At 40.7% G+C, this 144,179-nt stretch overlaps 5 protein-coding genes across 6 annotated transcripts; 3 read left to right on the top strand and 2 right to left on the bottom strand.

Moving 5' to 3' along the window:
- Window positions 1-7,906: 7,906 nt before the first annotated feature.
- Window positions 7,907-11,859, top strand: ankrd34c (ankyrin repeat domain 34C). Of its 2 annotated transcripts, none has more exons than XM_030426918.1 (2): window positions 7,907-8,245; window positions 9,162-11,859. In XM_030426918.1, exon 2 carries the CDS (start codon window positions 9,212-9,214, stop codon window positions 10,796-10,798), a length of 1,587 nt encoding a protein of 528 aa, XP_030282778.1. In that variant the 5' UTR covers window positions 7,907-8,245; window positions 9,162-9,211; the 3' UTR covers window positions 10,799-11,859. The 2 variants fall into 2 exon arrangements, with proteins under 2 accessions (XP_030282778.1, XP_030282779.1); XM_030426919.1 differs by lacking the exon at window positions 7,907-8,245 and adding an exon at window positions 8,269-8,612.
- On the bottom strand, window positions 11,379-18,139 carry LOC115587217 (retinol dehydrogenase 12-like). The gene is made up of 7 exons (XM_030426920.1): window positions 17,819-18,139; window positions 14,627-14,767; window positions 14,338-14,529; window positions 14,089-14,250; window positions 13,863-13,979; window positions 13,552-13,756; window positions 11,379-12,138 (listed from the first exon to the last, which is right to left on the bottom strand). Exons 1-7 carry the CDS (start codon window positions 17,889-17,891, stop codon window positions 12,042-12,044), a joined length of 987 nt encoding a protein of 328 aa, XP_030282780.1. The 5' UTR covers window positions 17,892-18,139; the 3' UTR covers window positions 11,379-12,041.
- A 5,381-nt stretch (window positions 18,140-23,520) lies between these two features.
- Window positions 23,521-36,892, top strand: idh2 (isocitrate dehydrogenase (NADP(+)) 2). The gene is made up of 11 exons (XM_030425274.1): window positions 23,521-23,809; window positions 29,906-29,997; window positions 30,454-30,619; window positions 30,913-31,073; window positions 31,207-31,350; window positions 32,745-32,881; window positions 33,034-33,185; window positions 33,330-33,442; window positions 33,705-33,802; window positions 33,886-33,978; window positions 36,478-36,892. Exons 1-11 carry the CDS (start codon window positions 23,695-23,697, stop codon window positions 36,560-36,562), a joined length of 1,356 nt encoding a protein of 451 aa, XP_030281134.1. The 5' UTR covers window positions 23,521-23,694; the 3' UTR covers window positions 36,563-36,892.
- A 221-nt stretch (window positions 36,893-37,113) lies between these two features.
- Window positions 37,114-44,171, bottom strand: znf710a (zinc finger protein 710a). The gene is made up of 5 exons (XM_030425272.1): window positions 44,042-44,171; window positions 40,378-41,871; window positions 39,465-39,656; window positions 39,207-39,381; window positions 37,114-38,721 (listed from the first exon to the last, which is right to left on the bottom strand). Exons 1-5 carry the CDS (start codon window positions 44,084-44,086, stop codon window positions 38,552-38,554), a joined length of 2,076 nt encoding a protein of 691 aa, XP_030281132.1. The 5' UTR covers window positions 44,087-44,171; the 3' UTR covers window positions 37,114-38,551.
- A 43,381-nt stretch (window positions 44,172-87,552) lies between these two features.
- sema4ba (sema domain, immunoglobulin domain (Ig), transmembrane domain (TM) and short cytoplasmic domain, (semaphorin) 4Ba) lies at window positions 87,553-143,797 on the top strand. The gene is made up of 15 exons (XM_030426648.1): window positions 87,553-87,836; window positions 117,922-118,322; window positions 130,508-130,668; window positions 130,860-130,922; window positions 132,042-132,140; window positions 132,653-132,764; window positions 132,994-133,110; window positions 133,801-133,958; window positions 137,558-137,739; window positions 138,711-138,861; window positions 139,173-139,383; window positions 139,469-139,584; window positions 140,009-140,166; window positions 140,293-140,384; window positions 140,560-143,797. Exons 2-15 carry the CDS (start codon window positions 118,205-118,207, stop codon window positions 141,330-141,332), a joined length of 2,511 nt encoding a protein of 836 aa, XP_030282508.1. The 5' UTR covers window positions 87,553-87,836; window positions 117,922-118,204; the 3' UTR covers window positions 141,333-143,797.
- The last annotated feature ends 382 nt before the right edge of the window (window positions 143,798-144,179 follow it).

Here is a 144,179-nt window from a genome sequence, read left to right as displayed (position 1 = left end):
AACAACACTCACACGGTCTCGAAAAAAAGCAGATCAGGTGAAGTCTTTTAAAAATAATAAACCTTTGGGAGGTTTGACCAACGGATTCACTGACAGTTTGTCAAATTGTCACAAATTAGAATGGACCCAATCATAATTTGACTTTGATTACCTTTTGTGCCTGCACCACAAAAAATATTAAGAATTTCACATTAATTATTTAACAGATTCACCGATTAGACTATTAAATTCAAGGGAGCAATATGTAAGAATTTCAATTGAAAATGTTTAAGAATGTTTATGTTGCACGAGCTACAAAGTTAAACCTGGACCCAAAGTCCACGACTGGCACACCAGAATCCAGGGTTCACATCCAGACTGTGATTACGTTTGGGCAACAAGGTTCGGTTAAGGTTAAGAGAAGAAACATTCAGCACAGTGCATCCATCAGGACTCACCTCGGTTAAGGTTTAGGGGGGAAGATTGTGGTTTCGGGAGATAAAAATCAGTTCAGAAATGTAATCTTTAGGATTCGTGTACACCGACACACACACGGACAAAAATGTAGTTTTCCTTCCAGTGAACAGCAACCCTGTGGGTTAAATTTGTTGTATTTCATGAATCCTGTGATGTGTTTAAGAGCAGCTCGGCAGCAGTGCAGTGAAGATGACACTAATCAACCGCTGGTATAATTAAGTAGAAGGGATTTCAATATGTTTTCTTTACATCAGCCATTCCTCGGGTTATTGTGACTCCAAGTGCCCGATTAAAATAACAACCTCAGACAACAGGACGCATCTGCATTATTAGTGTACGTCTTACCTGAGCAGGAATTCTTCCTCAAAACCCTCTTCTGCCATTAATAGTGATTAATCACATTTCAATGCACTCCTGCTTTTAAAGTGACTGTAGACGGAAGAGTAAATGGTTGTGTTCTTGTTTGAATAAATCCCATGCTGCCGTGTCTACTTAGAGAGGTGATCTCCCTCTGGGATGTGGAGTGCTGTGAGGCAAAGATAACTGGTTCTTATCTTGATTTGCTCAGTCAGGTATGAGAGCTCCCGGCCCAGGGGAACACTAGCTGTGGGCCTCACGAACACACTGGGAACCAGTATGCAGATGAATTTTCCTTTCTTTAACTGAGCTCTGTGTATTTTAATTACGCCTGTTATCTTCCTCGCGCCGAGTATTTTCGCCAACAGGCCAGCAGCCAGATCACCGTGGTGGTGTATTATTGTGGCGCCTGTTTGGAATTGAAATCAGACAGGAAAGGGGATTAAAAAGCGGGAGCGGTGTGACTCAAGCAGAGAGATTCCTCACTTGCTTCTACCTCCTGTTGAACACTCTGATAAAAAATCCTGCCTGGTCTGTGTGCGCTAACAGCAGGACACAAACACAGGCACGTCAGCCAATAGTGTCGGCTGAACCGCTCAGATTCAGAGAGTCAGAGCGTACGTGAGACGTACCCAGGTGATACTATGCTTTCAACACCAGGACGCTGATTTATTTCTCTTTAAAGCCTCTTGTTTGCTTGAATGTGCAGTCATTGACCTAAAAACTTCTTAAAGATGAGGCGACCTTCCTTCAGGTCAGTACAGATCAATGCTTGCTTACTGAGGTGACTAAGATTGACTTATTTGTGATGCCATTGCCATCAATCTGGACATTTCTACACATTGACCTGAATTTTTACACAGACATTTGTAGTCTCCAAAGGATAAATCCTACCAAATTTGTTGATGCACATCATTTTTATGACCACCAGCAGGTCAGAATTTCCACATCCACCTTTAATTATGATTCCTGGTAGGGAAGAACAATAATATCAGCGCTTCACTGTTATCGACCTGAAATGAAAATGCTCTCCCGATATGACGGGCCAATAAAACGTTGCTTTGCTTATGAAAACGCAACGAGAATTGTTCGTAGTTTTCTTAATTTGCTCTTTACACACTCTGAAAAGCTTTGTATGTGTGCATCTGCCAGTGGGTCATCACAATATCGGTTATGTTATGTTAATTCCACTACATGAAAGACTTTGGCTCAATCCCATTTCCATTGTTTAGCCATAGGCCTCCTTTTCAAGTGCCCTCTTACTCATCAGAACAGAACAACATATCAGAAATGGGACATCACTGCAACACCCTCATACATCATCAGTTGCCGTCGATGTCATTTATGCTAACAGACACGAGCGGACGATTCCAATGTGCTGTCATGAGCTCTGCCGATTTCTCTAGCGTAATGTTTGCAATATCACAATGCCATTTACCATCTGATGGAGATAGCAAAGCATGGACACTCCCAATTCGTTGACAACATTAGGCTAACATTAGCAACCTGTGCTCCTACCCTGCCAGTCTGGACTGATGTAAGAGGAACGACACAATTCAATTTCGCCATCAATAGGGGGGCAATGTAAGTAAGTCCCCCCTCCCTCCCCTCACACAATATTTAGTTTATTTCCGTGGCATATTGATTGATCGGTAAAAGTGACACGATCACGCGTGGAAAAAAACAACAGTAAGTTAGCTTTTGATGTTTGACAGTGCTCACGGCTCACCACATGGACAAGGCTAGCTTGCTGTCGTGTGCCCGAGCTAGAGACCACAACCAAGTATAATTGCCTTCCCTGATGTAAACAGCTGTTTGTTCTGCGCTCACCTGCAGAAGTTAAGTCAGGTAAATCAATGGAAGATCCCCCGTCGTGTGAATTCCACCTGCGCACGTGCGGCGGAAGCAGCACTCAATGTTAGCTCAAAGGGACAAAAGGTAAAATGCTGCCCTGCCGTGCACAAATCAGCAAAAACAAAATAATATTAGCTAGCTAGCCTAGTTAGCTAACGAGACATTAGCAAACTAGTAGTAAGAAACATAGGGACAGAGAAATACATCAACATAAGGCATTAAAAAATTCTTAAAATTGCATTTAAAAGACAATTAAACCGAAAATAAAAACTGGATGTGAGAACAAACCGGAACGCATGCGTAAGAGCGGTTCATCTCTGAGGAGTTGGAATGCATTCAGTGTGACAGCTTTCATTGTCTCACAGCTCCTTTCTTTTAGCACCCAGCAATAATTACTGACTTGTGTTTGTCCTCTGGTACCTGCCAGCTCTTCCCACCTCCTAACGCTGCTGATCAGACCCAGCTGCCGCACAGTTGTGCCGTCTTTCACTTGCCACGCTTTCTTATCTGGAACCTGAAGAACAATCGGCTCCCTGAACAAAAGCTCCATTCACCAGCCTTTTATTGTTGGAGCGGGATTGTGTTATTATGATCCAACACTTACTTAAATGTATTAAAGGAGATTAATAGAGATGTAGAATTCAGCCTGCTGTAGGTTGATTCAGTTGCTCAGTGATTAATTATGGATGCACTCAGTGGAGCATGATTCAGTCTTAAATTAATAGGTGGCAGGTATTCTGCCGTGCAGCCATGTTTGTGAAGCTTCAGATCTATTGTTAGTTCTGTCACCTCGACAGGACTCATTTTGCAGAGGCCGGGCTGATCCTGTTCGGTCCTGTCGTGTCGAATGTCGCAGATGAGCCCTGACATCCTCAAGGCTGGACAGGAACGATTTGACGTCACCGATAACAACAACAGACACAGAAAAAGCTCTTTTCCTCACCTTGTGCTGCAGAGGAGGTGTATTTTGGTCAGAGTGCCTCATGGTGTCAAAGACGTCACAGTCTCAGGGGTGTGAACCGCGAGCAGAGTGAAGTCTTCTAACTCACTGTCAGAACATCCACTCATCCACGCCGATGTACCCACATGCTCTGAAACTTCTCACAATAGCAGCTCGAAAAACTGTCTCTGATGTATTCACGGTGCCAAACATCGAAAACTTTACAGCAGACGTTTACTCCGCAAAACAAAGTCAAACTGAGAGGTTTGAAAGAACAAAATCTCAATAAACAGATCCTTTATCGATGGCTGTGTATTTCGCTCTGTGGTGTTTCATTAAGACAACTTGTTTGGATGCAGGGAGAGTTTCCAGCTCTCCGCTCGATGGGGCGGCAGACACGTTGGTGAGTGCTTGATCTGGTGGTCTGAACAGAGGTGTGACAGATCTCGCCGAAACATCAATTTTGCCACTAATTACTTTAGTAGTCGGCGAGAAGGCCGTACTTGAATCCCAAACTCGAGGACCAACCGTCTGAACACTTGTCGATGTAGGCAACGCGGTCGCGGGAAAAACACGGAGGGGATGGCGCGCGAGCTGTTCGGTTCGGGTATCGATGGCGACACTCTTCACGAGGTGAACAGTAATGTCACGTGAGGATATGTCTTGACCGCTTGATTCCTGACAGGCCATTAAAGCGCCCCCCCGTGCCAATATCCAATTAAAAGCTCCTCACAACAGCTCCTAATAAGTGGGGTGTAGAGTTGATAAGCAACCAATTGTGAAGCTTCAAGCCCGCTGCTTCATTAGGAAGGACGTGGAGCTGAAACAGAAACATTCAACACGGAGGACATCAAAGTGCCCACTCTGCAAAATGAGTAACAAACTCCTTATTAGATATGCACCCATCTCCTAGGATACAGCCGGCATACACAAGGATCACCAGGCGAAATCGCTGCCCGTACAATGCTCCTGCTCTTGAATAACGCTCTCCTCAATTACAGCTCGCCCAGAAGAAGGGCAGGTGTTGGTTTTCGCACTGCGAGGGGAAGTGGAAGAACACAAGGAGTGATGGAGGAGAAGGAGGCAGAGGAGGAGGAGGAGGAGGTGGAGGAGGAGGAGGGGAACCATTCCAAGATTTCAAGTACGCGAAAAAGTAGCACCGCTCAATATGAAAAGATCAAAGTGTCCGGAAATGTGTTATACTTCACGGGACATAATCGTGAGTGGATGAGGGAGAAGGAAGAAAAAAAAACACTCGCAGCATATGTGAGGGGTGGCAGGTTTTTAAGCTGCACTGGAGGCATTTCTTCCTAAATCCGCAGAGGGAGGCATGGAGCGGTCCAGTGCGAAAGCTGCGGCAGGGTTCGTGCCAGTTCATCGCTGTCGCAGCCCACACATTCGCTTGATACAATCGCGGAGACACCAAATGCCACGAGAATGTCAAACTCGGTCTTTAGAGAGACAACGATCGCGGGGAAAAAGACACACAAACTGCAGCACAAAAACCGAGGACAAAAACGATACAAATAAATCAACAATGGCGTTGTCGAGATGGAAAAGCTGGGCAGAGTGTAATCTCCCTCTTGAGTTAATGGAATAAGAACAGCTTGTGTGTATTCTGTGTCTACAACATCAAACGTAGTTCTGCATGACCGTCCAGATTTAGACAGTTGTCCAAACCTACGTAGCAATCAGCAGCAATTCACATGTACGAGTCACTTTAAGATCGGCCATACGTGAGCAGTTTGTAACATGATGTGAGAAATTAGACGATTTGTTTAAGTGGTGGTTTGAAGCTGCCGGAAACGTAGATTTCCTCGCGAAGGACTTGCGTCGGATTTTTCCGGGACAGTTCCGAAGGATGTGACTTTACGCACATTCTCGAGGATCTCGTCTCAGCGCCTCTCGTCTCTGATCTGCTAGCAGACTGGGCCACAACATCTTACGTTTGGAGTGAGGCAGGGTAGCTGTGTCCAGTGTTGGCAGTTTTTTTTATGCTCAGTAAAGGCAAAGCTGTGTGTGCCCAAGTCTAGTTGTGACCTAGTCTATTACTACACTCATGGTTTCTGCCAGTTTCAGCCTCACAGATTTCACTGAGCAGGTGGATTACCTTCAGAATGAAAATAAAACGCATTCTGTGACAGCAAATAATAGAATTGTGTGTCACATATACGCTGATAGCCCGGGTCTGTACGGGTTAAAGTTTAAGAATAGACTGTGACATATCCGTGTGTAATTAATCAACGGTTTGCTGACATCACTGTTGAACTTCACCCTGATGGCCCAGTGAAGCCAGACATTCAATCAACATTAGGATTTAAAAATAGGCATGGCGGCGGCCTGTGCAGGTAGCTGGATAATCAATTCCAGGTTTCATAGATTCAATTTGAGCTTATTTCCATTTTCATTTTCACTTGAATCAATTTCCTCTCTTTTTTTTTTTCTTGAAGCGCTCACACGGGTTCGAGGATCATGAGACATCATCATGTTTTCTGTCACAGGCTGTTCTTTGGGAGACATTGTGATCACACTCTAAATCTGATCACTGTTAATAACTTTTTCTTTTTTTGTTCTTTTACTTGTTCAGGATCTATAAATAGCTTCGGAGCTAGTGTAGTCTGTTGAGTAAAAGCCCCTCACAATGCAGGCAGAAGAAAAGGTTATATTTAGACAAGGTGGGGAGGAAGAGCAGCAGCTGCGATGTAAGATATCTGAAAATGGAAGCTGTTCCCAGGGGTGACAGCTCCGCTTTAATTATTTATTTTCCCTTTTTAATATACTGACGAAGACGGCGTCGCCGGGGCACGGATCGCGCCGTATGAGGCCTGCTGACGTTGGTGTGAGCTCCATGGGAGCTCTGGCCTTGTTCTGATCCATCGTATCTCTGTGGACAGCAGGTCGGCTTCCATCACATTCTACATTACGAGACCATTTCAATAGCAGCTGCACTTCAGGTTGTCCAGGCGAGACCGCTGAGACAATCAGCTCTGAGAAAAAAAATCTACGTCACAGATTCTGCCGGACCCTCAAAGATGTCAAAACAATAATCCACACAAATTCATTATGGACCAAATAAAGATGTTTAACCACATCAAGATGAGGAGGGAGGCATCCTCCTGACTCGGTGGCTACAGTATATGTATGTGCCGTTTTATAAAAAAACACCTTCTCCATGATGTGCCTCGTAAACAACATGTCCCCGTGGGGGCTGAGAAGGCAATCACAGGTGAGAAATCACTGCCAGCATTGACGGCTGGAGTCCTGAGACGTCAAGTGTTTGGATGGGTCATAAAGTGATTAGTCCCTGTCTCAGAGGGAAAGAGCAGGGGTCAGAGGACTAATGATTGAACGTGGTGCTGGTGGTGGTGGTCGTTGTGACGTTTGCTTATAGGCTCCATGTGCGAGTGAAAAAAAAAAATAAATAAAAGGCAATAAAAACACCACCGTCCAAACTCCTCCAATTTGAGCAAGTGCCTGAAATAAAAAAAAATTACAAAAGCCTTTTGCTCCTTTGTGAAATGTTATGTGTCGGATTCACCTGTTCCATGCAGGGCTGAGAACATCACTGTTCTCATTAGAAACTGCTTCTGTGCTGTCTCATAGCAACCTAAAAATAGAAATGTCCCTATTAGGCTGTATGGCTGTGATGGCTGCTACAAGTTTTGGCCTCTTTAATTGTGCAGTAAATATATATTTTATATATATATATAAATATAGGTGTGAGATATTTTCCTTTTTGCTCCATCTTTTTCATGTGTCGAGCCCCAATCAGAGACACAGTCAGCTTGGAGACTTGATGTTGTGTTACGGAGATAATCACAGCACAAATCTATGTGGCCCTGTGTGTGATGCGATGGCAACCCAAAACATTTGCCTTTGTCAGATTTTTTACAGCTGGATCGTCCACATGGCGGAGAGGAAGGCTGTTTTTTGTTTTTATTATTCCAACAAATGTGACTGCAGATAGATTTAATCTTATTTATGGCACACACACACACACACAAAACATCAACAAAAATGATTCCCCCCTCATCTCCATCATGTGTGGGCCCAACAGTGTCAGTTTTTCATTTACAAATTGTCCTTTTGTAACAATTCAGATAAACACACGCACAAAAGCACATTTCCATGTCTTTGGGTGCTCGTTTTGTTTGTGTCCTGCAGATGTGAAAAGGATCGGGACAGAGGTTTTTTTTTCTTCTTCTTTTTTTTTTTTTTTCCATCAGACGCAATTTATTTTTGGTTGACTATGACGTCAAGAGAATACACGTTTCATTCAACATGCAGGGAAAGTAAGTTATTTTTAACCCGCAGCGTCTCCAGGTTGTGATCCTTGAGTGCGCAGTGAAAGGAATACTCCCCATTGGACTGATGTAGTGCGCCTCCATCACAAAAGCCACGCAGCTCATGTGTGATGGTGCCAGAGGAGGTACGGCACCCTGTCACCTAAAAGCAGGGACGCGTCGGTGGGGAAACATCAACGGCTGAGGAAAAAAAACAAGAAATAAAGGGGAACATTGGACGAAGAGCTTCGACCAAACTTTCCATTTGAATCATTCGTTTATTTTCTTCTCCATCTCTTTTAATTGTCAGAGCAGCGGGTACTTTGAGAGCATGGGAACCCTCTCCTCCGACCAGGTAAGAGACATCACACACAATAAGTTGCTTTGCGAAATTATTAAACTAGAAAAAAAAAAATTATTAAATTAAAAGAAAAGAGGGTTGACCATTTCAAATTTAAGTAAATATCTGCGGCGGTTTCTTCATCCTAGGAGGCTGACAGGAAAGATAAACCTACATGCATTACGCACAACATCACATGTATGGTTGTTGTATATCATGATCATTAATATTCGCGTTATATAAACAGTCTTAAAGGAGGCGTTTAATGGAGAGGAGAGGCGATGGTTGTGATGGAGCGCGTCTCTGTAGCCAAGTTATCCAAAATGAGGACCACGCACCGCCACTACACCTCACACTGACTGCGCCGTTATGATCCTCTCAGGTCAGGTGTTTTTATACTGTCACTGTATCAGTTTTATATATTTAAAAACAAAAAATCACGTTGACATGAAGTCTCTTGGGCATTTTTCTGTGCCAGTGTAGGAGCAGATCCATGGCTGGTGTTTTTTGCGCACTTTCGGGTCGGTGGTTGACGCTTCTCTTTGTCGCTTCCGTAAATAAATATGATGAAAAAAAGACACAACAAGCTGCTGCTGTTAGATGAACTTTGATTTTTGATATCAAATTACACCCGTGTGTTCATCCCTTCAGTGTGTGTTTGTGGATCTAACAGGTGCTGTGCAAGCTGTCTCCTGTTTTGGAGCTTTACCTACATTTTCTTGTTTACACCCTGCTTTCATCTGTCATCGTTTAAAGAATGTATTTCCTTTATCATAAATCTGTGTAAGTGAAATTTATAATCTTTAAGTTGTAATAGGCTGCCACCTGCTGGTGATGATTTAGCAAAACATTACAGGAACAAACACTATGAGGCTTTAATTATACAGATTTTTGCCATGTAAACTGAACCCCTTCACTGATTTGTCCAAAGGGCTGTGAGCTGTAACTTAAACGCTGAGAACATCTGTGATTGGCTGGGAGATGGCAGACATTCTGGAGCTGCGGACAGATGGGAACTCGCTCCTGAAGGCGGTGTGGCTCAGACGCCTGAGACTGACCAGGCTCCTGCTGGAGGGAGGCGCCTACATCAACGAGAGCAATGAGCGCGGGGAGACGCCGCTCATGGTGGCCTGCATGTCCACACACACTGACCAGCAGAGCGTCGGCAAGTCAAAGCTGGTGAAATATCTGCTGGACAACCAGGCAGACCCCAACATACAGGACAAGGCGGGAAGGACGGCTCTGATGCACGCCTGCATCCACAGGGCCGGACACGAGGTGGTGGATCACCTGCTGAGCAATGGAGCCGACCCCAGTCTGGAGGACCGGAGCGGGGCCTCGGCCCTGGTCTACGCCATCAATGCAGATGATAAGCAGACACTGAAACTGCTCTTGGATGCATGCAAGGCTAAAGGCAAGGAGGTCATCATAATCACCACAGATAAATCACCGTCTGGCACTAAAACCACCAAACAGTACCTAAACGCCCCGCCATCACCAGGGCTGGACGAGAGGTCCTCCCCGATGTACTGCACGTCTCCGTCTGACATCAATGTTTCTGCCTCTCCAACACCCGAGCAAGAGCTGCAAAACACAGTCTTCAGTTTCCAGACGAAGCTGAAAACCTCGAGTTCGGCTGCGAAGCTAGCCAACGGCCCGACGTCTCCAACACGCCGGCCTGCAAACCCCAAACGCGCACGTCTGCCTCAGCTGAAGAGGTTGCAGTCTGAGCCTTGGGGGCTGATTGCTCCCTCAGTCCTGGCTGCAGCCGCCGCCCATGAGGAGAGCAAGAAAGCCAGCTCTGATGAGGATGTAGTCGCAGGGGTGAACGGACTCTCTCTGAGCAAGAGGTCAGTTCTGTCTCGACACAACAGCGTGGACGGAAAGGACACTTTATTCCCACCGGTGGGCGAGCAAGCTTGTAAAATGACAACCTCACTATCAGTTCCTCCAACGTCCAGAGCATCGTACGAGAGATCTCTCTGCCAGCACCAGCCGCTGGCACGGCGCAGCACTGTGCCAACAGAGCAGGAGAGCTGCAGCAGCACTGGACCCGCCAGTCTGAGAGACACAATGCATAGGAGACGTCTGGGGAACGATCACTATGACTCAGACTCACAGCTCTATTTAGACTCTGCCATGTTAGACTCTCCTAAGGTCCCAGTGGAGCGGAGGAAACTAAACACGTCTCCACTGGCGATGCTGACCAGCTCCAGAGAATCTCTCGACAGCAACGCCAGCCCCTCCTCTCCCAGCACAGCACACAGGCGAGCGCCGGGCCTCCTGGAGAGGAGAGGCTCGGGCACCCTGCTGCTGGACCACATCTCTCACACCAGGCCCGGCCACCTACCCCCGCTCAACGTCAACCCCAACCCTCCCATTCCCGATATTGGGGCGAGTAGCAAGCCCTCGTCACCTCTGGCCACAGGTATTAGATCTATAGCTCCAGTAGCACCAAACACACCAAAGAGAGGCGGCCTCAAGTCCAAGAAGAAACTTGTGAGAAGGCACTCTATGCAAGTGGAGCAGATGAAACAGCTTTCTGATTTCGAAGAGCTGGCTCATTAGTTAAGCGATGGTGTTTATGCAGCACATATTGTGAGGGTAGAAATGTTAACAACACCACACATTGTCAGGAAGTACATCCATAGGTTCAGCTGTGTAGACTCACAGCCATCTAGATGTTGAATAATGTATTATTTATTTAAAGAATATATATATACATATATATATATATTGAAACTGAGCAATATAGGTAGATTTCTTCCCTGTGTTACACCCAAACTTAAGGATTGTTTTCTTCACAACATCTGCTGTTTATGTAGTACAGTTTTGAATGTAAATGCCAAGACATGGTACTTTTCCTCTGAACTAGCTCTCTTACATGATAATGTAATAAGTAGGGAACATACAGGGTCCATTTGTAGCCAGCAGGCCACTTGGGTGCACTTTGTGCATATGTAATTAGCACCATTAATGGAGTTTCTTTGGAAAAAAAGAAAAATGTGATGCACTTGTCTGAGATGTAGCTTTGAGTAAGATGAAATTTGACTGTTTGTAGCAAATTTGTACAAAGTGCCTTCAAGATAAAGAAACCTAAAAAAAAAACAAAAAAAAAACCATAAACAGAGTGGACAGATACATTTAATGTATTAGGAGCATTTTTATTTCATGATGATGTAACCAAAATGTGTTTTATTTCAATATCGTTGGTCTCACATGGAACTAAATGAGTAGATGTGATGTGAATGAATGAAAAACATGCCTTAAGAAACAGGTAAAACTATGGGCTATGTATAACAGCACTTTATCGCCCAGGAAGAAAAAAAAAAAGAAAATGTTGCTATTGACAGTGTTACAAGATACTTTTAAAGCACACGTAATTCTTATATGATAAGTTCAAGTAACATTGAATGACATTCGAGTTCATAGTCGTCAGAGATTAGTGAAACTTGTCAATTTTAATGTCATTTCACGCTAATGGCAATCAAACTAAAGATCATACAGCTTCCATGTAACTTACCTGTGAAGCAGTGCTTCTGTTTAACGAAAGAAAAAACATAATTTAACCCATAGTATTTTTGCAAGTAGTTTGTTGTATATTATGAATAAATGTCTATCACTTGTGATTTTTCTGTCTGTTTACTCATTGATCAAATTAGGAGGATGCTCAGCTGATAGTCGGCCCACAGATGCTCATTAGAGAGCACACCAGTCTTTCCTCAGGGCCAATTGGCAGTCCAATTGGTGCTGATGACGATCGTCGCCATCGCCACCGTCGTCATCATCATCATCATCAATGTCACTATGATTATGCCAGACCGACCATTGAGGCACTGAGATCCCACAGCTTCTTGGCAGCTTCATCATCCAGACCCTGAGGGGCCGCCGTTTTAGGAGCGCAGTCGCTGTAATCAGTGCAGAATTTAGTGTTAAACATGTGACTCGATCTGTTCCCGCTGTGCTGATGGAGTCACAGGAAATAAGTTATTATTGGTGCATACAGATGACAATCGAAGGGTAACTTACAACACAGTAACATCACAGTACTTTTTGATCTAACAAACTGTAGGTTATTCAGGTTCATTTGTGATAAGCAGCATAAACAAGAATGAATCGATGATTTGTATGCATTCACTAAATTATGAAGACCCTTAGGTTCCTTAGATTTACAGACAGCCGAGATTAAAATGTGTGAAGAAGGGAGTGTAATAAATCTAAACCTTTTTACTAATTCAGGCAGAGAAATCTGAACAGTAAAGACGAGTAAAAAGGTAAATTTGCTTTCAAAATGTTTCGGAATGGAAGTCTGAATTAGTACAGCACAGCACTTAAACATACTTACTTACTTTCAATCATTGTTAAAAATTTCAGTATCACCTGACAAAAATGCCCTATGTATGAAGTGAAAGGGGTTTGTTGAAGTCGCAAAACCATACAACCCAACTCTGTCCTAGTCAACTCTATGGACCCGTTTAAGCTATATTTTAAATAAATGTTTTTTCTTCCTTCACAGCTCTGCTATCATCAACTTTAGTCTCCACCTGAAGCAGGCGGCTGATTTCTATAGAATATCTCTGATAAACACACTGTCCCAGATGGCAGACTGACAAAAGACAGCTACTAGGCTGGTGAAGAGCAGGAATGGGTAACAAACCCGGTATCAAAAGAGCTCTGGGACTGAATTATTGAACACTGCGTTGATAAGCTCCAAACTTAACTGTTCTTTTATAATAACACAACATATTTTTTGAAAAGCCATGAATAAAAAAGAACAGATTAGAGTTGTGGAAATAGAATTGAACCAATAAGGAGTAAAATCCTAATGAAACCCATCCCTCATGGTTCATAAAATAGTGAAACGTTTGACAGGTGACCAGGACCATGAAACCAAACTTCATACAAATGTTACTTCGTGTCTGCTGGATAAAAAGGCACTGACATTACAGGGTGCCATAATTACAATGTTGTGTTTGAAACAACTGTAAACCTACAGGGAAGTAACTTGTTGTTTTGTGGAGTACAGTTTTGGCTGTCGCTGTGACTATACTTTGGACGAGAGAGCGGATCTCTTTCCTGATTAACAATGGTTAACTGTTTGTTCTGCTGCCCCAAAGTGGCAAAAACACAATGAATATAAATATACACATTTCCAAGCATACCCATATTGTACACAGAGCAACAGAGACGGGGAGCAACAGAGGTGAATGGGTACCAAGCCCCTATGTTCTGCTCCTGGGCTCCTGGTGTCTAACTGAACATGTACTAATGTTAATACCTCTGATAACGAAGCTACTTTCTACTGATCTACACTGACTGACCTGTAGTACAGTCCGCTCTCATTCTGCAGGCTCTCCTCCACAGCGCAATGGATGGTGGTCTGTGCTCCTTCTTTTGGAGTCTTGATTAAGAACATGAGTGGTTTGTAGACAATTCTCTTCCACAGGGGGATCTTGGGCCAGAAGTGTCGGCCGAGCTCAGTCTGGATGACTCCAGGATGGAGGCTATAGGTTGTTACTCCGGTACCTGCAAAATAAAAAAAAGAAATGTCCCACATGTTTACGGAGTTATCTGAAAATAAACACATAGACACACTTTCTGAAATGCTATGGATAAGAAAAGGTTTCAGTACCTTGTAGCTGCTTAGCCAGCTCCCTTGAAAAGAGGACATTGGCTAGTTTACTTTGTCGGTAGCTTCTCCAAGGGTTGTAATCTTTATCCTGATTTAAGTCATCAAAATAAATTTCACCTGTCGGGTGAAAACAGTACATACTGAATGACACTGATAGGACAGCATTCATGAGAGAAGAAAAAAAGAAAATCACACCTGTTCAGTAAGACAGAAAGAAAAACTGCACCTTTTTCATGAGCTAAACTGGAGACGTTGACGACGCGGCTGGGGGTCGACTTCTTCAAGAGATCCAACAGGCAGTTTGTTAACAGGAAGTGACCGAGGTGGTTCACGCCGAACTGCATTTCAAAGCCATCTTCAGTCTGCCATTTAGGACAGCTCATAACACCTAAAAGTCAGAACATTTGTTTGTTTATGTGAACACTGTCTCAAAGCTGTTGCAAAATGTCTCACCATCAGATGTCGTTATTTTTACCTGCATTATTTATGAGAACATCCAGCCTCTCTTCACTTGCTAGGACATCTTTGGCGAGCTCTCGCACCGACTGTAGAGATGCCAAGTCCAGCTTTTTGACAATAACGTTGCCATTTCCACTCCTCTTCCTCACTTCCTCTGCAGCTCTGTTAGCTCTGTCCATGTCTCTGCAGGCCAGAATGACCCTCGCGCCTGCAAACACACCATCAAATCTTGTTTATTTCAAAATAAAATGGGGGTAGTAATAGGTAAAGACTAGAACATACAAATAGATAGACATGCAGCTAACCCCTGTTCGCCAGGTCAACAGCGGTTTCTTTGCCGATCCCGGTGTTGCCTCCGGTGATCAGGACGGTCTTTCCATCCAGCCGGGCTCTGCTGCGACACACTCCGCCTGCCATCCATTTCTTCACACTGAAAAGTCCCACTCCTGTCAGAAAAGTCAACACAGTTACAGCAAACAAATCTCCTCTAACCATAATACCTAAACTTTAGAGTTGTCTGTGAAAGTCCTGCAGGTTTTTATTTTGTTATCTTACTTTACCAAACACTGCCTTCATATCCCGAAGGACTGATGATGAATAATTAATCCACAGCTGTACTTAATGGAAAAGTACAAATACCTTAAAATTGTACTTTTCTGCTTTACTTGGAGGCAAATACCTTTTAGTCACCACTTTTTTCTAAATGGCTTTAGTTACTTGTTACTTTGCAGACTGCATGCTGCATCGGAGCCGTGTGGGGTCCCCTAGGGGTCAATTTTGGGACCCCTCCTTTTTTCCCATTTACATGTTACCCCGGGGGAGAATCATTCAAAGTCACAACATTTATTTTCATTTATATGCGGATGACACCCAGTTATATGTAGCATTAAAACCTGGTTCTTCAAATGTTTCTCATATTCTCTCATGCCTGACAGATATAAAATAGTTGTCGAACAACTTTCTCCAGCTAAATGAATCAATAACAGAGGTTATCGTTTTCTCCGCATCTAGCTCCAGCTCCTGCATTCCCGACAGTCTCCCCTCTTCCCTTGGTATCCAGAAAGAGGCTCACAATCTTGGTGTCATTTTTGACTCAGAGCTATCTTTTGACTCACAGGTAACCAAGGTAGTGCAATCCTGTTTTGGGCAGCTGAGACAGCTGACAAGAATCTGTTCTTTCCTCTCTTCCACCGACCTGGAGAAGCTTGTCCATGCTTTTATCTCTTCAAGACTAGACCACTGTACTGCCCTGTACTCTAGGATCAGCAAGGGAAACATCAGAAGACTGCAACTTATTCAAAATGCTGCTGCAAGGCTTTTAACAGGTACAAAGAGAAGTGACCACATCTCCCCAACCATTGCTGCTCTCCACTGCCTGCCTGTGAGTTTTAGAATTGTTTTTAAGATTATACTACTTGTTTTTTAAGACCTGAATGGTCAGGCTCCTGCCTGTATCCGTGACCTGCTTTTAACCTACGAGCCTGAACTCTGCCTGAGATTTGCCGGCACAGCTTTGCTTATGGTCCTGAGGTCCCGTCTCATCACAAAAGGTGCCCGCCAATCTCAGGTAGGCAAGCTCAGTGGCTTCTTTTAATTCTCTTCTAAAGACTCACGTTTGTCGATTGGCCTTCTCTTAATTTTGTTTTATTATCGTTGTATGATTACTTTGTTGAGGATGGTTGATTTTAAATTTCTAATTTTTTAGTCCAATTTTTTTGGTGGTATTATTATGTTGTTGTCAGGCAATTGTATTTGTTATGTTTTATTTCTGTTGTACAGCACCTTATAACTTGTTTATGAAAGGTGCTGTATAAATAAAGTTATTATTATTTAAGTAGCATCATTTTAATTTGATTTACTGATTGACATCAGATTAATTTATATGGAACTCTGATAATCAACCATCAGAAAAATGCTGAATATCGTATCAGCCAGAGCGATATTTGGTCAGCCTATTGTATGCCTGTATAGATATGTATATTTTACTTGTACTTTTGATACTAAACTACATTGAATATCAGATGCTTTCAGACTTCTACTCTTGGACTTTTTTTTTTTTTTATCAAAGTAATATTCTAACACGATGTCATCTTTTTTAGTCAAGTATAACTTTTATCAAGTACAACCAGCCACTCTGACAAAAACTCTACAAGAACACTGTTTTGTGTGCTCTCAAAAGTCAGTCTGTCTCTTTGTTTTGAATATTTCATGTCTTGCCAGACTCGAAGATCCCTTTCTTAAGAGAACCATATTGGAAGTTTTGGCTTTACTGTGTTTTTTTCTACACAATTTAATTGTGTGTCCGGACAAGGTGATTTTGTGTATCTTTATCGTCATCCAACAAAGCTGTTCATCCATCTGTCTGTCTGTCTGTTAGCCTGACTAATGACATACAGCAAAAAGACTTATTATTGGGTCTGACCAACATAATACAGAAACAAGAAAACACACTTACATTTTTGGACTCTCCATCTCTTTCCCACTTTTTCCCCCATTCATACTCTATTATGGATTTGTTGCATTGTAAGATAGTATTTATTTTATTATTTTACATGCCTGTAGATAAATTGTATAAATAAATAAAACATAATGTCATTTTTTCAGCTTTATGTATTATGGATTTGTTGCATTGTAAGAATTGAATGAGAACAGATACAAGTGGATGTTGTGAGTTAAAGCTCCAAGTGCAACCTGATTTCCTCTGTGAGTTCCTGACTTGAAAGGGTTTAGAGCTAGGAACTAGGGGGCAATCCTTTTCATAATGCAGAGTGTAAGAATCTTAAAATGTGTTTGTTCAGTGGTTACCCCTTCTACACATTTCCCCCTGAAGACTATAAAATTAAATTATTAGAGTTGCTGCAAATACAAAAAGCAGTACTCTCCCATGAGAAAGGGTGGATCAGCCCTGCCTAATTTGATGTGTTATCACTGGGCCTCACAACCCAGATTTTTCCAAGACAGCCTATGTGTTTAGGCCGGGAAAGGTATGTATCTAATTGACCATATGTGTATATTGCTCTCCTAACAATGTTAAATTGTGGTTGAGATCTTTCATATAGCATAGGTATAAATTGTTGCTGGTACATCAAGTAATCCATAATACATAAAGCTGAAAAAATGACATTATGTTTTATTTATTAATACAATTTATCTACAGGCATGTAAAAAAATAAAATAAATACTATCTGTGCATTAAAACAGCTATTACATAAGAACAAAACAAAATAGGTACATGTCAAATTATTTCCAAAACCATCCAGTTATTATAAATAATAAAACTGTAAATATTGACAATTAAATATTGACAATATGAGTGCAAGTACAGTTGTACTTTTAAAAGCATGAAACCCCACTGATTAAATAACAAACTGTCTCTGATAACTGAGGACTGTACAGAAGGCAATCAGTGGCAGGTCGATCAATCATTAGCTTCAGACTGTAAGAGCTGATTCATTCTGCGTTAATAAACATAAACATTCATTCAGTGCATTACTGACCTGTTAGAGTGACCAGAGCGATAGTTTTGGGATACTGGAAAACAAATGATCTTATCGCTGGTAAGGTCTGCATCGTCCCAACCAAACTTTACCCTGTTTTACAATGAATTAACCCTTTTCCTGACAGTTTAAGTCCGGTTACAGCGTCCAAACTGTGTTTCTCCTTAATAAAAATGTCCTCTTATCACATGCGCTGCAAATTTACTTCGTAGAAACGACTATTAGCATTCTCATAAGACTCCTGCATCAGTGCAGCTCCGACAGCTACATAACACGCTGACTTCCACCCGGAAGTCCCGCCCAACTTCAAGAAGGAGAAGAATCCTATTGGTTGTTTTTACTAAAGATTTTCTGAGTGACATTTTCTATGATATAAGACCTGTGAAACTCTTGTCAAAGGTTAAAACAACAACAATAACCTTAACAACAGCAACAACAACAATAATAACCTTAACAACAACAATAACAATAATAATACTGATGATTATAATAATAATAATAATAATAATAATAATATGATCAATTTAACATTATAACAACATAATAACATAATAAATTATTTACAACATTATTATTTACATTAAATGTATTATATCATCATAATTAATATGATATCCAAGGTTTATGTACCACTTTAGAGAGATGTTGGGCCGATAACTGAGTAGGATGGAGTGATGGAAGGTAAACAGAGTAAGCAGAGGTTGCAGGCCTTGGTGAACTTTCAGGATGTTGTGAGTTAAAGCTCCAAGTGCAACCTGATTTCCTCTGTGAGTTCCTGACTTGAAAGGGTTTAGAGCCAATGAACTAGGGGGCAGTCCTTTTCATAATGCAGAGTATAAGAATCTTAAAATGTGTTTGTTCAGTGGTTACCCCTTCTACACATTTCCCCCTGAAGACTATAAAATAAAATTATTAGAGTTGCTGCAATTACAAAAAGCAGTACTCTCCCATGAGAAAGGGTGGATCAGCCCTGCCTAATTTGATGTGTTATCACTGGGCCTCACAACCCAGATTTTTCCAAGACAGCCTATGTGTTTAGGCCGGGAAAGGTATGTATCTAATTTGACCATAAGTGTATATTGCTCTCCTAACAATGTTAAATTGCAGTTGAGATCTTTCATATAGCATAGGTATAAATTGTTGCTGGTACATCAAGGAATCCATGAGCAGAAATCCTCCAGTAGAGGTCGTCGTAGGCTCAGCATCACAGTCTGTGTGCCTTCTGAAGGAGTCCAGCAGGTGGAGTACATACATAATATCAGACCTCACTTTTATGTTATATGCACAGTTGCCAGTGAAGTCTAAGAAAGCACTTTATATAGCATGAAATTATACAGTAAACTCCTGCGAGCAAATTAATACGTGTCTCGAGCCGAAAAAAGAAGAAACCCAGCGGCAGTGCGGAGATGACAGTAATTATGACATTACACCCTCGGGTCTAAATACAAAGCCTGATCAGAGCTGCGGCTGAGCAACTGACTCTAGAAATAAAACATTCCTTTGCTTATTGAGGGGAGTAAAGTTTTAACATGTCATGTCAATAAGTCACTCCCTGTCTCTTTGAATAACTTTGAAGAACAATGGAGTGGTCCGACGTTATGAGTCTAGACGAGGACTACACTTACAGCTCAGACCTTGGGGTTTACAGGGTGACATCTGAGAGCTGCTGTGAAGAACTGCTGAGTGTCTGTGAAGGTGGACGGCATGTGGCCACTGTTTACATACCATTAGGTCAAAGGTCGCTGTAGAATGTAAAAAACATTATGTAACTACAGCTGCCTCTGTCTGACCACAATAACCACATTCGACGGTCTCTTTTCACATGCGCAGGAAAAAACTGTGTATTTCAGAGACAAAAACAGGTGACCTTCACTGTCCTTCTCTTTTATAAAAATGTTAAAGAATACCTTTTAACACAGCTCAAGACACTGCATGTTTATAGATTAAACAGTTATAGTAATGGTCGACTTTTGCATATCTGACCTTTGTCGATGCAGGCCCCCTATATTCTAAAAAGTAGCTCTTCAGAGGTGACCTGGCTGTCTCTTTTGATGGCTCACTACCAAGCCCGTCATGTGACTGCTCTGCACACTTCCCAATCTCTCTCCCAGTATGGTAACCTTCCCCTGCTAAAATTAGAGGGCCCTCTGCTGAGACATTTCGGAAGGTGGCTACTATCCTGCGCCTCTCCAGCAAGAGGATCTGAGATCTCAATGAATTTCACCACGTCCGTCAGTTTTTAATCTTTACTCTTCACTTCTTCTCCACAGTGAATGCGGGGATTTGTTACTCATAAAGACAACCCTGTGAGGTGTTATTTTGTTTGTTTTGTACAACAACATACTGCTCTCATCTCTCAGTTTATGATTTAAGTACACTGTATATTTGTGGATCTACATAATTGTGGCATATTAATCTAAAAAAACAACTGTATGTTCCCATGTCTGTGAGCTCTATGTATTTTTTATCCATATTTCCAAATATTTGACCAGTTTAACAGTGAAGTACTCTCTTACAACATTGCATCTCAATAAACTGCCTGTGTTGAATTATTAATATGTTGACACATGCAAATGTTATTATCTTTTTTTTTTTGCCGTACACTGCAGTGCATTTTCTATCGTTGTATTTTTTTTAAAAATCTATCCAAAGTAATCGTTGTGAATGAAGGAAAACCGCTCATTATTTTGTCTTATCAATGTAATACAGAAACAAGAACATATTATTAAATTCTCTCCTTCATCCCTTTTCAATTTTTTTCAATTACTCATTCACCAAACCAGTTTTATTCAACCCTCAAATTCAATTAAATATTAGAACCCTAACCCTTCATCAGTTGCTTCTCAATACAAATGGGAGTAGTTATTCAATTTAGCACCAGAATTTTCAACAAAACAAAAATATTTCGCATTTTTCAAACATTATTGATATTCTTCAGTTTCGATTGCCGGCAATGCAATTTCACATCCGCTTTCAACATCCAGTATTCACACTTTTCTTCAGAAAAGACTTGCTCTCATATCACACGATGATACGATTCATTCATTCAACAATTGGCTTCAACAATCAGTAAATTGGCTCAAGGCAAATAATCAAACAACTGGTAGGATTATATCACAAAAATACAAAATTATGTTTTGGGGGGAATTAAATTACATTTTCCTGCAAACTCGTGGTTTAAGTACAACAGATATTCAACAAGACACACTGGAAATGAGATGGCAAGCTTCTAAAAAGGGGCTTTTTGGGGTGGGTGAGCACCAAGGAGTACCATGAAAACAGCTAAACAATGTCAAAATAACCTTGATGATGTCACTGGGGGTTTAAATTGCATTATTGGAAGTGTAGGATCCGATATTTTGGAGAGCTTGGTTACTGAGAATAAAGGTGTTTTAAATCTGCCTCACGAGTGCTCTCTCTTAAGCAACACTATGTTAGAAGTGGTTTTGTGGTTTGGCGCCCCTACAGTTTTTCAGATTGCAATTCACTTATACCACTGATGACATGCATGTCTACATTATTGAGAATCAAAAGCGAATGAATTGACAGCTTTGCCAGCAAGCCTGCCAAATGTAACAAAACAAGACACAACAAGGCAGCTTTTATAAGAAAGTCGAAGGCATGAAGGCTAGGTCAGTATCTGTCCTGCAGCCTTTTATTTTGCAAAGATCTCCCCAACAACAAAAAAGCCAGTCTGAGATTTACGCCACTCTCCTCTCTTGCCTGTTGCTCGGACACTTTCGCTTCTTTTGCCTCATTTTCCACCATCATCATCTTCAGACTCTTTGATTCTGTCTTAATGTCAACAAGAGCTGCTGAGCCCAAGTTTAGTCGCCCATATCAGATTTGAGGCAAGCTGGCAATGGAAAACCTGCTCGCCCAAAACCCTCACGCACGAAAAGCTCCTGTGCTCAAAGTGTTAAAACCAACATTAAAGAGCTGAAGTCATGCCCTTTCTGGTTTCCCTGATTTTTATTTTACATTGTTCCGTAGCCGCTACGGTTAGCAACAGTTAGCAGTTGCTTTGGCAACAAGTCAATCGAGCTGTCTGTCCATCAGGAAATGTTAGTAAGTCAATTGAAGCAGAGCAACTGGAAAACATCAGAGAGAAAGAACACTTTGTCCGTAAAATATGATAAACTTTCACCGACACACGGTCAGTTGGTGCCATTGAACAGACATCAACATTGTTTAGCCTGCCATAAAATGATTTTGAAGTTATTTCAAGGTTAAATAGAACAACATGGGTCCTCAATGCAAACCTCGTCAGGGTCGGAGCTAACTTTGAAGATAACAGTTATATCACTGTTAACAAGTCATGAAATGCTTTATAAACTATTTATGAACAGTTGATTGTTGGAAAGTTGCAGGTGAAATTTGTAAATGGTTACTTAACACTGTGTTATTAATTTATAAATGTTATTAAAACACCATTAGAGAGTTGAAACTGATGTTTTTAACCTTTAAATGTTAAATGAATTAATGTTTTATGACCTATTTAATTGTTTCTGAACACTGACATTACTTCACCTTATCTAATAAACTACAAATGTACCAGTTATTAATCATGGTTATCATAAAAAGTTACCCATGTCAGTAGCAAACTTTTTTTAGACAAAAAAAGTTTAAATTATTGTAATACACAAAATTGGTTCCACTGGTCAAAAATCCCACTTAAACCCACTAAGGCTTTTTTGTAAAGTGGGAATGCATAAACTCTGCATTTACACCCAGGTAAATTGACCCTGCAATAGAAACTGTGTTTTTATCTCCTCAGTTTGACTTTGACCAAAACGTAAGAACTCACTAAATTCCGCCCCGTGACATGATGACTCGGGATCAACATCCAGTGGTGGCACATACATATGGAAGGACTTCGGGATGCGGTCTATTGAGGACATTTTATAACAGGACACAGTGTTGGAGGTGGAGGAGCTCTGTTCATTCCTATAAAAGCTGCTCAGTGGTGTTTTGAAACCAATAAAGCTTGACTTCTGAGCTGTGAAAATACCTGGATCGCCGACCGTGCCGGCAAATTTTCAGGTTTAGTGTTGAAGGGGAATAAAATAATCTAATTGTCCAGCTCATCTAGACTTCTCCAAATGTTATTGGACCTAATGGTTCAAATTATGATAGTGAAACGAGTCATTTCAGGGGCTGTGACACTTCTTTCCCAGTGGGTGTACTGTTATTTTTTCTTCTGTTACAACTTTTTCCAGCGCATTCTCGACGTGAAACGTGACGTCAGTGACGTACAACCTGATGCTTCAGATAAAAATCACAGACAGGACCGTCTTGTCTAAGACCTGTGAAATTAGATGGAAAAGCAGTATTATATTCTTCTTTTGTCAGCATTTGAGTCATGTATTTATATGTCAAAATGCAGAGAAATGCACAGATGTATATGATAGTTTTCTGGACGGAGCTGGGTGGAGGTGGGGGGCAGGGCCTCTGTAGTTCTAAAATCCTGGCTACGGCCCTGCATCTAGTGAAAGTACTGAGGCTCAAGATGTCAGTTATCTCTTAAGAATGTTTACTCTGAGGGAAGAAACACGACAGTAATGGCAGCGAGTGGCTTTATCTCGGGGTGACCGTGGCAGGAGCAGCTCAGAGCTGACCCCTTCCAGGACTCTCCGGTGTTTGGTGTCTTATCTTCGGATCAGTCTGCAGCCGTTTAACCGCTACTTCGTGTCGGTCCCTCCTCTGGGTCCGTGTGCCTCTGACGTAGCGCCCAGCGTCTCCCGCCGGGGAGGGGAAGAAGGGCGGTGCTGTCGACGACCGCTCACTATATTGCCCAGAGCACAGCAACGCTTTTCCCCCTCTTTTCTCCGAGTTTCATCGAGTCTGAACCGCAAAGTGATCCGGGCTGGGAAAACATGGCTGGATATTTGAAAGTCCTCAGCTCCCTTTCGAGGTCCGCCGCCGCTTTCTCCAGAAACCCCGCGGTGCTTGCGCCGGCTGCAAATATCCAGAGTGTGCCTCAGAGAAACTGTGAGTGCAGACAGATTACCGGTGTCATCCTCAGCATCATTGTGTTCACTGTTGACCTCTGCTTTATGGTGACGGGGGTTTAATGTCGCTCAGAGTGCATTTTTGATAAGACGAGCCGAGCGGAGAGCGACAAAACAAGCCAGCTCGTAGGAGCCAGTGGAGCCGCGCTAGCCGCAGCCGTGCTAGCCAAGTTGCATCCGCTGCTAACCAGCTGGGATGCTATTAATAGTTTTTAATGGTTCAGGGGCGACGATGCTCCAAACGTCTCTGACTGCTTTCAAATGGTCGCTTTATGGCTGGTCGAGTGCAGGTCGTCGAGATTAATAAAGGAGGCTGTAAACATCGAGAGATAAGGCCGAGGAGCAGCAGCAGCAGCAGCCGGGGGAGAGCGGTCTTTGTTTCCCCCACCATGTAAAGTTTGAGGAGCAGTTGATAGAAATGTAAAGATACGTGTTGACATAAATGAATGAGACATTAACTTGAAAATGTCTGCCAGTAAAAGCAGATATGACGGGGCGAGTTTTACACTCCAGCTGCCGACTAATGGAGGAGAAAACGATGCGCCGCTAAAAACTGAAAGCAGATGAATCAAAAATGAATCTTCCGTTTTTGACTCTGTGTGTGTGGAAATGTCACCGCTCACAACTGGAGCTGTATATGAACGCTTACAGGAAATAATGTGTCCAAAGTTGCAAAAAAAAAAACATCAACGAATGAGCTCGTCTTCCGTCTTGAAGTCATTAGTGCGACGCTGACTTGGGGGGGAAAGTTTTCCCGAGGTCACCGCAGACGAGACTCCGTTATAGAGAGCAATGGCTGCCGCTGCCATTTGCTGCTCGCTTTGTCCTACATAATGTTTTTTTTTTTCCAATCTGGGGTTTGCATCCAAACCTGCGCCTTTATTTAAAAAAAAAAAAAACACATCTGACTGGTGCTATTTTTGATATTGGCTCCAAGTGTCTTACAAATTAGTTTTTTTCCCCCCATTTAGACAAGTGCCAGGGGAGCAACCACAATCTTTTTTTCCCTTTTTTAATTGTCTGTGAATGGGAGCAGGGATCCAGATTCACTCATCACGTGGGCTCTGTAGACATCCAACATTTCATACAACAGGAATTTGAAACTCTTTTCTCTCCAGCACTGCCATGTGGTGATTATACAGCAGCTGGGTCAGCTGAAGGGCACTTTGATTGAATCAACATGTCATCTGAGCTTTAGTAGTGTACCAAACTGTCACTGTTTGCAGCACCAGGAACATCTAAAACAACTCGTGCTGTTTAAAGTTTAACTACCTTTTTAAAATCTGAGTGGAAAGGTCCAACAGGTCCTGTAACGATTGTTAAAACACCTTGTTTCACAGCACCGGCACAGCATTTTTATTTGGTGTTTTATTCTGAAAGGATCATGGACAAGAAAGCAGCATGCAAATCTTTGTGACCTCACCATGACCGAGATTGAGAGCACTTTTTTTTTTTTTTTTTATCGGTCACAAGTTGCAGTTGTTTCCCTGCAATTACATGACCCCATAACATTTCACAGGGCTCGTAAATTTGGCCAACTTGTGTTTTTTTTTTTATCTTGGCTGTGGATTTTTACAAAGCGCAGACACTTTTATTTTGTGAACTTTAACGCCTTGTAGCTGCTGTGGCTTCCTTTTTTTTCCAAGTGTGGTTTAACAGTTCATTAACTGACCTTCTCACAAACGTCTTCAGTGTTGCGCGTAGATCAGTTTGCTATTTTCTTTACATGGTGATTGCCTTTTGTCTAGGTGTAGGATTAAAACTGGAGGGCTCTGAGGGCTTGCCTGCCTTTGTTGAAAGTTAACCAGAGGACACACACAAAGGTTATTGGAGTCATCCAGTCAAGGCACACATTGTTTGAGGCGGTCTTTGACAGCTTGCCACTAATGTATGTTGCACAAGCTATTTTGAGCACATATTATTTGTAAAGACCTCAGCATCCAACCCCACAGTTCAGCTCTAAAATTAGTGGTAAGCACCCGCTGCTACAGACGGGGTATTTAAACGGCTAATGCTGAAAGTTGGCGCTGAAAGTTTGGTCATAATGTTAGTCTTGTTTACTTATTCTTTCATCAGATATTTCTTGATTTTTACATCATGGTTTGTTAGTTTTATACAGATTATGTTAGAGCTGTTTTAGCCACGACAAAATTCATTAATGATTCCTCTAGGACACGTATAATTTATGCATATATTTCTCAAGTATAAAGTATTTTGATGTTAGCGTTGATGCTAAAGCATTGGATTAAAACATTTTGAAAGGTACCCACTCCTTTTCAATGTTTGACTTGTTTTCCATTCCCTCTTGTGTTTATCGTGTTTTTTTTAAATGGAGACGGCTCCTCTCGACATACCCATGCAAAGCTAACGATCAAATCAATTCTTTCATTCCACCATTTTATACTTGGCTGCATATCCCCTCCTGCTGACTATCTCCCTCTGAAGCTACGGTGGGAAAATAAAGTCTCAGACGTCTCTCCGGTGCATGTGCGAATGATGTGGCAGGCAGTCAGGCAGGCCCGCATGACTTTGCTTCAGCTCGCCCTTCACCATCCAGTTTGTTGATACATTCAGAAGTTACATAACCTACTGAGCTCCCTCCTGCGCTCCCCTCCCCCTGCACTGTGATAGTGGAGAGCTGTTTTAGCAGATTTGGGTTAGACCAGACAGAAATGATGCCAAAGCGGTAGCTGTTAATGACTTGCCCATGATATACTGTGGCGGAGACTGCTGTTCCAATTGCAGATGGAAAATAATTGTTAGACTGTTATTGAATTAAGAAAAAATTGAGTCAATCACCCTCGCGGCTTATGTGGCGCTTCATTTTTCCTGATCTTATTACATAATACTTAATATGTCATGGTCATCATACACAGTATGATAGGGGTTTGGGAGAGCCTGCTTTTTGATGGACTGTTTTCTATCTATCTGGGACACTTTGACAAATAGGGCAGCAACTACAGTAATGATTATTTTCATTATTTATTAATCTGCCAGTTACTTTCTCAGTTTATCATTTGGTTTACAACATGGTCAGAAAATGGCAAGCAATCGGCAATCTCTAAAGTCACATCTTGAAATTGCTTCTTTCCTCAACAAATTGTATAAACCTCAAAAAATATTTTGTGTACTGTACAATTTTACAAAAAATGTAAGTTTATTTATACAGGTTATTGATGACATTAAACTGAGGACAATGGTTCTGTCCATATTCCTCTTGTGGAGCACCGTTAATCATCTCTTTGGATACATTTAAAACAAAGTGATGAGCATTAGGTTTTTCCAAACTCAAACAAAAAGTCAACAAGCCAGTAATACTGAGATTATACCTTTTTTTACTTTTGTCATTTATTTATGTCTGTCTTTGTGCTGCTAACTGGCTAACATAAAGGTCACAAGTGTCTTTGCTATAAGGTTATTTTCAGTGCGTCACGGTCACACCATGTATCTGTACTCGGCGGACTGCGTGTCATATTAAAAGGGGCTGTTTGGACAGGTGTTGCCAAGGCTTCATAATCCAAACTAGTTCCAATGATCTATGTGGATGTTTAATATTTAATTATTTAAAAAAAATATATTTACGTGTAAAGAAATGTTGTTTGTGTAATGATTCCACCAGACTCCGTATGTTTACTTGCATTATTCTGGGAAGGCTTGTAACAGTAGGGGAGAATTAACTTGGCTGGGAAATCGTCACTTGATCCTCTGCACCTCCCCCTATACTTGGCTATTCAGTGAAATGGTCCTGCTGGCAGGACTCACACACTGAGCAGAATGAGAGTAGATATGATTAAGGATACTAATCTCCAGTGATCCAACTGGAAAGCAAAGAAGAGGGCACTCTCACAAGAGTCATTGTTGGTTAGAAAACAAAACACACTCAAAGTTATTAAAGTTTTGGTGTGTGATTTTTAAAAACTCTTAACTTTGAAAAAGTGTTTGTTTTTGAGAAAATGACATTCTGGATCATAGCTATTTATATCCTGGAGTGAAGCTGTTGACTGTATACTAAAGAGTAAAACCTGATTGGCCCAACGTGAGTTTTAATTAGCATTGCTTATAGGTACCCTGTGGAGTTTTTGGCAACTAGCAGTGGGGTGTAAGCAGGTCCCGTCCCTTTCCTGACATCAGATTTTTTGGCTATTCCCTTAATCGGCTGTCTACAGTGGTAATGCATTAGAAGCATAGCGAATGCCAAAACACAGAGAGCAAGTCTGCTTAAAAAGATACTATACTAAAAAGGAAAAACTCAAGTTTGTTAGCTCGAATATTGCATTTTTAGTAAGAACACTCACTACTCAGTGCGTTTACATGCACAGTTTAGTCAGATTACAGCCATAATTCGACTATGCTACTCAATCAGACAACTGCAATTATCCGAGTATACATGCCGGTGAGAAAATCGGATTATTGGCCGGAGCATGTCATACCCCGGTACGCTAGTTGGCGCTGTACGCAAGAAAGATGGCGTACGAAGAGCGAGACGAAGCTACATCTTTGTACACTTCGTACAATCGAATAATCTGGGTGCTTTAATTCGACTATGAGAAATCCGATCCGGTCCGATTTTAGTCAGACTAAGGTGTATACATGCATCTTAGAAATCCCATCATAGTCAGACTAACCCAGTAATTCGGTTTTCTTGAGTGTCATGTAAACTGAAATGTATTTGTTTCAAGAAAAGGTTAATAGAAAGTGCTTTTCAAATCCTCATATATGGAGAGCTGCAGCCAGCAAATGTTTGGTATTCATCATCAGTTATTGTAAAAATGACAACCTTTTGTTACATATTTACAAGGTAACTGCTTTTCATTTGGTCACCTGTCCCTTGCACTTCTAGGATAGTCAGAGAGTGAGACTCAACGTAACCTGAACAAAAACTGAATCATTAACTCGTCTGAACATTTGTGTCTGAGTCACATCACAGATTTTCATAAGCGGGATCATTTGTTGATTCGCCCCAAACAGCTGTATTACTGTACATTAGTCATAACCTAGCAAGTTACGGCATGCGGAGGGTGTGTACCTGTCTGTTTGCATTAAGGTCTATCGCGACTCTGGTTCTTGTTTTTAACATTATGTTCATTAAGTAAAGTACATTTCTCCTCCAGCTCCAGTTGCCAGTCAACAATACATTACAGGACAGAAACTCATGACAATTCAGATCACCACTGCGGATCGCTACTGCAGTCAGGTTGATAAACAGGAGTGAATAAAAATCTACTTTTTAATCCCAAAAGTTTGAAAGTAATCTCTAAACTCTCCTTCTGTTGATAAATGGCCCTAGATCAGAGCAGAATCTGATGAGACTCGGTGTGTTGATTCCTTCAGAAGATGTGGATTTGCACCTGACTCTACTCCAAAGCTGGCCCGACTCTGATCTTGAACATGCCAGTATATTATTTAGTCAAGATGGCTGTGCTGATTGGACAAGTTACTCCTCTTTTGGTGACATATTTCAGGATAATGCAACGAGAGTAGGAAGAGGATGAGAAGCTTATGCCCAGAAATGTCAAAATGCAGTTTTGTGTTTTTAATGGTGCAAATCGTGAATTAATGTGCCTTTTCAAGCCTTGCTAGTTTACAGGGCATTAAAACATTGGGACACGGATAACAGTTTAGATTGTGGATCGTGATTGTGATTAAATAGATCCCAGTATTTTTTTGGCCAGATTGTACAACCCTAGTTCCAGCTTCTAAAATGGGGGGGTTGGTGCTGCTCTTCAGACAATAAATTGAACATAATTCAGTTCTAAACTGTTGGTTTGAAAAGAGATTTGAAATTGTGTGGAACGTTTTTTTGACTGCTCCGTAGCCTGAATAGTTTATAGAGTAAATGGGAGGATAAAAGGCAGATTAATCGATAATGGGAATGATTGTAAGATGCAGCCTAAGGGACAGATGTTAGCTGGCAAATGTAAAGGAGACAGATAACAGAATCTCTGCAAATAGCCTCCAATCACTGTAGCTTCCTGTGTATGTCCTCCAGCAGTCATGGACCCATAAATAAATTCACATTCTGCTGTGAATGAAAGTCTGTCCCTGCTTGAACCCTTCTGCATATGTGACCTGACAGATGCCGACAAACGCATCAAAGTGGCCCAGCCGGTGGTGGAGATGGACGGAGACGAGATGACCAGGATCATCTGGGAGTTCATCAAAGAGAAGGTGACAAAGTGGCGTCCAGGGGTGGAGGGGTGAAAACACACAGGCGCTGGTTGAGAGACTCAGATGAGGACGTTCCTATGCGGTCTGACTCGCCTATTTTTATATCGCAGACCAACACGTGGCTGTGAGGGGAGGGTCATGTGGAAGATTATATGATGATGTGGGGGAGGGGCTTTGTGATGTTTCATTCAGTCACTGGCAGATGGCACGTTGGCTCGGGGAGAAACGTGGAGATGCATGAGATTAGAAAATCTGAGTGTTTTCTGACAACTGGCGAGTTTGTAGTTTCAAAGTGAATAGCATAATTATGCAAATCCCTCTTGCCGTGCAATCCTGAAGTTTTAATTGAGATTTGTTTAGCTGATTTCTAAGGGTCTTTATTTTGAGGATGCTTCAGTGTAATGTCTCGTGTCATGTCTTAATGTGTTTTGTGTGTTTTTGTTGTGTCCTTTTTAGCTCATCCTGAACAATGTCGACGTTGAGCTGAAGTATTACGACCTGGGTCTGCCGTACCGTGACCAGACTGATGACCAGGTCACCATCGACTCTGCCCATGCCACTAAGAAGTATCACGTTGCGGTGAAGTGTGCCACCATCACACCCGACGAAGCCAGAGTGGAAGGTAGGGAACTTAGTCTTATATATTTACATACATACACATCGCGGACGAGTTCAGGAGTAATTTCACCTGCCCTTTGTAAAGCTGAGTGCTATGTAAATAAACTCCAAACAGAACTCGTATTAAATGATTTATGAATGCACTGATGTTTTATGCAAACGCCCGTCTTCTTCTTCTTCTCCTGGCAAGCGTACTGCATTTTAATCACCAGCGTTAGAAAAATACAGCAGACCAACCAAACCTCTGTGATCACCCTACATTATGTCTTAGTATAATTTCTGTGTTTTTATATTCAGAGTTCAGCCTAAAGAAGATGTGGAAGAGCCCCAACGGAACCATCAGGAACATCCTGGGCGGCACCGTCTTTCGCGAGCCAATCATCTGCAAGAACATTCCCAGGCTTGTTCCAGGTTGGACGCAGGCCATCACCATCGGCAGACACGCCTTTGGCGATCAGGTGAGTCTCATCTGAAGATGCATTAATTGAGTTTACAGTTTCTCATGTGCCCAAACAAACCAGACAACTTCATTACTGATATCAGATTTCTTAGAGTTAATGAGCCTTGCTGTGTTTTTTTTTTTTTGTACAGTACAGAGCTACAGACTTTGTTGTGGACCAGCCCGGAAAATTCAAGATGATCTTCACACCTGCTGATGGCAGTGCAGGCAAGGAATGGGAGGTCTACGACTTTCCTGCTGGCGGCTGTGGAATGGGCATGTACAACACGGATGATGTGAGTGAATACTTTTTAAGTGTACTATTTGAAGGTTAAGCCTGGGAATATTATAAACATATTCTATGTTTTTGTAATTGTCAACAAATCCTCCTTTCTGACGCAACCCTCCCTATTTATCCAGACTCCGGACCAACGATTAGAAATGCACTGTTGGGGGATCCCTCAAGAAGCAGTAAATGTTGTAGTTCTAGGGGCTTTTCACCGCTGCGTATTCGGTGTGCTTTGAAAATGTATAGGAGATTAATCGTGCATACACCTTAATGTGATCAACGTGATGTGAACTACAGTTCCCATGTTCATCACTGTAATGGTGATAATAGTGTGGGTTATTGATGTGTTTTTTATTAAGGGTTCCATAGCACATACTAAATACTAGTGGCATCATTATCATTTTTGTATCTTTGTCTTTAATTAAAGTATTTGGGGGAAATGTTGTGCGTTTTTAGCAAGGAAACGTAGAGCACTGAGGGATGATTGTGTCCTCAAAGACACTCTCTGTATAAAACCGTGAGTGTGAAATGCTTGTTGTCTGTATGCAGTGAAATTGTTGTAGGTGTAAGCTTCAGAAAGTGTGTGGGATGTTTTCCTTTTAGTATTTATAGCTTTAAACATATTCATCACTGAGAGGAGTACAAGATAATCAAAGGTTTAGAAGTCTTGGCAGTGTGTTTTAGAAATGTTCATGTGTCTCAAAATGTTTGAACCGAAACTTTCTTTATATATTTTGACAAGTTGTGTACTTAGATTATCCGAAACCCTAGCAACTGTGTTAAAACCCAGAGAAATCAGTGACAGTGCCTTTTTTAATTTGGTCACATGTTGCTGTATATCGACTTACTGAGGAAGGAAGTCGGGCAAGTGTAACGTGTAACCAGTAACACGACTAAAGGTTTGTTCATCCATCAACTTTTATGCCTGAATCACATACTTCTGTTTTCATTCGTTATTTTTTTAACACCAGAGACGACAACTTCCTTGATCCCACAGTACTTTTTCTTATTTTTTTAATTGAAACAGCAGAAAACACAGTGCATTTAAATTGATTAAAGTTTCGTATTTATGCAGTCATCCCTAACCTTACTGAGGGATTACAAACTATAAACTTTGTATTTTTATAACTCTATTTACACCTAAAGATAACCTGATGGTGCTCTTAAGTTCTGCCAAAGGCCATTTGTAAATCTGACTCAACAGTCATTACAGTGCGCTCTCTTCTCTTCAACCTGCTCTGCTACTGTTTTGTTTGCCTTCATCAGCACGGTCTGTTTGATTTAACAACATCAGAGGTCACAGTAGATGACTTTCAACTCGTCAAGGGGAAGGTTGTTAACCTCCTTACTCTACTGATAAAATGCTACAGCAGTCATGAACTGTTTTTCTCCTCCCAACAGTCTATCACGGGCTTTGCACACAGCTGCTTCCAGTACGCTATCGGCAAGAAGTGGCCCCTGTACATGAGCACAAAGAACACCATTCTTAAAGCCTATGATGGCAGATTTAAAGACATTTTCCAGGATATCTTTGAGAAGTGAGTCTTTTTTGTTTTGATTTGATTTTGTTTTTTTTTTATTCACAGATACATGCAGATTTAAATCATCTTTTTACTTTGTGTCATTAGTAAAGTAGGAAAAAGAAGAAAAGGAGTTTTATTTAGTTTTGTTATGTTTGTGCTACCTTCAGGCACTACAAGCCTGAGTTTGACAAACTGAAGATCTGGTATGAGCACAGGCTTATTGACGATATGGTCGCACAAGTGCTGAAGTCTTCTGGAGCCTTTGTGTGGGCTTGCAAGAACTACGACGGAGATGTTCAGTCTGATATCCTCGCACAGGGTGAGATATTTGGAAACATGACTACCACTTCTTGGGAAATTGTGAAACCACAAACTGAAAGCTATAAGCATTTGGGCTGCTTGCTGGTTTTGAGCAGATGTGGGTTGCTTTAAGAAGAATTGTGCTTCATGTTTCCTCTTTTAGGTTTTGGCTCTCTGGGATTGATGACATCAGTTCTTGTGTGCCCCGATGGCAAGACTATTGAGGCTGAGGCCGCCCACGGCACTGTGACCAGGCACTATCGCGAGCACCAGAAGGTTAGTAACCGTCTTTATCCATCTTAGGAATAAATTTCAACCAGGCAATGAAACGCAAAGTGAATAAAGGCCAAATTTATGGCCTTGCAAACAGACTGTTATCTGTGGAGTTATACTGCCATCATGTGGTGAGAATGAGATGTCTCCTCAGATGCTGAAGTGTAGTAAATAGGACGCTTTACTTCATGATAAGTAAAAACAACCCTTTATATTACTGTGTAATAGTTAAACACACTAACATAATTCTCAACTCTGCTCTCAGGGAAGGCCGACCAGCACCAACCCCATCGCCAGCATTTTCGCCTGGACCAGAGGCCTGGAGCATCGTGGCAAACTTGATGGCAACCCCGACCTTATCAGGTAAGAAATGTTTTGTCTGAAGCATTCTGGCCCTGGGATGAAAGGAACATGCCAGCTCTAAATGTCTTTTTGTTTATCTGCAGGTTCTCCCAGATTCTGGAGAGGGTGTGTGTTGAGACTGTTGAGAGCGGCATCATGACCAAGGACCTCGCAGGCTGCATTCATGGCCTGTCCAAGTAAGTTCATCCCTGGTTGATACTTGAGTTTTTTACAAAATAGTTGTTCATGTCTCTGTAATATATTTCTAGCGACGACAGTTATCATGGTGATACACATTAAATTAACCTAGTTTTTGCCCTTAGTTGTAGATTTGTCTCGAGATTAGATTTTTTTTTGTTGTTGTGAAACTTGGAGATGTGGAGATATCTGACAGGGATCTTTGTACACTCAGATTGTCGTGCGGTACGTTGATGACAGCACACACTTTGATCAATTCGGTTTGAATTGGGTTATTTTGTGAAGGAAATATTTATTTCTGAACCAAAACCAACTTGGATATCATCAATGGATTTACTGTATGTGGAGCTGCAACTATTAGTCAATCAAAAGAAAAGTAATTACCCACTATAGTGATAAGTGTTAAATAGTATCAGTCATTGGACTGTAACATTTGTAATATATAATTTATTAACCTTAGTTATAGTTATTTGATTGACATGTATTGTTTTATAAACAATTTATTAAGCAATGTTAAGGTTTATGAACATCAGTTGTAACTTTAGAATAAATAATTGCTTAATAAATGCGTTATAAAGTTTTTTCTCATTTGTTAACAGTGAAATAACTATTAACTAACATTTAATTGACTATAAATTGACCATTTGTTTAACATGGGTATTAAGAAGTGATGGCCAGTCATTTTTCAATCAAAAATATCAAACATTTGCTGCTTTCCTCATCATAAATGATCGTAAATGAAGGGTCTTTGGATTCACGTTGGGCTCTGAAATGTTGATAATTAACTTTTTTTTAACGATTTTTTTGACATTTTATATGCTAAAGGTTTATCAATTAAGCACGCAAATAATCAGCATATATGATTATAATAAAAATAACTGTTAGTTGCAGCCCTACCTATATGGTAACATATATTCATGCATTTCCTTGAAGGAATGTTTTCAGCACAGTGAACACTAAAAATAAGGATTGTAAAGCCCTTATCTGTGCGACATTACACCTAAAATATGTAGAAAAACAGACGTCAGTGTGTCTGTTCTGTTTACAAGACGTCCGTGTCATTTTAAAATAGAATTATAATAAAAATGTTTTGGCTCAAAAGGATCACTGAAGACGCATGATGCGTCCAACATTTAATTTAATCCTGGACTGCAGCCAAAACAGTTAATCAATTGAAAGAAATAATCTGCAACTATTTTATTTATAAATTAATTATTCACATTTTTTTTTTAAGTAGAATGACAAACATACCACAGTTTCAGCATCTCCATTGTGAGGCCCTGCTGCTCTTCCCTGTTCTATAGCTATGAGCTGTGAAAAAGTCTTAACAGCAATTCTTCACAATTTTAGCAACCAAACAATTTGTGAAAATAATCTACAGATTAATCAATCACACAAAAACTCATTAGTTGCAGCCCATACTTGAAGTATGTATCCATTTAGTCCGCGGCACATCTTAGTGTTTTGGGACATTAAGCCTGTAATGGCACCCAAGAACGAATGTTTGGTGCTTTCACTGGCAGACATCCTTCGTTTAACTATGAATGAAAATATTCCCTTTGATTAAACCACCACCATCGGTCTGAAACAATGACATAAAACAGGGTGGTATTTTCCCCCGGCGCTGACCTGCTAGCTTGTAATACAGGTTGGTAATCCGAAACTTGTCCCAAGCATGACCTCGTCTTGTTTTTAGCACAATGGAGTTTAAGCAACAATGATCTTCTTTAAGATTATATGGTGTAAGGTTCGAAGAGTCTCAAAGTAATGTTTTTTGTTCCATCTTGTCTGTTGGCAGGATATCTTTAGAACTTACAAACAGATTGCACTGAAGTTTGGTGGAAAGTTAGGCTGTGGTCCAAGAGAAAAATGGATTGGTCTTGGATCAAAATCAAAATGTAGTTTCAGGAAACTTTTAAATGGATTTTGAGCATCGTGAAATATTAATCAAGGGTCATTCTTTGCTCATTTCTGATGAACACATTCACGTGAATGAGGAAGACCAATCACACATATTGATCCAGGTACCGCTGAAACATTTACTTCTTGATCAAAGCCTCAGATAAGGGTTGTGTAGTCCTGGTTTGAAGGTATGTGCCGTCTTGTTCACCAGCTTGTCTCTGCACATGACTGGCATATGTACCACATTAGCTTTCAGCATAAATTTCTCTTCTGCGAGCATTAACGAGCATTGATTTTCCTTGTGTTCTCCAAGTGTTTTTTTTTTATTTTTAAATCCATTACGCAGGGCAGGAAGGCAGACTTTATTTAAATGATACAACTGCCTTACTGCGTTTTGAAGATGCATATGTCATGATTCTCCCTCATTTTAATGTTTAAGTCATAATTACGATGGTGTTATTAACCAACAACCTCAATTCATGCTAAACCCTAACACACAATGAAGCTTTCTGGTCATACTGCTACAGTTCTGTTTCCTAAAGTATGCTATTGAATTTTCTGATCTCATCTCATCTCGTCTCGTCTTGCCTCCTCAGTGTCAAGCTGAACGAGCACTACGTCAATACAACAGACTTCCTTGACGCCATCAAGACAAATCTGGATAAAGCCCTCGGCAAGTGAAGGACTTGAAAAAGAATATAGTTAGCCTGGAGAAGGCGAGTCTGATCATCTGTTTTTGTACCTCATTTTTAACTTAAAAAGGTCAATAAATCCACTTTCACCTGAAGTAAAACTATGTACTGTCTGTAGCATTATGTAGTATTCTATTAGGGTATTATTAAATGGTCGACAGCTGTCCTTACACCCGATGCCTCCCTAACTGTCTGTCCCATTCTTCGCAAGGTTTTATTTTTGTAATGTGAAGTACTGTATTCAATACTGTGTAATGCCTTGGGCAGGACTGAAGCCTACGTCAAACATATTTGCCAATAAATCACTTGTTTGACCCACTATCTGTATTTCATTTTTGTTTTTTAAAACACACAAACCGTTTAAAGGTAAATAAATTTATTATTTTACAGTATTGTCTGGTACACAACATTGTACATACATCTCTATCCACATTATCTCCACGCTAAAGTCTAATACAGAAAGCCATTTAAGCTGAACATCTTTCCCTTCGTATCATCACTAAAACAGTGATAGAATGAACACAGAAGCTGAAAAACTCACAAAATTGAGCATGTTTTTTTTATTTTAAATGCACTATATCAACATTGCAAATGGACACCTTGTTTGCAGGTTACGAGTTTGAAAAGCTAAGCACTGGGAAACTGAATATATTGAGCATTTCCCAAATCATTTTCCACAAGGTCCACGGCCCTGTCACATGTTGGGAGGTTGTCGTTCATCACTTGAGACCAGTGTACAGCATGATGGATGGCATGCTCTCGCAGACACACCGGGGCACTTAATATTTCTGTCCGAGTTTTTGGGGACAATTCTTGTTGAGATTCATCCATTTTAAAAAAACAACAACAACATAAACAACTGCAAAATAAATGCAGGGTTTTGCATTGCTATCGAAAAATGCTGCAGTCTTGTCTCTTGAAGGCCTGGATTGGATGGAAGGGGGAAATGGTGAGGTTTAAGAGAGGAGCTGTACCACAGTCTGTTCTCTGTGGTAATCTTTTGAAGAGATCTACAGATGGGTGGGAGGGGAACCTGAATGTAATTTCACGAGGTCCGTGAATGGACCCCAAGAAATCCAATGTCCCATTCCCAGCTGTAAGCTGCACGGTTTGATCCAATTCTTTGGTAAAGGGGTCCTACCATCATTATGATTTTCTTTCATAAGCATTGTAAAACATTCCACGGAAACGATTACATTCATAGACTAGAGATCAATACAGGGTGATGCTTGTTAATGCAGAAACCTAAGAAGTAGACACAGTGGTCCTCAGTGCGACGCACTGATTACGGTACCAGCCGACATATGAGAGGACTGATGCATTCTGTACAATAATATACAATAAAACACGGAATTTAACTTATTTTGCAGACCTCGAATGTAATTCATCACAGTATAAATCAGAGTGAGTCATAAAAACCTCTGAAACTTGATGAGCTTTGGCAAGTGGAAATGAACAGTAACACTTGTTCCCTTCGTTAAACCCTTCACATTAGTGTGCCCCAGCAGACTGAGAGAGACCGGGATTGTCTGAATGAGTAAGTGCAGTATAACATCACCATATGCTTTTTACGCTTGTAGCTTAAAAATGTGCTTTGTAAATCGGGCTCAGATGATGTTCCTGTAGTTAAGCAGCTGACGACATATTATACCTATTTATATAGATCTCTTTTTTTTTCCCCTAAACGTCAGTCCATTTTTTTTCTCAAATATAATATATTTACTCAGTAGATGTGCTGTGACTTAGAGATGAAAAATATTTAATAAGGTAAAAAGTATACATTTCCAAATTTTGTAGTATTACGAGTGATTCCAGTGCATGTGGGTGTGCAGTTTGCCGGGTTCCTTCTCACCCTTAAAGAGTGACCCGAACACTATGCCTGTAACAGCAAAAGAACAAAACAAAACAAACGAAATTAAAAAAGAATATCCCGTTTTCATTAGTTCACTTATTTTCAATTTGGGGTCATTTTAAAGATTCATGCGGTGCTGAAGCGCCCCGTGCCCTTCCCATAGGTGCTATAATACTCCATTTGAGTGAGTTTAGCAATGTCTGGCGTGTTGTTGTTATTAGCCCGGTTTTCTCGCTCGCTGAATTCAAAGCTCTCCTCCTCGTAGTCCTCCTGGCCTTCCGTGTCCGGGGGGGGCTCTGAAAAAGAAAACAAAGACACAAATATGATCGCACCCTGTCCTCAATAACAAACACACACACACACACACACACACACACACACACACACACACACACACACACACACAAACAAACAGAGCCCATCCTAAAGACACATGGCCTCATTGAGGACAGCCAGTAGATTGCCTCTCCTCCCCTGCCTCAGTATCAGTCTCTACTGATAGAGACAGGCATGTCTAATCCAGGCACTGCTATATTTACTAAACACACACAGGGAGGGAGTGACAGAGAAACATCAAAACACTTGGCCACTAGATTACAGTACATGCTGAGTCAAAGTGCATTAGGGACAGACTGAGTGACAATAATGCGACATGAAGCCCACCGAGGAAAGCTGCCACACATGACGCATCAACAAAATTCAAAAATTGTCATCAAGCAGTTTCATCTATTTCAAAGCAGAGAGCGTAATTAAATCAAGGGTAATGGATGGAGCTATTCACCTTGTCCGTCTATTGAGGTGTCCATGATGCCGTGTTTGACCTTCATGTGCCGGCTGAGGTTGCCCTTCAGGTTGAACTTGCTGGTGCAGTAAGGGCACTTGAAGGGCTTGCTGCCGGCGTGGAGGTGCATGTGGCCGAGGAGATTGTACATTCTGTTGAACGACTTCCCGCACACCTGACGCATAAAAGAGCACCATAGTCAGAATCCATCACAGCGGGAACAAGTTTGTCCTGACGTAAAAACTTCGCTTCACTCACCTTGCATTTGAAAGGCTTGACCGGCAGGTGGACGATCATGTGAGTCTTGAGCGTCTGCTTCTGGACGAAGGTCTTGAAGCAGACGTGGCACTGGAAGGGCCTCACACTGGCGTGGATCAACATGTGTCTCTTCAGGTTGGCAGACAAGGTGAACTCTCTGGCACAGACGTCACACTTGAATTCTTTCATGCCCTGGGGAGACAAAAAGTGTTTGGGCCTTTTAATTAATTTGGCTAAATATATAGTTGCGAGGAAAATAAATAATGAGTCACAGGAAGAAAACACACAAGAAGCTCATGTGTGTGAGCAACCGCTTTCTGGCGTTTGATCCAACTCGTGTAGACTGCATTAGCCCCCCCAAGTGTTGAGAGACGGGCTGGAAAAAGTCTCAACAATGGGAAGAATAAACTTTTTTTTTTTTTGGCTTCAACATTTATTTAACTTTTATTTTAATATTTAACAAAAGCAAATGTCATGAAAAGAAATGCTTTTCCCCTATAGAATGGAACAGACTGTATAAAGGAGAGGAAGACCAGAGTGATTCATCAGACACAAAGGGAAGTAGCTCGGCGAACAACACACAACACAAAACACATGCAAGTGGGGGGTTGAGCCACACAAAAAAAACTCAAGGCCCTTTGAAGACTGTGTTTACAAAGCAACTGGTTTTGGAGAAAAGGCTGCGTTGGAAGAGTGCAACATACTTTTTCTGGGAGGACTCAAAAAGAGGGACTGAGCGAGTGACGCAACAATACTTCCCTTTTTCTCTAAGTGCGACATTTTCATATTTTAAATAAAGGTTTAGCCGTGTTAAGTGGTTGCATAAGGCCAGCCTCAACACAATCAACTGGTAGACTAAGGCACATCATTGGGGTTTCAGTACTTTAGGTGCAAGCGTGTGCGCAGCCAGTACCTTGTGAGTTAGGGCGTGCTGTCGGAGGTGGTGGATCTGGACGAACTCCATGCCGCACTCGGGGCAAACGTAGGGCCGCACGTTCTGGTGTTTCATCAGGTGGTTCTGCAGCTGGCTGCGGTAAGCGAAGGACTTGTGGCACTCTGTGCACTGGTACGTGGTCGGGCCCTGGTGGCTGGTCAGGTGGCGCTTCAGGTGAGCGTACGTTGGGAACTCCAGACCACACTGGGTGCAGACGTGGCACTGACCATTCTCGTGTTTGTTCTCATGGGTCCTCAGCTCGCTAGGGTAGGCGAAGCCACGGCCACAGAAGCGACAGCTGTAGGGCTTGACGTCCGAATGCTGCAGCATGTGCCTCTTCAGGTGGCTGGTCTGCGTGAAGGCCTTTTCACAAACGGTGCACTTGTGAGGTCTGGTTCCCTGGTGCGTGAGCAGGTGAGTCTGGAGGTGGCTCGGCTGCTTGAAGAGCTTTCCACAGTGTAGACATTCATGGGGTTTAATTCCATTGTGGCCTAGAATATGAGTGACGAGGTTGTATTTGGATGTGTAAGACTTCTCACACATGCGGCATTTCCAGCGTTTCAGACCCTCTCCCACATCTACGCAGTACGACTCGTCGATCTGTACGTTGATGTCCAGACGGTCAATCTGCATCCGCCTTGCGAGGCCCTCTGGGTCTGACCACAGCATGGCCTGGTTGTTCTCCTCGTACTCTCCTGGCAGCGCAATGTCGGCAGACTCATAGGCCACCTCATTGGACTCATAATAGCGGTTCTCCAGAGGACTGCCAGTCTCTCCACTGGTCTTGAGGTTTAGTGCCTCTTCCTCTTCTTCTTCCTCCACCACCAACTCCTCTTCCTTCCTCTCTCTTCCTCTGCCAACATTTTCTTCTTGTTCCTGTTCTGCTTGTCCATTTTTTTGTGGCCTTGAAGTTTCTCTCACACATGACGGACAGTTTCCACAGGCCTGCTCCTCTTTCAGAGGACCTTGTTGGGTGACCGGATCCTCCGATTTGCCAGGACTACGCCTGCTGTCCATGTGAATGCAGGAAGGAGGGGTATCGGACTCAAGCTGTTCACCTTTAACCTGAGCATGTGGACTCGATACTTTGTGTGGGTGACCCTGTAATTCTCCGCCAATCCTGGGCCTCTTGGTCCTCCCACGAGGCCCGGGCCGTCTTCTCTCGCTGCAGTGAGGCTGCGGCTCCGGCTCCCCTGCAGGCTCAGCCAGGTAGTCCCCGTTGGCCCCTATTAACTGGTCAGCGTACTCATACTCCATCGCCTCAGGCGGAGGAGGGGGGCACTCTCTGGGCTCCCCCGTGTAGAAGCCATTAGGGGCAATGGTGGCCCCGAAGATTTCATTCTGGGAGATGAGGCCGAGAACGGCAGCCTGAGCTAGAGATAGCACCACCACCGGCTCCGTCTGCGTGCCCACATCTACTTGGCCCTCAGTCATCTTGGGGAAGGTCCGCACCAAGCGGCTACTCTCCTCCTCCTGGAACACATGAAACATACAACACAGGTTTAGAAGTGATCTAGTAGAAATCAAAGGTCCCTTTGTGTTTTTGTTTAATATTCAGTTCTGTTGTTACAAACTGTTCCTTGCACCACATTCCTCATATATCCTCATTGTACTCTGATGATATTGGTAACCTTCATATTAATACAAACTAAAGATTTTAGTTGAAATGATCCTAGAATTAATTTTCTAAGAGTCACTGTTTCAGACTGACACCATAAGCAACACATGTTGTCCTTTCCCAGGACTTGAGGAAAGTATAAAACAATGTTTTTTAGGCTTATTCTGTTAAAGCCACGTTCGGACTACGCCTTGTTTCTTCGCTCTGAATCCACAGAACATTCGATTGAGGAGATAAGGCAGATCTGTGTTAGCACTCTGCTTCCTTCCTTGACAGGCTTTAGAATAATAAAGAACACAACAAGGGATGCAGGTCCAGCCAGGAAGTTGACTTCCGTGGACTGTCCTCAGTACTTCCTGTGGGGTCCCGGGGCAGCCTGGCTGACCAAAGTCGGCTCATCACTGGAGCTATCTGTCCCATTCATGAGGAGCGAAGCGCCTCAGCTCTACACTCGTCGTAGACGACTTCATAATGTCTGCCACACCGGGCTTCCTTAACAAGATGATATATGCCGCCAGGCAGACTCATATCCATAACAGACATTCGACTGAGCTTCGAGCTCATTCTGTATTCCAGACCAATGCATGCGGCTCACTGACATAATTGTATGGTTCAGAAGTGTTTCAGACCCACATGCACATGTTTACTCCGCCACCTGTAAAAGTGGAACAGTGAAAACCGGTGAAATTGTAGCTTGACCAAACTGGCTGTCTGTGGGAAAGAGAAGCGAGTATTGTGAGCCACTGGTTTCAGATGTTTTCTCAATATAAATCTCAGTGTTTTCGAAATGTATAGAGAGACGCTCTGACCCTTACTTTCCTGCTAGACTACACACTAGTCTCCACTGTGTGCCATACACGCCGGTAAGAGCTGCTTCCTTTCCTTACACAATACTGAGACAGAAGAAAAGATTGGATGGAGGAAAGGGAAAAAAAGAAAGAAAGAAGAGGAGATAGTGCAGGAATAAAGGTGTGTGTCTGTGTGTGTGCATGCGCATGTGTGTGTGAGTGTGTGTGTTGGTAGAGGGGAGTAGACCTGGATGCCCTGATAACCACGTCATTTATAATTACTGCTTTTAAAGTAGTCAGACAGAGACAGACTGTGTGTTTGTGAGAAAGAAAAGGAAAGAGACTGGGTGTGTTTGAAAGCATGTGTATGTGTGTGTGTGTGTGTGTGTGTGTGTGTGTTTGAGAGAAAAGAGAGGGAGGGAGGTATGGAGAGAAGGAGAAAGAGCTGTGGGCGGGGGAGGAGTGGAGGGAGGGAGGGAGACGGAGACAGAAATGAGATGGAGGGGCTGAAAGATAAAGAAAGAGGGGAGGAGAGGGAGGGGAGGGAAGGGGAACGAGAGATTGAGTGAGCATGTGAGAGGAGGGAAGAGAGAAAGGAAAAGGAGAGGGAGGGGGTGTGCGGGAGGGGGGGTGGGGGGAGTGGAGAGACACAGAGAGACAGAGTGAGTGAGTGAGTGAGAGAGAAAGAGGGGAAGGAGGGAGGGAGGGAGGGAGGGAGGGAGAGCAGGAGGTGGTGGTGGTGGTGGTGGTGGTGGTGGGGGGGGGAGCCGGAGAGAGAAGAAAAAGCACAGCAAAATGAAAGGCTGACAAAATGAAAGAGAAAAAGACAAATGACAAGGAGACAGAAGGTAGGGTAGTAATTGCGAGAGTCCGTACTTTCACAATTTTAAAGTTGCATCTGAAAGACACCTAAGGACAAACAATTAAAGGCAGCAGCGGAGACAGAAACAAAACTCTTTTTTTCTAAAAGAGAGAAGAAAAAAAAAAAGAGAAGATGTTCCCACTGCGGTATATGAATGTGAAAAAGTAATCTCCCTTCCCCTCACACACACACTCACACACTCACTCAGAAACACACTCACTCACTCACACAGACAACAGTGTAAATACCTCACTAACAAACTGCAAAACAACTAACCACAACACACCCCCCCGCCCCCTCCACCCCCCCCCCCCCCCCCCCCCCCTTCTAAGCAGCAGCAGCACCTCTTCCTCCATCTGGAGCTCACAAACTCACCACATTGTTCCTGGAGTGATGTTTGAGGTGTTTCAGGGATCTCATCCTTCAGGAGAAATGAGTGGAGTAAAAAAATCCACCTCCTATTTATATCTGTGGGAGAGTGGGGCGGTCCCACGGCTCATCCTCCTCCTACTGTTGCTGTTATCAGAACTGACTGTGCCTGGCCCCCCCTCCCCTCCACCAGCCCTCCACCCCACCACACACACACACACACACACACACACACACACACACGCACACACACACACACACACACACGCACACACACAGACACACACACAGCATCACCCCATTTCTTTCTCTTCCTCCCACCCTCTCCTTCCCATCTCACTTCTCTTTCTCTCCTCTTTTCTCTTACAAACACACTCTCACACACACACACACACTCACACTCACACACACATCTTATCTCCCTTTCTCACTACATACAATTCAGCATGACCCTTCAACACACATTTCTCTTTAAGGCTCACAGAGACACAAGCTCTATCTTCTCTTGATCACACTTTATACTTTGCATTTCCTTTTTTCTTTTTTTTTCTTTTTCTCTCGTGAGCGCGCGCCTCAAATGCACCGACAATTATAACATCTGATCAGTAGTTTCTCTCGTACAGATACGTGTGTGTGAATCCACACACGCACACGCATCTTTATATTTATATATATATGTATATATAAATATATATATGTATGTATGTATATATGCAGGCACACACAGAGGCACGTACACACTTTCACAACACGCACAAACACTGTGAGAGACTATGGGTGGAGGTGCGTCTGTCAGTAGTGAAAACAGTCAGACAGATAATGTCTGAGAAAATGCTAAAATTTCAACTTTCCAGAGACTGGGGTAGTTTTTCTGCTATTATTTCTAGATTCAAACTAATTAACTATTGAGACAGCCTGAAGTATACTGTCTGAGAAAATTCAGAAGGAAAGGAAAAAAAAAATGAGTGACAAAAGAAAAGAGAAGGAGAAAGAAAGGAGAGAAAAGCAGTTAGGAAAGAGAGGGAGGGAGGGAGACAGACGTGGGGGAGAAAGAATAAGGAAGAAAGAAGCATAGGGAGGGGGAGTGAAGCTGAGTGGAGGAAGAGGAGGAGGAGGGAGGGAGGGAGGTGGGGATGGGGGGGGTGAGAGAGACAGAAAGAAAAAGGGAGAGAGGAAAGAGAGCCGGGGTGGGGGAGGGAAGAAGAGAATGCAGCAAAAAGGAGGAAGAAGGGAAAGGAAGGGGGGGGAGTGGAGGTTGGAGAGCCGAGGCATAAGAAAGGATGTGGCAAAAGAAAGAGAAAGAAAGAATAAAAGAGAGAGAAAAGAAAGAGGGGAGGGGGAGTGGTGGTGGTGGTGGTGGTGGTGGTGGAGGGGGGTGGGGATGGGAAGAGAGATAGAGGGAGGTTTGAAAGAAAATGCAGTGAAAGAGAAGAGCATGGGGGGGTGGTGGTGGTGGTGGTGGTGGAGGGAGGGTGGAGGGCTGGAGGAGGAAAGAAGGAGAGAGAAAAAGAGAGAAGAAAAAAAAGGGGGGATGGTGGAGTGTGAAAATAAAAAAGAAGAGTCCATCAGCAAGAGAAAAGAGAAAGGAGGAGGAGGAGGGTGGGGGGGGTGCAGAATGAAGGAGAGGAGGAGGAGGAGGTGGGGGGCGAGTGGTGGTGGTGGTGGAGGGGGGTGAGAGCAAAGGGAATGGAGAGAGGAAAGGAGATAGAGAGACGGAGAGAGTGAAGAAAAGGAAAAACAGCAAGGGAAGACATTAACTATTGAACTTCCAGATTTCTTTCAGGCTGTGTTGAGAAACAGTGCGGCAGAGTACCTGCGGGCTAAGTACAGGTTGTGTGCTTAAGTAGTCGGCACTGAAGATGATCCCGATAATTAGACAGGTATTATACCAGAGCTTACCTTACCTTTTAACTAGTAAACACAAGGGGGGGGGGGAGGAAATGAGTGGAGAGGGGAAAAAGAGGTGGAAAAAAAAAGTGCATTTAAGAAAAATGCATGTATAGGTGCAGGCGAGCGTGACAAACACTGCGTGGACACATGCCAATTGTGACTGTAGGGCTGAGGACTGTGCATAAACATTTCCTACTAAATAACAGGAAAGGGCAAACCTTGAAAACCTTGATCAATCATCAGCGGCTGGGAGTGCTGCGAGAATGAGAAAGATAGAGAGAAAGGGGAGCGGAGGGTGGGGGGGGTTGGACGGGGGGGAGGGAGGGGAGGTAGGGAGAGATAGGGAATGAGAGTGAGCGCGAGGGAGGCAGGGAGGGAGGGAGGGAGACGGAGGGGGGATAGAGAAAGAGAAAGAGATTGAGTGAGGGTGTGAGTGAGGGGGAGAGATAGCAGGAAGTCGAGGGAGAGAATGGGAGAGAAAATAGAAGGAGAGCAAGGGAAGAAACAAAGAGATAAGAGGCTGAAAGACAAAGAAACCACATGGAAGAAACAACAAGGGACACGTACATAAAACAACACAGAACTAGCCTATGGGGAAAATGAAAAAGACACAGACAACAAAAGTTTGGGGAAGAAATACACTGGCTCCTTTCCAGGCCTGAATCTTCATAACGGCAACAAAACAAAACAAAAAAAAAAAAACCTTCTCGCTTGTCCATTTACTTTGGGTACATTTGCCGGTGTAAGGGGTGTGTGTGTAGGGGGGGGAGACGACGTGGATAATGAGCGTAAAAATTTCATCCAGTGCGTAGATTATACAGGTTTCCTATGTGCATACGAGACGGTGAGGAGGGGAGGGGAAAGAGAGTAAGGGAAGTAAGCCGTTGCCCTGCTCTCAAGTGTACTAACCCTCAACTGGGATTTCAAAATGTGTGTGTTTGTGCGTGCGCATTTGTCTGATGTCTGAGATCAGGGACACACACACACACACTCACACACACAGCACTGACACCAACACGCTTTCAGTTCCCCCCCCCAACAGCTCTGAAACAACACACTTCTGACACACGGGTGTCCGTATGACTTACTGTATTTTCTCTGCGACTTCTTGTCCATTTCCAAACCAGCGGCCCCTGGCTCTGTGTAGTTTTTATCTATAGGAGGAACGACCATGCGGCGCGGTGTCACATCCTCTCTGTGATATAGGTCAAAGTTATAACTTTTTTCTTTTTTCTTCTTTTTCCAGCAAGAGGAAGACAGCAAGTCAGAAAGATAGAGAGCGAGGGAGGAAGGGAAAGGAAAGGAGAGGCAAGGAGAGGAAGGGGGTGGGGTGGGGGGACAGATTCAGATATCAGCTGTCTGTTTTACCCCTGAGAAAAAGCTCAATGAATCATAAAAGCTGCAGACGACTCATTGATGACAACTCCCCGATTTTCTTTCTTTCCCTCACGATAAAACAAATGGCAACACACCGGAGGAGCCCAGTTGTGTGTCAGCTGTAGGTTAGTCTATGTACACCCCACTCCTCTTTCTTGGTGAGCTCACTTTGTCGGTGTTGTTTCTTCATCCAGCCCAGTGACAGCCTGCATACAGCCTGAGTTTGCTCTGCCTGTGTGTGTGTGTGTCTGTGTGTGTGTGTGTGTCTGTGTGTGTGTGTGTGTGTGTGTGAGTGTGAGACGCTGTGCTAGGTGATGGCTATAATTCAACATCCTCTCACTGTCAGGCAAACTGGAAGCTGTGTAGGTTTGTGCGTATAGGGGTCGTTACAGCTACAGTGTTCAGGTGAGGATTTTCTTGTGATCAGAAAAAGCGAAAAAAAAAAAAAATCAAAAAAAAAAAAAGAGAGGAGAAGAGAGGAGAAGGGATCGGCTCGCTCCGTGTTTTGAACTTTGAGTTATTGGACTGATGTTGACGTTTAAGCCGGCCGTTTCCAGCCAGCTCTCAGAACCCGTGTCTAAGGCAAGCGAGCCCACACACACACCTTCTGTTATTTCCAGTGCCGGATCAGTCTCACCTCTGCACGGCATGCTGATATAATAGTAAGTCTAAAGCATGATTAGCTGCTGTAATTAAGCTTTCATGAAAAAGAAAAAAAAAAAGAAGCACAGCAGGATTTTTCATAAGCACGGAACAGACAATCACACAGCTTGAATCTAAGCAATGCAGATGGAATATAGCGAAACTGTATAAAAAGCAGCCACACCCTGGTTTGCACGCCTCCAGCTTCTTCTATTAAGGTCAGTAGGAACAGACTGGACACAAAGTGGGAAAAAAACAAAACAAAGAAAGCTTCGGTCTTTGGTCTTTGAACATGCAACTTTAAACGTGAGGCATGAATGACTCGGCTGTAGGTGAACGAACTTCCCAAGATCTGCAGCATATTTTGCATTTGTGCCTTAATATTGCTGCTGTCTACGTTTGCTTGTTCCCCCCCCCCCTCTGTATATTCAAACAAATCAAGCCTTGAAATTAACTCAACAAATCATTCTCATGCAAACTGCAAAAAAGACAGGATGCAGAGATGGCCAGAGCAGAAAAAAAGCCTAAATAAAAGATTAATCTGCCCATTCTGTAGTGGGGGCTACTAAATGGAAAGACAGAATATTAGCAATGAAATAGCTCTGCTTGGAGACAACATTGTAGGAAAGGAGTGTGGGGAGAGCTTGAAAAAAAAAAAAGACTGAATATAAAGGAGAAAAGACAGAGTTGAGGGAGGAGAGGAGAAGAGCATTCAGCAAGGAGGATATAAAAGGAACAGAGAGGGGGGCGAGGGAGTGAGACAGAGAGCTATGGAAGGAAGGAGAGAAAGAGAAGGGAGAGAGAGGGAGAGCATAAGAGAGCGAGAGAGAGAGAAAGAGGGGGGCATGGGAGAGCAAGAGAGAGAGGAGGAGAGAGAGATCAAGAGAAAAGAGGGAGGGAGGGAGGGAGGGAGGGGTAGCGAGTGAGAGAAACAGAGACAGAGGACGAAAGAGAAAGACAGAGAGGAGAGAAAAACAGAGAGGGGGAAGGGAGAAAGAGGGATAGCCACAAGAGACTCAAAAACCACAGAATAAAAACCCTCTGTCTGTCTGTAACTCTATATAGATATACAAATATGAATCCTAATATATGGGCGCATTGCATTTTATTCGGCGAGGATGGGGGGGGGATAGTCAACAGTGCGGATTTCAACGTGCACCTCAAGTTCATTCAATAAGTCAGCAAACACAATGTAGGACCACGGAGAAACTCATATCTTCTTATCAGGAATGCAGTTTTTCAGTGCAGTATAAGGTGGGAGAGAGGAATCTTCTCCTTTTTTCTTTTTTTTTTTTTCCCTCTCCTTCTCTTACCAAGGTACTTTATCCTATTTTAGTCGCTCTGAAGTCTCTTCCCTTTGCTACGTGATTCATGGAAAAGTATGCTTATAAAATATACTGTAAGCAGCCTCTCTCTCTCCATATCCTCCCCGTCTGTGCTGAGGATCTCGGTGCAGACGCATGACGGCGGAGGGGAGAAAAAAAAAAAAAAAAACGTGCGGTTTTTGACGGTGGCGGTGGCGAGGTGTCCTACATAGTGAAATGGCCCCAGATTTACTCAAGGTGAGGCCCACAATGAACCACAGAAGCCTATTAACACTAGAGGTCTCTGGAGTGCCTTATATGCTGGTTAGAGGCGACCACATTCAGACAGTGGGGACACACGGCCGCTGTCCCTCTATGGCCGTCACTCCTTTGTATTATCCCTCCACCTCCCGGTAACAAATTTCAGTCGGAATTACTTTTCTTTCGTCCAAGTTTCATTCTTTTAAATCAAACCCTTTGTCTATCTCTTCTTTTGTACCTTCCTCCTGTTTCCATGGTTACCTCTCTCTCTGCTCTGTACACTATCTATCTCTTCCTCCGTTTCCCTCTCTGTCTCTCTCACTCTGTTCTTATCTTTCTCATTTTGCTTTCATCTCTGCCTCCCTTCCTCCTGCTTTATCCCACACCCTCCTCACTCCGGCTTTTATCTCTCTTCACTTTCATCTGTCTTTCACCTTTCTCTCCCCTTCAAGCCTGCCATTCCATCATGCTGGTTTTTTGGTTCTTACTTATAGAGAGAAAGTTTTATCGGTTTCCCTGTCAATTCTGCATTTTTAATCATTTCCAATTTATCCAACCCACTTTCAATGCCATTGAGTCATGCATTAAATTGTCTTGGGCAGATTGTGTGAGCGTGTGTGTGTGTGTATGTGTGTGTGTGTGAGACTGTGAGATGGAAACCATAGGTGCAGGAGGCTGTAGTCTCTTACCATCATAAAGAAAGAGGAATGATTTCTGTCATGATATCCGGAGATTAACTGGCTGCTGTGGTTTTGTCTTTCAGGAGTGCAGTAATGGATTTTTTTTCTCCCCCCCTCCACATGTTATTTTCCCGTTTCCATATCGACAGCTAGTGCACGTCAACAAATTTACAAACTGGGTGCTCGTGATTTTATTATTTTTTGATTCTCCAGTGGTCTGCTCTCTTGCTTATCTGAGTGGAGTCCCCACTGAGACCGAAGCCGTTGAGGAGGTAGTGCTCCTCGGCGTGGGGCTGCCTCCTGTAAGGTAGCCTGTCATTTCTCTGCAGTGATGAAGATGTTCTTGTGAAGCACAAATGCCTCCCTCTACGCACCTCAGTTGGGAGATAATCGTATTCACACACAGCTGCGGTTGGTTTAACGCACCGCCACATCATGTGTCACCGTGTGATACTGCACACTGAACCAACACCGCTTAACCACAAACAGGGGAGGCTCTTCACAACATGCCCCTTTGATATTTAAGAGGACAATTGTCACACTGTAGCACATGTGTACGTCTGTTGGCCTAATACCAATTCACTGTTGGGTTGTCATCCATGGTGGTATACATAGGAGGGGGAGTGTGTCTTCAAGTCAATGACAAACTCATTCCAAGAGACACTGCATGTGGTGTGGGAGGAAGTTTTGTTCTGCAGCTTTGACTGAAACTAACCTCCCTCCCCTCTCCCTCGCCTTCCCCTTCCCCTTAAAGTACCACAACTATTCAGAAAAGAGAATAAAGAAAACCTGAATAGAGGAAGAGAAAAAAAAATGGGGTCCCTAGGCGAGAAAGAAAAGAAAAACAATGAAAGAAAACAGAATGAAAAGCAGCCAAAGAAAAAAGGGAAGGGAGAGAAAGAGAAGGACAGAGAGAGGGAGGGGAGACAGAAAAAGATACAGAGCAAAAGGAGCATAAAGCGGGGAGAGAAAAGCAAGGCAAAAAAAAAAAAAAAGAAGCAGCAAAAAAAAAAAAAAAACACTGAAAGCTCTGAAAGACAGGAACATTTCAGTGGAAATACATTCTAAGAAGAAAATGAGGGGAGCAATGCACTGGCAAGGGAAAGGGTTATTTGGAATCGGTCAAAATGGGTTTGAAAAATTGATAATTACAGTAGAGACTGTGCAAATACTGAAGACTAAGCTATCTTGATTTGCGTTAAATGAACATTCACACTAAATTAGACTGGCTGAATGCCTTGTTTTCAATTATAATGAGAAAAGACAAAGAGGAGACAAAGTGTACGGTGTATATATATAATACTCTGACTGAAACTCATCGTATTATGTCAAATAGAGAACCAAACAGATTTGACCTTTTAAATTAAACGACATAATTTGACCTCCCTGTGCTTTACTTCACATTGCTCATCATCAGTGTGTCTGCCACAACACTGTCATTATCGCCATTATCAGCGCAAGGTGTGTTTGCACCGTAAAAGGGAGTGTGTGAGACAGTGATTTCTATCTTTTATTTTGAAGGAATTTAATTAAATCTGTTTATACTCAAACGTGTTGTAACTATGTTTAAGAAATGCAACAGATTTGCACAGTCATCCACTGATCATAATCTGACATCCCTGCAGTGTGCTATACAGTACATGGACACAACATTTGACTCTCAGTATCACCGTCTTTCCTGTCAAGCCACGTTTCTCTGACTGAATAAACACACACTTCATTTACTGACAAAATTGAGTTTTTAGGATTATGTACATCAGCATGAATTTTCAATGTAAAACTTGCTGAATGTCACGAAAAAAAGAAAACCCAGAACAATTTGTACCCATGCACACGTGTCCTAAATCCTTGAATTCATCACTTTTCACAAGCTGATGTAATACTGGGTTGTACAAGCATTAAACATTTCATGGCATCAACACATTGTATGGTTTGTATCACTTAATTATACATTCAATAGATATTGTACACCTCAATCTTATATTCTATTTGACTTTTGTAACATCCCAATGTTTGATAATAACAAAGATCACGCTGTCGAGGAAAATTAGCCTCTCCTTTTCTGACAATTAGACAATATTACCTCTTTGTTGCACTTTGAATCTCTTAATATTCACGCTAATGGCCAGAGTTGGCTTCAAGATTTAAAGAATAACTCCACTCTTGGGAAAGGCATGTACTTACTTTCTTGCTTGATTACTGTAAACGCGAAGTTACAGCTAGCAGCCGGTTGGCTTAGCTTCGCACAAATGCTAGGAACAGCGGAATACAGCGAGCATAGGCTTGGAGACCTGCACCTCTAAAGCTCACTAATTAGCACGTGATATGTTGCTTGTCAAAAACGGAACGTCATGTTGCACTTTAGGTGGGTTTATCCACCTGCGTCTCTGCTTGTTACCAGCAACCTCACAGCACTAATAAGACTCCAGGAAGTGACTTTTCCTGGACAAAAAAGAGCCATCTGCACATAACCCTTTATATATTGAGATGATTAGTGAGGTGTAGAGGTACTGGTAGGTGGATTGTTCTTTAATCTTTGATTAGACTAGCTGTATCAAGATTCCAGTCTTGCTAAAACAAGCTAAACTGTAGCTTCATATTTTCCACAGGCCCACAGACTCAAGTGTTGGTTTTTCCATCTAACTCATGGCCAGAAAATGCCTTTTAATTATTCATTTAATTCAATATTTAAAGCTATCCCTTTATCAATGCACACATTTCCATAAGAAATAGAATATACATGTTTTGTTTTACATTAAATGTTGTAATTAAATTATTTAAAACTGAACCCGAGAATGTTCTGGAGTATTATGTAAATTTAGAGGTTACGTCATAGGCCATTTCGTGCAAAGAATAATCCCTGAGTTGACTCAAACAGATGCATATTACTCTCCTTTGTTCTTGCAAGTATAATGGTCTATTTCTTAAACACACAAATCAATAACAGAATTGTGAATTGTTTATAACGCGCTTTTGAAAAATTGTGATACATCTCACTTATTAACTATTGACACCACTGATATGATTGCAGCCACTCCATCTGACAGAGGTAGGAACAGCGCCTCGTGCTCAGATGATGTGGTCTGCAGGAGGTTAACTCTGTCCACCGGCACCAGTGATGTCATGATCAAGAATCTGATACTAGGTATCAGCAATACAATCTGTAATTGAAAACACTGACCTTCCAGCTCTACTCTAGCAAAGATGTGTGTGGCAAACAACAATAATTGTCTTGACCAGTATGAAAGATCATGTAACGAGTAGCTACAGCTAAGTGCACCCTCTGTTCTGTAGGTGAGATCTACAGTTAAATTCAACATTGTGTGTACATAAAGACTGAACGGACATGGTCAGTCCTGGATTCGATTATATAACAAAGCATAGGAGCATTTCCCTAAACTTATTGCAGTAAAATTTCCATGAAAATCACAATTTATTCATATTTGCAATTTTCACGGAGGACATTTTGAGCTGTAAAAACAGGAAGAGCTCAGGTGTGACCAATAACGTTAACGATGGCTCCATTCTATTAAGTGTCCAAGTAGACTTCATGCTAGCAGCCTACATGCCTAAACTAGCAAATTACTTTAACCCCCCCCCCCCCCCCCCACCAAGTTTTCACGAATACTAGTTTACCGTTGCAGCATAAACACTGAATGAGAATTGTTGCAGCCAAACCTTTCTCCAACACAGTGGTGTGGAGATAGGTGAAAATAATACCAGAGTCCTTGAACAAGCTCACCAAAATGTAATGCAGCCATCCTTAATGTTATAAAATACACCTGTGCTTTTCCTGCTTTGACAAGTGAAAAAGGGTCTATTACATCCCAGAATGACTCAATTCACCTTTATGCATTCTCTGCATTGACAAACTATCCATTTTTAGGGCCATTACGAAAATATGTAGACCAAAATTTGAAATCAAATCAAAACCTATGTTATTACTGCAATCACTGCACCTCAAGCACCTTTACTTCCATTTAAGTGATGCAGTTAGTAAAATCATTACTGGACCTGCTTAAATGGGCTCTGGAGGTTAAATCCAGAATTTGTTTTTGAGACATTAACATTTATTTTGATGCATGCTTACTTACCATAATGCAGATCTTGCAGATTTTTGGATTCATCTTTATGCAGCAATGAATACCTCATCCTTCGACGGCTGAGGAGCTACACAGGTCCCTGTATGAAAATTCAGTTATTGTCATGCTCTTCGAAATATTTTGAAATACATGCTTATTTTTGATTAAGTGTGACATTAGGAGATAAACCAGGGAAAAGAGAGTCAATGAGCTTACATGCATGTTTGGCTCAATTACAGTTAAAACACAGACAAAGGTAACAGTTTGATAAAGGTGTTTACATGGTTCACAGAAAGCCGACTTCCTCAGTATCTGGAGTGGAATAAATGGGATATGTGAATATGATGGTAAAACAGAGGCGCTTCATAATTGCTATTTTTGCTATGTATTTGTTCATTTGTGTTGTACTGATTGATTTGCAGGGATTAGAATTGTGCCCATGCTATGTTGCATGAATGCTGCTTTGCTGTTGCCATGCTGTTCCTGTTTCAAAAACATCACGTTGCGTCTGGTTTGTTCTGCTACCTTTGTGGCACGCATGAAATCAAAACACACAAAGAAACCAGACTGATGGATATACATGCCACGAATAATTTGAAAGATTGACAAGTAAGCTCAGTTTCTTGGCCTCAAATCAAATAAGGTAACCTAGTTAATATGTCAGCGGCAACAAACAGTTTATATAAAAGAAACTAAATGAGTGCATGTAAATGTACAGAATGTTATGCACCCACCATGCTTCATAGCTGACTGGACTGGAGCTTAACATCATTCTCTGCCGCTGTACCTCATCCTTTTTCAGGCTAAAACTGCATAATAAGCTGCTAGGACTGACACTTTTTCCTTTAAAATTTAAAGAGTTGCTTGAACATGCGGAAAGATTTGCCAGTTCCTTACCTGGTTGAATACAAAATGTACAGTCTATAACCACACTAGACTCTATTAGTAGTTTGCAACAGAGGGCGCTTGACGTATTGCTGACCTATCAGTAAACTAATGGTCATGTCTAGATGGTAACCCACGAGGGATCTTGTAAAGGGGGTCATTTAGACTGAACCCAAACCAGATCTTACCCACAGCGATGTTACATTACAAGAAGAAGTACGTACAAATCAAGTTTTGCAAATACACTTACCATCTAACGTCAATCAAAACTAAGCTAATAAATTAAAATGGAGGTTGACACTAGTAATCAAAGCTGTGCTTTTTGGATAATCATGACCTTTGTCATAAGGTTAGGCTTTTTGGATCAAGTCCACTTGATGGGTAAGTGGCTGAAAACAAACCCTAATTGGTTCAGTATGCTCAAATTGTAGAAGGTGTCGTCTGACCGTGTCTAGAGTCGTCCTTACCTGTTCTTATTAGCGACACTAGATATCGGAAGCAAAAAACAACCCCTGGTTGCATCACATTGCATCACTGATGTCTTCTGTTTGGCTCTGTCTATACTGGGTCCTTTTAGTCTCGATGCAAGGAATTGTACAAACGGAAAGAAGTGATCACACTTTCGAGTGTCGGTACAAAAGCCGTTCTTGGTGCACAACTGGCCTGCTGCTGTATGAAGTGGGTCCTGCTTTGTGGATTGGCAGTTTTTGAACGTCATCTGTTTCAAAGTGTTTTGACAATGTGCAACTAGTATTCAGACTGGCAGGTAAGGCTGGAGTCATGGCCATAATTGAGAAGCTAATTCTAAACATCATGAGAGAGAAGAATAAAGATGGAGCATTGAAACAAGATAGCTTCCCATCCTGTATCAACAATCTCTGGAAAGCTGGATCAGAGTGAATAAGGACAAGGACTGAGATAAAAATGCTTAACCATTGATGACCACTGAGATCGGTAGGAGTCTCTGGCAGGAATCAGCAAGACCAGGAACCTCTGAAGATTCCTGCAAGAATAAGGTCAATTGGAGACTGCCTGAACCATACACACTGAAGCTCAAATATATGGGCTCATTTAACACCTGAGAGCAGCAAGTATAAAGGTTCCTGGGGAGGCAATGTGTCCTGACCTCAATGGTCAGTGTGGCTTGAGTTTGTTGAACATTTCTTTTACTTCCACATACCCAGGAGGAACTTGACAGAAGGCAACGCAGAGGAAGAGAAACAGGAAGCAGAAAAGTCATGAGGAACAGAAGAGGTTCTATTACTGCAACCAAACTTGCAGAACTTAAACTTATTAGCATTGAGTTCAAATGAACTGTATATCCTAGTGGTGATTATATCCAAAACGGAGACTTTTAAAGGTTTTGCAGCTAAGCAGGCAACAATCCAGGGATTTCTTTTCAACTTAAAACTCTTGTTAGCTAGAATGGAGGACACAAAAAAAACGTAATCAGAAATTTTTTTTTTTTTCTTTTTTTTAATAATTTGATTTTATTAATTTCTGTGGGTCATCATAGTTAAGTACCAGGAAGTACATCAAAGTAACATCAGAGTTTCATCAAAATTCCATCAAATTCAGAGTTACATTTTTTACGTTCGATGCTTTCTTCCATAATAATAATTGGTTATACAGACCCACCCTTACCACTCCTCACTGCAGTCCAGTGGAAAGACAGCCCAGAGACATACAATCCATGGGGATTGTCTAAATTTTGGAGTAAGCTTCAAGGGGCCGTTTCCAGAACTGCAGTGTTTGGCATTTCTGAAAAAAAACAAAACCCACACATTTTCAGCAGTGGACGGTGCCGCTTGGTTCAGTGGGAGATTTGTATGTGTGATGGTCATAGCAAGGCAAGTTTATTTGTATAGCACCTTCAGCACCTTTCAACAACAAGGCAATTCAAAGTGCAGAAGGGCCTGGATGTTTTCATTTTCAAACTTGTAGTCTTTGGTTCCAACAAAAGCACAATGTTTTCTGTAACTTCCTCTTGAGCCTCAAGAAGCTTAAGCTTAACTTTTTTTTTCATATATGCAGTGGTATTCCCCAACAACAACCATGGACCATGTAACACCCCCAAATTCTGGTGCATGTCATTTCCAATCTTGGTGTCAGGGCTGTCAATGATGCCCAAAGAGAGACGACGGAGGGAAGAGCTGTGGAGCAGCCGTGGAAGCAAGTGGAGATGGAAACTCGACTGTAGATCTCCTTGAACAGTCTAGTGGTGTTGCGGCTCTCTGATTTACTCTAGAATAAACACATTGCAGAGTGGGATATCTAGAATTCATTTGGCAATGTGGGAGAGTTTATTATGCATAATACAGAAATGAATCTAATGAACTACAAGCAGAAGAGGAGAGAGTAAGATTGGGAAGTGTTGAGAACGACAGCTCTTTGCAGGCAGATGATTGAATCCTATAAGAACTGTGTTGTGCAGTGTAACCTCTACTCTTTCTCCCTATATGCTTCCTAACTGAACTGACTGAATAAATTAAAATACCGAATATAAGTAATCACCCTGGTTTGAAAAACAAAATAAAACATACCCCGAAGGCTCAATTTATAAGCCAATGAAATTGGAAGAAAGATTTTCGATGTCTTATATTGTTTTGAGATTTTATTCTAAGCATACAGTGGCCTCTGAAATTATTTTTGTATAGACCTACAGCTTTCCCCAATACAGGGTACCAAAAGTACTGAAGGATTATGCAGGGACCATCACCACACTCTTATTTTCCTTTCAAGTAATTTACCATCTTGCCACATTTCACCGTGTATTGAGAATTTTGGTTTTGACTCTTCACTAAATTACTGTGTCATAGTCATTAAATCATTATCACATCAATCAAATTTTAATCACTGGCTGCCGGTACAAAGTCTTCTTTTAATCACATCTATTCACATCAGGTCTAAAAGACGTGTGAGTGTTCCTCACGTCCAGAAAGCATCCTGGACACTTTTCTTAAGGTATCTCCTAGTGTACACAATATAAGGATACAGACTAATTCTGGCCTTTACAGACTGCACTACCATGAAATAGACGATTGCATAATTTTGCTTAAGTGGCACCAGATTTTTGTTTTTAGATTTTTCTTTGTGATTGAACTCCCTTCAAAAACGCCTACTATTCATCACCATCCAGTGAGAGTGCCTTATGTTTTTGTCCATGAAAACATTTGAAAATACAGGTTGGTAGCTTTATGGACGGTCTGTCATTAGTCCATAGTCCTCGTCGTTTGGCAGAAACTGCCTTCAAAGGGATTGAGTATTACAATTGAAAATAAGTCGACAGTCTTGATAATGTAATCCAAAGATTGTCCATACAATTAACTTTTAAGGGTAGAAAGAAAATAACCCTCCTCACAGTTCATTGTCTCAACTTTACTGCAGGAGTCTGGCTAAATGTATGTACGAAAAGGAGAGAAAAATCTACAAATATGACCACAGTGTGAGATCTATAGAAAATGTGTTATCTTATTGTAACAGAGTCATAGAAGGCAAGAAGTGTGCATACTCATGTTGAAATCACATTTAAAAAGGAAAAACTTCCATAGTTCCCGTAGTGCGCGCATATTGATTTTATTAAATATACAGCTTTATATACCCTGGTGTTTTTTTTTTTTTTTTTGGTTTGTTGTTTATACTTGTTATTTTTAAATTTCAGACTGGGGGCACACCTCTGAAGATTTATGATCACTAGTTGTGGTGTAGTGCATTGTTTTGATGACCAGATTCCTGTATTATTTATATCTGATGTACCTGCACACAATGTGAATATGATGCAATACACATTAGACTGCAGTGGGCGGTAACAGTTGATGGTGCTACAGCGCTGTAGCAAAGTATGAGTGATGAGAAATTAGATTGGTGCAGAATGTAAAAAAGCCCATGTAAATTCATGTTTTAAAACATTAAGGCTTTGCAAATGTTTTATCACATAGTAAAAAAACTTATAGTGTCTGTCATGCTTTATGGATGCACAAACATGGAATGGAAATAGTGCTCTTCAGGGTAACATACAACTCACCAAAGGATTTAGAAAATATGGCACTGCTATGACACTATTAAGGTTAAAAAACATAGAAAAGAATCAGTTGATGTGAACAGATGACAGTTTTGCAAGCCGGGCTTCATATTTCAAATGTTTCTTAAAGTTTTGGTATGTGCAAATTTTAGGTTAAAACATCACGAATCAGTGCGCAGGTGGTCGAGTGGTTGGAGCGCATGCCATATATGCAGCCGACCCCGGTTTGATTCCGGCCGGAGGTCTTTTGCTGCATGTCACATCCCCCTCTCTCTCCCGTATTTCCTATCTGTCTACTGCTTAATAAAGGTGTCTATGCCAGAAAAAATCTTCAAAAAAAAAACATCACAAAACAAATGAACAAATCTTATTAACAGACCGTGAAGATACTAAGAGTTTTGACTAAGAACATGTGTATAACGTTGCAGATATCTACTATCCTGGCGCGTTCTTTTTTCAAAATACCACTCCAAGTTCTCAGTTTGGACTGCTAGCTGCATTGCTAATTAAGATAACAAGCTGACAGCAGCTACAGTTTGCAGCAGTTAGCAGTTACTCTGGTGAAATGCTGCCATCCATTTGTTTGGCACTATGAATTCGAGAGGTGACAGACTCTTATGTGTTGCACCTTTAACTAGCCCGCACTAACAACGTTAACCAGCTAGATTGATAATGTTAGTTTAATTCTCATTAACTCATTTTTTTTTTCTTCAAATACAGTAGGAAGATCACTCTGTAAATCTGACAATATCTTTGTTCTTATTTTGGGGAGAAAAGCACAATGAACACAGAGACAAAGCAGTGATCATCACTGATATGATTGGCTGAGTGCTGATGATGTAAATGTGCACATGATTCACAAGGTACTATGGGTACAAACAGAACTTTTATTTCAAACTAAAGGACTACCTTGAACATATTCCAGCTGTGTAATACAGTCGAGCACTGCCAAGATCTCTCATAAAGGAGATTAAAGGCACTTTAAAACCTGAGATTAAATTGTCAGGCATAGTTCCAGCAAACTTCTACTAATCAATCTCCCTTGTGTTGTATACCTGTTAACTTTCATCTATAGATCAGACTCAGAATTAACTAATATTAATCAACTTGTTCAACTAAAGTATATACTTTTATACTTACATTTTAGTCTATTTTTTGGGGGGCTTTTTGCTCGTCTGTGAACATTCACACAGCTCTAGTTTGCTCATAGTATCCAAAATAAGATATAGTGATTGGATATTTTTAAGTGCTTTATGTTACTGTCTAGACTATTTAGCCTGTAGTCATTAGTGCAAAACAGACATTTTTCCATCTTGTCTCAGGAAAGAAGTTAGTTGCAGCCTAACAAGCAGGGCCTTGGGTCCACCTTGAAAAGTTGTGTACATGATCCCACCAGCAATGAATAAGGCTTTCCAGGGTTGTGTCAAATCAACAAAAGAGTTAAGCTAATGAATCTATTAATTTATGAGGAACAGTGAGTACTATGAGTTAACAAGGTTTTGCAGAGCACTCAGAAAGACACAGCATACAGAAACACAAATTTCCTTTTTTCATCTCAGTAAATTTGGTAAGTATTATACAAAGGGATGTTAACATTTCATTCAACTAAAATCTCTGGAAATCTTGTGGCACATTAAATTCAGCTTGCACTGGATTCGGCTGAAAAAGAAACTGTTTATGCCTGCCCTGTATGAGCGCAGTCATGATCTCTTTTTTTCATTTCATAAAACCTCTTGAGCACAGAAACTGAATTACCAACCCCTGCTTTGCTTTGATTTACTTCTCATTGGTCATTTAGCACTGACCGCGTATCTCATGTTGTGGATGCCCTCCAGTGCTACTCTGCTTAGCCGGTGCTTCCTCAGAAAGGTACTGTTCCCTGAGGATTCACATAGAGAGAGAGAGAGAAAAGTTTTCTGCTATTGGTTGAACATGACAGGGCTGCCAACTCTCACCCACTGAGTGTGAGATACACCAAAATGGCTTAGATCCCCCCACTCTTGCTCTTTGCCTCTTGTACATGCAGAGAATTGCAAAATATGGGGGACTGCGGTATTTGATTTTGAGAAAAATAAAACTATGTTTTTAATGAAAGACAAATCACTTCATCTGATCACTGATGATGTTTGATATTTAATTTGTGATTTTTGGAAAATAATGTACTGGGAAATAATCTTTGTTTTCTTTTAAAAAAAAAAATCTAATAAGATTAAAGCACACTCTCCTTCAAAGCGAGACACGGTGTGCATCATTCTTGTTTCCAAAGGGGGTCTTGTGCATCTTCAGCCAAGCCAGGTGTTGTCATTCCCTGTAAAGTAATGATGGAGGGAAGTGGGAGATTAGTTCTTTGAAAGGCTGGAGACATGCTTCCCCCTCAAGATAAAACACAGGCTGTAAAATGATTATGTGTTGTATGGGAGCTGTAAGATTATTTTGCGTTAATACACTGTATAGTTTGATTTTCCGTGGATAAGGATGCTCATACTGTACATCTTGAACCAGGTGCATCTTGAATCTTGTACATCTTGAATCCTGTACATCTTGCTTGCTTTAGAAGCTTGTTGGAATTCAACACCATCTCCGCTCATTTTTTTTAAATTAATAATTCTACCCTCCCTGGTCTCATGCTCAGGCTGTATATCAAAGGAGGATGAAAAAATACCCTTATCAAGCAGTGATTAGTATCATTTTCAACCAAAAGCCTTATTGTTATTTCACCTGTACTTAACTGATGAGACAGCATTTTGTACTGAATTCATTTAATCAATCAAGACATTAATTTTAAAAGGATGTTATTGCATACTAGGCATCATAAACAGCTGTTTGCAGCATTTGCAGAGGAAAGCAAAAACACAACCCTGATTTTCAATGACATGTCATCATAGACCCGAAAATACTGAACATGTTTGTACATTTAGATATAAATATTACTGAACTGGAGCATTTATAAAATGTATGAAATGAACAGCATTCTCCTCTTTCATGATGACTGCTGTGAAGGCAGCAGACAGATGCTTGAACTCAGTTTTTCAGCCACTGTGCAGAGTAGATGCCTCTGAGAACATGTGTTTTCAAGTGTATTCCAGTAGATGGCACTAGTGCTCAGTTTTAAACTTACTGCACTTGACCCATTCTGTGCTTAAGATGTAAATCATTTGGGTGGAGACATAACAGCAATAAAAAGTACTCCCTCTTTACCCAGGATGAGATTAAGTACAAGCATAAGTGAATAAGGTAATGTATTCTATTTGTCCTCCATGAATAGATAGATAGACGGACAACAATGATACTAAAATAATGATAGTAAAATAATAATGATGATAATAGCAATAGTAATAACAATGATAATATCATTAGTAATAATAATAATAACAATAATAATATAGGCTAATTTAAAATAAAATAAATCAATGAAATAATGTCGGCAGTTCACCGGATGTGGCTAAAGCGTTCTCGCTACCGACAAAAGTCACTTCCGGCTGCCATCTTTGTTTGGTTAAAGAAACTTAGTAAACTTTTGTCTTAAAATATTCTCCGTTCTCAGACGGAATATTTATTTATTTTTTGTTCCAGTAGGACAGAAAAGACTACGAGAACTATGTCTTCACAACCGCAGTGAGTATCAAACTACCTTGCAGGCTTTTTACTTTTTCCTGGATTTAGAAAGAGTTGCTTCATGTTAGCGTTGACTGCCATCCGGTTAGCTTACTGGTTAATCAAGCTAGCTTTAAACGCAGGTCAAATTGAGTTGTGCCAATGAAAGTGCTAATGCTTCTCTGTTTTACATCTTATACAAGTACTGTAAGTATTGTAATATTTATCTCCCACTTACAACTTGTATATATAATTCAAGTACAGTGTGTTTTTTCTTGCCGCCTAGCTAACTTTCAATCAGGTTTTTAAGAGACATTAGCAACGAAATTATAAATTAAATTTAGGACATACTCTCCATTCATTCCCCAGTATAATTCCCATTGAACGGATTATTTGTAGCTTATGTTAACTTGACTATTTTTTCAGTGAAGTGACCTCCCTTTGCTGTTCCATAAATGAAACACAGAGCGAACTTGCTAACATACGTCGATTTAATATGGCCACTTAAATCAAGACTAGAGTCAAACCGGTTGTAATATGAGTGAGGTTTTTTTTCACTCCAGACTTAATCAACTGAGGAGGATGTGTTTTCACCTCGGTTCACCATGGTCCCTCCCTCACACTTCACACAGACAGTCAAGGCTTGAGGTAATGCTGCTGGATACCCAGGTCTCTACAGTGATTTGAAAGTGCACTACTTTTCTAACAACTAGCCTATTACTTTGCAAATTTTGCTGTGCCAAGTATTTTGAAAGATAATGCTTGATGATGGTAAACAGAGTCTATCTGTATTGTGCATCCCTACCTATATTTCTCGTTTTGCTCTTAAAGTATAGCCTTAAACATATATAATGATATTCACACCTATTTAATAAAAAAAGAAGAAGCTGAATACTCAAATCTAAGAAGCAAATATCAGCATGTGTGGAAATCTTGCTTAGAAAGATGAGTCATGATTATAATTGAATATCAAAATAGTTGCCGAATGTTAATTTTGTGTCATTTGACTCACCCATTAATAGACTCATTTCAGTTTCAGTTTTACTGTGAAGGATTGCCCCAAATAATCTTTCTAGGTTCTGTGGAGGATTAAGTAAACTGAAGTAGCAGTACTGCTGTCATCTGAAATACAGCATTGATGGCTTTCAGGATTTCATACACACTTTAAACTGAACCCATGAATTTGTGTGTGTCTATGAGAGCGAGAGAGCGAGAGAGTGAGTTCAGCTGCATGCCCTCCTCCCTACTTTTATCTTAATAGGATAATTAAATGACGGTAAGTGGTGCAGTTAGTTGGTCTTATTACTACAAACTAATATATCAGATCTGGTATGTAATTACGTTTAACGGCTTAATAGGCCTTTAAATTACACAACAGTTGAGAATTTATATAATGAGATGGAATTGAAAAGTGACATTTAAAATGAATGAATTACCTGTTGATATGATTTTTTTTTTCAGCAACCATTTAGTCTGCACATTCTTGTAACAAAGATGAGAAATTCAGATCTCAGCACATGTCTTCAGTGTGCCTGTTTTTCTAGCCATTGGTCCAGAGGCTTAAAAGCCTCTATCCAATTTACTGTGACATGAAACAGACAACCAGCACATTGTTGAAGAAGTTGGGCAATATTTAGGTTTTTTACTGGACACTTGACTGGAAAGATGAGTCAAATTGTTTTAAGAGTCATGCAACGGGTCATGTGATAAAAGTAATGTGGTTCAGATGATAGCATGAAATTGTAACATCCTTGTTTTTATTATCACCTAGCCATAGTCTACCACCTACAACACAATGATGCATTTGGGCTCATCTTCTTGTACTCGAACCATAAAATGACCTACATTAAATTGGAGGGGTCGCATCCCAAGAGAGAGCGTCTGTGTGTGATTCACTGTAGATGGGATGAAAACAGTGAGGGCAGAATGGAAAGGGAGGCGAGGGAAACATGTGAGATGCTGAAATGACATTAATATACCTGGGCAGCCCACTGAAGTACAGCCTTTGTTCGGGAAATGCTGGTGTCTGTGTGTTTAAATTGAGAATAGTCACTAAACTCAGCACTTATCAGAGACTTTGGTTCTCTCACTTCCTTTTGCCTCTTCTCTATGTAAATACATTCATGAAGTACAGTACACTTCTCCTTTAGCTCCAGTCAGGAGTCACCATTAAAGTATGTAAACAATGGAAGTCACCTCTGTGAATCGCTGCTGCAGTCAGGTTCATTAACAGGAGTGAAGATAAATCTGCCTTTTAACCCCCACATTTTAAAAGTAGTTCCCAAGCTCTCCTCCCGTCAGTAAACAACTATAAATACATGCTGAAGCCGATTTGACTTAAGGCGTTTATTCCTCTATAAGGTCTGGCTCTGCATCTGACTCTTTCTTCCAGAACTGGCCAGCTCAGAGCAGCTCAGCAGCAGCCATGCCCCCATGCTCTGCCTGGCCATCTCCACAGATCACGCAGCAAACATATTTTGTCATGTTTTGTTAGAAAGATCCCTAGCAGTAGAATTTACATGTTGTGTGTTAAAGAAATGGAACTTTTTCTGTGGAGGGGAAATGTTTGGCTGTTTTATCTCAGATCTTTATGTTGCATTCCTTTATCTACTGCAAGACTTCATAGAGAGTTTGGTTAATATCCTCCTAGAGTGCCATGACATTTGTTCTCTTGCTATATCCAACATTGCTGCACACATTGGTGAGGAATATTTTATCAGACCTTGCTGTGCTGCAGATTACAGCAGGATTTGGTCTATTCTGAGAAAAAAAACATCCAGGATGTTGATGGAGGTGTGTTCAGGAGGCCACTAGGGGGAACCCAATCCATCATCATAAAGAATAATTCACTGCAGTCTACTTTGAGATGTGGGTGCAGTATAAGATGCTAAGGCTGTATCTTGCAGAGGTGGATACAATAAAAGCAACCTCTGTACAACGTAAAACCATTTAGTGTGAGAGCTCTGCAGTGAAGACTATCTTTATGAAGCCTGATTTTTCACTGACTTCAGACAGGCATTAATTCTGCTCGGTACTAATTTTACCTATAGTCTCATCCCAATATGGACAAAATATTAGGCACACCTTACTTATATAATGCAGTCTCAATTAGCGTAAACTATGGCCTTAGTTGATTAAATATTGACATCATTTTTGTATTTACCTAGGACATATTATCTTGGATTATTAGACTGTATAGCTGTTGCTTTTATTGTGTCCACATTCTGAAGGTGACATTAACGTAAAACTGTAATAGTTTGGAGTACATTGGAGTACATTTAAGACAATGATTTTGCTCTTAGTTATTCATAATATTTTAAAGTACAATGCAGTATGTATGCATGCGATCACATGCTAGGTAATCTTATACTCTTACAGGGTAAAATCATGTCTTGGCTTCAACCTTAAAACGTCTTAATCGTTTTATCCAGAAACCAAGGGTGAAGAATTTAGATTTTCTCTAGCTGCATCTACAAATCCAGACAGTCATAGATAACCTCAGAATGCGTCTCATGATTGATGTGTTTAGGGAGGCGTTGGTATACATGAGACGCTGCTCGACTGACGTTGAACAGATGAGGCAGGATAGAAGTAGACTATTCATTGGTCTGGCTGCTCTTGAGGTGCAGCTCTGCATGAAAGACTGACTGTAACCTTGACAGAGAAGCACTGGACACAAATAAACAGACAACATTTTGTGCTACGATTTCAAAAATGTATTCTTGTTAAGAAGAAAATGTTTTTAAAAAATGAAAAAAAATACAGGTCTGTTTTAGTAGGAAAATAGGATGATTTAATTCACTGTTGCAGGTTTGGACTGTGCCCCTTTAGGCTGATTTTGCTCACAACACGGCTGTCTGGGGATTGTGTTACTCTGCATGATGTCATGGCCTTCAGCACCCAGCTGTACAGGTGCAAACCTGTCCTGGCCATGACTTTGTTGTTGATTTACGCCTTTTGTTCTCAGAACAGCCAGTGCCTCCAAGCTTAATGCAATATTTACGATCACTGTCTAAGGGACTTTCTTCTAACACATGGGGGTAACAGGGCAAGTGAACCCACCTGTTACAAAGTTCCAGAGGTAGGTATCCACATTTAGCAGTGAAACTGGATTATGTTAGAAAGCTTGTAGTTTAACCTTGTGTTGGATCTGTCTGTAGATCAAGCTTTCTTAAAATGTCTCCTTGAGCTGTGGGGAAATTATGATAAATGTTTGTCACTATTTAAATTTTAATTTAGGGATCATTTTTTCTGCCAATTTACTAATACTAATACTAATTTAAAACTGTAGCAGTTAATTAATTCTACACTGTACCGTACACTGAATGTCTTTGGGTTGTGAGCAAAAGACAATTGAGGACATCACCTTGGACTTTGGGAAACGCTGATAGACATTTTTCAGCAAATAATTGTTAGTTGCAGTCCTACTCACTAGCACTAGTACTGTCTATAAATCAAATGAGTATTTACCACTGCTTTATATAAATATCAGAATTAGAATTTCCTTTTATTTGTCCAGCAAACTGAAAAATTTCTTCATCACAGCAGCCAAAGGACAGGGTGTTGTAATAAACAATAATATTATTGAAAGAACAAACAATACAATACAAAAGTAAGAAGTAAGAAATACAAAGTAGAACTTGCATATAAGTTATATATAAATAAAGTTTTACACTGTTAACAGTGTAATTGTAGCGGATATGGGTATGTGAAATCGACCAGTTGATGCAAAAAACAGAGAAAAAGGATTCTTTTATGACATAGCGCACATGCTAGGTCTATTGGTAGCAGTGCATGTTGTACAGGCTGACAGCAGAAACACACAATTCTGTAAATTTGTGGCCTATATCAAAATATTTTCATCTTCAGTTGGCTTAAATCTGTTTGCAGCTGAGTGTCACAGACCATGTTACAACGATTAATAGTATTAAGAGATGGACTAAATCATGTTGGTTTTGGTCTTTTTGTGAGATTTCTCGACAGTAGTAAAAATGCTGAATAAAACAAGACAGATCTTTTAAAATGTGTACGGTGTATATAGTGTTGCTTTGGTTAAGGAATCAGTTGTTACGTCACAATCATAGTTTTAAAGCATACTTCTCTTGGGTTCTCTTTGTGTGTTTATCATTGATCTCAGCACTGATTTATGGATGGATACATAAATCGAGTGTTGGAAAATCAACTCAGTTTCATGGCCTCAGGAGTAGACAATAGATCTGATTAATTTGTCCTTATTTTGGCACTCACATTTGTCTTTTAACTCTCCTCGCTTTTATACACAAAACTTAGTTTTATCGTTTCAGGCTTTGACTTGAGTTTTGTGGTAACAAGCCAAGTAACAGACACAGAGCTTTTGTCTCTACCCTTCTTATTTAATCTAGCACCTGTTTGCTATGCAAAGCCTCAAGAAGGGCTCTTTGATATAGGGCTGTGTGTGGTTGTGTGTGCATGTGTGTGTTTTGACACTCTGATGCATAATGTGATGGTATCACTTATATGCACTCACTAATCTGTGCTCTGAGGGTGGCCACAAGTAGCTGATTTAGTGTATTTATTTTCTGAGATAGTATAGAAAAGATATATGGATAACCCCAAACTGGATCACACTGGTCTGTTCCTGCTGTTTGTTAGTCAGACCATGACCTGGAAAGACTAAATAATAAATCATAGAGCTCCTGCAGGCTTAAAATCAAGAGTGTGTCTAAAGGGATTAAACAAATATTTTATCTTTTTACAATGAATGAAAATTAATCTAAATATAGAAATTAGAATAAAAGTTCATTTATTTTAATGCTGTGCTCGTTGGTGTGCTCTCTTATGAGACAACATCATCATCATGGCAAAATTTGGTCCTGGAAACACCTTTTGAAGCAGGAACTAACACGGATGCAGTTTTGATTACTTTGCCAGATGTGTCAGAGTGTCTGTCTGTGCACAGATTACGTCAGTGTGATAGCGTCACAATTGTGCAAGATACAGTCATGAAAACTTTACAGGTGTGTGATTGGGATCAAAGTGAAGGCAAAGTATGAGTGTGGTCCAGCTCATGAGTTTTAAGTACTTGGGTTATAATGTTCTAATGACTACTGACTGAGTAGTTATTGTTCCGAATGTGAACGTGTTAACGTGTGTCGCGGCTGTTGGTTGCAAGATGGTCTCTAGTTCTGAAATGTCACGTTTTAGGAAACATGTTTTCTAATGGGTTGATTTGTTTTCTGAAATGTTGCCATGTTTGTGCTTTTATTGGTGTGTTTATCTTATTTGATTAAGCTGTCAAAACATGTCAGAGGCAAAGATTAGATTTTATGATCTGAGACAGTGGAGGTGTCTTTCCTCCGAGGCAGTAGTGCATTTTAATGTGATGCTGATTTAAAACCTCTATTGTGCCAGCTTGTGGAATCTATCTTGTAGTTACAGTACTGAAATAGTTGCAGTACTGATTATTATCTATGATATTAATCCAGGTCAGCATGCAGGTTTACATTATGGAAAAAATAAAGACAGCAACAGGCAGGTATACTGTAAGTCTTGTGAGTTTGAGAACTGTGATCAGTAGTAACAAGTACTCCATACCCTTTTTGCAATACATCTGAAAATAAATTCGTATTAGGGTGAGGAAATTGTAAAACTGGCTGACAGTGCAGTTGGCTATCTGGGCCACATTACAAGATAATTAAAATGGGGGAACAGTTTCACGGTACATTTTAATTAAAGACTGTTCTCATTTGGATCTAGGAGTCAATGGCCGTTTGTTTGACATAACAGAAAACACAAAAAGACAGGCAGGTCTTGGAGCATAAAAGATGTGGTTCAGATTCTCTGGCCTTAGAAATTTGTACAAGCTAAGTATTTATCCTGTGTCAGGATATGTCTTTTCCACTCCCTTTACCTTGGCCAGTTTAAATGTGTGCCTGACGTCTGGTCAAATAGAAACTATTTTGTTTGATCTGAATACAACCCTGTTAGTGGATATCTTCTGTATCCAAAATCCACAACTGGAGATAAAAGGCAAATATTTCCCAGTGTCTTGTACTCAGTTGTACTTTGTACAGCGATTCTGACAGAAACTCCATCACAAGGGCCCTTCGGGCTGCTGATAGTCAATAGACCTCTGTGCTATGTGTGATGTTGTGCTGCAGGCCTAATTCTTGGCTTTGATAAGGTATTCAGTTACTTCAGAATATATCAGTTTCAGCTTTTGTCATGTGTGGATCCTCAGCAAAATCCCCGTTTTCTTTCTATACCCATTGTCTTTCATCCACAGTCCTCTTCCAGCTAACTGTGGTCATTTGTCATGGGGGAAAAACTGTCATAAAATTATAATTCAAATGTGCCATTTTGGTTATTTTAGCCTTACCTGTGATATATCCGCTCTGTCTTTTAACTTTCTGCAGTAGCCTCAGGAGACAAGAACAAAGGGGCCATTAGATTGAATACATGTTACACAGCAACACACACGGTGTTCAGCTCTTTGATATTTGAATTTTGACGCAGGTCTACTGAATGTGTCATCCACCTACATTTGACCCATTTATGTGAGACTGCTGTCGCAACTTAATCCCATTTTATCCCTGTTTACAAAGTATTGAGTCTGCAACTGTAGTTCTGTACACATTAAAGGTAAGTCACCAATTTGCACAGACTGAAATGAATGCTCTGTGTTTTAATAGCAGATAACGTTTTAGGTTTTTTACGTACACTACTTTATCTCTCTATCTTTCCCACTCATTGTCTTTCCTTTTTTTCTGATTTAAGATCACTCAGGTTAGCAGTGCTATTTTTAGTAATTACATTCAAGCAAAGCCCGCTTGATACCAGTAGGGCTTAGCTAAGAATTATTTTTATTATAGATATTGGTGAAAAATTTAGATTTTTTTTTTTTTAGTTAAGCCCAAGATGATGTTGTCAAATGTCCACAACCGAAAGATATTCAGTAAAGACACCAGAAGTTATTCACATTTAAGAAGCTGAAAACAGGATTTTGACTCTTTTTTTCTGCTTGAAAATTATTCAAACTGATTAATCGTTTATCAAAATTATATTTTGATTGACTTTACAGTTGAAAACTAGTCGATCAATCAATTGAGTGAGGGATCATCATCATCATCATTCACAGGGGTTTAACATTCATCATTGTGTTGGTCAGAAAGGAATAATATCCAGCTGTATGTTGGTCTCATAGACCCACATAAAAATATTTTTTTGTGATTTCTTGAGACTGTTCTTCTAATGTCATTGTAGTTTACCCTGAGGATGATATAATTTCGTCATAAGTGATAATATTTCATAGACAACATTTATATCTGTTGAGCGGTTTGCTAAAGGTGATAATTTCATAGACTTATTAAAGCTTTGGAGTTGGATTCTTCTTTGCTGGTCTGTCAATGTTGTACATTTGTACATCCAAGTCATGGATAATACTCAGTGTAAATAAGGTTAGAGAGCTTACTGATGTAGCTACTTTGATTTTTATCAGTAGGTTGTTATTGTTTCATTATTTCACACTGGAAGAAAGATGTTTGGACACCTGTTCTTTATTTTAGGACTAAAAGAGAGAAGCCCACACCTAGAGTGCAGTTGGTTTTATGGCTATCTCAGCATTTCTTTTAAAGAAAACAGAGTTGTTATTTTCACCCGTATCGGATCATGCAGCTGGATCCATGCATGACCTTTGTTGTACACTTAATGTGCAGCATCAGAGGAGTTTGACTGCCACCTCAGTGATTATTGTGGTTTTATCAAAGCGTTGCAAGTAACTTTACTCTTCTTAGATCACTTGTCAAGTTGTACCTGAGACGCGAGAATAAAAAAAATACACTGATTGAGCTGTAAATTTGAGACGACACTGGACTCAAGTTAAACTCGAGGCTCAAAAATGAGAACTTGTGAGTCATCTTTGACTCAGATGCTGTATGCCTTGACTTACTTGAGACTTGAATGATTGCAGACTCAACTTGAGCTCTAAGAAAAAGAGTTTAGGAGATATGGTGACCCACAAATATTGACAAATTCAATATTGTGTGTCATTTTGCCAAACGTACATGAATAATTAATAACACAACCAGGATGCGCACAATGTCTTCTCACCCTAATGCACATTTTCAGTTGCAGCTGCTGGCACCAGAATAAAATGGAAACAAACACTCATTTGAGATGAGAGAAAATAGATAGTATAATGGGTTAAGTCAACAAGTATGTTATTGCAAGGCAGTTTCAAGTCTCATTCCTCATCGATTACACTGACTAATCATTATAGCTTTTGCTGAATCTGAATCAAAATGGAATAAATTGAAATGGAGCTTAAAACAAGGAAAACAAAGCAGTTACACGAAAGGCAAACATAAACATATAATAATGTAAGCAACTTGATGAAAAAAACGTGATTACATATGTGATAAATAAATCTTTTACTAAAACACTGAAGCAATAATAATTGGGCAGCATTAAGATACGCTCATTTAGTGCTTTCATTGAACTATTGACAAAATCAGATGCTTTAATTCATTGCTTTCAACTGGACATGAAATGGACATCAAGTGACCAGATTCCAAATAAGTATTTGATGGAATTTTGTCCATTGTGCTGTTGTAATTTCTACACTAGCATTGATGGACTGGAAAAACTTGTGTGCCTCATGTCAAAGACAAGAGACATCACTGAAACTAGCCCTTCAAAGATTTGAGACGTGACTTTGGATAAAAAAAAAACAGCTCTGTGATCTGGAATATGATTAAGGTAATAGACATATTTTGACCTTGAGAAAGGAGAATTTGGCAAAAGTGTGCATACATAGACGTGTAATTGCGCTATACTGCAGCAGCAACATTGGACCTGTAGGGCTACGTGAGTGTGTGTTGCTAAAATTATAAAAGGAGCCCTCTGAAATAGTCTCCGCAGGCTCCTCCTGACAGTCGTCAGAAGTAATCCTTGCAGGTTGAGTCCTCTGTTGTCAAAATATATCTTTTCAAAGGATATATCATAGAGTGATTTTTGTAAACACCAGAGGTACTATACACAAGAGGTGCTAATATCACAAGGGCCTTCAGCGACAGATGGTCAGAAACTAGACTGACCAGGCGAGATCACAGCATGCACCAGCTCAGAGCTTCCACTGTCACTGTGTCAGATACTGTAGCTTTCATCTGATGAGGCTTTTTCAGACTCCAAAGCACCAGGCTATTTCTAGCTTAGTTGTATTTTTGCATTCTTGTGCCCAAGATCTTGAGCAGGCCTGACACGACTTAAATGTGACGACATTTATTTACTGTGTGGGTGTGAGCTGAAATGATAAAGCTACAAAAACATAACGGGCAACTTTTTTGATCTCATGATTAATAATTAGTTTCTTCAGTTAGTTTTCAAACTTAAATAATGAATGATTCCAGCTCTCACTTGTGTTATCTTTTTTACTTTTGCTCAGAAAAAACAAGCAGTTTGAGGATGTCAATTTAGTCTTCAAGAAATAGGGCTGGTAATTGACATTCTATAAACCAAATTGATATTGATTTTTAAAAATAATTGCTGGCTTGATGAGTTAATGAAAATATCAAAACAAAATCGATATATAAATTATATATACATATAAGATAGAATTACAAACTTGGAATTTACAATACCAGTATGTCATTTTCAGCTAATTTTGTCTCATGCGACAACTAGATAATTGTGGCTGTGGTGTTCAGTCTACAGATGAAAAAACTGTTGCAGGTGTAAGGTCATTTTTAAGTGCAATACAACAGACATGGACATCTGTCAATATTACAGTGACTTAATTGTGTCTGCTGGAACATGAAGCTTCAAGTATTTGAGGCACAAGCGTTTGACGATACTGGAGTTCTAACTTTGTTACAATATCTTGAAAAATATTCACAATCAATACCATGTTGGAAACAATTGGGGGGGGGGGGGGGGGGATAAAAAAATAAATAACACCATGTGCAGCACTGTGTGTTCAGAACAACAGCATGTAAGTTGATTTACTCCTGGTTGGGGTGGGGCTGTATGGCCACCACATCCTTAGTGGAAAGGTTGTTAATGAAAAGCTAAAGGATGTTGATATGGTTGCTACTCCTCTCTGTAACCTCTCAACCCTGTTCCAGGACTAAGAACACCCACATTTGGCATACATGTGTGTCTGTGAGTGAGTGCATCTAAAAACAGTGAGAGGTCAGGCTCAAACCATTCAGTGCTTTTTGCAGCTCCATCTCTGTATAAATGCAAAGGAGGTAGTCTGTCATATGCCATCACACATGAGTGAAGTGAATATAACAATGTTTTATCATCGCTGAACAGATCGGATATTGTTTTTGTTTAAGTAGGTTATGTCTTATATCTAGTAACTAAGTCACTATAATTAATTGCATGATTCATGTTCACTGTCTGACGACATAATCTAGGGCTCCTTGACTGTCTAAGGTCTGAGTAAACATAGTGCTGGTAGTCATGGCAGTGTTGATGCCTTTGGCGAGATCATGCAATGTTCAGCAGATAGATTTCTAAAACAAAGACTTGAGAAATCATGTATGCATTGTGATCATAACGAGCTCAGAGGAGGCTGTCTCTCTGTTGTCTTGCACAATATGCACAATGCACTATTTCCTGTAAGAATAAACTTTCCCTGCTTACTTACTTGCCCTACAAACACTCATCAGGAAAGATTAGACTGTAAATCTCTTTGTTGCTTAACGGACACAAATGCATTGCTTAAAACATGCTACACATACACTCAACTACGAGCGCTCGTCAACGTCAGTCCGGTGGGGGGGGAGACACGGACGGACAGACGGTCATCAACTCCGTCAGCCGGGGGACGGACGGACGCTCATCGCCGTCAGCCGGGAGCTCCTAGCCCTCAACCGGGGGACGGACGGACGGATGGACGGACGGACGGACGTCACCGTCACGCGCGAAGTATAGCGGCGCTTACCTAGCGGTATAGCGGCGCAGCGCCGCTGTTCCACAGTTCCAACAGTTCCACCGTCTGGGGAGAACCCTGCATTGTTTATGCAGTGCCCATGTCTACCCGTCACGTGCCAAAAAGTCTGTCCACTCTGCTACAGAGGCATCAATTCGGTTCAGCACACATCAGACAATAAGATTGCCTGTAGCTGGTTGCGTGTTTCTATATTAATTAGAAAGGCAGGGTCAATGTCAAGCACCAGTCAGTGAGCATGTGTAAGCCTATTCATCACAGCCATCACAAGCTAACTTGAAAGTTGTGAGGGAGCTGGTATACTACCTTTTTCTCTTGGGGAAAAACAAAAATGATATGATTAAGGTGGTGGTATTATGAAAGAGGTGTTGACTCTCCACTCCACACATGGTTTGACTTTTCTCACAAGACAGACAGACATTTCACATTGAGCTTCTGGTGTTTGTTATCAGAACAAACTGCCATTCTGAAACACTAAAATCATTTTAAGGTGGTACCTCTACCGATGAGGTTATGTTTTCACCCATGCCTGTTTGTTGTCAGCAGGGTTGCAGAAAAACCAATGAATGGATTTCGACGAAACGTGGATTGAGGAAGGTTCTTAGCCCAGAGTAGACCCCATTAACTTCTGGTGTGCATCCAGGAATTTATTCTTACTTTCTTTAAGGTTGCGAGATAAATTGTTTTTTGACATTTCAAATTGTTTGTCAAGCAAGAGAGCCCCATAGTTCTTGAGCTAGGATTCAAAACCATGACAAAGAAGTCATTCTTTTTAAAGGGTTATTTGTTGTTGTTTTTTTCGCCTTGATTTTGGACAGTTCACTTGTAGAATTAAACAGGAAAGGGGAAGAGAGAGAATCAGTGACATGCAGCAAAGCACCACAGGCTGGAATCGGACTTGGGCAGCTGCTGAGGACTCTGTATAAGAGATGCCCTGTGCCCCTGAAGTTTATTTTATTGATATTGAGATACTGTGCCGAGGACATATTTATGTTATTTTGAAAAAGTAGATTTACTACAGAGTACTCTGTTCTGCAGCTTCTGACCTTGACCGTTAAGTGCATTTGTGGAGCAATAGACTGTGACCCTCACTGATTAATCTGAATTTCAGTCTTAAAGATTCCTGTGCCTTGGTAACTGTGTAATGGTTGAACTGTGTTTGATTATCTAATACTTTACCCCTTATCAGTCCTTGACAGAGTATTTTCTGCTTGTTTCCTGTCATCGGGAGGTCTTAGCTACTGCTCATACCTATGGGGATTTAACTGTTGTTGTGGTTCTATGCTGTTCATAGTGTCGCCTGAGTATGTGAGCAGTTGTCACATATCTTTGCACGCTTTGAGGGATTGCCACGCGACCCAGCAGCAGGCCGACATCCTCTGATCTGGTCTGTTTCTAGGCTGAGCTAAGTTTAGAGGCCTGCAGAGAGGAGTGACCTGAGAGGATTTCTGGGTGAGGCACAGAAACGGAGGCCTCAACGGCTGCTGTATCGCCAGTGCCCCGCATGCTCTGGTCAACGTATTATTAGGCCTGGCATGGGACTAAAGTTTGCACACACTGCATAATTCAACTTAGTGTCTGGCTTCACCTCAGTAAATTTAGGACTGCTGCTGGTTTGTATGCTACAAAAGGTAACAGTGTTAAACTTCGTGCAAGTTTATGGAGTCTGTTAAGATGTTGTACAATTTAACAAGTTTGCACAACAACATGTTTACCTAAATATAAAATAAATAGTCTTTTTGATTAGCTATTGTGTGGTAATTGATTTTTTAGCTCAATTTATTTCAGTTTCAGCTCATGAATGAATGAGATACTGGAACAGTTTCTAAATCTGTTTCCCTCTAGAATGACAGTCATGTACTACGTGGAGCTATTTTCACTTCTGTGCTTCTGTCCTTGTCATGTGGTAACAGGAGCTTGTAATAGTTACAGTAAATGTTGGATAATAATATCTCATCGGTCATTGTTGTGATGCATCAATATCATATTTGTCTGATCTGTTTAGTCCCTGTGGTTTTTCGGGCGGAGGAATTTATATGTGATTCTATGAACTCACATGGACAGAAAGGTTTCTTTAGATGTTTGCTTAAAAATTGTTAACTCTCCAACTCCATCACATGGCTGTGATCCAACAAAGCATAAGGTTGGCAGCAGTGCTAAAACAAAACAAAAAAATCTCACATGGCTTTTTTCTCAGTCTTAGGTGCTTCTCTGAGCAGAGGTCTATTTTCACACTTAAGTTTTCTTTCATTCAGATTTCCTTCCTCTGAGCTCATTTTATTGTGTGTGCAAAACAAATTTTAACAGATATCATAATAGCCGTCTTTACACAGCTTGCAAATTAACTTGGATCAACATAACATCAGTGTTGATACAACAACTCAACTGATACTGAATCTGTTTTGCACACAGCGATAATGTTGAGCCAATTGTTGACATGATAAAAATATCATCACTGAGGCATGTTTATTATTCCTTTATTAGTTCCTATTCTTAAAATTTTCCAATGGTATTTTATGCATTCTCTTACCTAATATTGTCTTTCAAATATATTAATCAGCTCCACTCTAGGTTGAAAGAGGGTTTATTTTAACTTTAACTAACAGCAAAAATGCATCAGACCACACAACCTTGTAATGTACAACACTATCTTTTCTCCCCAAATGCAACTCCTACCTAAGCTCCCTAATGTGACTGAAGTATGTGCTTGTGCCTGCATCACTGTTAGCATGCATCATGTCCTAAATATTTCATGAAATGACGCAGGGTGGACTGATGATGAAGCCACTCTAAAGCATATTGAAGCCCTCTGCACAGTCCTACAGCTCTCTGCTGCTTATATACTGTATTATTGTAGCAGGCTGTCTCTACTGAATGTACCTCCTAAAGCCTGAGTGTTTGCCTCAACTCAGTTTTATTAAAATGGATCACTGGGGTTTAATATTTATAAATAGAAGTTAGACTTTACATTTACTGACCATGGCGGCATGGACTTTACTTTGTATGATGTTGACTAATTTGAGAATCTAGGCTATACTGTTCTTCAAAGGAAATTAGCGCTAAAATAAAAGTAAGTACATAAAAAAAATATTTGCAAATCTGAATGAAATGTGTAAATCTACACATCTCATCAATGGCCTACTCAACCTCAAATGCAAAAAGCAAGTACCTGTGCATGAAACAAGATGCTACATCAATTATTGCCGTAGTTAATCAAATGTAACTTTCACCAGCTGGGAAAAATGTAATTATGTCCTCAGTTGACTGTTTTAGAGGTGCACTACGAAGTGTCACTCTGCATATCTGAGTGCTTTCTACAGATGTTTGTAATGAAGCGCATCTCTAAGTCTTAAGATACACTGCGCCTCGTATCTCAGCACCATATTGCACACAGATTATGATGAATGTACTGTAACTTTCCAAAGAGTCCATAAGAAGATTAATCTTCCCAGGTGCTGTGAAAGAAGTGGTGCCCCCTGTGATTCTCAACCCCAATGGAGACGGCTGATTTGCTTTTTATTTGAATTACACCCTGTCATTAGAAGTGCGGCAGACAGACGCTTGCAGAAAATAGGCTTGCGCTGTGCTTACAGGTCACTGTGTGCCTGACATACCTGCTTTTTAAGCAGAGCCCTCAAATTACCATTGCATAAATGGCTCCCCTTAGACAGAGACAGAAAAGCAGAATAGTGTGTTGTTTGGGGAAGAGGTGTCACCGAGAAGTGCAGGTGAGGGCAGGCTTTGTTTAGTTGAACTACTTAATGTTAGGAAATATTTAACCTGGAGATCAGATGCTCATTTTTGTGCAAGCCAACAAAAAATTTGAAATTTGGCATGTTTGAAAACAGCCGAGTCAGAGCCTAAAGGACACTGTTATATGATTGGTATATAACTGCTGCTTTTATAGTTATATCTTACTGCCAGGACGGCAGTATGATGGATAAAAAAAAGTATTTATTAGCCTAGTTATCCTTTAGAGTCAAACGTCCAATAGTTATTCAGCAATTTCTGGTCATTATTAAAACAGATGAAATTATTGTGAAGAATTTTCACATTTGCTTTTCCTGACATGTTCACCTTTTATGTGTTAAAGACAGGACATGCAATTACTTGCTAGTTCAAAATCTTAATTGAGTGTTGTCTTCAGTTGTAAAATTTCAGCCGATTGGAAGATTTGAGTTATTATATCAGCAAAGGTTATGTTTTCACCCATATATGTTGGTTGGCTGGTAGATTGGTTTGTCAGCAGGATTACACGCTACACTTTATTACCACACTACTAAACATATTTGCATGAAACTTGGATGGCAGATTGGTCTCTTTCCAGAATAGATCCCATTAACTTTTGGATAAAATTTGGATAAAAGGGATGGATCCCTGAGTTTTTCTCACTTTCTTTAATTTTGCTAGATAAGGCGTTGGTGAAAAAAAATGTCATTCATTTCTCGAGGGAATAATGCACAGATCTTGATAAAAAGAATCTGCCACATTTAGTTAACCGGCATCCATGATTGAGGTATGTGCTCTACTGAGTGTCATTCTAGTTTTGAAAGAACTCCTAGCAACCATTCTTACAAGAGGTTATAAGGACTGACTTGTGTGGTTTTGCTCCTGAATTTAATAATTTGCAAATAAGTAGCACACATAAGTTATATTTTGATTAGAGCGCAACCAATATATAGGTTGACCAATGTTATCATTGCAATAAATGTGTTAATTTGGACAGATACATCAGTGTCTAAATTTGTTTTCTCCCTAATTTATGTATCAGCATCAACCCTATAAGTCGAGTAACGGTCAGAGTCCTGTATCTGGAATATACTGTATACTAGTGTTTCATCTGTTTCAATACCAGCTAGTCAAATTTGGATACTATACAGTAACAGTCTGGTATAATTGCACTGTAATATGTAAAGGAACTTGTGCTCGACTCAGTCACATGGCTTTTTATATATATATATATATATATATATATATATATATATATATATATATATATCCAAATACAAAGTCACAGTGATCTTTTTGATGTAGCCCATTTCACCTCGCCAAAGGGCTCTGAGCTGTCTTTAGATCGGTCTAACAATGCTCATTGTAATGTGCCTGCTTTGTCAACGCAGTGTGGTGACAAGAAGAGTGTTTCTTGGGGGGACGAGAGTGGAACGTGAATAGAGAGGCGAACATAATCGCTGTGTTGCCGCGGTAACATAGAACATGATACTGCAGCGAGAGTCAGTAAACAAGGTGACTGGTTAGCACCGTGACACAAAAGCCCAAAGTAGTTACCTGTAGCCTCTTAGATCAGCAACAATCAGCCGTAGTCATGCAACATTTCACTAGTTTCAGGGTTTTCCAGAACAGTGTCATAGCTTTTTATAGCACAGTTATGTGTGAAGAGTAATTTATACGGACGAGGAAATACTCCACATTTAACTGTCATCACCGTTTACAAAAAAAACTCTCCACACCTTGACGGGAATGTTTTTAACATGCTCTTTTTCCAACAACAAATTATCATCACCCCAATGAGCATTTTACAAGTGTGCCATTTCTTCTCGGGGTTCTCAGAAATAATACACCTGCTTCAACTTTGCCTACTGACCAAAGCAAACCATATTAGGCAATGAGAACGCCAGTCACATACATAATTAACTCCAGCTCTCTTGTTGGGTAAGGAGTGAAAAATATCCATGTTTATAGATTCATGTCTTTAGTTAGCCTTACTCAAACACATGGTCAAATGCCAAAGAGTGGCATGATGGACATTATGAATGTCCCACATTGCCAGAGCTTTATTAGAGCAGCTGTACCAGAGCCCCCTGAGACCCTGGAGCAGGGTGCCAAAGGCGTGGCTCTGTTATCGTTTGGATACAGCTGTAAGCGCTGTATGCTGGGGATTAAGATCACTAATTCAAGACAGTGATAAGATGTCATTTCTGCCCTTCATATTTTTACTGACAGCAGCACCTGCACAGACTTCAGTTTCATTACGGTTACAATCTTAAAGTTCCACAGAGCAATATTAAATATGTCTAATGAAATTACCTGCTTATGTAAAATGCTTTGTACTACTGCCAATCCCACTAAGAATCAACACCCCACTTGATATCCCTTTGGACAACTTTCAAAGTAATTTGCTTGATTGTCGTTAGCTTGGATTTGTAGTGATGTGCACATGGATGTGGTCAGAGTTAACAAGAAAGTCAAGAGGTTTACATACAGAGTGGGTTGTTTATTCACAAAAGCCACTGGAGGAGCACGTTTGTAAAACAAATGTTTAAGTTATCTGCTGATGGCCTATGTAATGTATATGTTGTTTGAAATACAGTAGGTCGTGTGTTTATGTCTGTAGTTGACAAAAGCCAGAGTTCAATGATGACTGAAATCACCTGTTGAGACGGCTAACATTTATCACCAGTGGAGCTTATTTAGTTCTGAAGTCTTTTCTCATTTCTTTATCATTTAGTGTGGTAAATTTCAAATCCTTGTATCAGTTAATAACGAGTGCTTACATCCGCCAAGGCCCAGCACTCCCCTTTAATTCAGTCAAGCCAAATCCAATATCAAACTTGATCAACCTGTATCACTCTAAATGTTTAACTCATTCATAAATGCCAGCCACCTACATACAGCTGTTTTTGAAAAAAAAAAAAAAAAAAATTCTATTAAGATCCATGCATTATTCCCTGAGTAATTAATGTAAAGGTCCAAACCAAACAACCTATCTCACAATTATAGGTGCTGTAGTGTAGGCAACTGGACTTGTTTCAGTGTCTTGAAGAGGCTTCCTCAGTTGTGACTAACTTTAGGGGGATTGGCAGACTTTTAAACTCTGTATGGGTGTGTTCTTACAGAGTTGTTAAGGACATGTGTGCGTTCTGAGTTTCAGAGTCATTAGGGCCACTAGTGGATTGTTGGTCAAACCAAGGAGTTGGCCCTCCTAGTCTTTAAGAAACTAAAACAAGTCCACTTGACTACGATACAGCGCCTAGATTTACTAAGACCTGGATAACTGAGAACCTTCATCAACATCTATCTCGCACTGTTGAAGTGAAGTGAAAAAAAAACATATTAAGATCTCCACCAAAAGTTAATTGAATCTATTCTTGGCCGAGACACATCCTCCATCCAAGTTTCATGGAAATCCAATGAGTAGTGTTTGCGTAATCCTGCTGAAAAACCAACCAACCAACAAACAAACTGACACAGTTGAAAACATAACTTCCTTGATGATGATGGGTTTTTTGCCTTGGTCTATACCAAACAAGCATGCACCCCTAAGTCTGGAAAATCTGATTTGTACGCTTGGGCATCTCTTGGCATTATAATGCTTCTTTAATAATGGTGTGTTGTGGCACATTTTATTGCAGCTCCTGTGATTTTGATATTGCATTTGGCAATACTGCGATAAGGATACTAGGTGGGGATACTTTAGGTGAATTGTTCATACTTAATGAGGGCATAATAATATCTGGATTTCTCAGACCCCTCTTACCTAGTGTAAGAACACCCTCCCTCAGTTATCTTATAAACAAAGTGGGTTATGTCTGTTTGTGCATTGCATTAACCATCTCATCCTCTATGGCATTGTGTTTTCATGCATGAATAATAGCTGTGTGAGGCTCGACACTGCTTCACTAATGCTAATGTCACTCCTACATCCTCTACTGCATGTGACACAGTGGTACTATGGGAGTGTATGTCATGATGGTTGATTATTCCTGCTGCTGTTCAGTGGCTACCGAGGGGGACAACCAATCGCCTTTGACCTTTTAATTTCAGTAGTAGTCTCCAGGGCTTGGGAAGGGGGGAAGGGACTGAGGATGCTGCTGTTAAGTGTCATCAATCAACACCATGTATCACAGTTGACCAGCTCTTCTTGTATGTGTGAAATTTGAATAATTCATTGACACCTAATCCTTCAGGGGACATTTTGTTAAATTGGATCATGAAAATAGACCGCTCCCACAGCTTTTTAGAAATTGTATATGCCTGGTTATATTTTAATATTTCTAAGTGGTATACAAAAACATTGGTTTCTGATGTTTTTTTCTGGTGATGCGTGTTCTTTGTAACAGTTGTAAACTCTATATGTGGGCTTTTGTGAGTAGTAGCAGTGTTACAAAACATTTGGCCTGTGAGATTTTTAATTCTCTGTCAGCGCTTGCATTAATATTAGAAGCTGTAGATTGAATACATAAATTATGAATATAACCTAAATATACTCCATTGAACTGCTAATGGCCTCTTTCTTTTGACAATGAACAAGCTGTAATAAGCACATCAATCAAAGTGTTACCACATCTGTGGTTTTTTGTGTATGGGATACTCATAATCGGTTTATCCGAATTTCACATCTGATTCTGTTATAATGCTTACATTCATCTTCTGCAGTTTTGATTTGAAACCGCTTTTTGTATTCCTCAAGAGCACGATGGTTTCATGTCAAAGTGCCTTGTTTCTCAATACTGTCATTGTATCTTTTCTCCTTTTGCAATAAAATGCTTAAATCTGTTGCAACAGTGAGACGGAACAGCTTGCAGGGAAGGAGGCTTTTCATTGGAAAAGTAGAAAGATAGTCTGTGTGCAGCAGCAATAATATTTCAAGGCTGTTGTCCCCTGCGGTCACAAGGGGTTCAGCCAATTTGTGTTAGCAAAGGTCAGGTCCATCTGGAGTGCTGTTTACATTCTGGGGTACCCTCCTTCCTCAGGCGTCATCCGCTGAATAGTGTCACACACAGTGGAAATCACACAGCCTTGTCTGAGTACAGTCCACATTCCAGCCGGCCTACAATACTTGGCATGTGAGGAATTTTGTATGCTCCATTTTAAATGAGAGAGACGGACAAAAGAGCAGTTGGATTGATTTTTCTACTTTCACTGTCACACTTATTAACGTCTCTGTTGCAGACACAATGCTCCTTTATTTTCTCCCTCTTTTAGCGTGTGTTGTGACTGAGATGATATTGTTACTGCTTTGTGAAGGTCACATTTGCAAGTTTTAATGGTGAATCTCTCTTCTGAGTTGTCTGGTCTTTGATAGAGTTACACTTGTAACTTGTTTATGTACTCCTAACTTTTTCATAGCTTTCTTTTTGTGGGGAACACGGTGTATAAGGAGCACAGATTACAGATGGTGGATGTGAGTTGCTTGTCGACATTATAAAGGCCAGGCTCCAGCCTTTGGCTGGCCATCAGGACTTAATTTAAAGGTCTCTGTGGTCTGTCATTGCTGCCACTCAGGGCAAGCGTTATCCTCACTGCAGTGTCAACTGGTAACCTTCATTTGAGCTTGACTGCCAAAACATGCTGTGACAACTGTCCTTCAAACTCACGCTAACCCTCAGTTTCTTTTCTTGTCATATTTTTTGAAGATTTCAATGTTTGAGAAAATAAAGGAGGAGATTTTAAAGATTCTGATTAAACCCCTGTCAGTAGTGAGTGCTACATTATTACATTAGACCACACCCATCTCTCCTAACTCAACCTTCATTTTTATCTCAACTACACTCCCACAAGGTTTCCTGACTACATCTCACACGGATGTGGCAAAATCTGTTCAGACAGACATGCAGGGTTCTCCCCAGACGGTGGAACAGCGGCGCTGCGCCGCTATACCGCTAGGTAAGCGCCGCTATACTTCGCGCGTGACGGTGACGTCCGTCCGTCCGTCCGTCCGTCCCCCGGTTGACGGCTAGGAGCTCCCGGCTGACGGCGATGAGCGTCCGTCCGTCCCCCGGCTGACGGAGTTGATGACCGTCTGTCCGTCCGTGTCATCCCCCCCCCCACCGGACTGACGTTGACGAGCGTTCGCACCCCCCCCCCCGGACAGACGGTGCGCCGCTACACTAATAATTTCTGGGGAGAACCCTGGACATGTAAACAAAACCTGGCAAAATACTCTAGGCCAGGGGCATAAGGTGTGTGTGCGTGCGTGTTGGGGCCTGCTTGGACCACACCTATCTTTGAACTTGGCCTTCATGTTGATGTCAACACTTCTACTACTCATACCTGTAAAGTTTCCTTTCTGAATCTTGAATCGTTGCCATCATGGTGACTAACGCTGTCCGCAGACAGACAGACAGACAGACATGTAAACATCCGGCAAAATACTCAAAATCAATTCTTTGTTGGTTCCTGCTACAACAGGTTTCTCCAGGACCACATCTTGCCATGATGACATACGCACACAGACTCGGTGAAACTGAAACCATTAACAACCAACACCTTGGCGGCTGTTAACCAGCTTCCACACTCACCTCTGTCTGTGGAATGTTGTGAGGATCGTTGGGTGGACAGTCAACAGAACTCTGCCTAGGTGCATTTAATTTAACCACAAAAATAGTCAATATAAGATGGTGTTAATTAGGGGTGGGTAAAAATATCGATTCATCAATGCATTGCAATATATTTTTTCCCAATTCAATATCGATTCATAAAATCCTCTGAATCGATTCGGACAAGCGACCACCTGCTGTCCCTCGCCAGACCTCTCGGTCCCCGCCTCAAGCAGCTGGAAGTGTCTCGCCCGCGACCTCGCTTGACCACCGCTCTTTCGGAGACAGTAAACTCCAAGCGTAGCCGGTCTCACCCTCGCCGCTGCACCGTGCGCCCGCAAGTAGCACTCTCCTCAGGGGAGGGAGGGGGTGTCAGTGTCAATGTTTTTACCCCCTCACGTCTGGCCGGAGGGCGGAGGGAAGGCGGTCATGTCTATGTTTATGTCAGACAAAAATGTACCATGCAGTCCCAGAAACAATGGCACTTTCTCAGCTTAACTATGGTTGCACTATTTTATACCTAAACACATTGAGTACCTTTGTTTACATTTCAATTCGAAATAGAACTTCCTAGAGGAAAGATTTATAATTTAAGATTACTTTTTTTAATTAAAAAATTATCAACAGGTACTCTAATGAATTATTTGTTTATTACTACTTACTACTGAATCGATATCGAAGCATTTAAGTCAATATTGAATCGAATCGATATTGAATCGAATTGCGACCTAAAGAATCGAAATTTGAATCGAATCGTGAGGTTCTTAACAATACCCAGCCCTAGTGTGTGATTTCTTCTCAGTGGTCTTCTTTTTGAACAATAATGAGGAAGAAAACAAACTGTGTTTGAATGGAAAATTTACCTTTTAAAGCCCTTATTAGAGCTTCATTATTAAAACATGACCAACGCATAACAGATCTGGTCATCAGAGTCTGCTCACCTATAGTTCCTCTTAAATTGGATCTACACTTAATACTTGGGCAGAGCTACAATACAGGAGATAACCCAGCTATCTAATAGCTAGTGTAAATCGTTTGGGTTGTGACAGACTTCATGGTGTATGTGGGACCACAGCTGCAGTCCGTTTACACAATGCATTAGAGCCTTCAGCTTGTTTCTGCATGACATGGCTCAGATTCAAACATACAAAAAAAAAACAATGTAAAGTCAAAACATCATGTTAAAAATCTGAAAGCTTCAGAGATGGATGGGTATGAGAAACCTGTTTCAAATTACACAGTTTATTGATTCAGTGTTGATTCTAATTGAAGTAATAGACTGATTAATTGAATTACAAAAGGAAACAATTTGAATTTTTTGATACATTTTTAATGCAAATGTGAAATGTTTGCTGGTTCCAAGTTCTTACATGTTAAATATCCATTGCTTCTCATTCTTTACTATGGTAGTATGATGCTAAATATTCTAGCTTTTGGACTGTCATCTGCTGAAAAAATATGAATTTTTACACATATTAACAAAAACATACATTAACAAATGATCAATACAAAATATTGTGAAAATAACCTGCAGAATATCAGTTGCAGACCTATTGTTAATATGAGAATTCAGTACAACATTTTGATTTACAAAAAGACTGGAGACGAATGTGAAGAAAATTTCAAAGACGCAAGATGAATTTAAGTGCATGAACTTTTTCTCCAATCTGTGCAGTCACAGTTCAGTAGGGAAAGTCCAGATCAGACAATCGACAATTCTTTGCACTGTGCTCACAACAACTGGTTGTAGCTGGCAGAGAAAACGTTGTTATTTTCTGCAGTCAGTGGGTGTGTGTTTGTATTTGTTTGGAAGCATTGAGATCATGTGGTTCTGACTAACCATCGTTGTTAGTGTTGTCGTCTGTGATGGTGGTCTGAGGTGCAACAGCATGTAGGTGGTTAACAGTTGACCACTGGGAAAAGGCGACCGCCACATCCGTCTCATTATGGTCAGACTCTGCCTCCCAGATGTACTCAAAGCATTGGCATATTCACACAGCAGTTTTTGACAAATGTATTGTGACAGCCAAGTTCAAATGTAATCATTGTGAGCAGATGTTAAGTCCTAACAATTGTACCTATCTGCCGTGAACTGCTGCAAGGAATCTCAGATGACCTTTGTCAGAGGTTGAATATCAGCATGCTTTCTGAGCACTGGTAGGCGAGCAGTGGTCACGCAATCCAATCACTGCACAGAATAGACATTGTGTGGGCGCTCGTGCTCATCCCCGCGCATACGCACACACACACACACACACACACACACACACACACACACACACACACACACACACACACACACACAAAGAGTCAGCCTTTGCCCCAAAGGGATAAGCCACATTATGGTGTACATCATATTATATCCAGTCTGACAACAAACCCCAGTGATGGTACACAATTAAGAGCAGTTGATCTAATTATTTCATGGCTCTGGCTCCAACTACTGAGGGTATTTTACAGTTACCAGATCATAAATATTAAATTTGGACTTGTGCAGGCACTAAAAAGAGCCCAGCAGTGACAGAGAGAGTGCTGCTCCAAGGAGCACCTCCCTTTCCTCCGTCCACTTCTCTCCCACCCTTCCACAGAGGCAGCCTATGATGTAATGTTCCTGCTGCTGATAGAGCAACCCCCTCTCCTGCCTTTTTTATATTTTCTCCCCTCCCCTTCCGACTGCCGCTGCCGCTGCTCTCACTGGTGGTGATAGTGGTGGTGGATGCGTGCGTGCGGTGCCGGTTCAGCTGCATCTCTGGGCATCTCTCGGGATCCCTGCAGAGCTTCTTTTTCCTCTGTCACCACTCGACCGAGAGCCGCTCCTACTGAGCACTGCAAGACCTTGTCCTCTGCTGATAAAAGGTAATTCTTCTGGCTCATGACAAAAGAAATTCATTGTAAAAAGAGTGGGAAAAGGGGAGTAGAAAGGAGGAGAGAGAGTGGTATAGGGAGTGACAGACAGAAGGCTGACTGAGTGTCCACTTAGCTGCTGAGTGAATTGGTCTGGTCGCTGAAAGCTTCTAGTCGCCACAGCGCTGGATGCCATGGCAATTGCTCCCTCAGTGTGTGTGCATGTACTGTAGTATGGTGTTGGTTTCCATGGTAAAGATGAGACTGATCCCCGTGCTGGCTCAGAGGTAATTCAGCATGTGTCGGTGAAAGCTACAATTACATTTGGCGTGAAGTGAATTCTCAGCTCCTATGCATATTTTATTAGAGATGACATATTTGTTCACTTATATTAGATTATTTTATAAAAAACACAGCTCTGTTTAGACTTTTTGATTGTAAAAAAAGAAAGATTAGCATGAGATCATTATTTATCTGACTTCCGTGTAACATATGTCTCACTTTGATTCGTCTGCTCTACAAAAACTGGGCGTGTACGATGACGATCATGAAGCCCAGATGAATGATGCGGTGGGTGTTATCTGCATGCAGATTTTTGACTGCTTCAGAAATTTACGGTGCATTACGTAGACGCTTAGCCAAAGACTTTTCCTTCTTCATTGGTTTCTATTAACGGGATGTGGAGTTCCAGCACAGGACAACAGTGGGGTGATTCTAAATGTGTAGCAGGTGATTTTTTTTTTTTTCAGGAGTTGTTTAACCTTAACTCTTGCACGATATCAGATGCTGACTTAATATTTCATGTCCTGTCTGCCCCACATGTAGATGGCCTTATAACTTATTCATCCTCAGGATTCTCCCCCTGTTTGAGTCATCACTCTTCTCCTCTTCCTTTTGTCTGATACAGTTCATTCATCTCATTAGGTCATTTCCCTAAGTACACAGCACATTAGGAGTATAACGTTTCTCTTCGGTTGTAGTCAGCAAGGTGAACCAACACATCTCTAAATTGTGATCTCATTAGCCCTTTGGGATCAGGATTCTGGAGAAGAGTTCCAGTCAATACTAGCAGATACTCTGAGGGTCATTTTTTGTTATCCCCATGGGGAAGGGGTCATGTTTACAGTGAGGGTAATTGGTCTTTGAGACTCAGTGGACACACAGCATATTACCCTTGAGGCCATTATTCTTCTGTATTTGCTGAAAAATAGGGTATCTAGCCTCAGCATGTATGTAATTAGTGGACTGCCGAAACTGAAACCAAATGACACACTTCATCATTTTCACCTTCGTCATTATGGCATGAAAGACGCGGTGACGTGACTAAACCAGTGGATTGTTATAATGTGCTGAGAATGCTGAAAATGCATTTAGGTGTGTTTGTCTTTATATATAGATATTTTTGCTATTTTTTTGTGGAATGTAGATAAGACGATGTAAAATTGGCAAAGGCTGCAACTAATGATTATATTCATTATTGATAATACGTTGATTATTTTTACAATAAATTGATGTAAAAAAAATTGTGGCAATCAAAATATCCCAGAGCACAAAGCGACTCTTTGAAAAGCTTCTTAATTACCAATTTTTCTTTTTCAGTCATTGAATTCATTCATTGATTAATCGTTGCAGCTCTAAAAGCGTCAAACCCAGAAAGTGGTCCTCTGACTGTAAAGTTACAACCAATGATTATTTCATTTTTTGATTTAATTTTTTAACCATTTTTTATGTAAAATTGCAAATTTCATTTTAGATGCTCAAACCAGAGATTTATACTTTTCTACTATTTCTAGTTAAATGATTAAGAAATTATCAAAGTAGCTGCTGAATTATTTTGTTTCGGTTGAGAAAATTATTTTACTTGGACTCTATATAATCCCCATGGGGAAGGGGTCATGCTTTTAAAAACAACAAAAAACAAAAAGTGAACATCCTACGTGACAAAATATATACATTAAAAGACAAGATTACTTGGAAGGTCTTATGTAATCATAAAGATAATAACATAAAATAAAACAATGGATGAGAAGGTAACACCATTAAAAGAAATCAGCAAAAAGGTGTTATTCATCTTCATATGACAACAGACACTTAATCACTCTATATCAATCTAGTACCACCATACAACCGTCCTGCATATTGATTAACAACATAGTCTACAATAACTTGATGTTAAGGTTGACAATAAGTTTGTACTGTCTCACTGAACATGAGGTCATGTTGCCCCCTTTACTCTGTGACATGAGCTTAGAGAAACCATAAAGACATCTTTGGACTAATGAATCAAATTTCTTGCCACAAGAAGAGAAAAAAACTGCCTGATTAAATTCCCCCTCTGTTGCACAGAGGAGGACGTGGTTATTACTGTATGTGGTAGTTGCGGTGTGCATCTGAGGGGGAGGGGGAGCTTAGCTAGAAAACACAGGAAAGTTGAGCCGCTGCCATGGACATGGAGGGCCACCTGAGGAGTGTCCGAGCTGTTCCTCCTGCTCTGTCTGTTGAATTTCAAACAGGCTGACTTGCCTTTGGAGCTGTGCCATTGGCTCTGGTTTGACAAATTGTTAATCCAATAAATAGTTTGGCAGTCAAAGCCACTACAAACATATTTCTCTGTACAAAGATAAACACAGATTACAGAAGGATTGAGAGGAAAACAGCCACATGCAACACAAGCACCTAAAAGAGAGCGTGGTGCGATAAATGACACATAAAGTATGATGGACATGTGACTGGCAATGCTGGGAAGTCCAACAGTGGTTTCAGACGGGTGAGTAACAGCTGATATGGTGACATAAAGAAAATGAGCATGTATGCAACAGCATAATGAAAGGACACGGGGTGAGTCACGTAGATGGCTGAAAAGTTCTCTCACACACACACACCCCAGGGATTGTTCATTGGCATCACCTCCCTGCCAGAGGGCACTCATCCCACAAACCCTCTCTGCTGGAGAGCTACTGTATCAGAAGTGGTGGAGTAATGCTTTTGCTTGTGTCACGCTGAGCTTCATTTTCCCCCTGAAACAGTCAAAGCACAGGATGAAAAACATCCCACAAACCCTAGACCTTGTGAGAGCAGGGTGATTGATCATATGCTATGATCCAACATGGTGAACCAGTCCCACTTGATGCCAAAATGAGTCACTCACATCCGTTGTGGGTCACACTGTGCTACCTCAGATGATACTTTTCCAGACAGTCCATTCACCTTTACTACAAAAAGGAAACAATAAAAAAAAAAAATGTTTATAGACTTAAGGAACCTTTGCAGGGCTGCAACAATTCATTTATCATTTTTGCTTTAACAATTTTTTTTATAATTTTGTTTATAAAATGTCAAAGAAACCATTGACTGTATAAATATCGACGGGCATCTTAGTCTAAAAAGTGAAGCCAATGAAAATGTTCCTTAAGCTCGAAATCTTTCTAATGGCCAGCATGGGGTGACTCCACTGATTTCAAAAATAAATCAGACTGTATGTAAGCTTATGAGAAAATAAGCGTAATTACCTGATTAAACAGTTTCCTAAAGAGTTTATGGCCTCGGTCTCTGGTTTAAAGTCTTCTTCAATACGGCATGATGTTTATATTTTAAACTATGGTCCCGTTCAAAGTAAAATTGATGATAAAGCAGGGCATGGTTACCTTGTGATGGCACAAATCGCTTCCACTGCATTTCGTCGGGTTCTCAGTCAGATCCAATCAGTATATGCCCACCTACATCCTCTTCCTCCTTCGTCCAAATATGGTTACTTCTGGCTCCAAAAAACTAAGACAGTGATAGCCATAAGGCCAAGCTCAAGTCTTCAGAACAATACAGCTCAAACCAATTGGTGACGTCATGGTGAGTTTGCACTTGAGTGAAACCCTTATTATACCCCATATTTGCGATTAGTTATTTTTATCCTCTCATAATAACAAGTAGATTTTGAAAACCTATAGAAGATCCAAAATCTGACAAAGATACCAAATATGTCAGGCTAAGGTTTTGGAAATGAATGATGCACAAGATATGTAGAATATTTCTATTTTCATAAAAAAACTGACTTTGATTTGAATTTAAAAAAAGACAGCAAGTGCGTTCCAGGCAGAGGAAGTGGATGCTCAAGTGCAAAATATAAATCAGTTATCAAAAGAGAAAAAAAGTGGCAAAGCTTGTGTTTGTTTATTTCTCTCAGCGTAAACATCATGTAGGTTTAATGAGGAGTTAAAACAAGCTGATACACTCAGACACTGCAGAGTAAGATGATTTCAACAACCTCTAAGCTACTTAAGGGCCAGGAAAACTGTGTGTTATGGGGTTAAACACTATGCTCTAATAATGACACATCAGCATTTATGTTTTACAGTTATCTGTTTTTTCACATTAAGGGTGGAGCTAAAAGGATGATAAATATAAGTGGTGTGAAGACAAGGTGAGGACTTGTCTGAGTAGTTGTGACTTTGGTAGATGTTCTGCTTTACAACTGAGAGTTAGTTTGTTAACTGGGATTTTCCTTTTAGCTGGTAGCGCTGAACAGATGCTTGAAGTAAATGTCGGCCATGGCCCCACTGTTACTATGCAACTACTGACAACCTGTTAGATGCACAGCGGCGTTTTTGCTAAAAGGTGGAATATATTTGACTTTTTGTTCACAGTGATGTTAGTGCGGAAAAACATGTTATGGTCTCAGTGTTGTTGCGCTTCCTTCCGACGGAAAAATAAGAAATAGGTTGGCACTCCAGAGGAAAGCACTCAGTTTTCATGAGGCCATAGGTAGCCTAAAAAGACGACAAGTGTACGCTATCTTCAGATTTGCAGGGGGAAGAAGGAGGAAGTGAATATAGTTGTTTTGTTTTTTTTCATCTGTCACATTTTCTGCCACATGAAACAAAATTACTGCTTTTCAACACATTGGACAGCGCTGTGTTAACACCACATTACTGCAGTAAAACTGAGATTCATCTGGGTGACACAGTCAGTGTAACCTCTAAACACAGAAGTGATAACATATAGCTGAGAGTTATAGGTGCCGGGGCTGCTCCTTTTTCTACAGTGCTTCTGTCAGCCTCAGTGACTTTAAGTAGCCTTTTGCTGCTATCTGGTGTGTTTCCATTAAGCCAATATGTGAAACACGATGGCTTATCGCAGCTCTATAATTCCTCGACTGTTATTCATTTATATAGAATGACCTGTCAGCACTTCTGCCAGCTGTATGTGAAACATGCTGAGGAGAGTGATCACACTTTTTTGAATCACAAAAGCTTATATTATGCCACATGTTTAAATGTAATTATTATTATTTTTTATTGCAATTAGAATACGTAACAACAAGCTTTGATCACAAATCAGATATCAGATATCTCACCTCTATCTTGGGGATGTGAGGTAGTTTCTGGTTTATTTATTTACTCTTTATTGATCATACCATGACTTAGGGATTGTCCCTGATAGTAAGGATCTTAGTGAGGACATAAAACTATTAATATCATTGCCTAAAAATACATAATATATTATTTTAACGTTAAGATACAGAAATGTATTTATTTATTCAATGTTTATTTGTACAGGGACAAGTATGCAGCATACCACAGCATTTACCGTAGCCTGAGCTGGTCCTGAGATGGGCCAAAATGCATAAGACTGAACAGCATATTCTCAAAAGACAATACAAACACAAACTCAGCAATATTAAAGATGTGCAAGAAAATACAGACAGAGCAATATACAACACAAACTGTACTACGATACATAAAACACAATAAAAAAGGAGGCACCAGATCATTCATGACTACATTACTGATCCCTCTTCAAAACTTATTCAGTTTTGGTTTAAAATGTTCCCAGTCAGGATCAAGTTTGAATTTTGCAGGTTAGACTTTCACATATTGATCCTCCAAACAGGAAAAGCTGTTTGTCTCAATGGTAATGAAAATATTAATAATATTATTAATAATGATAGTGTATTTTATTCGTATAGCAATTTTCAAGAGACTCAAAGACTCTTGCATGCAAACATAAAAGCAATACACTACAAACATCATAAAAGCAACACACTACAAACAAATCTAAAAACATACATCACACAAGATTAAACACACATTAATAGCAGTTCTGAAGAGGCGAGTTTTGATTAATGGCTTGAACTGGGGCAGATGGGTGCAGTCTCAGATGGGTTTGGGGAGAGAGTTCCAGAAGGTGGGGGCAGCTATGGAGAAGGCTCTATAAATAAGCATTTACATAAAGGCACCTTACAATTCCTGTTGGATGATCCACGTCTTATTGAGCCTGAAACTCTGAGTGGAACCATAAGATCTCTGAGCATGTGAAAAGCCTGATTATGTAGCCATTTATAGATGAATTTACAAGAGAAATGCAAATTACCTTAACTACTAAACATGTAACAGTACACCAATCTTTTCAGAATATACTTTTGCAAATACTTATCCATCAGTGGTTAAATAGATTTTCCAACTTAAAGATGCAAATTCATTCCTCACTCAACTTTATTTTGTTTACTATTTTTTTCAGACAATTTTCTTAAATGTCTTCCTCTATTAACTAAGATTTACATTGTGCTTTATGTAATTGTTAAGTTGTGGGGAACAGAGGAAAAGAAAAACAGCATTTTGAGCACAGCCACATTAACTAACATGGTCAAGCAATGAAAAAGGCCAGTCTTTGTCTGTTTGACTGGTCTGAGCCACGTGTTTAGACGTCTGCCGGAGGGGTCCTTTTATGTTCTTTGGATTGTTTACAAAAGGTCGCCTGCATGGCAGTGGCAGGTGGTCGGACTCAACAAGAGGTGTGTTAGCAGTCCAGTAGGGGAGGGGGTATGAATCTTACTGACACAGGCTGTAAATAAGACATCCAGTGAGTATACTGTGCCTTGGCTTAAGTATGTCTCAGGTGACCGTGAGGAATCTTGCCTCTGCACGGATACACAGAGCAGACTTTCAGAATCCCAACACCTCAAACTTGGCATAGCGTCTCCCTCCTTAGCAGTTGCCTAAAGTGTATAATTAGCATCTGCTATTTTTGAAACAGGCGTCCCCGTCTCAACACCCCGCTATCTTACATTTCTCTCTATTTACCCTGGAAATATTTTTGGAGAAGGCATGTGAAGTTATTTGGTAACACTTCACTTTAACAGGACTTTTTTCGAACATTTCAATGTACAGTCATTGGCATATTCAATCATCTTCATGTACATCTCATTTCTTCTCTGTTGATGTCATTAGAATACATGTTTTTGTTTTATTAAAGCATAAAGAGTAGGGTTCCTCCGAGCTTCCTGTCCCCTTTACATTTCATGAAAGGCCCCTTCTGAGACCTTGTTACGTCACTTGTGTCGTACTTTCAGTGTCATGGCCTGAAAACTTTGTCCTTGCCAGTGTTGTAAGTTTTATTTTAGAACTACTTTGTGGCTCAACTTCACACACCGGCTCCTAATGTTTTCCTCATGTGTCCTTCAAGTAGCCTGTAGCACAGTAGATCTCTGCAGGATGTAATTCGTTTACAGTAAGCGCACGTTGCATTTCATTATTTGTTTGTTTTTTTTATTTGACATTGTCTTGAGAAAGGCTTGCTACTGCTTTTAAATGTTTTATGTGCAGGAAATATTGAAGCATCCACTGTATTTTATGCCAGCAGGGCAGTGTTGTTACTGTGTAAATATGCTAAAATTCCAGTTTAACATTTTAATCAGATTGTTGCCTCTATGATGTTACAGATTAACTTGGAAAATGATTAAAACATGTCTTACGTAGCAATCGAGTAAATCTTCAAGGTCAGGACTGAAAGTATGGAAGGAATGCATGTTTTTACCAAAACATTTACATTTTCACAGATACACAACAACAGGCACATAACTGATGTACCAGTTAATCTAAAGGACAATCTGGTGGTTAAAGACTGAAGACTGAAATAAGCAGTGCTGTTTAAACCTTAAAGCACACACTAGGCATGGTACTAGGCTCATTATTCTCTCTAGAACGGCAGGGATGACATTTTTGTAGGCTTCCCTCATCATAAAGCCTATTGGATGTTTCAATTGGATTTTGTTTATGATACTTACATGTAAGATAACAAGATAACCATCACAAGTAAACACCACTTGTAGGATTTTTGAAGTGTAAATGAATGCAGTAGCCAGAAATAAAGAGTGAACGAAGGCTATAAAGGATCTACATCACGGTTGCACAACTTCAGCATCGCCACAACTAAGCTTCAGACTAAACTATACTATACACAATTTCCTGTAAATTGATCCATCTATAAGTTTAAAAGTTAGCATTAGAACAGTTTGCAACTATCATCCAACTCAAGACGGACTAGTGGGTGATGAAGTTTAAGGCGTCCGACAACTTCTGTAGTTTCATTAAGCCACTTGTCAGACACCTTGTTAACGCTTTACATGTGGGTTTGTATTTAATGTGGTAGAACAAAAACGAAAAAAAAAATCTCTTAAACTTCCATATTCCTCAGACCTTTTAGGCAGTTCACAGAAAACCCATTAAGAAAAACCCTTTGAATTCAAGATGAGGGAACCAGAAGTTTAAAAAGTTTTTCCGGGTTTAAGGGACTCTATTTGGCACTGTCTCATGTTTTGGTCTCAAGCAGCTCAAAAGCATTGTTGCAGTATTTGTAGGAGCACAAAAATAAAGGGTACTGACTTATCTTGATCTCCTAGTGACGAGGTTTTGTACTCATAAGAGTTACCGTTTTGTACTATTTGATCATGTTGGTGATGATATTTGGTGATTTTCACATGTAAACGAGATGAATGGAATCATCTATTGACTTCAACCCCACAGATCTGTGGATCGCCTCGGGTATCAAGGTTTACTTTCTGATTATATAGTTAACATTTTGTGTAAAAAAAACCCACAGATTTTTACTTCTCTTGATACCACAGAAAGCAGTTAATTGATGACTGTGATTTAGGACAAATAGATTTGGTTTATTTTCCGGTAGCTTGAAGTCACTGGTAATTACAATCATTAAAGTCAGTCCCTTTATGGATGCAGGCAGCTGGCTGAGAGGCAAACATCTGCAGTCCATAACAAGGGAACCAACTCCCAGGGGAAATAAAAAAAAAAAAAAAAAGGCTCCAAGGCTACTTTCAATATGATTGTGACTTTGTCTCATTTAGTTTAGTCATGTCACGGGTGTTGCGTAAATGTTTTCCTTGTAAGAAGTGGTCATGATTTCCCAATACGGATAGTTAGCAGTCTTGTGAGCACAGAAAAGCACAAAAATCACAGGACGCCTTTTTTGTTCTTCTTATTGTTATCACTACCAAAATCATTTAAAAAAAATTCACTCTTATAACACGCACATATATAAGGAGGTTACTTGGCCTTTACCGTCTCTCTGCTCTGAGCACTCTGCAATAGTTTCCTAATTACACTGTGTAACATATTCTCTAAAATATAATAATAGCTCTTCTGCACTGAAAAAAATTAGTAATATGTAAACTTGCGCATTGGTGGTTTCAGCCAAAAATGAGTCAAGATCATCCTGTAGAAGTGCACCTCCCTGCTCCACCTCCTCGTCCTCCTGCCTCCTCCCCTCCCTCTCTCCGAGGATGTGATGGGAGGAGCTCCAGAGTGTGTTGAGCGGTTAGAGGCAGGCTGTAGTACGACACGGTGTCAGGGAGAGGGAGAGTGTGGACCTGCCTGCCAACTCACAGCTGTCATCTACCAGAGCCTTAAACTCTGCTGTTTCTGTGGATTTGCTTCTGACACTTTCTGGAGGAGGAATCAATCCGTCTGTGTCACCTAAAGGAAACCTTTTCTCAGATCTGAAGGACATTTTTGTTTCTCAGCTGAGTGGGACAAGAGTGTAAGTAGTGCTGCTGTTAAAGAGACTACCTCTGTGTTCATTAACTGTGTGGTGCCCTGGCTGCATGAATCATTGATGTGAGCACGCTGCAGTTCAGGTTACCTATTGAAGTGATGCCAGATCAATCCTAATTTCCCTGATAGAGTAATAAAAAACTTCTTATGACTCTGCATGGGGTTTGTTGTTAGTTTCTCTCTTTAAAGGGATAAGTAGGTGTGAGCTGACGCGCAACAGCCCTCCGCCCTGTCAGGTTGGTCTTTATCGCAAGGTGATAGCAAGGCAATGGGGTCATTAAAGACCCAGTCTGAGTGCATCTTGTGCTTTGTGGGTGATTGTGTATGCGTAGGAGCTAAAAGCTGAGGCACAGCTCATCAGGAGTGATTGCGACTGTGAGAGAGACCTCTTTCCACAGATATGTTTTAGTGAATGTGGCAGCCAGTGCACACACGTCCTCTCCCTGAGCCTGAACACTTTGTCTGTACCCAGAGGAGTGTGGAAAATCCGATAGGCGAGAACAAGAACATTAATATCAGCACAAAGTCTTAATTGTCTTGTGTCTGGTTGTGATAGTCAAACTGTTCGAGGAGTTTCCGTTGTGACACTGGTGAGGGGCTCATGGTGTGATGCTGGCAGCTACGAGGCAGAAGCATCAGGTGTTATTGTGTGAAATTCAAATCTCTCACCCACACACTGCTGGCAGCACAATCAAGACTAATGCCAAACTGTTAGCCGTGTGGGTGGAAGTTAATGGATAGAAACCATAAATGGAAAAGTTTGTCAAAAGTCAATGAGGAGGTCAACCTAAGACTTTAATTTACTCTTCGTGCTTACTTTTAAATGTGCACTGCCAAGTACCTTCTACTTGGAAACCTCTTAAGCTTGTTCTTCTATGTCATTAGAGTTTAGTGAAGCAATAAGAATATGTGTTGTTTTCCACCGTTAGAGTGACCTTAGGTCAGATAATTTGCTTATTTTATGTTTTAAGATCCTTACCAGATAACATGTATAGTATAAAACACTTTTCTTGGAGAAGTCTTATGTCTCCTTCTTTCTCCTCCTCATGAAAAAAAATGTATATATGAATATGCGAGTGTCATTTTCAAAACTTTAACTACTAGACTCAACATGTCTCCAACTTTCCCGAGGTTATTATCAGTTCATGTATGCTAGAGGTTTCAGGTCTCCACATCACACTTTGAATTATGGACTGTGATTGGCTTTTAAACTTGTTCTGATGTCAGAAAACCAAGCGTGCACTTACTCGTCTTCAACTCAGAATTAGGGCTAGCATGGAGCTACTTGTCACCTCAGTAGATGTGTTCAAAAACAGCTTTTTGGTGTTTAACTTTTCACATTCAGAAGCCAGTGCATGTGAGCCTGTCCAGCATGTACTAACAAGGCAGCTGGATACGAGGGATAATTAACCAGACCAAGCTGTCAGTCAAAGCTAGAATTCAATCAAAATGTAGCAGAAATTTTAAAATGATATAAAAAAAAATGTCTTATCTTGGCCAAAATAATTGCGATTCAAAATATTTTCCTGATAATCTTTCAATTATACTTAAAACACTTTAAATGACATACAAACATACTGGATTCTCTTCAACTTGCATTTCATTAAGAAGCAAAAATAAGAAAGAAACAAAATCATTTATTACCCCACCCTTGCTTAATATCATATAGTGGTGGGACAGCTGGTGCCTCTAGTTTTCTGCTTGGTTGCGATTTAAATTATTGCAGAAAAGGAGGGAACAACAAAATGCACAGGTATAACCTCAGACAGTAAAAAACAAAACGAAAATTACAGTCTCCTCCTTATCGCCCCACAGAGATCTGATGTTTTCATGTGCTGCTGTTTTTTTGTCTCTTTAGTGGAGCAGAAGACAGATGTTTAAGTCACGTGCTTCCCATCCTTGTGATTCAATCACTAAGTCTGTCTCCATTGCACTTTGTTGCATTTTGCTTTTATCAATAAACCAACTTTTCCTCCTCAGCCACACGCATAAAAACTTGTTCATGTTTTTTATGTGCAAATTGAAAAACCGCATCAAAAACAGCTGGATGGAAACCTGCCTACAGACAGAGATCCTTAAATGATGAACAAACACCCAACAGATCTGGAACAAATAGGAGCTTTCATGAATTTTTGAGAATGGTTAATTATTCCACAAGAGGGTGGAATATAATCAGCTGCGCTCATCCCATTTGTGACAGAGAGAGTTTTTGTTTTACGGCCTCGTATACGGAGATTCATCTGTCTGTTGTAGGAGAAAAGCCTGTCTGTGCTGACCTTGGCCTGCTGTTTTCTTTTGGGTTGATCCACAAAGAAAACAGCTGGCAGTTGCATTCTGGATACCGGCAGCCTTGACAATGAACTGCCTGTATGATGCTGTCAGAAAAGCTTTGGCTTGTTGGTAAAGCACGGTGCCTGTAGTATCAATACTTCAAATCCGGGCTTCTTTGGAAAAAAAATATAGCTAGTTCATGATGTGGTGAGAGTTTCTCGCACAGAAAGCCTGAATTTTAGAGTTGGAAGAGTTTAACTGGAACGCTGAAGCATTCCTATGCAGAGTGAATCGTTATTTGATGCTGTGCTGTTCTGCATCCAGTCTGCTGAAAGGAAAAAAAAAGCAAAAGGGTAAAATTATGCTCCTGCGTTGTGAAGCTGCTCAAAGCCGTGAGCAACCTGTTGCAGATTACTAAATCTGTTCAGAGTAGAAAAGACAAAGAAGAAACAAATATTTCTGAATCACACCGTTTTATCACAGCTTAATCCCCCATGCTGGCCCCATATGCACATGTTTCCGTTTTGTCAGCATATCCCAAGGGCATTTTCTCAGCATTAGGCTACTCTGATCCATCTCCTTCATCTGTTTGTATAGTCAAGTTGACTCTCTCCCTGTCATTGTCTGTGTGTGTGTGTGTGTGTGTGTGTGTGTGTGAGGAGAGAAATGTTCCTTTTTGATTTTCTTTCATGTGCTGTTTTCCTCTCCATATGGTTTGGTGTCACAAATGTTAGTTCAGATTTCACGCCAATAACACAAGTTTAAACAGAGTACATGAGCAATTACAGGCTAAAATGGGTGCGACAAGCGTGTAGCTCTGAATTGGATCATAGTTTAGATCATACCCTTAGTTTCCTTTAAGAAATTCAAGGTATGTTTTTCAACTTGAGCCAGAACATTGTGAGCTGCCTTCCAACCCAAGAGCTATGCTTATTGTATTATCACGGCATGGGCCAAATAGAAACAGCCAGTCATAAAACACGTTCTGGTGTTGTCTCCTCTAATTATTCTGCAGAACAGAGAAATGATACAGATATAGAGGGTTTGTATTTTTCAAACATTTAAGTTTTGACAAAACCTTAACACAATATACAGTTGCCATCACCTATGTCAATTTGCAGGATGCAGGAAATGAATTTGCTTTGATGCTTGAGTTGAAAGTGAAATCATTGTAGACAAAACGCTTGATTGTTAAACTGTACGATATCCTGTCCAATCTTTGATGACCCCATTTAAGGGATCAGTGCAAAAAAGGTGTGTATATCGGACGATGTATTGCTATTAGAATATGTTATTTCCCTTATATCTGCCCCGGCATCGGCCACAAAAATCTAGTATTGGTCAGCTCGTTGTGGATGTTATGAAAATGAAAGTCTGGTAGCTTAAAGCCGTTTCCAGATCTTGTTTGTTAGTTTGACTGAGTTGTGTCAATTTCAATCTGAGAATGACCAGACTGACACTGACCAGAAGATCACATCCCAGAGCCTTTCATAATATCCCATGATCTTTATCAGCAGTTTTCCCAGAAATAGTACATCAAATGTCATGCTGTCCAATGTTCTTTCTCCATCATGTGAGCCATAAAGTAGAGATTCAACGCTCATTTTTGACCGTGGAATGAGCAGTTAACAAGGGGTCCATTTAGTAGCTATTCCGGAACTTTCAATCATGTCACATCATCTTCAGAACTTGTCAATTATCTGACTTTGCAACTGTTTTTGCTCACTAGAATGAGTGAGAAAAGGGTTAACAGCTAAGGCATGAGGAGGAGTGGGCTGTGGAGTGGCCAGCCACTTGTAACCTAAAGGTTAAATACAGGCCTTCAGGGAGTCCTATTACTGTGTACTCACTGATGGGAACTCTGCAAACATGCATTCTGGGAGCACAGCGGGCTTCTCTGTTTATTCCCAGTCCAGCACTGTGCCACGATGTGGGAAATGACTGTGGACATGGAACCAGGCCAGATCGCTGTGTTTCCTCCAGTGTCTCAGATACAGTCAGTTCTGCCTTTGAACCTGTATGAAGCATGCACCAAAACATGTCACATGAAGCCCCGTCTCACTCTCTCACTGTACACAAGGGTTAAGAGGCATGCTTTGGAAAACCATGTGGAGTATGTTTACACTTATGTCAGCGTTTCTCATGTGCTGGTGTGAAAACTGTCATTTCAGAGTGTGTTTCCATCACCCTTCAGCTCACACCTGTTCTTCTTGCATGTTACATGCTTAATAATAAAGTTCTATTTTAATCCTCTTGGCTATGTGTAGGACTACCCGTCTGACACAGGACACATGGGATGACTTTATGGTGTCTCATACAGCGAACGTGCATCAGATTGTTGTTTTTGGTCGTATGTGTTTGTGTGTTTCCTGACATGGGTACTAGAGTAGGCCTGATTAATGGAATCAACCTCCAACGAGCCTTGTTTAGCAGCCCGTCCCTCCCCCACCACTGTGATTTGATATCTCTGAGCATTCCAGGTTGTGCCCTTTACTCTGCTAATGGTGTTACTGACCCTTTCAGACATTCTTGCAATAAGTCTCTGATCACTGTAGTCTAATTGCTACACTGTAAACAAGCTGTACTTTTCTTTTAATACTAATGAACAGTACCATTATTTACTAAAATGTCGGTTACAGAAGGATATTTGAGGCAAACACACACATTTCACTCAGAGAAACAGAGTTGTTCCTCTGTAACCTTGGACACAAATAGTGCTGGGTGGGTCACAGGTTTTTCAGTCAGGCATCCTTGCTGAAAGTTATGAATGAGAGATGTGCAAAGGAGGATGATAGGGAGGAGGAATGATGCTGGTATTTAGTCATTTCATGCTCTGCTAAGATCCATAAACAGTGAAGGGGGAGGTGAGTGTGCAGCTTTTATACCTCAAGAACACTCCTCACTTTAATGGTCCGCAAGTATGTAATGCAACCTGCTCTGCTTTTTGTTTTCAGCCTGTTGTCCCCCTTCGTTGATGAAGCCCAGCATAGGAATGTTTTACACTTCCACGCCATAAAGTCAAATGCTTTGCCATATCATACTTTTTATGGTAATGCATGCAAGATCTGACTTAAGTTAGCGAAGTGTTTGTAGTCCATGGTTGAGTAGTTTTGTCACCATTCTGGAGTTTCTATCTTTGATACAATATCTTGAAAAATAGCAACATAATGATATTAGAGGGGAAAATGGACACATTTAAGGCGTAAAACGTAAAACAGCCTTGTTTATTGTGTGTTAAGAACATCATCTAAGTTAATTTACTCCTGACCATAGTCAACGTTTTTTCCGAGCAAGTGACTCTGCTATTCCTCGAAAGGTCTGAGGGGGATTAGTTTATCTTGGAGAATTTCAAATGTTGGGGCAAATAACAGGACAACATACTTATCAACAACAGTTGATGTCAGTTCATCAGGTGCTGAATTTGTCGTTTGTTAGCATGGGGCTGTTGCTTGCATATGAACATGCTGATATCTGCTGTCTTTCCTCTTTCACCTGGCTCAAATGAGAAGTATTTCCAAACAGCATCCCTACTGTTTGCTTTTTTAAGCAAAACTGGTCACTTAGGGTCTGCACTTGCCATCTTTAATGAGCTAATGTTATAAGAAAACACTGCAAATGAGACGAGTGACGAGAGGACAGCACTTTGAGTGAGCGAGAAGATGTGGGTCTATGTTGGCACAATCTGTTGTCGGAGAGAAATTTGTATTTTAAACTATTTCAAATACTCAAACATTAGACTTAAGTACCTGTCTGTCACCGAACAGCATTTCCATGTCTCTTTTTGATGGCAGGATTTTCTTTTGGCCATTTGCAGTAGCTTTAAACTCTTATGCCTTCAGATATGAAAAAAAAAATAAAAATGGTTGGACAACACATCACACAAACTACTACCCCAGCCTTGACAACCCAGAGATTTGCACAGTAGTACCAAAAAGATATTGTTTCCTTTTTAAAATCTTGTACAGACTGATCCTTGACACAGTAATGTAATCCCTCTCCCTCAAAGCTTTATGCCTGGTGTCCAAGAGATGAAAATAGAGATTGAGGGAGGGGGTTAAATGTAACAGAGACCACAGGACAGGAGCAGACTAAAAGCTTCCTGTGGCAGGACAGTGTCTAAGCCAGACCTGGCAGACGGGCTGGCAGGGCAGATGTTTTAGGTGAGAGGCACAGTAGATAGCACTGCCTGAATAATTCATCAGATTGGATTGAAGATGTGATATATTAAGACACAGCTATCTTATGGCCTCTTTCAGCACTTTTTGTGCAGCATGAGTGGCTGCAGGGCTCAGATCCCCCTGCATCTCTGCTTTCGTTCTGGCAGTTATCCACCTGAGTCTGGGCAGTCGAGGAGACAGTTATAGATGTGCTGGCTCTGGGTCGAGCGAGGCCTCCAGACATCTGGAGGGATGAAGTCGTTCATGAATGCAGGTGCAGTTTAAGATCACAGGAACTAACACTGTTGATGCTCCCCCCCCCCCCCAAATATGACTTCTGCTGTGGTCACTAGGTCTTATGGTACAGGTGACAGAGAGGGCATATGTGTGTTCCAACAACACAGATTAAATGTAATCTTGTCCGTCTCCACTGTGACGGGGAGTATGTGCTGACAGTCTGAATTCTGGCCTTTGCATTTGTCTGCTTTTCCTTATGTTTATTTTGTGATACAAGCAAAACAGGACTTTCTGACCTTACATCTTATAGTTTATAAATAATGTGATGAATCACTTGCTGGCAATGTCAGAGCACAGCGTGTGCTAAGAGTGGCCTTTCGGGTTTGCTGGATGTGAGTTACTTCGGAACATAGATGTTTGCAAACATGATGTAAATGTTCTCTTGACCCACTTAAAACGTTTTTTATACCGATGCCAGTAAAACTAAACAACGTTGACCTTTTCTGGTTTACAAGGAATATGTCTGATCCTGTAAGATAATTATAAAATATAAGAAAGTGGAAATAATAAATATCTTTATGCCCCCCAAAACATATCGGTTGATCCCTGACAAAAACAATCTATAAAACTTTTTAGCATCTGTCGTCTGTGGGGATGCAACACGATGGACCAACCCTGACCTCTAAGTTGTGAAAGTAGGTGAAGATGTCATAGCTCTGATATCGCAATGGAGAGGCTCAGCTTTCGAGTAACAGATCATTTCACCTCCATCTCTCCATGACATCAGCTCCCACCTACATGCACCCAGCTGTGGGGGCCTGGGCGCTGTGTGGACGTGTCAGGGCTCTGATTGCATCTCACACGCACACTAGTGTGGGCCTTTCACTGCAAACAAAGAGGTACATGAACTTCAAGGGTCCTTTTGAAGTGCTCAATACCAACCTGTCTTAACTAACTTGTGAGAGCAGTTTGGCATTAAATCTGTTATGAACTGTGGTGTAATTTCTGCAGATTATTCATCTTAGATGTTATTATTTCACTTCCCCTAGAATTAACTAATTTGCACAGTGATTAACAAATCATGTGATATAGGATATCTGCCTGTATACCTGCAGCCAAGCACACTGAACTCTGTCATCTGATAGGTTGCTAATCCCCTTATTATGCTTGTCTGGTTAAATAGAACAGTCAGTCAGCCATTAAATCATCTAGCCTAGGGATCAATGTGGGCCCCATAATTTTGCTGTGTGCTAGGCCGTGTACAGTGTGATTGGAGGGGAAAATAGAGGACAGCACCGGCAAGAATGTGATATATAAACATGTTAAATTCGATCTAAACTGAGCAATGCTGGCATGACAAATTTGCCCTTGAGTGACTGCATTAGCATGGTCTATAGGGGTGATACTCTTGAGTGACAAGAGTTCATCACCCTCGTATGGTTTACCAAATATGCTGCCCTCGTAGGTCAAATCTGGTCGTCTTGGATGTTGGATGTCAATGATTGGAATTTACCCTAAATATCAGTGTGTAAAAGGATTCACAAGATGGCTTGGATGACTGGGATACCAAGGCCTAAGTGACTCCTGAGGACTTGGAGGGAGGAATGTGCAGCTCACTATTGATCTTTACTAAGTGAGGTCACTGCATGTGGGGGGCAGCTGCCCCACTCTCAGACCCAACATAAAGGGGACAGACCACCCCCACAAAGATATTTTAATGTGGTCTGTCTGCCAAATAAAGAGGATGAATAAGGAGTTTTGAATTGTGCCTGATATCGACTTTTAAGACTTGTTGAGGATTGTAGCCAGACGTGAGAATGAGATGAGCCAGTGCACTCACAGGCATAAGAAAGCTAACTGTCTGTACTATATTTGCTTCAGGATCAGACGTTGATCATTTTTATGCTCCATCTCATGAGCTAGATTTAGAGAGTATCAGACAGTTGGTCTTTACATTGTTATCAGACTGTCTTTTTCCCCTCAATGTGTTCAAAGAGCGCCACATCTTTCAAATGATGTCTTTTATCTTACTGCCTGCTATGTGACTATAAAGGAAAATAAGTCTATAATTAATGGCAAGAGTTGTGAATACTTAAAGAATTGTCTGCAGTATGCAAATAATCAAACAAAGTTAAAGACATATCCCAACATTTGTGAATATCTTACAAACAACAACACTATGCTCATTTCACTTCGCTCATTATCATTTGACAAAGGTAACTACAGAAGAAGGGATGCATGATGTATATTGGACCAAAAAATTATGTTGATAACAAAATTAAAGCCAATAATAGAAAGTCAATGTACTTTCATTGACTTAACAACAAGCGCTGCATCTACACACCTCCCACACACCTGCGCCATATGCACCTTTAGAGTTGCACTCTGCCAATAAACACATACAAGAAGAAGGAGAGGACTAAGCCCAGCACACTATTTTTGTAGTCAAAATAAAAATAAGATATAAAACACAAACGTGAAATGATCAGTTATCTTATCGTTATCAGCCATGAGAAACAGGTTATTGTCCGTTATTGCGTCGGCTGAAAAGTATCTGAATCATTCAAACCCGCTGACTAAGCATTTGCTTGAGCTCAGCTCAGCCTTACAAAAGTTCTCACAGGTGTCATTTAAAGTGTGCTGGACAATAGATGGCTGAAGATTAAACCTGACACCTGCTTGGATGAACACACCACTCCCTCAGCTGCCATTGATCCTTGCCTGTGTTTTGAAAAAAACAAAACATGACGGCGACCCTAGAAACATTAGAATTAAAAAAATATATATATTGTTGGATGTTGTTTCATTTGTTCATGTGAAACCCTTTCTAAAGAGGTGTTCACAAGGTTTAAGTGGCTGTAAAGCAGATCAGCATTGTCTAAACCACTGCCCAAAGTTCTCAGCTGCCCAGCTTCATGAGGCAATCAATACGGAATCAATTAGTCTGCTCATCTAATAGAAAGTTAGTCCTTGCATTTTGTAAGGACATCATTTACCAGTTTAGAATTTGTTAATTCCTCTGTATATTAATTGTCACCCTTTGGGGTTTTTGACCTCTAGCCTTGTTTATATGAGTGTGGCTCTGTTATATGTATTTTGTGCATGTGCATGCAGGTGACACATTCCTGTCAGTGGTGTCACACCTTTCTGCTGTACTACAGATGGGGATAAGATATGCAGCTAAGCATCATCAAAGTCAGAGAAGATGATTGCTTGCTAGTTAACATGGATGTTTTATGAAAAAGGGAATGCATTCATCACAAACAACACGCTTTGGTGAATAACACTTCACCATTTATCTGTTCACAAGAAAACTCTGAAGTAGTTGTATGAGACTATTAAAGCCCCGTTACAGAATGCTCTTAGACTCTAAGAACTTGAGTTTTTATTTAAGAGGCGGGTCTGTGGTTCGTGTCCTTGATGGGCATGTGGAGAAGTGGACATTCTGAGCCTTTTATCGGTCTCACTCAGTGATGGATGTGTGCAGCTCTTTGCCCAATGGCCTATAGCCTGAGCTGCTGTCTAAGCCTCTAAGCTACTGGAATGCGTGCAGCTTCTTGCTGTGGACATCAAGGGAGAACAGCCACGCTGCTTTGTTTACACCCTTTCATGGATGCCACACCAGCCTAATCAATTTCGGAGAGGATAAATATTTCAATGCATTGTTGGTGATTGAATGGTCCATGAATTCACATGGGCGGCAAATATTAATGCCGCACATTACTTTTATTTTCAGTCAAAGTTTTTGTGGGAAAATATTTTTACTGACCCCACATACTTTTTCAGCAAAACTTACTGCTGTTTTTTATCATAATTAAATATTTTAAAAGCAGTTCTCACAAAGGAAAATCCTCACATTAAATTGGTTTTATGTGACCTAATTTCTAGTTTACAACTTCTTTTCTTTTCTGGTATTAATTCAGAGCCATAGATATAGGTTCGCTGAATCAGAATGCAAGGAGTTATTCATGTTAAAACGTCATTATTCTAGAATAATTTTATTGAGCATTATAACACATGATCTTATTAGTATGCGTATTTGAACACCTACCTCCGCATACTATAGTTGTGTATTGCTGACTTATCTATTGTAACGAATCAGGTTAGTGAAGGTAAACAAGCACAAGTGAGATAAAGCAGCTCAAGTCGATGTTGTTTTATCAGCACCCGCTCTATCAGGGTCAATATTTCACTCCAGTGAATGCAGACAGAATTATATGGCAAACAAGTGGAGACATTTAGAACTGGGAGTGAGTGTTTCAACAGGCCTGACCTACATACAGCAGCCAGGGCTGAGGCAGCTCCTCACCTGTGTCTGGCAGACGCCACGACCCCTCATAAAAACACAGGCCCTGAATATCTTAAACAGTGCACTGAACAATATAACTCTGTATTTTTTATTTCTCTCATAAAATAGTCATGGTGAAGTTGTTGGTTTAACTGGGCTGCTCAGCATATGGTCGCACTTTTTTTTGGCTGGTCCAAACTGTTACACAACTTAAGCGACTACTCTAAATGAGCAGGGATTCAGAGAAGCAGGACCCCCACTCTATATACGGTATGTATACGGTGTAAAAGTTAGTAATGGGGTGGTTAGAGCCTGGACTGGGGTTAGGCCATGTTCAGGGCTGGTTACCAGAGTTTGTAAAACACTTCAACTTCTGATACTAGAATAACATTTAAATATCCAAACAAAACATGACATTGCAGGTATAAATGTTTTATATCCTTCAAGGATGGTGTGAAGTTGGCAAAGTATTACCTGTTCTGAAATCATTTGCTCCACTTGGGTAATGGAAACGAAAAATGGGAAAACAGTCTCATACTGGAATTTCTTTGCAAGACATTCATATGTATATCTCATCAATGCCCATTGTTAATGGCGTTTTCAGCAGAGGTCTTTGACATAGGAAAAAATGTTACTTTCATCCCTAATACTGCAGCATGAACACACATGAGATGGTAATTGTGAGCATTACAGTGTCGACAGCAGAGAGACTCTGCTCAGCTCGTGGAGGTGATTTTCATTTTCCACCAGAAGCTGAGTGTGTGAGAGATTTAACCTGCATCAATTTGCAGGTTATGTCAGATTTACCAACACTCAGAATTTCTTTTACATGTACTTTGAAGGGGATTAGCAAAATAAATACGTATGCTAATGCACAAACTCTGCTGTTTAATGAGTCTTTGAGGCCTAACTGCGACAAGATGAAGCTTTTAGAATTTCGACTTGGTTATCAGTGAAAATAGGGCTGCAACTAACATTTATTTTTATTGTGAATGCTGATTATTCTCACAATGAATCAATTAATCCTTTAGTCTACAAAATGTAAAAAAAAAAAGTGGCTTTTTTCTCCAACAGTTAAACTCAAAGATTCCTTATTTACTATCAGTGACAATGAAAAGCAGCAAATCCTAACATTTCAGAACCAGCAAATGTAGAACTTTTAGCTTGAAAAAAGACTGAAACGATAAAGCAATTATCAAAATAGTTATCAGGTAATTGTCTTTTGATTGACTTAAAAGGAAAGTGAAATCCAAATACAAAAGTATTAAAGACTCAAGTATTTGCATGTTTACAGAGCACTTGTGTCCACTCTTTTTTAGAACAGTACAAATATTTGTTAAAGTGTAAACAATGGTATAAACATTTGTGCTGTAAGTAGCACCCGAGTTCTGTAGTATGACTCGTTTTGCCACTCCAGCAAATGTCAGGATATATTATGTAGTTCAGTCAAAAAAAAAATGTCGTCTTACGAGAGATGAAGATCATTTGCAGGTGCAAATGTTGAATGTCAACCATTTCAACTTTTCACCTCTGATTCTGTGGAAAGCTTATAACACTCTGCATGTGTTATACGCTCAGGAATCGTGTTACGGGTCAATAAAGGGTGCAGTCGTTAATTAATCACTTGCAAAATGTTTTGCCAACTCAGTATTCGTGTCAAATGATAAAACTGGTTACTCCAAAATATATAGGTGTTCCTCTCTTCCAGCAAAGGGTGTGACAACATTAAAACAGACGGTAGAAAAGAAATAGGCCATTTCAGCATGGTCAGCAGGGCAAGCTCCTTCCTAACAGTGGATCAGCTTACACTGGATTGTTAAAAACTGAAAAGAGTGCAGACAGAGAGAGAAAAGTACAGTTTTCTGCCGATTTCTCCTCAATCCCTCAGTATTTACTATATCTGAGGGTTCATTAATGACAACACGTGAATAGTTTTAATCCAGGTTTATGCTCTGTCTGATGTGTTGTGACAGGGAGAGTTGGCTTGAGTGCTAGAATAAAAGGGCACAAAGCCAACAGAGGCAAACGTATTTGTCTGGTGAGATTAGTAACTCTCAGGTGATTTCCATCTCTGTACAAGTGCCAGTAACTATATTTTAGTTTGATGAGGTGACTTAAAAGAAAAGGTGGCTTTGCCCTTTCATTTGCTTGTCTTTGGTCTTCACCCCCTCTGAGTATTAATGCCCTTTTCTGTCTGTCGCAGAGCCCCTGCTGCTCTTCTTTCACCCACTTCGGCCTTGATAGTGATAGCAGGCCCTGCTCTGCTACTTTACATTTCATCAGCAAGCTGCTTCTGCTGGCTCCACATCTGTTATGGAAATTTGCGCAGAGGGGGAAATGGAATGAAATGGAATATCATTTCAAATATTTTCACTTCTGAAACCGGGCTGATTTAGGCACTTGTAAAGGTTTCAAAGACAGAGGTGATGAAATATGCTCATCGACTTTCACAGCCATATATTACCGTAATCTATCAATACGTTCTGAGTGCGTGATAGCTTCAAATTTGGGATGTTTAAGAAAGTCAGCGCTTGTGATAAAACTCACAACCTGTGAACGTGTGTCACAAACCCCAGAGGAGAAGCGAGCTTGATGAATTTAACTCCCCCGAACCTTAAGTTCAAAATGTCGCCTATCTCTGTTCAATAGTTTAATAAGATTTTAATTAGGCAATTAAAAGTCTTTGGAATAGCATATGGTCATAATTACTGCTGTATGGTTCACTCAGGGATGAATGAGCCAGTAATTACTCTTAGTTGGGTCTGGGGATTGGACTTAAAATGGGTCGAGCAGGAAAGAGAGTGTATTTCTTCAGCGTCCACAGTCACCTCATCAGAAATACAGACTTCTGAATTTCTATTAACTGGGGAATCGGATTGGATTGCGCTAGCGATTTGTGAATCCTTTACTATAGGAAGTTTCTCTTTCCAAAGTTGTTAGAAGCTACTACCTCACTTTGAACTAGTAATTACCTTCAACAAGTTGCACTGTGTAAATAAGAAGTTGCAATTCTACAGGCCAAATTCAGGGCTGGGTGATACGGTCTACAAATCATATCTCAGTAATTTTACTATATTCTGATACGCAATATATGTCTCGACATTTTGAATTCTCCTCAACAGCACAGATAAATGCAAGAACTGGGCGACAAAATCAAATATCAAAGTATTTTTGACCACATACCTCAATATTGATGTTGGGACAATATTGTGAGCATAACACAACAAGATTTTTGATAAATAAGTAATGTGGGTATAATGACTAAGTGGGTAAGGACTAGAGTTGGATCATGAAGAACTGTCTGATGAGACAGAAAATAATCACTTCATTGTAATGCAGCCTATAGAACCAGGAAAAGACGAGACTTATGCCATATCAAGATATAATGATATCCAAAATCTAAGACAATATTTAGTCCCATATCACATTAATGACATCAACGTCTTGCCCAGCCATCTGTATACATACTTTACGACTATATTTTTAAACAATAGCCCTATATTTACATGGTTTGGTGTGTCAAAGATAAATTCCAACCAAAAGTTTTGGATTTGGTCCCGCAGATGGCTGTAATGTAATCCTCTGGGGCAACTCCGACAGTCAAAATTACGTACAAAAGGAAGTGCTTGTTTTTGCCACTGACAGGCTGACGATGTTATTCTAGGTCTCTGACAACATTATGGAATTGTTTTCCTCTCTGTGTTATGTTATAAAAAGATCTTTCTCTTGTTGAAAGGAGAAGTCTCGACGAAATCTTGTGAGAGGTAAGTTGTTGCAGGAAGATGATGGTGAAAAGAGCTGGAGAGAGAGGTTTCGAGTTCACCTTGAGGAACTGCCAGCGTGAATAGATTTCTGAAGTCGCCGCTGACTAACTGATTTCTATGATCCAGATGAGGCAACAACTGTAACAACTCATCACTTGAGACTTGTCCTTGAGCAAGACTTGTGGATCTTATTTTATAACAAAACGGTTGTTCTCTATCGGAAGCATTTCCGTAAAGTTGTCAGACACAACTTCAGTCTGTGAGCAGCAAAAACAAGCACTATAAATGGGTGTAACTTTGATAGTCATCGTTGCCCCGAGGAATTACGTTGCAGCCATTGTCCACTGTGGCAATCTATTGGACCAATTCCAAAACTTTTGGTGACAGTATGAATCATTTACACACCAAAGCACTGAAATATAAGCCCTCGGTTTGTCAATACCTGAATTCCCCTTCAAATCTAGTGTTCAAATCTAAGGTATGTCGTGTTATTTTTGTGAAATTCAAAGTAAAATCATCCCAGTATTACTAAGCATCATTTAGAAGTGCCAGGTCAGATGTGTGGACAGTATTTTATATGGCCTTGTTTACTCTTCAATCTAAACCGATCGTGTACCATAAGCAAGACCAGTTGCAAGCTAACAGTTGCACCTGGAAGTTTCTGGTTTCAAATATTTCTGAACTAATCTCTAGGTAATAACTACAGTGTGTTTGCAATCACCTCCTTGTAGCAACAGGAATGACTGAATAAGTTGTTGTGATTGGAATAATGTGAGAACACCTGTGATAAGGATTTGTCACGTAGTCACACTGACCTGATACCTGAGCACTGTGACGGAAGTGCTGCAATGTCTTACTCATAGATGGGTATCTTTAGATCTGAATGAGTGGTTACAAAATAACCTGAGTGGCAGTTGGACCGGAGCAGAACTGTGTCAACACTCCCACACCACTCGCCCGCCTGGTGAATCAGCCACTCTGTCCATATGTGCAGGCGTGTTCCTCCATTAAAGCCTCTCCTGACGGATGATGTCCTCAACATCTCACATCTGCTCCTTCACACATCTGAGAGTCCTTTGGTGATGTGGAGGGGGGGTGCTGATCACAGGTTGAAGGCCACATCTGGGAGCACGTGACCTGGGTTGTCAGAGGGTTGTGACGTAGGTGGCCAGCGTGTGTGTGTGTGTATGTACAGGTGGCTTCCTGAGATGACAGGCATACCAAGAGGTCATATTTTTCAGTCAACACTTTTCCAGTCAACAGGCTGTGTGTGGAATCCAGGGAGCCTTGACCCCTCCTACTCTACTCGGATGGCAAACGCTAATGGTGGGGCCACCTGTTTCGGCAGTATACGCACTGCTGCTATTTATAAGACTAGTCTTATAAGTAGTGCTGTCATTGGGCAGCCTCTGCCATTCAGAGATAAACAGTACAGTGATAGTTTTACTGTATGACAGAAGCTTTGTTACTGGAAAGGACTGGGAAAGAGTGCTGGGAATTTCCCTCTTTGGTTAAACATAAACCTTATTTCCTCTTTCTGACGTACGCTCTACTGTGAATAAATTGGGCAGTTTGGACAAAAATGTCCAAAGGTTTATTCTAGTATATGACATGCTTATCACTCTTACAAGAACACTTTATATAGTAAATCTCACGTTGCATCGTAGGTTGAAATTATTCCATAAGCTTTCAGTTTCATGTTGACAAAGCTGTGTAATTACAGGGGTTTTCTCTCATTGCAACCACTTGCATATTAAAAAAAGAAAATACAATACAAACTAGACATTGAAGCAGCACAGAAACCAAACCCGCAAACAGTAATATAAGGGACTGTCTGGAGTATTGACTCCTAGCAGAGCCTCTTACCACTTCATTTAATAGCCTCTCCTTTCCACAGCTAATTATTTTCACTTCATGGACTGTCAAAACTATTGCTATTACTAATATGGATGATGGGCTGGTGAGCGAATGCCTGTGTACCATCAGTCTGTAGTGACAGCTCTGTGTGCCACTTATTTCCCACCCAGAAGCAGAAGATATTTCAATTTCCACTCGGGATGTCCCCCTCACTTTTCAGAGTCCTAATTTGTCACTAACACTTACTGTCCAGGAGTCGTAATCCATCTGAGGAAAGCTCTGAGTTCATAAAAATGTTGGTACATTTTTCATGGTTGCCTTCAATTATTATCCTGCACTTATAGCAAGAGAGCTTTGTGAGCTGTGTTGAGTACCTATGCAGCATTTTTGCCCCAGGTTTAGCTTGTGAGGCCATATGAAGGCTGCAACTTAGTCTCTAATTGAGACTTAGACTCCCTCAGGGAGGGAGTCTACTCCCAGACTCAAAACTAATCACCCTTCACTTAATATTTTTGAAAACACATCAGTATCAGCATACATTCCTGTACTTAGTTTAAAAGTGTCTTCATCTTCGTACCTGCTCCACATGTTCGTAACTTCGCTGTGTTTAGCCTCAGAAGCTTACGTGTACTGAGGAAGCTGAGAGAGTTTTCGGGGTTTGCCAATGCTATCGTCCATCAGCCCAACCCTAGTGACAACGTGTAATGCTATTTATCCTAATGTGAAGACACAACTGATCATCTTTCAAAGGTGAGCCATTAAAGGATGGTGTTCCTGAGACAAGAAGTTAACTAACTTTTTTTCGGTCGTCAATGTAATACAGCATTATATCGTTGTCAATGAGTCAATGAAACTTGAGGGATCATTTTCATTATAAGGTGTTATGCTTGGTTAATAGATTACACTTAACTAGGTTAAACTTATTTAGATTTATAGCCATTATTTAGTCTCAGTGAAGAACCCTAGACTTCTCAAACTAATAAAACCAAACATATGTCTTTAATTAGACCTGTAATATCTGGTAAAGGTTTGACATGTGCAACGATCATGTCAAGTTGATCTGATAAGGCTGATTTGTTGCTGGAGGGAGATATAGAAACAAGGTCTAGGAAGATTTAAGAGGAGATCATAGACCGAGAGATGGGAGAGTATCATCCATAGCCAGAGCACAGTATCATGTCTGTGTAGGGAGTGAAAGGGATGATTCAGTTTATGCATCATGCAGGAGAGAGCGGTGAAGTGCAGAGTTGCATATAGATTTCTGTGCTGTCAGAGGGGCCCTTGTTCTCTCGCTCACGCTGAGTCGGGCTCTCTCTACGCACCTCAGTTGGATTCAGCTTCATGCATGCGGGCCTCTTTTTCTAACTGTCACACAAACCCAGAATTAATGTCGGCTTCACTGTTTCTCGCTGAAGTGGTGTCTCACTTTGAATCGATCCACACAAAGGACACTAATGATGCTCGTGGCCGACCTCCTTGTCTATGACAAGTTACAGTCCACTGACATCACGTCAGCTGCTTGGCAGTGGGCATTGTCCAAAATATTTCAGACGGTGGCCCTGCCTTGAGTTTCTTAAGCAAAAGCCTCTCTCCCTGTCTGCTTTTGTCATCAGGATCATTAAAAGTCACAGTCTCGCTGCTGTAGGTTGAAATTCTTAAATGTCCAGACATGATTGATTATATTTCCTTTCATAGCTTTTACAAATCCGGACAGTGCACCAGTGGTAAAGGGAATTAAAATATTTCTATCTATCAATTCGAATGTAACCCCCCCCCCCTTTTTTTTAATAAACATTTTGAAAGACTTCAAATAAATAAGAATCAGAACCAGTATTCCTTTAATGTCCCACAAATGGGGAAATTTGTTTTGCCACAGCAGCCAAGGGACAGAACATTACTAAAAACAATAAAACAATAACAATTGTCAAAAACCTCAAAACTGCCTAATTCAAACAACTGAACTAAAAAAAATAAATAAAATGTATTTGCTTCACTCGTTATTTCTTTTGGAGACTAAATTGACAGAATAAAGTATGCCTGCCTGCATTTCTCACATTCAAGTCTTGTGTGTCTCTACAACTGTAGAAAGAACCCTCTCTGTGTCTTGTTCTCTGGCCTTTATCGTGGCCTTCCTGCTCCTCCAAATGTCATCTTCCCCGCTCAGATTTGGAGATGTCTGTGTTTGCAGCAAGTGTCAGACTGCTTATTGACTAAGAGTCAGAAGCACCTTGATAGAAAGCAGGAATAGCTTCACTCGCTACTTTTTGATATTGATTGCCATACCTCACATGAAACTGAATCTCCTGTTGGTTGCATTTAATGAGGAGCTCCCTGCGGCTACTGTAATGGAGCGTTCACAGTTGTAACTGGGATGTCTGTATTGAATTTCCCTTCACGTCTCACTACGTTCAGTTAATCAGCATCTGAAAATGCTTCATAACCCCATCATTGGTATAATAGTCATCTTGTGGCTTTGTTCTCTTGTATTTTAAAGAATTGTTGTAGTCTTTGTGGATGAAGGATCGCCAGTATCAACTCATAAATCCGAAAAAACTTAAAAGTTATATTCCAGTGAAGTGTATTGATTTGAGGAGAACTGAACAGCAGGCTTATGCAAATATTTATCCAATTTCCTTTGGCTTTGGACACTTTTATCTCCATAAATTCCTCTCTGTAACTGAGAGCAGGCAGAGCCCTAACCCTAAAGCCCTCTGTGACCTGTGGGAAGCAAAACATTTTAAAGTACAGTATCAGAGGTTGTAATGTACACACGCCCTTTCTTGCAACTAAGTTATTAAACTCTAGTTCAACCAAGGCAATCTGCTGGCCAGAAACTCCTGTAATTCCTGTAGTATAAGCTGGGTGTCACACATTTTCATTGTCTTTGAGCTTAAGCAAAGATTTCCACGAAATGTCTGCCTGCTTTTCTTTCCTGTGCAGAGCAGGTACAAACAAAACTGTTCAGATGTGGAGATAAAAACCTTTTGGGAAGCAGAAGGTTACCACTATCAAATTAACCTGACCCGAGCAATGTACTCATCCATGTAGTATTCTGTTAATGATCACTACAGTGATATCGCTTGTTCAGAATAGAAACTGAAAACAATACTATACAACCTCAGATCTGTAGTGAAGAGCCCTTGAGGAGAAAAGGAAGACCAGGTTTTGGCCTGGGTTGCCTTTACACTCAAAATTTAAAAAATGTATGTGGTGTGATTGTTTGCGCCCAGACCTGGTGCCTCTATTAGCCATTACTGTGCACCATCGCACCAAAATGGTACCCAATATAAGAGACTTGAGTTGCAACAAACTCCTGTTTTTCCTGTTATATGAGCTGGGTGTCTCACTGTTTCATTGTGTCTAGGCTTAAGCAAAGATTTCCAAGAAATTCCTCTTTTCTTTTCTTTCCTATACGGAGCAGGCCCAAACTGTTCAGATGTGAAGAAAACTTTCAATGTCGATATCCTCAAATGTTTGCATTGTCTGTCTGTCTTTCTGTTTTGGCTGGTTTAAAGACAATCTGCTGATGCATGTGATAAAGAAAAGCAGCAAATCCTCACAATTAAAAAGCTGGAACCAGAGTCTTGGCATTTTTGCTTGATCAATCAACTACTGTAATAGTTTTCCCGAAAAAGCCTGCTTATACAAATCACTAATTTCAGTCTTGTTCCTTCATCATCACAGATCTCAGCTGAGACCCTGCAGTGACGTGTACGCATGGCGGCTGATCTGTGGAGGCTTTCTGTCATGTTCTGAGGTCACAGATCGTCCAAACCAGCATCATCTTCTGCCGGCCTGAGGGAGTCTGACTTCAAGACAGTGCACAGACCCTCCATTCAAGGAGCCTGGGTGCTGGAAAAAAGAGAGAGGGAGAGAAAATAAACACAGCTTTAAAAAAAGCTCTTCATGAATTCCCCAAAAACCTGAAAGGCAAATAGTGCAAGTTGGCTGGCGGTCCTGAGGAGGCATGTGGACAATGAGCATGGCTTGGCTCTGTCTCCCAGCCTTCACTGTCCTTCTTGTTGGTTGCTTTCATACAGCTGTCACGGAAAGTGATGTCACTCCACGCCTCACCTTCACCTACAGTAAGTTTTATCTTGACTATAGAATTACCACAGCATCGCAGTAACATACTATCACTGTATGGGATGTCTCTTTCAGACAGGGTTAGATGGAATTTGTAGAAAGAATGAGCTTTAGGGGTGCTTGGGGCTCCAGTTGGGGCTTTGTGAGATCCTTTTGCATGAACAGCAGCACTTGGCAAACTGTTGATAACAATGAAAGAGCGGGGCTGTTGCTGTTTCTTGCCCTGTCTAGTAAAGCTGCTGCGAGCTCACAGCTGGCCAGAGGTAAAAACTTTACACAACCACAATAATCTGGAAACTTGTATATCGAGGTATATCATCAGCAACAGCAGATGTTTTCTGTGGAAGTACTGAATATTTATTAATTCTTGAGTATAGCAGAGTATACCTACCTTTAACGCTCTCACCTCCTGCCTACAGTGACGATTATGTAACTCGCAGTGGTGTCCTTGTTCATTAACTCTGTCCATTGAAGAAAAAATCAATACAATTCATACGTGTCCTTTTGTTAGAGCTAAAAGGATTTGGCTGGTTGGAAATGTTGTTTGTCTTCAGCATAATGATTTTAAAACCCACGTAAATCCGCACTGTGAATGGCAGCTCCATCAGGGTGGCTCTGTCGAGTACCTACAGGTCAGACATAATTACGAAATGAACAGGCCTATTGTGCAGCGATTCAGCCTGACATAGTCTCACAAGCAGTGACAGTTGCCTCACTTATATAACCTGTATTTATTGTATGTTTGCAGAATGTCATACCAGCCAGGCAGCTTAGAAACATAACGTTTGTGCGTGTCATAAGTCACCCTGAAAATATGTCTTGGATATTGTTTAGTGAGCCTTTAGTGCACCCTGATTTGCTGTGCTCTCCCTGTGGAAAGTGCAGTGGCCACCAGAGCCAAGCAGTGATTTTAACATCTCTTGTGTGTAATTATTCAGATGATCTACCAGTGCACTTGAGATGACAAGCTGGATTTAAACATTAATTTTGTCTTAGTATTTCAATAGAGAATTAAACACAATGATGATTATGAGATCAATGGAGGCTTTCAGTGATTGAACTGCGGTTAGTGATTCAGCCGTCGGTAGAGTCTTAATGTCAGGGAAGATTGTGTTGATTGATCTTCTCTTAGTAATCTATTATAGACATGGATAAAAATTCCAGTATGGGGCTAATTTCAAGTCAGGCAATCTTTCAAATAGGTCAGCCATCTCGCCTGTCTGAGCCTGCACGTTCCCTCATGTAGGCCCTCTATACCAACAGGTAATCTCTCTCACCTGCCAGCCTCGACAAAGCCAGCAGCTCAGCCCTGGCGGAGCATTTCACAACAACACACACCATCAATCACTTGCTGAAAAGATGCCTCACACTTCTCCCTGTTTTGATGGAAAGATTTGCTTTTAGGGCTCGCAGCCAGTGTTAAACACCACCATAAAACATGCAAAACCCACCTGTCAGAAACCTGGAAGACCAGCCTGTTACGTATGTGCTATAAATGCAATGTGACTGAGGCTAAGCGAGGAAGTTTGTCTTTTATGTCGTGTGTCTATCTTTGAAATACTATTGGAGCTAACCCAACTTTTCCTCAGTCATGGTTTGTACAACACCAATTCCCACAAAGTTGTTTTTACTGTTACTCTGAGAAAAACACAAAAGGGAAAGAAGCACACAATTACCTAATTTAAGGAATTTTATTTAACAAAGCTTAATTTTGAATTAACAAATGCAGCAGAACATAGTAGTTTCTAACTAATAAACCTTGCAGGAAAATGCTGCTGAGTTAACCAAGCTAAAGCCAATTAAACTATACAGAATATCACAAGAACTCCAAAGCAAGATGGCATGGTGACAGGGGAGGAGAGAGCCAAAAGACTACCAGGATGGGGCGGGTTTGATGCACCCTAGAGGCGGTGGCCAGTTGCCATCATCCCGACTTGTTTGAATCTTGCTGCTGGCACCAAATTATTGTATTTGTACTGTTTACTGTAGTGAGAACATGTCAAAAACGTATCACATTCAGTTTAATTTATAATTGACACAGCGCCCCAGCTTTTTTTAGAATCAGAATTTGTGATGCTTCACTAAGTTGATCAGCTCTGACCTTTCCATGAGGGGTCTTGCAGGAAATAACACAGCTTTAACAACAAAGGGTAGTTAAGACCCACAATAAGATTTAACAAGGAGAATGTTTATCAGGTCCCTCTGACCTGTCTTGACACGGTTAAGGGCTCAAAGTAAAATTTAGTCTGTCAAACAATACCCAAAAAAGGCTGAACTCCCTGACAGATGTTGGTGTTTTAGAGACCAGTTTTGAGGTTTAGATTGTTATTATCGTCCTGCCGATGAAGGTTAGCAGAGCCTGGTGATAGAATTTGTCTTGCCGTGGTAATGTCGGTTCTGCTACACTGACATTTTCCAGCCTCCCGCAGAAGGGCTTTGTCACATTGTGTTTACTGTATCAAAGCAGCAATGCAGAGCTGCGGGCCTCAGGGACCTGAACTTTATACAGCAGAAGCTGCCGTCTCGTCATGGTTTCTGGCCCTCTCTGTCCTATCTGGATGCCAGTTAGCTTGATGGTTTACAAGCCTTAACCTTGGCAGTGTAGGCGGGCGAGAGCAGCTCTACTGCTTCTCATCCGGTAACGTTTTCGTAGACCAACTTCCCCTCCTCTTCTGTCTTGCCCTCTGTGTCCCCTGGTCCCCGCCTCTGCCTTAATGAAGAGGGTAATCTGCCATGAATAATGAATGGGGATTTGTATGTGTTATGGTGTGAACACTTGTCTGGTTCTCATTATGCGCCTATCAGGACGGATCATGGGTTCAGTGAGTAGAGCCTGCATCTGCTTTACTCTCTGCTTTTGTTCCAGGCTTTAATGCAGACCATACTGAAGGGCTTAGTGTGTTGGAACACTATTTAAAGGCACACCTATAAGCCGTTATGTTCCCTGTCTTTGCCTGTTGATCTGTTCAGCCCTCTGTTAGAAAACATGCATGTGGACAGTTGTGCTTTAATTTTATTTAGGGTCTGTGCCCACAGCCACGCTGGGACCAAAGCATTTTTAATTATTCAAAAGCTGCCCTGTCTACACCAGTCGAATCAACCACTCTCCAGTAATTCAAAATGACAGCAGTGTCAAGTGAGATAACAGCTCTTCAATACTGTGCTGGTGCCACATAGCTGAACAGCAGTTCTTAATGGCATGAATGCTTAAACACACTCCACTTGACTTGTTAAAGTCCATGAGATTACACCAGTGTTCTCAGACTGTGGGGCATGGAACTGATGCAGGGCTGTTGTGGATGAGTTTGCTGATGCTTTTTTAACTAGAATTCCACTTGGATCTTTTCTTATTGGTCACATTGGCAATTATTGTTTATGATTGATAGATTTTTAGGGTGCGAGGCATGAACTTGTTCTGCTTTTGGGGTGAAAAAACTTGTGAGCCACTGGACTACATCAGTGTGGAATTCAGTTACTGTTATGAGGGTTATTTTTTATGACTAAGTTCATATTTTTATTGTTTTGAATAACTGAATAATGATAATGTAGTCCAATGGCAAGCAGCAAAAATGGTGACCAGGTCTCATAGAAATTTAACGTAGCCTCAAGTAATGTTAAAACTAGGGCTGTCAAAGTTAACGCGTTAATAACTCGTTAACGCAACATCCTCTTAACGGCGTAAATTTTTTTAACGCGCAATTAATGGGCGGACGAACGGACAGGAGCCGTCTGAGTTGATGTCCGTCTGCCGGAGCTCCCGGCGGTTGACAGTTATCAACTCCGTCAGCCGGGGGACGGATGGACGCTCATCGCCGTCAGCCGGGAGCTCTTAGACGTCAACCGGGGGACGGACGGACGGACGGACGGACGGACGCTCGTCACCGTCACGCGCGGAGTATAGCGGCGCTGACCTAGTGGTATAGCGGCGCAGCGCCGCTGTTCCACCGTCTGGGGAGAACCCTGGATTATGTAAAACAGGAAAAGATGCATTCTTCTGTGCAGCTATAAACACCATTTTCTTAAGATGTGTTTTGACTTGATAAGTCAATTAATCAATCAGTTAATCAACCAATCATTTCAGCACTAGACTGTTAAGGATGCATTGAAAGAAACAGCTAGTATCCTGGTTTGCCAATTCAAACCGTATCAACAATACTGGGTGATTTGTAGTCAAACAGATGGTACTTTTGTGATGCTGTGATATGTGGATTCATTAATGCACTTTATGTATGATGTTCTGACCAGTGTCCGTCACAGTGATTATTTTCAATCCATCATGAATAGACAGATCATTGATCCTGATATTGCTGATGTCTATGTCTCTCACTCTGTCAAATCCACTGGGAGCTGGATGTAAATCAATCACAGCAGACCCTTTAGACATCCTTTGAAAACATTGTCATTGCTTCTCCTGTTCATTTTCAAAGTGTTGCGAGGATGGTGTCTCTGATCCTACTGTACATACACAGCATGCAGTCAGTACAGTCAGGTCATAGTGCTGCTGCACAGTAAGAAACATGCCATGACCTCATGTACTGTCTTTTTGTTCTTGATGCTCCAGCCCTGATCTGAGGAGAGGGTCATGGTTAGCTCCTGATGAACCAGCAGCTGGTTTACATTTTAGTGGTTAATCTGGGGTCAGCTTGTGTTGCTCCATGGCCAACAGACTGCCCCTGTCAACTTTTTTCATGGGAAAAAGGTTCCCATAGAGCTGAGGCGCAGGCTCTTTAACAAACTACAGGTTGAATAGATTTGGAAGAAGGTGTTTTATTTAAATGTTAACAGATTAATTAGTTTCTATTTCCCAATAAACTGCACCACAACAGCCTTTTATTGCTCATCCCTGCTGCGTGAATACGTAAGGCACATACTTTATCTCTTCGCTTTACGATTTCCTTGGTATTTACAGTATTTTCAGCATTTACAATATGACGTTCCAGCCCCTGTTTGCTGAAGCTGTGTTCAAAATTGCCACCAATTTCAGCATCAGCATGGTGCAGCAGAGACAATATCCTGCTTACAAGATGCAGCCCCACAACTTACCAATGCAAACAGCAGGCTCACAGCTTGACTAATGAATCTCCTGGTGAATTGACCCTCTTGGCCCGTTGTCTTAATGCATTCCAGATGCTTCAGTCTCTGTCCTTCAGCTTCCAAGGTTTATTCTCCCACACAATTACCCATTCAGCAGCAGCCCTTAATAGCTAGTTCTAAAATGACTCTGGATAATTTCGTTAGCGCTCCAGTGTGGCCTGTTTTCTGTCCTGATGTCACCAGACAATGTGACAGTAGCTGGAGTTCTGGTGTCGCTCAGACACTGACCCAGTGGGACTTCTGTTGGCACTGCAGCTTCCTGTCACAGTGGCCATTGCTTCACGCTCAGGAGAGGGTCTTAATCACTTCTTCTCAAAGCAATTGGATTTACGAGGATTCATGTGTTCTATCCCGAGCAAAGTCCTTGAACAAGTACAGAACTGTAGGTAGATGAAGACAAGGAAAAGGGATTTGTCCCTTGGGTCTCTTTGCTCTCCTTTATTAAGTTCCTCCTTACTTCTCTAAAGTATACTTTCTCGCTTTCATCTTCATTAAAGTTCTAACATTGAGGTATCATCACTAAAATCCTCGCTTTCGATAAATTGCAAGTTTCCCATCTTTGACGTCAGGTAGATCTCCTACTCGATCTTCTCTGCTGCTGTCACTTGGCATTCTTGAAAATGTGTCTTAAGGAGGAATTATATAAGCCCAAAGCTAAATAATGACTGTTCGATAGTATCCTTTATACAATGTGAATATATCTAAAATGTTGCTGTCCTGGGACTGTGTATGGCATAAATTTCAAAAGCTAGGAAAAAGGATCCTGTTTTTATCTTGCTGAGCAAGTATTTTCTTGTTATTGCAAATGGTTTTAAAATGGGTTATTTTGCTTAGAAAGAAAAGCGTATCCTTGTGCACCCATTTCCATTTTCTTATTCATGTTAACTTTACTTGCAGTTTGAAAAAAAATCGTATTGACTGTGCATTGATATCATTTTCTTGGGGTTTTTTTATTCACTGTTTTCAAATTTGTCTCAGTGTTAAACATTGATCGCTTGTCCTTTGCTTGACGTAAGTTGGCAGGCAAGTTGGCATATGTATTTCTTCATTTTTACATTAGAATGCAAGAAAATAAACCAAACCAGCTCAAAACAAATATTTTAATGTTGTTATGATTAAAGTAAGATTAATTGCATAGTGCAGGGCTTTCGTCCTAAGTTCATTTTTTAAGAAAATAAACATAAAATGATCTAGTTCAGGGGCAGTTTATGCTCTTGTTAGAATATTGCTTGCCAACAGTCTTCTTATATTCCCTTAGAAATGAGAATATAGGACATGTTTATGGTCAGAAGACTGGAAGCGGGGCATCTGACATCCCTTAGAGATGACCCACTCTGACTCTATTGCTTGTTCTTGATCTAAAGAGAGGCAGACATGTTTTTCCAGGTCATCTACTGGTGAACTATGATCAACATGAATGCCATCAGAAACTGCTTACACGTCATCTTGGCACTGAAGCCAGGAGCTATTTTTCATTTTTAACGTTGATAATATTTTTGTTTCTCAGTCAAACAAAGCTTTGCCTTTGACAGGCCCATGAATTAACAGTCTTTGGTGCATTTGTGTGGAGAGTTTGCTGCAGAGGAATTTGCTGCTCACACAGTATATTTGCTTGAGAGACTGTTTACTTTTAGTTTTGCAGGAAGGGTACATGAACAGGTGCATTAAATGAGGTCTGACTATCCTACCATACAGCTGTACGAGCTGATAAAGGCAGCCCCCACACAAGGGGGGCCACTGATTATAGCTGCCCTACAAAAGAAGGCACTTAGATCTTTGTCACCAAAGGACAAATTACTCCACAGTTCCCCTCTAGAGGGGATGTTCCACACTTTTAATTATCCTTCCACTTTTTTGGACCCATCAGGAAATCAGCTGCAAAAATGTAGAAGAATTCCTTTAAGCCCAATATAATTAATTTCCCCTCTAAATAGATTAGCAAGCCAGTCGAGGCGAGTATTTCAATCCATTTAGCAGCGTCATTTGCAGAAATTACTTTTAATTATATAATAATGGCAATGATCTCATATTGCTTACAGCTGGCAGTTGCTGAACCACTGAGCGTGCTGTTCATGCACTGCGATGCAGGGTCACAGAAGTGCTGTGAACCAGACAGAGCTGCTCTGTCTGGATCAAGGGTCTGGTAACAGTGATATAGTGAGGCAAAAAGTCATCCAGCTCTGCTTCCCTCTTTGTGGAGTGTTTTTATTTTTCAGTTAAGGGACATATAAGATACTGGCCTGACCTGTGCTTCCATCATCAGTGAAGCAAAGGCAGTAAAGTGAAGTATTGTTCTGTCTCTTTTCTGTGGCAATTTCTTAAGATCAGTAATGTGAAAAATTGTATCTGCCATTCTGTTTGGTCGTCAGAGTGAGAAGGCTTCCTGATCTTTACCATTTCAATATAAATACACTGTAAATAAAAAAATACAGTGAAGCACTTTTATGTAGTGACCATCTATACTTTATGACAAGGCTTTCTCAAAGGTCCCCTACCAATAAAAAAAGCAAGATGTGGACAAGATGTCTACCATAGTGAAGATGAACTACAGTGTTGTACTGTTGTACCTCTTCAGTAGTGACATGATGGTCACTTGGCTGCCCTGTCTGACGCCTTGTCTCTGGATGTAGCAGATACAAGCTGCTCTTTCACTCTTAAGTGCTTCCTCTGAGCCATCCTGTCCATTTCCCTCCTCCTGATGTTCACCACAACATTTCTGGGGCTGCATTGTCATGAAATGGCCCTTCAGGAATCAACCTCAGACAGTCAAACAACAATACAGAGGATTCTTGAGGAGATTGTGGCGTATGATGAGGGTCAGGTAGGACAAGTTCAAGTAGGGTCCACCCGTTGGTTTGTGACTGTGTTTTAGCATTTACAGTCTGCAAAGTGTTTAGTATTAGTTTCTATGTCTGGGCTTTGAGGTCTCAGGACTGTGTTGTTGCCGAAAAGCTTCATCAGTTGTTAAAATGCTCTCATAGAAAATCAGGACGTCCATTTAATTGTTAGGGCAGAAACACATGAAAACTAAAACCTGGTTCTCTGATGAGCTTGTGGCAAGTTGCTCTTCACTTTTCTTTTTGTTCTCTGTATATCTTGTGTAGAACAAATCAAAATGCTTGTTTACAATAACTTCTGCGTAGGAAACCCCTGCATCACATAGCATACATGCAATTTGATTTCCCTTTTTAAATTAGGTTTTTTCAAAGTTCAAAGAAGAAACATCTCATTCATCTAAAATCGATGTTTCATCTTTTCATATGTAAACAGCCCTTTCACTTCACTGACACCTATTTTTGACCTTTCTTCCCGCTGTGCTCCCGATTGATGATTCTTCTCGTTAATCCCCCAATTTCATAGTATGACAAATTAAATGGGCCTTGTCTATGTCCTGGTACTCGTCACTCGTCCACTAAGCCCAGTCAAGCCCAGTTTGCCGCTGGAAATGGATCCAACAGTTTTCAAGATGAAGAAATACACTTGTGGAAGTCGATGAAGTCAGTTTGACATTGGGACCCTCCCTTCATTATATCAAAACATACTTTTTCCAATATCTTCTGTCCTTTAAGCTCTGTTTTGGTCCTTACTAGGGGTACACAATTAGTCGGAATTTTATAAAAATTGCAATATTGCCAAGTGAAATATCCAATTTGGAAGAAGCTGCAATTTTTGTTCATCCTTTGTAAATCTGGTTAACAAATCTTGTTCTTTAGACGTAAGAAAAAGTGTTTGGCACAGACCCAACAAATGACTCATCATCATGATTTTAATCGTTTGATCAGTTAAAATAAAAATTATCATTCTGACTGGTCATGAATCATATCATATCTACAATACCTGTCAAAAATAATGAGGATATTACTGTTTTGTACAGCCTGGCTCCTTATCTTTTTAGCTGTAAAATCAAAACAATGAGCTAAAAAGTTTGAATGAAATATCGATCAGAGCCGCTTTCAGCATCTTGACGCGATTTGAACTTGATGAACTTTGAATTTGTCATTAATAGAAAATATGGGAAAAAATACAAGGTAAAATATAGCTTTTAACAATTACCTACCCCTCCGGGGAATAAAGCATTTGTAGACGAATTGGTCTCTACTGAAAGATGATTAATGTTTTCCTGAAACTGTAAATGGCGAGCTTTGTGTGGTCGCAAACCCTCCTGGATCTCTTTAATCATATTCAATTAGGGACCATATTGTTTTTCTTTGTCAGCTGTGGCTGGTAAGTATGACAGTGGTATTCGAATCTAGAGAATAATTGTGTAGATATCCTCCTTTGTAAAAAATCCCTCAAAGCTTTTGTTTTGGTTCAGGCTTTGGCCTTTGTGTGTCTCTCTCCGTAAATCAAAGTTAAACTTGCCCAAGGCTCTGCGGGGAGGAAAAAAAGGGGGGAAACGTACCAGCACGGAACAGCAGTCCATTTATCCTGTAATGACAGTGAAAAGGAGAGAGAACGGCCCCAACGGGTCCATGTACAGTACGTAGCGCGGAGCCTCTTGAGGTTTTACGGACAGATTTAACTACAATATGGCTCTCTGTTGCCTCGGTGATGGGCTGCTATTAACATGCTGTTTTCCCGAGGGAGAGGAAGTCTCTTTTAACCTCCTGTACCTTCCCACTGAGGTGAGGTTATACCAGGTCACACGTACTACAGGGTACGTCCCACATAGTGTGCTTATTATCAGTACAACTTAATGACATCTTTCCCTACCTGGGCTGGATTAGTTTTATACCGGGAAGTGCTATAATTGTAATTATTACCACCAACATCTGTGGTTTTACTCCAGGATGAATCTGCCTGTCTGTCTGGAAAGTGAAAAGGCATTGCAGATTGCCTCATGAGGTCAACTGACAGTCACAAAACTGACTTTATAAGATTTTTTTTTTTTGTTGACTTGCAGATTGGAAATGAAACTGAAAGTCAGACTTATTTTTTGTACAAAGATTATCAGAGGGAATCATAGAATGGCTTTTAAACTACTGACCAGGAAAAATTAACAAAACAAGAAATACACAGCTTATAGGCTACAGATCGACATATACTGAAAGATTGGGGCTGATTAGTGGATGGTTTTATTAGTTATTTAGCTTTTAAAATCATTCTAAAAGCACATATCTGTTATCAAAAAACCTGTGTCTGGTCAGCTTGCTTTCACACCACAAACGAACGGCACCAGAGCACCAGCACCATAATCAGGAAAACGTATGAGGATCTGCATTAACTGAACCAGGATAGGTCTGAAAGCAACTTAAGAGTCACATTTACCAACTAGCTTTGCTGGTAGTGCTCTCCTACCATGTCACATGGTTCATTTATCTGATTGGTTGAAGTTAGCTTTTGACACACAGATAGATGGATGGTACGTCCAATCACCTGTCAAATATTTTTTTTGTTTTCAAAACAGTTTTCAAGGACGGCTCCTGTGATTGGTCTTAGTGAAAAAAACATCTGTCACGTCGCACCATATTAAAGTCTGCTCGCTTTGCCTGTTTTATTATTTAGTTGAACCAATTCATCACTTTTATAGAGGAGGGTCAAGAGGAGCGTCCAAAGAACATATTATTGACTGTAGGGAGGGCAATGCTTATTTTTAAAAAGTTAAACATAATGTAATGTAATTGTTGTTTTTACAGCCATTTAGAGTTCACTTATATGAAAATAACAGCGAACATTTGTCTACAAACATGAAATCACATCATTGAGACAAACATATTAGAGGACCTCCCTCAATAAAAGTAAATGGACTTCTTTGGTCTGTTATGTTTTCCTCATTCTCTGTATAACAGGGGCACAGGTCCTGTATCAGAGCTTCAGTCACGTCAAGTTTCCATCAGCTCCCTGCTTCTGTTTATGCTGGCACGCAATTAAGGCGAGTTGTTCAAGCTGGGCCAGTAGTGAAAGCCTCCAGGCTGCTGCAATTCTGAGATACACATGAGCCTTTAAAGCGGTGATTAGGAGAGTTGATGATTTAACCCTTGGCTTCAGTCAGGAGGTATTAATGTGGTTGGAGCAAATCATTCACTTACTGTAGGAGAAATATAAGATTTTTTCTCTTCCTGTTCCTTCCTTCTTTGACCCTCTTTGATGAGGAGCTGACAGGATGTTGAAGTTGTAGTTGCACGCAAGGAAAAACACAGACACATGTTTTAACACTTTTTTTTCCCGGGGTATTTTCAATAGTGTGAGGCCAAATTCAGTCCAGTAACAGTGTGAGCAGCGTAACAGATTGAAATGACATCAAACATTTACATCCAACGGGAGCATCCTGGTGGCCTCGAGATCTGAGTTGCTGACCTTGTAATGGCAACATCTTCAATTTAAGTCTGACTGGGAGCTTTGTAGCATGTCACCAACTGCTGGGATACTTAACAGATTTTACAATTGAAATGTATCTTCATTCAAGTGTTTCAATAATGACCCATAAAATCCTGAGATCCATCTTACAATATATGTTTTTTTCCTGTAGATGCTTGTCAGGGTCCAAAATCAACGGCCATCGTGGGCTAAATGCTTTCAAGGGCACTTGAATGCACCTTGTAAACTATTTTTCTTATTTTCCTTTGCTGAAATACATATGCCAACATATGTCTTTATGTTCTTGTTCTTTTACTGCAGCATTTTTAATAATTGGATGCAAAAATCAACAATATCCTATCATTTCCAGATTTTAACCACATATCTCCAAAACAGCTTTATTCAGTACTTAATGTAAACAACAATCATTCTAATAATGCACCAGGTTAGATGGTTTTACTTATATAAATTACAGCATTATTTCTCTCAGAGATATATTCAGTCCATTTTTTTAAGATTCTTTTGGCAACATGAAAGCACACAAAACTTTTCCAGGCTGTGATGTTGCCAGAAACAGGACAACTCAGTGAGGCCTGTCAGGAGTGACATATTAACATAATAATCTGCAAAATGCTTCAATTTGCATATTCAAATATCCTTTTTGCTTTTTTAAGTACCTTATAATGGCTTCTGTCAGTTTTAATGCACTCTATGAAACCCTCTTCATATTCAGCATGGTCATATTCATTAATGAATGACACCCTCTGTCTCCTCTCTGTCTGTTTCTGCCCAGGTGCAAAGGAGAGGACAACCAGAAGCTTCTCAGTCAGCCGGGTCCATAACTTCACCTCTCTCCACCTCAGTAAAGAAGACGACATGCTGTACGTCGGTGCCCGGGAGATTCTGTTTGCTCTCAACCTAACTGATATCGGCGCAGTCAAGCTTCAAAGAAATGTAAGAGCAAAGCGTCTGTAAACTGCAGTATCATCTACTGTATCAATATGAATGTAGTTATAATAGGATCCCAGTGGTACAATATGAATGTGGTTGTAAATATAATACGATCCTAGAAGTCCAATGAGAACATAACCCTTCTCACTGTATTATACCCACAGTGTGAGTCTGACAGTGTTTCTTTCCCGCAGCTCACGTGGAAAACTCCAGAGAGGAAGAGAGACGAGTGCAGTTTCAAAGGCAAAGACCTGCAGGCGAGTGAGCTGCTCAAGTACCTGAACTCAAATGGCTCAAAGTGTATTTACATGACTGCAGGTTTGCCTCCTTGGTCAAGTTGACCATTGTTGCATGCCACTTTGGGAACTGACCCAGGGCACAACCCTGGAAATTTCCTGTCAAGTTGTAACTTTCCATTCTAACAATGGATTTTTCCTTCCTCTCAAACAGATTTTTCCTCTATTACACTCCATTACAACTTCTGTATGTAAACATACAGACCGAGGGCCTTGTGAATTTATGATTAATTATTTGTTACGAGGGAACACATTAGCAGATTAATCAGTGTTTGTTTTGAATGTTGAAACCAATCTCAAACTTACTGGATGACTCAACATGGCCCAAAAATCGAAGTGGGAACAGTATTACTCTGAAGAACTTTTCTCCTGGCCATTTCTGTGCAAAGCTGACTGAAGCTCACATCATATTAATATAATTCAAAGACATATAAACTTAAAGATAGAATCGGTTGGATTTGTTCGAATTGTTTGTGAACACACAAGAAAGGTAATTAATGGTTCAGTCTCATTCTCAGTATGTATTACAGAAATTTCAGGTTAGTGAAGCATCCTGCACACAGCAACAAAATGATAGAATGAGAAAACATAAGCAGAGGGCTGCAGAGGTCTCTGCAGATGCGAGACACTAACATGCTTTTGTCTTGTTTCTGTCTCGCATCTCGTCCTACTACTGCTGTGAATTATATGCACTGAAATCAGTCTTGTGAAGCTGGGGTGGTGGCATGCACTGATGCAAAATAAAAATAATCAATAAATCCCCACAAATGCATTAAAACTGAAGTAACAAACCTGTTTTAAAAATGTAGGGAGTTGAAAGTACAGATATTTTGTTGTTAAAAAGTGGAGTACACATTCCTGAATACCTTTGTTACTTCCCACCTCTGATTTTAAGAAAGTCATTTGCAGCAGAAACACTGTTGTTTTGTCAGGTTGATGTTTTTGTTAACTTCTTTGCTTACAGTGGTAAAGTCTGTGGATCATTTTTATCTTCCTTTTCTAGAAAGCTTCCGTCAACTTTTATGTGGGGAAGTTAATTGTCAACCATTTTCATATATTTCTTTTGTGTTTCTGATACAGACGGACTGCTTCAACTACATCAAGATTTTACTACGCATCAACAGCACTCATCTGTACACGTGTGGAACATACGCCTTCAGCCCCACCTGTGCTTACATTGTGAGTCTTGTTATATTATGATCGAAAAAAAAGCTGTGTCATTCATAGTTGTGTGTTTTAGAGAAGTTGATTCCCCCCTAATGCAGGACTGTATATGTAGTGATTATTTATTAGATTCTAGAGGAAGAGACTCCAAAGTCTGATGCTTCCTGCCTCTCAGCTCACTTAGCAGTCTGGCTGAGGCCCATGCTGAGCTAGATACAATATACTGTATGTGCATTATTTTATTATCTCCTGTGCCAAAGGGAAATGGATCAAAATATTTAATGCATGTAATCGGATTATATAAGAATCGATCCGGTTTGCAATCCTTTTCTACAAATCTTTTAAGGCCTTTCAGTGCAACAAACATACAGAGATGACCCGTGCTTCAACTTTACCCAAAGACAGACAGAGTGAATATCTTCTCACTGTGGGACAGACAGACAGCGGTGACTGTCAGAGCAGGTTAAAGCTCTAATATTCAGCTAACCATGTGCTATTCAATGTGTGTATGTGTGTGTGTGGTCCAGAAAACTGCAGACTTCTCCCTTGTCAGAAGTGATACCGGTGAGATTGTTACAGAGGATGGACGAAGCCGCTGCCCATTTAACCCTGAATACAAGTCCACTGCCATCATGGCCGGTAGGTCCCTGAATTACTGTCAGCTGTCGATAAAGTTGAGCTGTTTTCCCATTCACACTTTAATTTATAGAAGCCACTGTGGGAATCAGTAAAGTAACCAGACACAGAGGGTTGATATGGAGACAAATTGGGGCGTAACCTCTGGATTTCATTACTGTGTATGACGCAGAGAGCCCATTCCCCCGCGGTAAACACTGTGATTAAGCTGATCTTCTTCTCTTTGCTGCAGATGGAGAGCTGTACGCCGGTACAGTCAGTAATTTCCAAGGAAATGAACCCATCATTTACAAGAGTCTGAGCCAAGGAACTGCTCTAAAAACAGAGAACTCACTCAACTGGCTTCAAGGTACAAGTCTTTTTCATTATATCTTCATATCAGAAGATAAATGATAACACCATTAACTATTCTCTTATCAGCATGCATTCAAGTAACATATTGGTTCATTACTAGTCGTCCTTATAAATCACTTATTAATGCTTTAAAGGGATATTCCGGTGTAAGTTTAATCCATGTTCTAACACACCGTGACACCGAGTAGGACCCCCCCCCCTCGAGAGATAAAGTTTGCGGACTGCTAGCTTACGTTGTTTTAGCATCCTCAGAAACGACCGCTCGACAACAATACATTGCAGTAGTTTCTGAGGTTGCTAAACTATGTAAGCTAGTGGTCTGCAAACTTTATCTCTCGAGGGGGGGTCCTATTCGATGTCACGGTGTGTTAGAACATGGATTAAACTTACACGGGAATATCCCTTTAATAATGGCTTTGGGGGCGTGGCTGGGCTGCTGACCCCTACCTCCTTGCCTATTACGTAGCCAAAGTATTGCCAACAAATGTATTATTTCATTTTATTTCATCAAAAGCTGTGTCAGATATGCTGTCTGAGAACTGCAGAATTTGACACCAAGTCCCTGATGAAATTGAATTTTCCATTTAGTGCGTTGATGTCAGAGGGAATAGGGACATCTCTCCCTGGATGCCTGAATTTCATATACTGTAGGTTGACAGTATTGTTCACGTTGTTTTTCTTCCAGACCCGGCCTTTGTTGGCTCTGCCTACATACAGGAGAGCCTGCCCAAGGGCAACCTAGTGGGCGATGACGATAAGATTTACTTCTTCTTCAGTGAAGCAGGAAAGGAGTTTGATTTCTTTGACAACACCATTGTGTCACGCATTGCTCGCGTGTGTAAGGTGAGTGATGCTTGAAGGCAGATAGTCCATCCAAAAGGAGGTTTTTCTCCTCTTGAGCAGCACCCACTAACACCCCTTCAGGAATCTATCAGACCATTGTGCATTTATGTGTATTTGTGTTCAGTATATGCTCCTATACAGACGTATAAGTAGTCTTCTGAAAGCTTCTGATAGCTCACAGTCTGGGCTGTGACGCAGGTTCTCTGGTTACAGAAAAACATTCCTCTTCCATGTTTCTCCTCTGTTTGATTCTTTTTCTCCAGTTCCTCCCTCAATTCTTATCATGTTTCACCAAATATTTGTGTTCAGACAGGACTCAGTACCGACTCAAAATGATTCATGTGCAGAAATGGGTTATCACCTGGTGAAGTACTTAAACTCAGGGCTTTTAAACTAAAACGCAGACCTCACACAGCATTTGTTAATATTATTCTGGGTCTGTAAACATCATAGCAAATCTCAAACCTGTTTTCCAAATCAGACTGCTGCCTGTCTCTGTGAAAACAGTCATGTTTATCCAAGGAGAATGAAAAAATACGTGCTGACAGTTTGATGTCCACGTCAGAGAAAATATGTCATGTTGGAGCTGTTGTTCGAGGACATTTTTGTGTATATCAAACTTGTCTCGTGACACCAGCTTAAATGTTTATTCATTATTTATTTTCATAGCATTTTTTTTTTGTAAAACTACAACTTTTTAGGAATCTACTTGGAAAGCCAGTATTTAGTTATGTAGAAGTTTTTATTTTCAGACTATCTCCAGGTGTGTGTCTGACAGTCATCCTGCTGTCATATAAAGACACCACCTACAGTGCGTGCATCAGATATAAACCCTGAGGTGGTATCATGCTGTGATTCACAGGCCTGATCCAGTCAGACACTGCCCACGGATTTATCTTCATTTTTCAAGCAAGTTTCCACTGTGTTTTTCCATAAATCCATTAAAAAAATCATCCTAATTAAGCAGAGTTGTATAAATATAGACTCATGTAGCATGAGAATAGAATCATTAAAGTAATTCTATTCTAATTCTATTCTATTCTATGTTGATGATAGATTTCTCACATATGCTTAATAGAGCAATATGTAAGATATGGCCTGAATTTAGTTTAAAACTTTTGAAAACATTATTAAACATCAACAGTGAGTGTGAAGAAACTCACTTCTACTGAAGTTACAATGCTAACCAGCTACCTCCAGCCCATTCTGTCTCGTAATTCTAGAGGTGATCATCTGATGGCCCCTGTAGTTAAGCGGCCAGCTAAAAGTTAAAGTAATGAATGAGCAACATAAACTCACAAAATTACAGAATTAGATACTCTTACTCTTCCCTACACAAAAGAAAAATACAAGCATACACCTTCTAAACTTAAGTTGTCTCCTTTAACAAACTAAGACGAGCTAATATGCCTCGTTAACTCATCCTTAAACTCACTTAATTCAAACTCGAGCTAGCTAGCTAAAACTCACTAACACTGTCTTGGTTTGTTTCCACAGTCACCTTTGGTTTGGTAGAAATAAATCCCTATTTTACCAAAAATGATCTGGCTCCACATGCCGTTGGCACCCTCTGCTGCTGAACGTATCCTCTGTTTTCAAACTGGCTGTGTTCAGTCCAAGTCTGGTGTCCAGCTGTGTTCACTCTCATGTCAGGCCACCAGATCCAGTTGAGCTGGGCCCGTCGCCTATGGTGACTTCCACGCTGATCCAAGGTTCTGGACCAGGCAGACTCTAGGGCCACAGGCTCGACAGCTAACTAGCCATGAGCTCATTGGCTAACACTAGCTAGCTGCAGCCAAGGATAGCTGGGGAGGAACAACAGTTGTAGTGTAGATTTGCTGGACCAGAACTCTGGCCATATTCTACAAATGATACCTGCTGAATATAACGTTTCCTGGCTCACATTTCTCCTAACCACTGAGTTGTAATGTGTCACTTCATAGGGAATGTGCTTACAAAAAAAAAGCAAAAAGAGTTTCAAAATGTATCCTGAGCTTTGAAAATGAGGGGATTTCTCAGAATACAGATGTTGTATGTTCATTCAAATGAATCAGTCTAGTAATCCCCGTTCAAATAGATTGTTACTTTAAATTCAATCCTTGTTTGACTTCTTGTGTTGGCTGCAGGCCCCCTCTTTGTTGTTTATTCAGGTGTTTAGCACACAGGTCCCACTTCATCGAGGATAACTATGGAATGATAAACAACGTTTTGCTTGAAACAAACAAAACAAAGCCTGCAGGATTGTTCAGTTTCCCAGATAGAAGCCATTACTGCCTACAGTACATGTTCATGGCTTTTTGAACAGCCATTTGAACAAAGGGGCGCTCTTACAAGGGATTAATGAACGGGATGCATTTGCTTCAATTATTCAGAAGTCGGTTTAAGCACAGAGTGGCATTAAATTATAAAACTAGGTTCAGCCAGGAGGACGAGAGAATATACTGTATGTCGCTCATTATCTGCCTGGGTTACTACAATAAGTAATTGCTTCAGAAGCTCAGTGTTGGTCATGTGCCATTTCCCCTCACCATCCAGCGCTGCCATTTCCTCTGATTAATGTAATCCTGAAGTGGACCCAATTGAAGCTTCATGTTACAGGGTTTCTTGTAGTTTGGATCATTTAGTATTTTCCTTTGGTCCTCTGCTCTGTACATTTTTAACTACAAATTTTCTCCACTGGTCGACTTTAATCTTGTCAGATCTGTGCCTGTGAGAAAACTGGAATAATTGTTGCCATGAACTGAATGTAAACAGACGGTGTGGTTGGTGCAGAAGATCATCCTCCCTGTAAATCCCAACAAAAATAGCCTCTTGTCTTGTGTATAGAAAACATCTGTAAGCACCTTCCTTAGGCCAGTAACTCCCTGTGGAATATAGTCGGTCTCCCCAGCCACACATCACGTACAGTAAATCACTTTCACATTGAGGTTTAAAAATGTAGTTGCTCTCCAATTTGTTCAGATATCTTATTGTACAATCTATGCAGCCAAATTAGCCTGCATGTCAAGGAGGTCCCATGCCACACATCACTTTAAAGGCTGGTGCCAAAGGCTGCGAATCACAGCGGGAGTGTCATTGAAGAAGGATTGTCGGAGAGCAATGCCACGTTGTCTTTCATTTAAAAGCGTTTGCCCTCCTCAAAGCCTTTTTTTTCAGTCTAAGCCAGTTGATGATGCATATTGTTTTCATGACCCAGAAGTCTGCTGCCTCAGGGTATATATGTGTTACTGGCACAGTGATTTAGATCATCATGGTTATACTACGCAAGGTTAACATTTTAATTCAAACAGCTTCACCTTTGGACACAGCGCTTTCTTTATTTTCTTTAGTCATGAACAAAGTAGATACAGATGACAGTATCCTCCCAATATAATACAATATGTGTGTTATGGTATGTAAGGTATGCCATGACAACATGCCATATGGTGCACATTATTATTTCATGCCTTTTACAAGCCTGTCAGATCCCATCAAATCAAATTCTATCCTTGGTCGCATTGTCAACAGTCACCGCCTCAGACAGGTGTCAGTGTTGTGTTCTTGCACCCTCTACTGGCCACATGTTAAACAGCTGCACATCTGCATTGTCTGTGTTGCAGGGCGACATGGGAGGCGAGAGGGTGCTGCAGAAGAAATGGACGACCTTCCTGAAGGCTCAGCTCTTGTGCTCTCTGCCTGATGATGGCTTCCCCTTCAACATCATCCAGGACATGTTTGTGCTGACGCCCAGCCCTGAGGACTGGAAGAACACCTTATTTTATGGAGTCTTCACATCTCAGTGGTGAGGACCAAATATCACCAAACTAAACTACTGATACCTTGAGGTGTTTTGTGTCAATTGGGCACAAATGAGCCATCAAAAGGTCTTTTTGAAACCAATCGTGCTATAAAAATGTTCTGATTGAAACCAAAGTGCAACCTTTTTTGGGAATATTGGCAGAATTAAAGAATGAAGGTTTGAGCTCTCTGAAGAGCTTTGTTTCCAAAGAAAAAAAATCAATAGCCGCACACACTTATCAGATCATATTTTGATTATTTTATTCTTTGAAATTAGATTTTTTTTTTTTGTATTTCATCAGATGTACCCCAAACAAGACAAAACAGGTTTTACTCACCTTATTTGGGACTTCTGATATTTTCTACACTAAATATCTTTATCTAGGCTGGAATTAGAATAAAAGAAAGAGATTCAGTATTCTCCAACACAATTAAAAACCAGACAGCTTACTACAAGAATTTATGAAATAAATGATCAATGAAGAAATAAATTAAAAGCGCTATTTGATAGAAATGATTTATTATTATTATGTGTATTACAGCAATTAATGTGGTCATGTATAGGTATTTATATTTGTTCTTTTTCTGTTCTTCTGTTTTCTCTTTTATATTAAGTTCCCTGCCTATATGCAGTTTATTGTCCCCTCCCTATTTTTCCATCCAGTGCCGGATGAGGGTCTAAGGGAGGCTATCTGTGAAGTTTATAGTTTACTGTTCACTATTTTTAATTGAGAGACCCTGCTTACATGCAGTTCATTGCCTCCTCCTTATTCCCCAACCACTGCTGGATTATGTCTTTATTAAGGGAGGTCATCTCAGAAGATGTGAGTTTTTATATTGTTGTGGTATTGGTATTTATTGTTTAAGGCTGTTGTCAAAAGTTTGCTCCAGTTTAATTTGGACTATTTTTCTGAAGTTTCTCCTCAGATAAATCATCAACCAGTAATGCTAAGATGCTTTTTTCTGTCTTATAAGGTATAAAGGTGCTTCGGGCAGCTCTGCAGTGTGTGCCTTCACTATGGACCAGGTGGAAAAGGCGTTTAATGGGCGATACCGTGAGGTCAACCGAGAGACTCAGCAGTGGTACACATACAACCATCCGGTCCCAGAGCCCAGGCCTGGAGTGGTGAGTACCCACCTGCTGCCCTCTGCTGGAGAACCTGTTGACACCAACACATGGGTGCTCAGCAGCGACTTTCATACGTTCCTGTCCTCAATCTTGACTGACGATCGGGGCTCAAACAGAGCTGCCATCACTCCTCACCTCTCTTCCTTGACATGATTCTTATCAAACAACTGTCTTTTCCTGGCAGGCTTATCACAGCTGAATCACGTAAAGAATCTAAGCAAAAAAAAAAAAAAGTAGTTGTTCAGCTGCAGTTGGTTTCATGACCCAACGTGAGCAAATGTATGTAAAATACTGTGTTTCCTCCACAGTGTATTACAAATGCTGCCAGGGAACAGGGCATCTCCTCCTCGCTGCACATGCCGGACAAGGTGCTGAATTTTGTCAAAGACCACTTCCTGATGGACAGCGTGATCCGCAGCCAGCCTCTCCTGCTAAAACGGAACGTTCGCTACACTCAGATCGCCGTCCATCGAGTCCAGGTGGCAAAAAAGGCGTATAATGTGCTCTTCATTGGCACAGGTAAACACCCACCCATCAACCCCTTTGTAGTTTCCCTTTGCCACGAGGGCTTTCATCTAATTTAAAGTTATACTGTGTCTTCTAGATGATGGAAGACTTCATAAAGCCATTAATGTCAACAACAAGATGCACATCATTGAGGAGATGGTGCTCTTCCGTGATTCCCAGCCAGTGCAACACATCGAGCTGGACACTGAGAAGGTATAGTGGGGTGCTGAGAGAGAAAACAGGCCCAGCTTGTTTTACTGAGTGTTCTCATGGTGCAAACTAATAACAAGCGCAGTAAATGCATTTATTGGCAGTTTAGAGATTCCATGAGCCATGAAGAGTCACAGCCTGAAGCAGACCTCATGTTTAATGAGCTAATTACATACAACTTTCTCTCAGGGGATCTGCAAACAGCTGGGGCTTTAACAGCTGGAATTGTGACACTTAGTGAATCCTGGCTTGTCTTTGATACTATGCTTGGATTTGTACATTCAGGCGAATAAATTCATATTAAACTAAATGTGCTGTGTTCAATTCAGAGTCAGACAAGGAAGATTGTGGATGAAATTAATAACGCTGTGACTGAATGTGGGGCACTTCCTTCCTGTAACCTGCTTCATCATCTCTCCCTCCACAGGGTCAGCTTTATGTTTCCTCTTTCTCTGAACTGGTGGAGGTCCCAGTAGCTAACTGCACTAATTACCAGAGCTGCGGGGAGTGCATCCTCTCCAGGGATCCTTACTGTGCCTGGAACGGCAGGCAGTGTGTGGATGTGAGACAGGCGCCGCCAAAAAAGTATGCAGTCTACACAGCAGTTTTACAGCTAAAGCTATTAGAGACACATTTCTATAACATTTCTCTATATATGTAAATATAAGCATTTGAAAATCCCACTTTTCTGATTAAATCTGTGTGTTTCAGTGCCTGGCAGCAGGATGTAGATGAGGCAGACACGTCAGTTATTTGCAACAAGACAGTGCCAAGCCCACGGTTTGCTAAACCTCCACCTACACGTAAGTGAACTCCTCTTCTCTGGATTTACAGCACTCTGCGCAGGATTTTTACACAATTTGCCTTTCAGTTTGAGTCTTGATTATGTGAAACCATTATTATTCTGAATTGTGCACAAGATAAAGTGATACAGCTCATTTCATGACTCCAACCATCTCTCTGCTCTGCTTTTCACAGGAGTGTCTTCGTGCCAGGTGATCATTATCCCAGCCAACACGTTCAAAGTACTGCCGTGCAAGCTGCGCTCTAATTTGGCAGAGAGGAAGTGGGAGTTCAGTGAGAGCACAGGTCACTTCCATTACCCCAGCCCAGAGGGGGGGCTAGTAGTAGTAGCTCAAGCTGACAGGCAGGAAACCTACGAGTGCTGGTCAGTGGAGGAAGGCTTCAAACAACTGCTAGCAAACTACTGTGTGAGGGGTGAGGCCAAGCAGGAGAGCACAACCCTGACAGGCCGTTCACGTACGCCACAGATCTCCCAGGAGGAGTTCATCATCCTGCCAGGAGAGGCCCGCTCCCCGCAGATCAACACTAAGACCTACTGGAACGAGCTGATAGTGGTGTGTGCCCTCCTGGCGTTTTCCCTCGTGGTCTTCTCGCTCTTCGTGGTCTACAGGAACCGCAACCACATGAAGTCCATGCTCAAGGAGGGAGAGTGCCCCAACATGCAGCAGAAAAAGCCGAGAATAGTGGTGAAACCGGCTGAGAACTTGCCACTTAATGGCAACACAGTGACAGCATCGGCATCAGATCACAAGGGATACCAGACCCTTAATGACAACTACATCTGCAGCACTCCACCGCATGAGTGCTCGTCGCCCGACAACAGCAAGAGCTTCTCCGAGTCGGAGAAGAGGCCTCTGCATATGAGAGAGAGCCATGTAGAGATTTCTCCTGCATGCCCACGGCCACGAGTCAGACTGGGCTCTGAGATTAAAGACTCTATAGTGTGAGGCCTGGCTTTGTGATATATAGAAGGACTCATTTTGAACTGAAAGGAAAGAGCGCACTTGCTGAGAAAGACAAAGCCCCGTAAGAGGGAAAACTGAGGAACAGACTCTTCATGGAGAGACATTTAATTACACAGATTTTGCACTTTGTCTTTTTTGTTTTGTTTTGTCCCTGTGGTCCATGTGCATTTCATTTTTATTTTCCCTCTCACTCCCTGTTTATTCAAGTGCATTCGAAGCGCACTGAAGAAGTTCCAGTTTGCCTTCAGCCTTTTTGACGCTTTCACGTACGGCTCACAGGAATGTAACAAGCGTAGAGGTGGTGTCACAGCGATGATTCAGTGAGTGAATTTCACTGCATTGCCGCTCAGTCCGTCCATAAAATCCACTGGTAATGCTTTGAAAAGCAGAGTGATACTCAAACATGTTCCCACTAACAGCTGACACAGTGTTTTCTTTTCATTCTGTCATCTGGTTAAGAGCCTACCCCCTTCGCTGAGGCTATGCACTATGTACTGTTCTGTAGCAAAGTAAACACTCACACCAGAATATACACTAACAATCCAGTGGCAGGCGAGAAAGAGAAAAAAAAATCCTGTCATAGATTTTTTGGATAGCCAGTCAAAGAAGTACACTCATTGTTTAAACACAGCACTAGAGAAAGAATTCAGAGAAGAGTTTCTGAAAAGTGAAAGAATCACCTCAAGGAAAATGTTGTAGAAACTCCTACCACCTCAGTCACTACACACCAAAAATTATATATATATATATAAATATATAAATATATAGTCATAAATGAAGTCACATAATGCTTTTTTTAAGTATCGGTATTATTAGTCAATACAAATATTCCTCTGTGGAAGCCTGACAGGGTTTTCTGTCACCAAATGTGATAAAGGGAAAAAATCTCATTCCAGGTATTATCATGCTGTTCTTCGCGAGATAGGCAGTCTATGCAAAGCAAATAATGTGAAGTGGGGTAAACACAGAGAAAAACCTCACCTCGAGACTGAGTAAGCACAAAGGTGTTGGCGCTGTTAATTACTTTAGGATCAGCGGCGCTGCGAACACACACCCACACGCGCACTCACACTCGCTCTCATTACACTAACTCTAAGTATGCAAGAGATTTTAGCCATTTTTTGGTAAGGAGACGATTGGCCAGAGACCTTTTTAATCATCACTCTTTAATTTTTTAAATATCTATCACTAATCTCAAAGGGGAAATAATAAAATATAACTTAATACACCTATTCATAGTCTGATTTAAATAATACACATCTGTATAGACTCAACCTTGATATACATATTAATTGAAAACAGTTAACGATTTTCAAGGCAGGCATAAAGGCAATAAATTTCATTCTCATCTAGTGTTTAACAGGAATCGTGCATTTTAATTATCCTTGATTAGCCATCTCCTTATCAGAAAACAAAACAAAATGTATAAACCACATGATCCACCAAACATATGAGTCAGAGGTCAGAGTAACTTGAAAGCATTTTCATGTCATATAATAATATCTAAGTCTTACTTGAGTTTGGATCTAGTGTTGTAAAGCAGCCAGCAAAATTTTTAAAAATTCACAGAAACGCAGGAAGGCGTACCGCTCGAATCAGAATGCATAGGATTTGCACATGATGTTGAAAAGCCTTAGTATAACGCAGGTCATGGGTTTGATAACAAATCTGCCTTGGGGAAAACGGATAATGCCTTCTGATACAATAATCAAGAGATGTGCCTCTTGGGATAATAAACTAACCAGGTAGTAGTGCTGTAGAGTCGAAATGTGACACTGTAGGTGTGATGGGACTGGCCATGCTCGGAAACGAGAGTGAAGGCATGGAATACATGTAATTTAATACTGTCAGCGTTGTACAGTATGTGCTCATGAGGTGTTTTTTGTTAGTTTTTTTCTATTTAATTTGTTGTTAGGGTGGCTTCAACCTCGGTCAGGGACTAAATTTTACTCTAAAACTGTAGCACATAAATAACCACTGGCTGATTTAAAAGATATTTAATTATAGATACGCATTAGTATTATGTTACATTTATTGTAAATGGCACTGCGAAAAAATGACTGTGTGAATTTCAAAGACTTGGTCGTCTATAATCAAATCATGCAGTATGAAAGATTCATGCTTTGACTGTTATTAAAAACACAAATGGCAGCTTTTGGTGAAGTGGCTGTCATCTGAACAATATTAAATTTCGCTAAGTGCAGAACAAATATAAACGTGGCAGTGATTTAGTTAAAACATGTGCAGGTACTGAACATGCTTTTCTTTGAATACAAGCCTAAACTAATAAACGCCACAGTGGAAGTATCCTCGTCTGCTCTCTTAATAAACCACTATAGTCTGGCCTTCTATTTGTGACAGTACAAGTTGCTCAGACTCTTATCAACATGTATTGTAAGTAAAAAAAAAAAAAAAAAAAAAGTTTTTATGTAAAATTGTTTTGTAAATTCAGCTGCCAATGTAAAAATATTGTGAATTGTATTTTTTTGTATCATACATCACTACTGTTTTTTTTTTTTTTTGTATTGTATATAAAAAGCACTTTATTTTAATTTTTCAAATAAAGATCAAATGGATAATTTTTTTATTTGAATGGCTCGTGATTTTATTCAGCAGAATGTTTCCTCTAATGATGCTGTTTTTTTGTGAACGTATCATTGGTGGAATGTAACTAAGTACATTACAGATTTGAAGTACTTGTTCTTCACCCAAATGTTTCCATTTTATGCAAGTTTATTATTCTACTTCACTCAATTTGTCTGACAGCTTTAGTCAGGAGTTACTTTCCAGAAAACCTTATTTCATACCCTTCCTCTTCAGTGAAAGCTA

Source organism: Sparus aurata, chromosome 8 (assembly GCF_900880675.1).
Source record: "Sparus aurata chromosome 8, fSpaAur1.1, whole genome shotgun sequence".
Lineage (NCBI taxonomy): Eukaryota > Metazoa > Chordata > Actinopteri > Spariformes > Sparidae > Sparus > Sparus aurata.
Note: the sequence above shows the minus strand (reverse complement) of the source record. Positions and strands in the feature narration are given on the sequence as shown.

What these genes read in the sequence shown, in the direction of transcription:
- ankrd34c (XM_030426918.1), top strand. Translation starts at nt 9,212, where the DNA reads ATGGCAGACATTCTGGAGCTGCGGACAGATGGGAACTCGCTCCTGAAG.
- LOC115587217 (XM_030426920.1), bottom strand. Translation starts at nt 17,891, where the DNA reads ATGCAGACCTTACCAGCGATAAGATCATTTGTTTTCCAGTATCCCAAA. An exon ending in TGTTGACCTGGCGAACAGGG is followed by an intron (nt 14,530 to 14,626) that starts GTTAGCTGCATG and finishes GTGTGTTTGCAG; the next exon opens with GCGCGAGGGTCATTCTGGCC. An exon ending in GAGAGCGGACTGTACTACAG is followed by an intron (nt 12,139 to 13,551) that starts GTCAGTCAGTGT and finishes CACTGATTACAG; the next exon opens with CGACTGCGCTCCTAAAACGG.
- idh2 (XM_030425274.1), top strand. Translation starts at nt 23,695, where the DNA reads ATGGCTGGATATTTGAAAGTCCTCAGCTCCCTTTCGAGGTCCGCCGCC. An exon ending in GCATGTACAACACGGATGAT is followed by an intron (nt 31,351 to 32,744) that starts GTGAGTGAATAC and finishes TCCTCCCAACAG; the next exon opens with TCTATCACGGGCTTTGCACA. An exon ending in GGCAACCCCGACCTTATCAG is followed by an intron (nt 33,803 to 33,885) that starts GTAAGAAATGTT and finishes GTTTATCTGCAG; the next exon opens with GTTCTCCCAGATTCTGGAGA.
- znf710a (XM_030425272.1), bottom strand. Translation starts at nt 44,086, where the DNA reads ATGAGATCCCTGAAACACCTCAAACATCACTCCAGGAACAATGTG. An exon ending in ATCACTCCAGGAACAATGTG is followed by an intron (nt 41,872 to 44,041) that starts GTGAGTTTGTGA and finishes CATGTGTTCCAG; the next exon opens with GAGGAGGAGAGTAGCCGCTT. An exon ending in CACCTCAATAGACGGACAAG is followed by an intron (nt 38,722 to 39,206) that starts GTGAATAGCTCC and finishes TTTCTTTTTCAG; the next exon opens with AGCCCCCCCCGGACACGGAA.
- sema4ba (XM_030426648.1), top strand. Translation starts at nt 118,205, where the DNA reads ATGTGGACAATGAGCATGGCTTGGCTCTGTCTCCCAGCCTTCACTGTC. An exon ending in CAGTCAAGCTTCAAAGAAAT is followed by an intron (nt 130,669 to 130,859) that starts GTAAGAGCAAAG and finishes TCTTTCCCGCAG; the next exon opens with CTCACGTGGAAAACTCCAGA. An exon ending in TCAAAGGCAAAGACCTGCAG is followed by an intron (nt 130,923 to 132,041) that starts GCGAGTGAGCTG and finishes TTTCTGATACAG; the next exon opens with ACGGACTGCTTCAACTACAT.